The 121,896-nt window shown below is 38.2% G+C and overlaps 1 long non-coding RNA gene across 2 annotated transcripts; it reads right to left on the bottom strand.

Moving 5' to 3' along the window:
• Positions 1-3,257: 3,257 nt before the first annotated feature.
• LOC140505349 (uncharacterized) lies at positions 3,258-71,350 on the bottom strand. 2 transcript variants are annotated; one of them, XR_011967459.1, is made up of 3 exons: positions 71,271-71,350; positions 37,725-37,967; positions 3,258-3,539 (listed from the first exon to the last, which is right to left on the bottom strand). It is a non-coding gene; the product is annotated as an uncharacterized lncRNA (long non-coding RNA). The 2 variants fall into 2 exon arrangements; XR_011967460.1 differs by lacking the exon at positions 71,271-71,350 and adding an exon at positions 40,139-40,338.
• Positions 71,351-121,896: the final 50,546 nt, after the last annotated feature.

Raw genomic sequence — 121,896 nt, 5'->3', positions numbered from 1 at the left:
AAACTGAATAATCACAAAATGTATTTTATATGTAAAGAAAAGCTTTGATTTTTTTCATGAATGAACTACGGAAATTGCTAGGATAACTTTTAGTGAAAATACCTATGCCAATTCCAATTTCAGAGGGTGAGATGGGAAAGGGTTCAAACTGACCAATTTCAAATTAATTTGTTTTTAGTAACATTCCATAAAAATTAATGTAAATCAGAATAAAAAACCTGTAAGGTACAGCGACCCTCACAATTCTTTTGCTAAAACATCAATGCACCAGTAACCACAGAACAATAAAGGAGAATTAGAGAGGTGTATCAGCAGGGAGGAAATAATGGAAACTATTAGAGGCTCAAAGAGCAGAAAGGTCCCTGGAGAAGATGGATGACTCAGTGACTTTTATCACAAATTTTCCAAAAGGCACACTAATTTACCAAGTAGTGAAACCATATAGTGAAATTATTGATAGAGGCCAATTATCTTCTGTAAGGGAAGAAGACGATAGTTTCTTTGTAGATGATCCAATGAAATCAGTGACAACACATGAAATACTGTGCCAGGGACAACTATATAAGGAGATTGTAAATGCTAACAAAGTAAAGAAAGTGGTTTAATTAGGATTGCAAAGGCCAATCAAAATATACTGAAGGAGGTAGAAAACTTGAGTAAACTAGATATCCAGTTAGAGAGCAGCAGGCATATTCTGGCCAAATGATTAGACACGTTGGAATGCTGCTTCTTTATAGAGATGTAACTAGGGAAGGGCAATGTTGGCCTTAGCCAAGGGCACTTACCGGGAGGAACAGCTCTCCTCCAGAAGTTCTCTCATGATTTGAGGTACTCTGCCAGATCTGAGTTAAGATCCCATGCATTGGCTACTGCTTTGGCCTTTCATATGGTTCTAAACTCTAACTCTTAATATTACCATTGCAGTTATGTCACTGTTTTGGAGACTGGTTAGTCTGACATGTAGCAGTAATATTCTTGCCAAATCTCAGGATTGTGGAAGGCTTCTACCAGTGTGCCTTTGTTTACTTCCATAATACCCTCCCCTCACCACCGCATGCATATTTTTCTTGGGTGAGCTTGGTGGCGGAAGGGTCTTCAGTCATGCTATGGGAGCAAGAGAAAGACCTCTCTAGGGGACAACGGCACCCAATCAAGATATAAAATCTCCTTGTCACACAACAAAGGATCCTGAGGCTTTTATACCCAAGGAGGGTTATCCCCTGAACCATCCCTCCCTTGCCATGGGAGGAGCCTCCCAAAACTTGGACTATACTGAAGTTTCTATCTCATCCCCAAGTATGAAGATGGCCTCATGTGCCAAGGTGTGCTGAAGTCTTCCAAGTTCTTATTCCACCCTCTCAACTGTTTGCCTGAGCAACTGAATGGCTAAATTCTACTTCTTTGACCCCATGGCCCCACAACTGAAGAAAGAGATGTCTATATAAAGCATTCACTGGCATTACCAGTCCCTCCAGGCCATTCCAAATTGAGCAGGGACCAATAAACATGCACCCAAATTGCTATACCACATGCAGACTGTGAGAACTAAATCAGTGGTTCTTAACTTTAGACTCCTGGAGTAGCAGGGATTGCTAAAGAGTTAGAATGAAAGGTCAAGGAACCAATTTTTATCTTCCTTTGATATCAATAAAATATATGGTATAAACAATGGGTCTTGTATTTGTGGTTTTATATTATTAATGCTGCATTATGCCAAATAGGAATATTTCCCCCTTGCCTTTAAGAATTAATTGCTATCTTTTGTATTGCAGAAATGCTCTTCATGGAGTGGATTGTCTGAATTATTCACTGTCAGATGATATGAATTGTCAAATTTGCTTTGATGTTAACAGTATAACCACTATTCTGTGTACATTTTTTTTTGACCTTACAAAGTAGTCTTGGTATTTGAAAAGGTTGGGATCCACTGTGTGCTAAATGCAACATACATACAATAGGATAATGATAATTATTATAGTAGTTCTTATGTAACACTTTAAGGTTTGTATAGCACTTTGTAAGTTTGATCTCATTTGATCCTTACAATCATCCTCAGAGGTAGGCGCTAATAGTACCCTCATTTTACAATGAAGGTAATGAGGCAGGAAGATTTTAGATGACTTGCCCAGGGTCACACAGGATGTATCCAAGGCAGGATTCAAACTCAGGTCTTCATGACTCCAGTTGAGCATTCTACATACTGTACCACCTAGGTGAACTGAGTTGAAACTGAGCCCCAGGGAAGCTTAGTGACTTGCCCAGCATCGCATAGGGAGTAGTTTCCAGAGATGGGATTTGAATCAATGATGTGCTAGAGCTCATTCCAGCTCCAGAGAGTCAATTGTTAATTTTTCAGTGTGATCAAATTAGAGCTTGATTTATTGTTTCGTTGTTTTTGTAGACTCTAGAAAGGGATGGAGAAAATGTTAATGTAGATTAAACTTAAGTGTGTTGTACTTATATTTTTTTCCCTTGAGACCTGGTTATTAAGCATGTACAAGCATACTCCTGATTTGAACTCAGCTCCTCTTGACTTGAGAGCCAGTAGTTTGTAGGAAGGAAGAGACTGCTTTTGGCTTATAGTGATCTGGGAAAGCCAGATAGAAGTGGCATATGATCCAGGTGGCATATGATCCAATTTTTTTTTCAAATTTATTTATTTGTTTTCAGTTTTCAACAATCATTTCTATAAGTTTTAAATTTCCTCTCCCTCCTTTCCCCCTCCCTCCCCAAGATGGAATGCAATCTTATATGGTTCTACAGATACATTCTTATTAAACATATTTTCACATTAGTTATGTTGCATGGAAGAATTAAAACGAATGGGAGAAAGCATGAATAAAACTAAATCAAACATAATGAAGAGGAAAATACTCTGCTTAATTCTGCCTTCTGACTCCATAGTTCTTTCCCTGGATTTAGATGGTCTTTTGCAATCATGATTCCTTTGAAAATATTATCGATCCTTGCCTTGCTGTGGAGGATTAAGTCTATCAAAAACAGTCCTCGTCCACTGTGACTGTCACTGTGTATAATGTTCTCCTGGTTTTGCTCACTTCATTCAGCACCAGTTCATATAAATCTATCCTGGTATTTCTGAAGTCCACCTGTTGATCATTTCTTATAGCACAATAGTATTCCATTACATTCATATAACACAACTTGCTTAGCCATTCCCCAATAGATGGTCATTAAAAGAAATGAATGATAAGCAAAATACTTCCTTGAAAAGAGAGTGAAAGAGACCACATGGTTTCCAATATTGATTTATTTTCTCTGCACTACTGGGAAAATATCAAAAATGAAATTAGAATCAGCATGTTCAAGGAATGTTTGGTGTCATTACAGCAATCTTAGAGGAAAACCCTAGGGAGAGGGAAGCTACTCAAAAAAACTGCAGTAATTATCAGTCTTGCTATTAGATGGAAGATGAACTAGGTCATTAGGAAAGCTACAACAGAGGCAAAGGAGGCAATGACCAGTTTTCTCTTCCTCTTGGTTACATCCGTGATCTTCATTCACTGTTCATGTTTGGCATGCTGGGAAGGGGGAAGAGGGAGGGAGGGAGAGAGAGAGAAGAGATACATTGGGTATATGCACATTTGTATAAACTTGTTGCTGAATATTTTGATTCCAAAGTATTCCCATTACAATGGAATTATCAGTCAAATATAATAGAGTAAACTTGATATCTATTCTTAACATTATGGTCTTATCTTTCCAAAGTTTTTCCAGAGACCTGGATTGGAATCCACCTCTGACATTAACACTGATATTCGTGGGGATACTAATTAGGAATAGTAATATTTGCACTAACTTATAGGAGTGCAGTGAGGTAAAAATAAATATGAGTTATTCGACTGACATAATGATGAGCTTTACATATTTGGGTGTATGTCTCATGTGAGACCTGTGAGAGTTCTTGACACAGTATTAGGAAGGAGGCATTCACACTTATTGAGCTGGGATGGTGTCTATAAAGTCATTTTTCTCATTCATTCATTCAACAAGCTTCCATTAAACAGCTATATGCAAGACACTGAACTAGCAGATGAAGGACAAAAAGACAAAAAAACTAGAACATTCCTTGCTCTGAAGAAGCTTACATCCTACTGGAGAGGAGGATAAATTGTGCACAGATCAGTAAATACAAAATATTCGCAAGGAAGCTGATTAGATAAAGTCTGTGTGTGTGTGTGTGTGTGTGTGTGTGTGTGTGTGTGTTGGTGATTGTCCTTCATTCTTAAAGATGATGAAAAGATATAGTCAAAGTATAGTGTGTCCTAGTGTGGCTGATCAGACCAGTACAAGCTACTTAGTGTTATTGCTTCAGATCCCATCACCTTCCTGAATGTTTTCTTTTCTCCCTTTGTCAGAATTCCTCCCACTGTCTTTGATCTAAGAATGTTGAATATCTTCATGAACTGTGGTCACCACTGTCCAAAAAAATTCCAAACAAAATGACTGGAATAATGATCGCCAATCATCTTGGAGTTAGAGAGAAGCATCTAGTTTTAAGACAGTTGCTGAAAATGAATGTTATCAAAATACCACTGAAAGCAAAACCACAAATATGTCTCACATGAACTTTTTAAGAAAGCTAAACGCAATTTTTCCCCATTAGGGGTTTCTGGGAATCAAGAGGAATCTTGCAAACACAACAACACTGACGTAAAAATGGTTTACAAAAGGTTTTCTGAAGATAATGAGAGGCTGTGTGATGCATTGGAAGAAATACTGGACTTGGAGTTGGGAAAGACTTGGCCTTGATTTCTGCCTGCTGCACTTAACTTAACCTCTATGCACCTTAGTTTTTTCTTTAATAAAGTACAGATAATGCCATCTATAGCACTACCACAGGGCTGCTGTTTTGGGGAGAAGGAAGGACACACCATTCCACCATGTGGCTGCTCCTACCAATGTCCTGTCTGGGCCTGGGCCTAACATGCATTCTATTAATCTACCATCAGTCACCTCCCTGAGCTTTGCTCCCAGTCTGGATACTACTTCTCCTCTATCTTTTTAGCTCTTCAATTGCACACTGTTGCCTAATAACCTGAAAGGCTTTTAGCCTCCACTGAGCCCAGATCTTTATAACCTACCTGAATTCCATCCTCCAAATTCCTACTTGCTCATGCCCTCCCCATTCCAGTGATTCTGAACCCCATTTGCCATTATTAAAACCATTCTCCCTACTGCCCACTCTCTTATTCTCATCTCTCTCCTACCCCAAATTCCACTGTACTCTCTGGAATGTCTGTTCTATTAGCAACAAGCCTATTTTCACCTTAAACCTTTCCCTTTTCATTTCCTCCCATCTTTTTGCACTCATTGACACCTGACTCCCTCTTGATGACACAGTTTCCTTGACTACCATTTCTAGTATGGATGGCCCTTTCATTCATACCTCCCACTCGTGATGGGGGAGTTGAAATACTCTTTACTCCTCATTGCCCCTCTGAGGCTTTCTCTCTACCTCCAGCGCTCAGTAATCTCTCTACCTTTGAGGTTTACTCAGTACATATTTATCACTATGTCAAGATCTTTTAACTATTATCTACCAATGACTCACTCTCCTCAATAAGGTCTGTAACTGGTTTATAGCCTTCCTCTCCTCCCCTACTTCTACCCTCATACTAGGGGACATCAACATGCAAATTAATATATGTATCAAATTCCTAAACTTCCCAGGTCCTCAACTATCTCATTTCCCATGACCTACTTCTTCACTGCATCTCAGTTACACACAGTGATGGTCATACCTTAATCTTGTTATTGCCCACACGTCTTCCACTTCCATGTTTCTGAATCCTGAAATTCCTTTATTTGATCACAACCAGGTGTCATTCCACTTATCCTTCTGCCTTGTAACCAAAATTCTAGGGGCAGCTAGGTGGTGCAGTGGATAGAGCACCAGTGCAGGAGTCAGGAGGACTTGAGTTCAAATCTCACCTCAGACACTTGACCCTCACTAGCTGTGTGACCTTGGGCAAGTCATTTAACTCCAATTGCCTCATCCTGGGTCATCTCCAGTCATCCTGATGAATATCTGGTCACTGGATTCAGATGGCTCTGGAGGAGAAGTGAGTCTGGTGACCTGCACAGCCCTCCCTCACTCAAAACAAAGTCAAGTGCAAGTCATGTCATTATTTCTCTGATGGCATGGTCTTCTTTGCAACGAAGGATGAGCATACACACAACCAAAAGCCTATTCTTCATCCTCATTGTGTCTTCCAATCACTCCACCCCTTAGTTCTTTCTGGTCATCTTCCCTTCATGAGCTCCACTCTCTTTCCTTTAATGAATCAGGTCAAATCTGCACTACCCTGTTCTCTCAAGTCTCTTGTCTCTAATGCTATTGTGGACCTTGAAAGCCAAGCCTTAGCCTTGTATTGCCCTCTTCATCCCTTTCCTTCATGTCTGTTTACATACTTCTGAACAAAGCTGAAGAAAATCATGAAACTCTCATGAATGAGTACACTTCAAGTTCATGGTACAAAATCTCAACTGGACCCTCAGTATTGTGAGGCGATCCTTTTATACTTCCCTAATTGACTCACTATCTCATTCTCCATAGTGGCTTTGCCAAACCATTTTTTTTTAATTTAAAAATTGTTTGTGTGTGTCTGTGGTAATAGGGGTTCAGTGACTTGCCTAGGGTCACACAGCTAGTAAATGTTAAGAGTCTGAGGCTGTATTTGAACTGAGATCTTCTTGACTCCAGGGCTTTATCCACTCACTAACTGCCCCTTGCCAAACCTTTTCATTCCTCTTCAAATTTCCCATGATTTTTCTCCCCTTATCCTCTCATTTGAGAAGATTCTTAGCATTTATTTCTCTGAAAAAAAAAAAGTTGAAGCAATTTTCTGAGAACTCCTTCTTATTCCTCTCTCCTCACCTCACATTACTCAAATGCCTTCTGCCAGGATGTCCTCTTGCATGAAGAAGTAACTTCTCATGGCCAAAGTTAACCATTCTGAAAGCACAGGTGAGTCAATTCTCTTTAACTTTCTTCAGCAGATTGTCCCCTCTATCATTCCCACTCTCTCACTTATCTTTAATTTCTCTCTGTGTACTGGTTGTTTTCCTACAAATATGACCATGTCTTCCCCCTCCTCAAAAACCCTTTGCTTTATACATACAACCATGTTAGCTACTCTCCCCTATCCCTTCTTCCTTTTGAGGCTAAACTGATTGCATAATAGGTGCCTCCACTTCCTTTTCACTCTCTTCTCAACTCTTGGCAGTACAGCTTTTGACCTCATTTAACTGAAACTACTCCCAAAGTTACCAATGACCTCTTAATTTCCCAATCTAATGACCTTTTCACAACCCTCATCCTTCATAACTCCTTTGTAGCCTTTGAAACTGCGAATCATACATCTCTCCTTGATATTGTCTTCTCTCTAGGCTTTCATGGGGCTATTCTCTCTGAGTTCTCCTATCTGCCTGGTCATTTCTTAGTCTCCTTGGCCATCCAGGTTTTAAACGCTATCTTTTCATATCCTCCAAGTGTCCATCCTTGGATTTCTTCTCTTTTCCCTCTATACTATTTCATTTGTTAATCTCATCTGTTCCTATGGATTCACAAATGATGATTGACAGATCTGATGTTTCACAAATCTACTTTGATGCTCCCTTTGTAACATCTTTTGTAAAAGTCCAGTCCTCTCTTGACACTAACAATACCTCATATCTGGATTATTATAATAGCCTTCTGATTGATCCCCCTGCCTCCAGTGTCTCAGTAGTCAAGTCAATCTTTCTAAAGCACAGATACGACATGACACCCCCTTGCCTCCCGCACTAATATATCAACTCCAATGATTTGCTATCACTTCTAGGATCATATTTGAAGTTCTCTGTTTGGAATTAAAGACTTTCATAACCTGGGCTCCTTTACCTTTTCAGTCTTCTTATACCTTACTTTCCTTCCACATACTCTTTCATTCAGTGACACTGGCCTCTTTGCTTTTCCTCACACAAGGCACTTCACTTTCTGTCTATTTTCAGTGGTTGTATCCAAGCCTGGAATTTTTTCCCTCCTCATTTTAATCTCCTGCCTTTCCACTCTCCCTTCAAGTCTCAGTCAAAATCCCACCTTCTACACGAAACCATTTCTGACCTCCCCTTAGCGTGAATGCCTTTCCTGTGTTAACTCCAGTTTGTCCTAGATACATCTTGTTTGTCAATAGTTGTTGACATGTTGCCTCCCCCATTGTAACTGTGAACTTCTTGAGAGCAGACTGTCTTTTGCCTTTCTTTGTATCTCTGTTACTTAGCACAAAGCCTTAATACCTTAAAAAGCTTCCAGAGTTCCAGCTACATTATCACAGCCTTCAAACCCAATTACCTCCACACTGTGATGAAGAGGAATTTAGTAGAGAAATGATGCCCTTTAGTGCAAACAGAATAGTTTGCCTGCCCTGACTCTTTGTATCATTCTACAGGCAGCCACGATCATTTGGTTTAATATAACATCCCATACACCCTCCACTTAACATCACCATCCATCCCCTTTGCAGGTACTCTGAGAGCCCAGTTCAGCTCTTTCTTGTCCTTGCTTCTAACAAGAGTCTAGGCCTTAGGAGTAATAACTAAATAATACTTGTTTCTCTTCTACCCAGGAATCCTGAGGGTCTTCCCTTCCCAGTTTGATATTTTTTTTATTAAAAGAATCATCCTTTGAGTAACTTAAAGAAGCCTATTCATTGAATGGGTGTAATTGTGATAAGACCTAAGCCTGAAAGGGTCAAGGTCTCCCATTGCATCCTGGGCCATCTCCAGTCATTCTGATGAATATCATCAGATCCTGGACCCAGAAGGCTCAGGAGAAGAAAGTGAGGCTGGTGACCTTGCACAGCCCTCACCCACTCAAATCAAAGTGAACTGCTAGTCATGTCATCATCTTGATGTCATGGTCCTCTTTGAGAATGAAGGACAAACACAACAACTTAGCACAATACCTGGTACAGAGTTTGTGCTTAATAAGTGTTTGACAGCCTAATATATGTAAGATGGCTTCGCACAGCCTAAAGTCTCATATGTATATGAGCTATGATGATGATAATGAAAAAAAATGGAACAAATCAATCTATTTACAATTTGACATGTTCCAAATTCATAAGTACTATAGTTCAATCACTTTCAAAGGTGCAGGAAAGGTATCCACTCTTACACGTATTATACCATCTCACTGAAACGTGGAGATCCTAAACACTTAAACACTTATTTATTGAGGGCTTAAAGCATACTAATAAATAACATACTAATGATAACAAAATATAATACTAAATTAATCTGGATTTCATAGAACCTTACATATAAAACTAGAAGGAACCTTAGAGGTCCTCAAATCAAATCTCATTTTACAGATGAGGAAATGTGTCCGAGGCAGGATATGAACTCAGGTACTGCTGCCCCCAAATCCAGCGCTCTATGCACTACACCATATTGCCTGAAAGATACCAGGACTGATTTAATGAAGCTCTGTCCCTAGACCTAAGAGGGATTTTAATTTTCTTTTATTTCTTCTTTTTGTTTCTCTTTTCTTTGGTTTTCATGGAAACAGATTTATTAAAATTAACGTCCCTCTTAGGCAGCTCTGTAACCTGTGTTTCTATGGGCATAGGAAGGGTGGAATCATTCCAGGAATTGAGCAGTGCAGTGAAAAGATTGCTGGACTGGAAGTCAGAGGATCTGTATTCATAGCCTGGCTTTGCCACTTACTATCTGTGTTAGTAGGTTAGTTACTCAATGTGACTGAGCCTCAGTTTGTTAAAGTATAAAATGATGAGGTGGATGAAATGGCATTTGAGTTCCTTTTTAGTTCTGAAACTGGGATCAAACAAACTCTTCCAAATAATTTTTGTTCAGGCTAAGTTTCTATCATCAGAGTATCATAGCTCTAATGCTAGAAGGTACCTCTGTGACCAACTAGTCCAACTCCTTCCTTTTACAGGAGAAGAAGCTGAGACCCAAAGACATAAGTGACTTGTCTCAAATCCCAGCTGGTGAAAGTCAGAGCTGAGATTACAAGCCTCATCCTGTATCTCCAGTATCATGCTACCTCTCTTTATGCAGCAATCAATTAGAAGAGGCAATGCTTCTCAATCTATTATTATGCCATCTGATTAGATATCCAGACAGATCAATTTGTCCAACAACTAAGACTTAAATGGTTATCAGAGATTTTCCATTACTGTGGAGGTGGGAACAAACTCAGCCTCTGGCTAAAATAAAGTGGGGTTGGACAGCCAGAGGAAACACTAGGAAATGAGGTGTGATCAGTGCACATTTAGTAGGTCAAATGGTATTTGGCTGTTTCACTGTTCTTGAAAAGAATTTGTGAAGTTTACATCAAATTATCTTAAAATCACTGAAAACAGATTGAGAATGGGGTTGTGTGTGTGTGTGTGTGTGTGTGTGTGTGTGTGTTTTTGTAGCCAAGAGGTAGCCTGGCATATCACATAGGGTGTTGGACTTGGAGTGAGGTAGGCCTGGGTGCCATTCCCACCTAGGCTACTTACTACCTATTTTGCCTTTTTGAATCTCAGTTTCCTTATCTGTAAAGTAAGAGAGGGGAAGAGTAATAACCCCTACACAACTTAGAATTTTAACTAGGCAAGGGAGCCTGGTCCTTTTTCCAGGGCACTAGCTTTATGGGATGGCAAAACTTGGTGGGTACTGGCATGACTTGCAGATCTTCATCAGGACAAAAACAATAATAGTACTTAGCAAAAAGAATTAGTTTAAATAGAAAGTTATCCATATGGGCAGGATGAGTGCTGTCCAGTTAATAACACTAGCTAACATTTATATGGTGTTTTAAGGTCTGCAAAGTATTTTACAAATAACTCATTTTATCCCACAACCTTTGGAGATAAGTGGTATTATTATCCTCATTTTACAGATGAGGAAATTGGTACAGTCAAAGGTTAAGTAACTTGTCCATGGCTATTAAGTGTCTGAGGCAGAATTTTAATTCAGATCTTGACTCAGAGTCCAGTAGTGCCTAACCTCATGATCTTCTGAACTCTACCATTCTCTCCTCCTCTCTCAGATGGACTTCTTAGCATCGGTCTTATGTCAGTGTTCTAGATTTCTAGCTCTCTCTTATAGAGTGGCGGCTTAACCCCTCTCTCCTCAAATGAGGGCCTGTTTCATAATGCTTGTTTTGGTGTGTTTTGTAGTATTTGCTTTAGATGCAAAAACTATTGACTTAGGATCTTACTTTATAGGGTTATCATCAGACTTAAATGAGATGTAAAGCCCTTGGCAAATTTTAAAACATCAAAAACACACACAGACACGTGTGTGTGTGTGTGTGTGTGTGTGTGTGTGTACCTATCAGCATAGAAACAATGGAGAACTAGGAGGAATATCAATCATTTTTGTGCTAATTTGTATGAATTTATTATAGTTAGCATGTATCTAGTGTACTGCAGGTAAGAATGTCCTTCCAAACCAGAGCTCTCGAGCTATACCTGAGAGCAGATAAGAGAACCAGTTTTGAACCCCTGGGGATCCTGCATCCTCAGCTTCAACATAACCTTGAGTACCTCTGTTTTTCTCTCCCTTGACCACTTTTCATCTCTTGCTTTAAAAACTAATAAAATCATCACTCCCTTTGCTTCTGGAAAGGGAGTGTCAGTTGTTCCACTCCCCATTTCCATAATTCCTCACTCTGAAACACTACTCCCGTGTCATCATAGCCCTAAATGTGTTGTTTCCCCTTGTTAGAATGTAAGGTCCTTGAGGGAAGGAAACGTCTGACTTTTGTATTTGTATCTCCAGTGCTTAGCACAGTGTTTGCCACTTAGTGCTTAATAAATCCTTCCTTTCTTCCTTCCTTTCTTTCCTCCCCTCTTCTTCCCTCCCTCTTTTCCTTCTTTCCTCCCTTCTTCCTTCTATACTTCCTTTTTTCTCCTTCCTTCCTTCCTTCCTGCATTCGTTCCTTCCTCCCTTCTTCCTTCCTAACAAATAGGACCTCATAGGAACTATTCCTTCCTGAATTTAGCCATTTCAGTGTGAATGAATGGCAGTGATGGACCACAGAGTCATTCACACTGAGAAAAGTAGGTTTCATCTTAATTTAGCTTCACCTCTATCCTACTAGAAATCCCAAGATACCAAAGGTAAAGGAAATGTCATTATTTATAAAGTATTTACAAAACAACCACTTGGTTTGGACATTGGCTTTATGTCTCATTCATAAAACGACCTCTGCCCTCAGCACAGAGAGCCTCACTCAATATGGGCATATGGCAACAGAGAGCTGTGTCTTTCAAGTTAGTGCTAGCTCCTCCACAGAGTTTCTCATAGCTTTCTCGGACTTCTGAAAGGCCTCACAGGGGAGAAAGCTAGTAGTGGCCACATTCATCATTTGTGCTAATAAGTTAGGGCTATTATTTTATATTCAGTCTCATATTCATTTGCTTCCCTGGGGGGACAAATGAGTCTTTTGACCTTTCCAGCTATGGCAGGCCTCCTGGTGAAATTCTGTCTGAGGTCTTGCTTTTAGTAAAAATCGCCTGTCTTACTCAAGGCTTTGGAGGGTTGGCCTGCCAAATCCAGACCAGAAAAATTAGGCCCACCAAAGCAATCTCTACAATGATTTAAAAATAATAAGATAATGCAGCTGATTATCATTCCTTGGAACAAAATGGTCCTGAGTCTGTGATCAGTTCCCACGGTAGTAGGAAGGTGTCTTGTCAAAGAGAGAGCAAGGGACTCCCAAATTATTTTTGGTTGTAAAATCCTGCCCAATACATCATTTCCTAATATGCATCATTTGTATATCCTGTTAGGTACGCCCCCAGAAGGACTTCCTGCACTGGAGCTATATTTATTACCTTCTAGCTGGAGAAGAGGGTGCCAATGATTGGCAAGGAATTCCTTTACAGATTCTAAGTGGTATATCATTTAGTTTCTAAGTCATGTATGTTTGATGCTAGAGAATTGTTTGTGTGCATCTTTAGTAATCACAAGACTTGAATTTTTATAATGTGAGCCTGGGAGAAGCAACATGTGAAGATATAAGCTTGACTTTGCAGTCTAGAAGTCCTGCCTTTAATTCACTGTGGCTGTGTGATTCTGGACAACTTTTGGTGCTCTAGGTAACTCCCTAAGGCTAAACGTTCTATAATAGCCAGCAATCTCCATTGGCAAAGGGAGTTTCTTAAACAAGAAATCTCCAGACCAAGAAAAACACAGAATCACAGGTTTGGTTTAAAAAGAAAAGTGAGTATGAAAGAAAAACTTACCTCGTGTCCAAACAGGTCCTTTGCACTAGAAGCCAACAATAGTTCTAGATCTATGATTCTATTTACACATTTAATTACTTGAAGACAGCCTCTGAGAGAGGGTTGCAGCTGCCATCCCAATACACCTTTGCCTTCCACCTCCCCCCAGTCACTTATCAGAATAATTTGGAATGCCTTGGAATCAAGAGAGGATCTTCAAAAAAGAACCATTGCTCTTGATGCAATGTTTACAGGTCAAGTGGATAGAGAGCTAGGTCTGGAGTCACAAATACCTGAGTTCAAATCCACTTTCAGATACTTCTTAGCAGTATAACCCTGGGCAAGTCATTTAACCTCTAACTGCCTCAGCTTCCTAATATCTAAAATGGGGATAATAATTATTTACTTTGTAGTGAGGATAAAATGAGATGCTTGTAAAGTACTTTGTAAACCGTTAAGCAGTAGTTACAATGATGGCGATCAGGATGTTTGCATATTCTCCCCAAGATCTTCTGGTGATCAACATTAAAACAAATTTGAAAAAACCACAAGTCAGATAAACCGCAAAAGCTACGTAAAATGTACATAGAAATATCTTTGTCTTCTTTGAGGATCTTTTAAACCAAGAGTGAGGATTTGTAAAAGCAAAGACCCCAACATACACAGGGCAGCCTGCTTTCACGGGTTCTTAGATCTGCTTTTCTAAAAGGAGAGCAGCTTTTGAGGGGATCAACAATCACTTTATTTATCATATAGCATTCACTTATTTCAGGGGAAAAGTTAGCACCCTGAACTTCAGAGAAAATACCAACAGAGAATCAAAGATCAACCAACAGACAGGGCTTCCAACTGTCGGACCATAAGCAATACATACATCGCAGATCAACAGACAGATAACTATCTGACCATACATACATAGTTACCAGAGAGAGAAGCACCAGCCTCCGAGTTTTCAAAGCCAGGGGCCTCCTCAGCGACTGTCCAGAGGCTTGTCTGGCCAAAGAAACACTTCTAAAGAGTAAGCCCCAAAGTAAAACCTCACCTCAGGGTATTTACACATTTTCCAGAGCCAGAGGGTATTACAACCTTTGAGAACCAGTGCTTCATTAGAAATTAATAAAAGGTAAAGGTCTCCCCTAATCAAACTTCCCTTAATGGGCAGGCCCATTAATGGGTGGGGAAGGTCTTTAACTCTCATAATTACCATGACAGGATTTTGACTATTTATTAGAATCTGGGCAACACCTAGTATATAGAGACCTGGGTTGTAAGACACAGGAAGTGGCTTATCCTGGCTTTTTATGATGTTGGCAGAGTTTGTAGTCTTTCAGGCTTTTATTGGTACAAGTCTATCTTTTCACCAGCCACCTAGCTGGAGAAGATAACCTCAGCACTGAAAATCATACCCGAGGGCCCTACTGTCCTGATTGTCAAGTATCTACTGATGATGATGATAGGTAACATTTATCTAGCACCTACAGTGTTCTGGATACTGTTCTAGGTACTTTACAAGTATCTCATTTGATCCTTACCCATTGCATCCTGGGCCATCATCAGTCATCTTGACTTTTGTCTTGCCACTGGACTTGGATGACTCTAGAGGAGAGAGTTGGGCTAACAACTTTGCGCAGCTCTGTCTCTCTTAAATCCAATTCACTCAAGTGTCAACATGTCACCCCATGATGTCACTGGTCCTCTTTGAGAATCAAGTATCATCAACAGCAGCAACCGCAATGATTTGATCCTCACAACCATCCTGGGAAGTAGATGCCATTAGTGTGCCCATTTTATAGATGGGGGCTTATGAGGTGCTCTGTATTTAGATTGGCTTTACTCATGCTACTCCCCAGGTGTCTTCTTGCCAGCCATGTGGAAACCATGCTTGGACCCTCTGTCCCTATTTCTTATTCCAGCTCTAACACCTTAATTAAATCAGTACTGTCATTGTTACTGGGAAGAATGTGTCCATCTACTCTTCCCTGTGAGTTCATTGTAATTTTCCAAATGAGTATCTCCTTCTGTAGCCACTACTTAGCAAATACCTTTTCTGTTTTACAGACCTTTGTTTAGGGGACAAAGTAGCTCTTTTGTGGTTCTGTGGATTAGCACCAGGGAGGTTCGATGACTTTGTTTGCAAATAATAAGAAGAAAAAGAATTTACTGCAGTCTCAGTAGGCCCAGACAGATAGAGAGACAAAAAATGTTCCTCCTGGGCTTCTTCTGACCTGTCCCAAGTCTGGTAGTCATATGATGTGTACAGAAGTCCACTTCAGAATACAGGCAATGGGCACAATCATCCTTGTCTCCATGCTGCCTCATTGCTGTATGCTTCAGAGAGCGCAACTCTGATGGGCTGGCCACATTGTTCCAATGCAAAATGTATGTTTGCCAAGAAGACTATTTTATGGAGAACTTGCATGGGGCAGGAGATCACATGGTGACCAGAAGAAACGATACAAGGACACTCTCAAGGTCTCTCGAGAACTTTGGATTTGACTGTGCAACATGGGAGACACTGGCACAGGACTGCTCAGCATGGTGTGCCCACATCAGGGTGCTGTGCTTTTTGAGCAAAGCAGAATTGAGACATCACAGAGTAAATGTAGGATGCACAAATTTGGGATGTATACCTCGAATATTCACACGGACTATCTGTGCCCAACCTGTGGTAGAGCATTCTGAGCTCGTATCGGTCTGATCAGCTATATAGTCAGACACACTGAAATTTAACTTTATCATGGTGATGTCATTTTGGTCCTGTTTGAAGACAAAGGACAACAACCAATGCTGTTTACAGATCTCACCAAGATCTGTGCAAAAGTATGAGGGAGCCAAGAGCATTAGCAAGACCCAGAGCCCACTCACAGGATCAAGACCCCTTTGGCTCATCTTCAATCTTGGTTCTGAATGGAGAAGGCAGGGTAGAAGCCAGTTTCCTCAGACAAGAAGCAAAGAATTGATCTTAAAATTGAGAAGAGAAAGACCTTTTTTTTTTAAAAAAAAAAATGGGCTAATTTACCTGATTTATGTAGCTCATTAACAACCTTCCAACATGTTCTGATTCAGTTGACACTATAAATTTTGTATAACAAAGATGACAATGGGAGGAGGGGAAGCATAAAAATGCAAGAAAATACATTTTGTTTTTTACCCTCTTTTCCCAGGTGACATCTTTCTACCTCACCTTTTGTTCCGAAAACAGTTCCTACCTTCTTGTAGCAAATACAGCTGAGATTTTGTTTTCTTTTGAAATTGAGTCATCATTCCCTGTGCTGTCTTTGTTTGGATTAAATGAATGTGATTTAAGTCCTATCAGCAATCTGGGCAGTTTATGCTTTAAATTCTCTTCCTGAGAAACCAAATATCCTTTATTCTTTATCTCTGTTCTTGCACTGTGGTCAGACTTTCAGAGGTAAGATTAGTTAGATGAAATCTCTGATTTCAGGGGCAGGCAACTTTCTGATTTGCTCTCCGGAATGCTGATTTAAAATGAAAGAAATCCCTGGAAACCCACAAAATGAAAGAAGCTTTGCATTTTCTTGGTGTGTATTGTTAAAAATAATATCTGTACATGTAGGATACGATCCCCCTTAGGGATTTGGGGACAGACTCAATATATATATGCTAATGGTACAAATTATTTCTTATTGTTAAACTACTCATTTGCAAATGAGTGAGTGTGCATGTACATGTGTGTGCGCACACACATACACACACACACACACACACACACACACAGAAAACTCACAGACATCTCCACTGAAGTGTTCTTCTGATGACCCATTATAACATAGAGGTAACCTTGGCTTCTTGAAGGTTATTCTGATGAGCATAAATTCTGATAGATACTGCTGAAGGGAAGAACTTCCAGGCAGATGGACTGTAGGAATGCCATTCAGTGTAACTCATAAATGTTATACACACACGTATATTATATGTGCACATAAAACATATATGCATTATTTGTATGCATAGACCTATACATGTGCATACACATGCTTATGGGTACTGCATATATGTACACATATTTTTTTGAGACTTTACTTAGACAAGTAGCTCCTTTGTGCTCTGTGTGTATATGTGTGCACATGAGAAGCAATGTGGCTTAGTGAACAGACAGCTAGACTCGGAGACAGGAAGGCATGACTTCAAGTCTCATCTCTGAGACACATTTGCTATGAGACTACTTAACCTTCCTTGTAGTAGTTAGAGACCTCTCTAAAAATATAACTTAAGGAGAATTGTTGACCTGCATTCGTGGAGGTAGTTTTCTCATCTGAAAGTTTCCAGTATCAGTGAATTCATAAGTCTAGCATCTATCTATCTATCTGTCTGTCTGTCTGTCTGTCTGTCTGTCTATCTATCTATCTCTCTATCTCTCTATTTATCCAATATCCACACACCTATATGTAGATAATATACATGTTTATATGTACATTTGTATAGCTGGCTGATATGTATACATGTATATAAATATATGTGTTCACACATGTAGTAGATGTGTCCAGATTTTTTCCTGAGTACATACTGCTCTACTGAAGCTATTTCCTTGCTGGCACTAATATAGTTCCATATATAAGGTATACCAATTCTCATTGCATTCCTCCCTCTCCCGTTCTCATCCAGTTGCATATGGCTCCCTGAAGCACATGGTTCCACTTAGTGACCACTGGTCAACAAAGACTTTGATCGGAAGCTCATGGCTCTACATCTGAAAATGAACTTAGAGGGCATCTAGTCCAGCTCCCTTACTTTACGGATGAAGACACTGAGACCCAGGTAAGGGAAGTAACTTGCTCAAAGTGTCATGGGTGGTAAATAGCAGGAGTAGGATTCAGACTCAGGTCCTGTGACCTTTGAGTTCAATTATTTTATATTATATTATACTATGTGACCTCCTTGTAAGGAACCAAATCCTTCTATGTGTCCAACCTACTTCTCTCTGCCAGACTCTCTCCTCCCCTTCAATCCCCACAAAATCTTGTTTTCTCTCTCTCTCAAGAACAAAATCAAGAGTAGAGTTAATGTGTATGAACTGGCCATGACTCACTCAACACTGATATGATCTCAGTGGGGCAACAAATGCCCAGAACAAGTCTAGTAGCTAATTCTTTATCACAGAATTAACCTTGTCAGGAGAATTTCATGGTTTATTATAGACCCATTAACAATGCCAAAACAATCAACTATGGGAAAGCAGATGGAGAGCAAGCCTCAGATTAAGAAAGATGGAGGTTCAAATACTACCCTTGACACAGACTGACTGTGTGAACCTCAGCAAGTCACTTGACCTGTCCAGATCCAGGAAACTCTCAAGTATAAGTTGCAGACTATGTACTGATCTTCCTTTATAGTGAAAGCTTCTATGTTGTTGTAGGGAATTCCCATACCAATGAAATCAGAAGTCCGGACCAAAAACCAAAACCAAAACCAATAAGTCAACAACAGGGACCCAAGGTAATGGCTGGGCACATCCATGACACATGTATGTATGAACACTGTATATTTGAATGACCAATCAACACAACTATGATTGGACCAATATCCTTAACCCTGTTCTGTCCTATATCTTTGTCAGAGACTTTAACAAAGAAAGAGACAACATGTATCATGGAATAAATAGTCCTTACTTGTTTTGGTATTGTGATTTAGGTTTGATAATGGGATGAAATGAGACACTTATAGACCATCTACCATTTAATGCAAATAAGCTTACTTACCAGTAGCACGGAAAATACACACAGCATTGATTTAGTTAGATGTCGTTTTCCTGCTTTCCTGTTTGTCATGCCCACTGGTAAGAAGTGCTGTGGACAATTTCCAGGGAAATCTAATGCCTCCTGTCTATCCTGGCTTTTGTACTTAAAACAAGAAGAAACTACATCAATGGCTCTAGCTATAATCCCTTGGATAGATTAAGTTTGAAGCATGGTTTCATTTTATGTTAAAGAAATACCTGCCTACCCTTTTTGGGGTAGATGTTACATCTACCACATTGTGACCCTTAGTGGAAAGTTCCTAAAAGTTTTCTAGAGGACCTTCCATTGCTTCAATGGCCTTATAGCCAATACTGGACAAATCTGACCTCAGGGATATAAGAGGGACAAAGGCAAAGACAGAAAGCAGAAAAGATAACAGGAAATAAAACTACTCCAGGAAGGAATGACAGAATGGAGTATGAAGATCAAAAAGCCCAGATCTCTCTCCTTCCCCCCCACCCCCCAAAAAAGGGTGAAGTCCAAGATATTAACAATCCCTTCCAGTTGATGAGTGATGCTAAACCTTTGGTCATAATGCAAAAGATAATACTCTGTATTTATGATGGCAGTTACAATTGTCATCAAGGGTCAAGGTCATCTATGGAAAAGTAGTCAAGAAACCATTATCTTTTTACAAATAGCCTATCCCAGTCCAGAATAAATACTAAAACTCACTCTGTACTTTCCCCTGGTCACCAGCTAGGCCCTTCTCCTTCAGAGTCCCATCAGTGGTGGGAACACTAATTCTCTGTCCCTCTAGAGGTCGCTGCTGAGGGATCCTCCCCTTTCCCCACTGGGGCTGGATGCACAGTTTCATTTCTCTGCTCTCACCATCATTAAAAGCAAGGAACATCCCCCAAATTCCACACCTTAGATATCTGAGACCCTCTCTGGGAAGGCGTTTTCTGCTGATGTGATACTGTACTGGTAGCAACGAGGAGGGGCCTCATCAATTCCATATTATAGTAAACAAAGTGTTATGATGGATCTGCTTGTTGGGATTTGTGTCATTTCCCATTCTACTGCTATGGAAACAGGACCATGGCACCTAAGCCTGAGCCATCGCTCACTCCACTGCCACTGAGGCTGATGAAGTAAGAGTAACATCTATTCAGCCTATTTATGACATTTGTAGATAATATGAAATTCAGAGGGAAAGTTCTTGTAAAAATCAGGGCCCAAAAAAGTGCTTTTGAAGAACTATGGAATTGTAACCTGACTCCAAATAAAGCCAGGTAAGGGACAAGTAACCCTGTGTCGAATGTTCCCTGCAAATATGATTCTGAATTTGTAGAAAGAATGATTATGCAACCCTGTGTGCCTGCAAAAAAAGGACAGTTGGTATGAAAGCTTTGGAAAGAGAGATTCTTTCTTACTTTTTTGAGAGAGGACATCTAAAGTTCTAGACTCTTTTTGGGATCGATGACATGGAGGAGAAAGGGAAAAAAAGATGATGGAAGTGGTAAACATATAGGGGAAGCCAGTTCTTCAACATGTCCCTGATTTCTAGCTTGCCTGTCCTAGAAACTCTGGGAAATTCTCTTTTGGGTGGGATCAGAATGCCTCTATTTTTTGTGCTGAGACATTTCACTCCTACTGGGAGACCTCATTCATAATGTATTTTCTGGTATATTCTAATTGGTGTGATTTTTCTTATTTCTGTTTGCTTGGATAAATGGATTTGTTCACTATTCTCTCATTGTGATGGTCTTTTGTGTAGCTGGTATTTAGTGGGAAGGAGACAGTCATAAAGGTATAAGCTTGGAATACTCTCCCTATTTAAGACATAGTAACCAAGGAAGCTAATAGCTTTTTAACTTTTGAATCTAACACATGGTGCCCCTAGACCAACAATATTTAAAGGGACAGATATGTATAATTATAATCTAGTACCTCATCTCTTAGAAGAGAACAGTCAGCCTCATGGACCCTTCTCTTGTTCTCCTCAAGGTAGGAATAAAAGTCTACCAAGGAGAGGGGTAGGCAGGATCCCAGAAATGTCTACCATCAATCTACATTCAGCTAACTCATGTGGATACACATAATCTACATGATCTACCTTCTGGAAAACAGAATTCTAGGACTTTAAGGAAACTTGGAGATGATTAAAATTAGCCTCTCAGCTACATGGATGCTGCAGAATATAACCATCCAGAATTTGCTTAAATACCTCTGGTGAATGGGAAGCAGATTGCCTTGCTACTTGTTGCGTTGTTAGATAGCTCTAAATGCCATGAAATCAGTGCGTAGTTTGAGCCCAGCCTCACCTATGACTCCTTGTAACTTCTACATCAGTCGTGGTTCTATTTACTGGAGTCCCACAGAATACCTTTAATATCTCTTCCACTTGAGAGGCTTTCAAATATTTGAAGACAGTGATTATATCTCCTCTGTGTCTGCTCTTCTCCAAGCTAATTAAAATCACCATGAAATTTCCTTCTTTCCCCCAAAAAGGCTAATATTAAAACCTTAGAGGTATATAGCACTGTAAGGTTTCCAACCCAGTGGGGTAAGTGCTACAGTTGTTATCATTTCCCCATTTTGCCAATAAAGACACTGAGGTTTAAGAAGTGAAGTGACTAGTCCATTGTTACCTAACCAGTAAGGATCTGAGGCAGGATTTGAAACCAGGTCTTTCTGACTCCAGATTCTGTATACTACTCACTCTTCCATGCTGCCTCTGGTGATTTTCCTGAGATCTCTATTGTTGAGTCATTTTTCAGTCGTGTCTGACTCTGTGACCTCATTTAGGGTTTTCTTGGCAAAGCTTTGGAGTGACTGGTCATTTCCTTCTCCAGCTCATTTTACAGATGAAGATACTGGTCTCCCAGCTAGTGTTTGAGGCTACATTTGAACTCAGGAAGATGAGTCTTCCTGACTCCAGGACCAGTCCTTTATCCGCTGCTCCATCTAGCTGCCTCCTGAGAGATTTCCTGTACCCAAGATCAACATAGACCTGTTTTTTTCCATTTTAAAACTCAGAGAGTATAATGTGCTAGAACTCTATTTTGCCTGTTATCTCTTTGTGAGTCAGGCTTTAAAAGATGATAAATATTTGTCTGAACTGTGCAGCAGAGCCATATGTGTATTTGCATAATGGCACTCCAGGTGATGAGCTGCATGGTAACGACTTGCAACTCCATAAAGCTGAATTTGAGCCACACACTTAGGACCGAGCACACTGAACACAGCAGACTGGGAGTCCTGACGACATCTCATCACCTTAAATAGCTTTAAGGAAGAAATATATTGTAGCATGAGCTAGTGGCAAGCCCATTCCCAGCACAGAGGAGAGGCAAAACAACATTGAAAGACTTCAGAACACTGATCAATGCAGAAATCACTAATGATTCCCTAGAACTGCTGGTAAAGCTTTTCCCTAGCCTCAGAGAGGCGATGGACTCTGTTGGTGTAGGGTGAGATGAGGAAGAGGCTAATGTGCTGGTTTTCCTTGCTTGATTGTGTATTTGTTATAAGAGGGTTCTATTGGTGAGATGAGGGGAACTACTGCAGAGTAATAGAGGTTTATAAAGGAAAAGAGCATGATGAAATATTCAAAAAGAATAGACAGCTTCAAGGTCAGGAGCAAGCTTTAAGGTCACAGGGAATTTTTAGCAGTGTCACCAGAAGACGTTACCAAAATGCCACTAGGTGGTTCAGTGGATAGAATGCCTGGCCTGAAGTCAAGAAGATGCATCTTCCTGAGTTCAAATCTTGCCCCATACACTTACTAGCTGCGTGAGCCTGGGTAAGTTACTTAACCCTGTTTTCCTCAGTTTCTTCATCTGTAAAATGAGCTGGAGAAGAAAATGGCAGACCACTTGAGTATCTTTGTCAATAACACCCCAAATGGGTTCACAAAGAGTTGGACGTGAAATGACTGACAAACCAGAATTCAGTGTTTTAGCCAAGGTAATAGCCTGACCGTCAAGGGAAGCAAACAGTTCACAGTTAATAATTCTCAACTGATTGCAAAGAAAATATAGGAAGAAACAGGAAACAGTGGCCATGGCTTCATTGTGTGTCAAGCCCTATGTGTTCCCACCAAAAACCACCCACTCAGGCAAAATTCCCTCAGTTTATGGAGTCATGGAAAGCTAGACCTGGCAAATACCTTTTAGAATGTCTTTTCCAATCCGAGTTCCTTTCAAAATTCAGCTCTCTTAGACAAAGCCTATCCTCGTCTGCTCACATGAAGGTTCTTCTCCATTACAGGTTACTTTGTGTGATTTTTAAATATCATTTCTCTTTGGTTATCTGCGTCTATGTTACTTCCCCCTTGTGAGACAGAAGTTTCCCGAGAGCAGGGCCTGTTCACCTGTTTTTGTATTCCCAGCACATAACGCAATGCCTGGCTCAAACAGGGGCTTAATAAATGTCTGTTGAGTGGAATTGATCTTCCCACTTTTCATTATACAGAGACCCAGAAAGGGGAAGTGATTTGCTCAAAGTCATCTATATAATCTCCTTCTTCACTGCCCAACTTGCACTCCACTCCAGTCATCATGGTTTATTCTTTGTCCTTTCTCATTAACATCTCTGTGCCTTTGTTGATTCTGTTTTCCTGTTCAGAATTCTACCTCTCTCTCTCCTTCTATTTAACCAAACCCTTCCCACATGTCATAGACAAGATTTCCACCTCCTCCATGAAGCCTTGATAGAGAGGAGCTGTATATGCAGATGATCAACTATCAATTAAGCAAAAATTTATTGAACACCTAATCTGTGCAAGGCAAGCATTTATTGAGGACTTCCTTTGTGTAAAGTCCTATGCCACATGCTTCTAGAATTGGGGTTCTTAACCTGGGGTTCATGGATCCCCAAAGATGGAAAGAGATTACATCTTTATTTTCATAAACCTTCGGTTTCTTTTGTAATCCTATGTATTTTATAGTATGCATTTTAAAACATGACTGCTAAGGGGGTCAATCACACATAAAAAGCTTGAGAACACCTGTTCTAGAGATATCAAGAAGGGAGAAAGCTGGTATATTAATGGAACTGACAAATCAGGAAAGGAACAAAGGTAGGAATTTGTAAAGTCAAAATTCAGTGTTTACTCTGTCCCAATTTGTTACACTACATTCTGGGTATACAAAGAAAGGTGAAACCATGGTCTCTGCCATCAAGGTGCTCATGTTCTAATAGGGCAAATAAGATGCAAAAATTAAAAATGTATGTGGGAAATACATACAATATAAATGAAAGGTAATCTCAGAAGGCAGACACTTGAGTGAGATGGGGGAATCAGGAAAAGCCTTCTATAGAGAGTTCAATTTGTGCTGAATCTTAAAGGAGGCATAGGGGACAGGGCAAAGGGATAGAATTAGGAGACAGGGTGCCATGTGTGAAGAAAAGCAGGTAGGACAGTATAGTCCAACACTATATAATAACAGATAATTGTTTGCTAAGTCCAGAGTGACTAAGGTACTCACCCTTTCCCTCTCAAGAGGCCCTTCACTCTGGACCTCTCCCCACACACAAATAGACCTGGTTCAGTCTTGGGGAGAATAAGGACCTCTAGAAAGATGGGTAAGGCTCTATTTCTCTTGTTTGGCTCAGCCCTGTTTTAATTTTCATGTGGTGGTTTCTTGTAGGATTAAGGAAGGCAACCCACCCCTCTCCCAAATCTTAAATCTTTAAGTTGTGAGAAAATCTTAAGGGAAAAAGAGTTAGTTGCTTGAGAACCTGCTCTGGAGAAAGCTAAGCAAGAGGCCCAAGGGAGGAGTTACGCCTTTCAGAATCTATGAACTAGGCTATTTTCTTGCTTCAATAGCCTATTTTCTCTGATGCAGTTTTGACTTAGTGGTCAGTGCCTCCTTCTGTGGGGGTGGGGATGGGGACCAAAAGACCTCTCCCCTTTCCCACCCCAGTGCTTGCTGTATCATCATTATCATTATCCCACCCAGTCCATCAGTGCTGAATGACTACATCTGGCCTTCTGGAAGCAGCTCATAGCTCAGCATTCTCTGGGATGGCTGCTGCTACAATTATAATAAATGCTACAAGAATATGCTCGAGTAATTACAAAATGAATGATATTGATCACCACTAGGGAGTTTAGAGGAGGAAAAGGACACTGGGCTGGCTGCCCCGGATAGAGAAAGCTTTCACAAAAGAGGAAGACCTGAGTTGGGCTAGGATTTGGATAGATAAAGAGAAAGGGCAGGTTTTTGCAGCAAGAGTCATGGTGTGAGCCAAGGTAAGGAAGCAGGAAAGCTTGGTGTGGTCTGGAGACAATGACAGACCAATTTAACTCAGCAGTCTGGTGTGACAGCCAAAAAGCTAAAGCACTCTTGTGTTCCATTAAGAAAAGCAAATAATTTCCAGAAGAAGGAAGTGATTAGTCCCATTGTACCTTGCTCTCATCAGATCTCAACTGGAGTATTCTGTTCAATTCTGAGTGCTACTTTTTAAGGAGGACATTGACAAATTGGAGTATCCAGAGAAGAGCAATCAACATGATGAAAGGCCTTGAGTTCATGTAAGAAAAAAATTGGATGAAAAAATTGTTGTTGGTTAGGCTATAATGGCGAAAAATCAGAAGGAAGTAGGATTGCTTGTTTCAAGTATTTGAAGGATTGTCACAAGGATAGGCATTAAACATCTGTTTGACCTTCAAAGAAAGAACCAGGACCAACAAGTGGAAGATGCAAAGAAGCAAGTTTGGGCTTGATGTAGAAAAATTTTTCTGATACTTAAAGCTGTCCAAAAGTGAAATGGGCAGCCTCTGCATATATTTCTATGTCATATCTATTTCATTTCCATGGAGGTTTTTAATCAAAGGATGGATGACCTCTGTTTGATATGTTATAATGCGGAGTCTACATGGCTGCTGCGATCCTTTCCAACATTAAAAAGCAGTGAGAAGAGAATTTATTTAGGAAACTATAGGGAAATAAAGTTAGGAAAATAGGTAGGGGTCAGATTGTGAATGGTCCTGATGTCAGGATTAGGAGTTTGAACTTTATCCAGCAGAATATTCATCTGTTCTTTTCTTTTGAAAAAGGGGATTTGGGCAATAGTCATTCGACTTTCTGATTTATTCTTTTAACACTCATCTTTTCAGAATTGTCAAAGGCTTATCAACTAAAGCATATTTTTTCCCCAAGATGATTTGAGAGGCAGGAAGAACTAGGCTAAGCAGATGCAGTCATGTCTAAATCACTAGCAGAGTTTTCTGTATTAGAAATGTCATGTGAAGACTGTGTCTGAGAACCAGGAATTGAGCTTTGGGATTTTCAGTTTAGTGATCCTTGACCCACTTTCTATAGCACCCCCAAACCACAAAGGGTAGAACCAGAAAGCTCTCTAACAAGCATCGGCCTTTCATTTGCTGGTGTCTGGACAAGAATGGCAAATGTAATGAATTTTAAACAGTATAGAAAACAGTATAGAGTCTATCTTAAAGTGATCAAATTAATCCACTTTTAATGACTGAAAACATTATGTATGCAAGATGCAAGCTAACTTCAAAAGTTCATCAATTAATTCTACTTTCAACAAATGGCACTGCAGGATCATGAGAATAAAATAAAATGCAGAGTAAGAGGACCTAGGATTTAATTGTGAATCTGCAACTTACTTTGTGTGCCCCTTGTCAAATAATTTAACATCTCCATGCTTCAGTTTCCTACCCTAAAAAAGTGAAGTAGTTAGATTTGATGACCTTTTCCTTCTATAATCTGAGTTCAGTTCTTACTGTGGGTAGAGGATAGTGCAAGGCACTAAAGAAAATACCAAGATAAAGAGGATGTGGTGCGTAATTCCAGAAGCCTTGTGATGAAACATGTTACACACCTCCTGATACAGAGGAGACAGATTCAGAGAGCAGATTGAGACTTTTTTTTTTTTGGATGTAACTGATCTGGGAATTTGTTTTGCTTGATTATACATGTTTGTAATGGGGCTTTTGTTTTCCCCCTTTGGGTAGGGGGAAAGTATGAGGGGGTGAAGGTGAATCTTCATTTAAAAATACATTTTATTTATTTTTTAAGGATATGATTATTTCCTTAAGAAACTTACAGTTCACAGTGTAGAATATGATTTTATGATGCAGTAAAAGTTCTAGTTATTTCAAACTCCCAGGATTTGAAATGGACGACATCTTATTTTATAGAAGTATACAGATTGTAACTGGCAATCAAACTCCTACTTCATGGAGTGTAACAATTCATAATACTCATTTATATATATAATACCACTTTGGTCTTCCTCTCCTTGCAACTTCCATTCACAGTTGGGTTTTCAGTGGGTCAGTTATCCCAGGTTCAGGATAATCTGTGGATTAAAATTTCTGAAACGATAGTTCATAAATCCCCACTGGTGGATTTACCTCTTAGTACTCAGTCAGTTGATAGAATTAATTCAGAGCAAAGGGATTTGCTGAAATAGTATAACAGTATTTACTGAAATAGTATAACAGTAGCAACAAAACATTCCCTTTTGTAAGCTTTGGGCATATTTTCACACACACACAGTATCAATGAGAAAAATTAATACAGGCATATCTATATCAACATATCTATTTCTGTCTATCTAAATAGGAAGAGATAGATAGATACATATAGACAGATAGATAGACAGATAGATATGGAGGTAAAAGGAGAGAGAGCCTAATAGTTGGTACCAAAATCCGTTAGTCAAGAGACATTTGACCCCAGAGTTGAGACTCTGAGGGAATAGAACTAGGAAAGGGGGAGTTAATCACTGCTGATCATAGGGTAGGGGTTCAGGTTTGGTCCACAAGTACCAAGACTGAGATCTCAGCTGAATCAAATGCTTGAGATAGTAGAGACCAAAGCTTAGCACTTGCAACCTGTAAAATCATCATTTCCAGTAATTATCAAATCTAGTAGCCCAGAAAAACAGCACACCAAATAATGATGCTGTGCACACCTAGATAGCAGCATAAGGACATCATACATGGGAGAAGAAAAGATAGTAGGGTCCTGCAGTGCCAGCAGTGTGTTTTGTCTTAGCCACATTTGTTCCTTATAAGTGAGGCTTTCCATTAATGTCCTCTATCTGAATGTATCCATTCTTCCCACTGATACTTTGTCTATGTGTGGGAGAAATGCCCAAAGTTTACAAGCGGGAATATTTTGTTGCTACTTTTCATGTTATGCCACTTCAGTAAATCCCCTTGCTCTGAATTAATTGTATTAACTGACTGTTAAAGGTATATCCACCAGTGGGGGCTCACGAGCTGTAGTTTCATTAATATAGACATACTGTATATATCCATATCTTCTTCCATATCTATTTCCTTCTATTATATGTATATATAGATATGTTACAAGTAAAATTTCAAAAGACAAAGTTCTGAGTAATAAAAATGAATTTATTAAATAGACCAGACAATAATCAATAAATTAATGGTCAATTATTTGTCTTTGTAATCAAAGATTCCCAAGAAAGACTCTGAAACACCTTAAATCTAGTGTATTCCTGGTGTGTGAAACTCAGTCTGGATTAGAGGACATTTAATGAGAAGGTGGACTAAGGACTCTCAGTTCCTCCCTATCACTTCATTACAGAAGTGGGGGAAGTCAACTGAGAATGTGGTCTGGCCTTGAGATATGAGCTGAGCTCCCTTCAGCCATCTGGGTATCCCGATCAGGCTCTCTCTGGTTTGGTTTCTTCTTCATGAGCTAGTCACCCTAAACTCCAATGAAGTGAAGTAAAGGACAGAAACTTTTTACCCTGGGGAAGGGCCCAATTTAAATTGGATACTGTTTATACCAAAGACAAAAGTCAGAATCTCAATTGGGTGGAGCCCAGTCAAGAAGCCTGAGCAGACGTCAGCTGAAATGCTTATTAATATTCTGTAGCTGGGGAAGGGTTTCTCTTTAAGGTAGCTTTTTGACTGAGAAGAGATAATTACAGATTATTATTAATAGTCAAATGATACAGTGTTACAATCAATTTCTCTCATATAAATGCTCTATATCTATAGATCTCTATGTATCTCTGAATCTGTAGATTAGATATGGATAGGTAAATACATGGATGGATGGATGTTGGATGGATGATGCTAGATGAATGGAATATTGAGAGCTTACCATGTGCCAGGTACTATGTTACCAAGCACAGGCCCTGCCCTCAAGAATCTTACACTCTAATAAGGGAAGACAGCATATAAACGGGAACTGATAAGAGTGAGGGTGGGAGACTGCTGGTGAGGAGATAAATGGGTTAGATGAGTAACTTGAGCTGAGAGTGAAACAAGCAGAGTTGGGGCACCTCAAGAAGTGAAAGCCCAGACTAGAGATGAGCTCATCAGAGGAGAAAGTCTCAGGGCAGAGGCATCTTGAAGGGAGTTGACTATTCAATTTGATTATTTTGCTGGTGTGGCAGTTTTAATTTAATTTAATTAATTTAATAAATTAATTAAATTATTTTATTTTATTTTAAACTCTTAGTCCTCCACTTTCACACCAAGAAAGTGAGTAGGTGGAGAAAGGCAGGGATATAAATCCATTGTCTAAGAGAGTTCGCTGTCTACTTCATATGGAAATAGATCACTTAACAGTCTCATGCTCTCCTATGGTACACAGGGGACTTTCAAACACTCTTCCAGGTTATAGAATGGACCTCATAAAGTCTAAAAGCATCTTTACCAAGTCAAAAAGAAGCTTTAGACCAAGAGGCAACCATTTAATTTGGAACGTGGAAAGGCCTGAGGGCTTGGAATGAGACCTCAATATAAGCTCTAAAGTTTAGTAGCTGTGCAACTATGACCAAATTATTTTTAACTCTCTGAGCATCAATTTTTCTCCCTACAAAATGGGAATAAAGATGCTTACTTTAATTTTCCCCATAGGTTCCTTGTGAGCAAAGTATTCTATTGATCTTTAATGTGCTTTATTATATGAAACTGTAGCCAGGTAGCCCAATGAATGGAACATGAGCCTGGAGTCAGTAAGAATCATCTTCCTATGTTAAAATCTGGCCTCAGACACTTACTAGCTGTAGGACCCTGAGAAGTCGCTTAATCCCATTTGCCTCAGTTCCCTCATCTATAAAATAAGGAAATGCAAACTTCTCTAGTATCTTTGCCAAAAAAACAAAAAACCCAAATGAGGCCACAAAGAGTTGGAGATGACTGAAATGACTTGAACAACAACCACAAAGCGACTTTTGGCTTACCTAGAAGCAGTTAGGTTAAGTAGAGTATAAAGTTTGAGCCTGGAGACAATAAAACCTGAGTTCAAATTTGACCTCAGGCGCTAGCTGTGTGACTTTGAACAAAGTCACTTTTATCTTCTGTTTTCCTTGGTTGGTTTTGTCATCTATAAAGTGGAGATGATAATAGCACCTCCCTCCCGCCCTGTTCCCCACCCCCAATAGTGAAGATCAAATCAGATGATAGTTGTAAAATGCTTAGCATAGTGCCTGGCACAAAATACATGCTACATAGATGTACATTTTTGTTATTATTATTTTTGCCTGTTCTGGGACTTCCTTCACCCTTGTCTGATTTGGCATCAGACCTTGGCCATGCCTAACCATTGGACTAAGACTTGAGGAAATAAGGGATCACCCTGATTTCAATTTAAGAACCTAGGTAAGATTCTTAAATGGTCAAATGTCTGGTACTATCTGTGAGAGGACTACCAACCTGGTGTAGGACTCCTCAAGTTTATAAACCTTGGAAAAAAGGGTCAGTAGCCATATATGCCTTCCCAAGATCCATCTTAGGGTATACAGAAAGCCAGGACTGTGAGTGTACATCCTGTGTTCCAGCAGGAGGAACCCCCTATTATCCTCATTAGGACTAGGAGCTTGCCCTGAACCTTGTGCCCTTTGTTTCCCCTCCTTATCCTTCTTAAGTAGGGGCAGGACAGACAACCAAAAGTAAAAGTTTCATGCAAAAACTCATATCAACTTTGATGTCCAGAGAGCAAGGGAGAACATGAATAATAGTATAATAATTAATAAATATGGCTTTTAAAGGTTTGCAAAGAATTAGGAGAGAAAGGAATAGTTTACCTGTCAGATCTATGGAGAGGGGAAGAAGTTAAGACCAAAAAAGAGATAGACAACCTTATGAAATACAAAATGGATAATTTTGATTACATTAAATTGAAAAGGTTTTGCACAAACAAAGCCAATGCAACCAAGATTAGAGGGGAAGCAGAAAGCTGGAAAACAATTTTTATCGCCAATGTCTCTAATAAAGGCCTCATTTCTAAAATATGTAGATAATTGAGTCAAATTTATAAGAATACAAGTCATTTCCTAAATGATAAACAGTCAAAGGGTATGAACAGGCTGTTTTCAGGTAAAGAAACTAAAGCTACCTATAGTCATATGAAAAAAAATGCTCTAAATTACTATCAATTAGAGAAATGCAAATCAAAACAACTCAGATACCACATCACACCTATCAGAGTGGGCAACATGAAAAAAACAGGAAAATAATAAATACTGGAAAAAATGTGGGAAAACTGGAACACTAATGCATTGTTGGTGGAATTGTGAACTGATCCAACCATTCTGAAGAACAATTTAGAACTATACCCAAAGGACTATGAAACTGTGCATACCCTTTGACCAGCAATATCAAGTCTATATCCCAAAGAGATCATAAAAAAGGGGAAAGGACCCACATGTATTTAAATATTTATAGCAGGTTTTTTTTGTGTTGGCAAAGAATTGGAAATTGAGTGGATGCCCAACAATTGGGGAATGGCTGAACAAGTTGTGGTATATGAATGTGCCAGGCCTAGAGGCCTGAGGGCTACCCGAGTCTTACCTTACCTATCGCAGGTCTTCGGCTGGCCAAACCGGATAAACGTATGAGAGAAGAGACTTTCCGGAGTTGAACAAGGGTTAGGCTTTATTCAGGGTCCTGGTTACATGTGCAGGGGGAACTCTTCCTTAGGAGAGAGAGAGAGATCTCCCAAGGAGGCAAAGATCTTACAGTAAGAGAATGAAAGCAGAAGTGGAAGTGGAAGTGGGGAGAGAGGGGAGAGGGAAGAGCGAAGAGAGGAAAAGGGGCCTTCTGTCCTGTAAGGGCCCCTCAGCGCTAAGAGTGCCTTCAGGCTTTCCTGACCCTACTTAAGCTCTCCGGCCGCATAGTTTGCACCTGAATACCGTGCCTGTTAGATAACAATAGGTGTGCCCAGATCTGGGCCAATCTCGAGGGCGGGGATGCTCTCTCCCATCACGTTCTCACGGGAAGAGGTGGAAATACACGAGATCTCACTCCTCAATTCCCTGCTGTTTCCTGGGGGGCCTCATGAGAACTCTAAGGTTTAGAAGTTCTCACCTTTACCCGCCCGAGACTGTCCACATGGAACTGAGCTTACACCCCCAACGTGAATGTAGTGGAATATTATTGTTCCATAAGAAATGGTGAGCAGGTGGACTTCAGAAAAAAATCTGGAAAGACTTGCATGAACTGATGCTGAGTGAAGTGAGCAGAACCAGGAGAACATTGTACACAGTAATGACAGCATCGTGTGATGACTGATTTTGTTAGGCTTAATTGTTCTCACCAATACAATGATCTAAGACAATTCCAAAAGACTCATGATGGAAAATGCTGTCCCCATCCAGAGAAAGTCTGAAAACAGCTTGAAACATACTATTTTATCTTTTTTTGTTTTGTTATTTCTTTCTCATAGTTTTTCCCTTTTGTTCTGATTCTTCTTTCACAGCATGACTAATGTGGAAATATGTTTAATATGGTTGTACATGTGTAACCTGTATCAGACTGCATGCCATCTTAGGAAGTTGGGAGGGAGGAAAATTTAGAACTCAAAATCTTATGAGCAAATGTTGAAAACTACAAGTAAATAAACAAATATTTTTAAAAAAAGTTTACAAAGTGCTCAGTGTGCATTATCTCATTTGATCTTCACAATAACCCTAAAAGGCAGTATTGTTATAAACATTTTATATCTGAGGGAGCTGAGGCTTGGATGTGACAATGAACTTGCTTATAAGTCACACAACTACATCTTGGGAGAGATTAAAACTCAGATCTCTTCAGTCTTTACTCTTCCATTGTATCACTGAGGGAACTGAGTTCTAGATAGAGGAAATGTTATGCATATGATCACATAACCAATGGTATGCATACGATCACCATAACCTTTAAGGAAGGACTCAAGCCTATGTCTTTTGACTATGAGTCCAGTGATCCTTCCACTATACAGCACTGTCCCCCAAGTGCCTGGCACATAGTAGACATTTAATAAATGCTAGTTGATGGATGATGTCCCTCATCCTACTGACTTCTAGACTTTGGCCTCTGATCAGAAAACATAAGACTTTCTCCTGTTTGTTTGTTTATTTTTTCTCTTCAAAGGTAGTGTAGGGCTGCTGTGAGTTCTGCTTTGCCAAACTAAATCATGAAAGTTAATTGTAAAAAAAAAATCCATTCCTCCACTGCCAAATTATAAGAAGGCATTAGTGGTTATGCCACAATATAACTTGAGTAAAAAATGTTTTGTTCCTAGCAGAGCTAGCTGGCACACTGAAGTCATTTAATAAATGCTTATTGACCTAAAAATCATAATCTACTTATTTATGCAGCTCAAGCATCATAATGGTTATGAGTTCATGTATAAATTTTATGTTCATGAGGAAAAAAGCTTTATCTCCAGACTCCACATAATGTTTCTAAAGCCAAATGTTACAGTGGTTACAATGCTCATAAATCCCTAAAGGATCATTTTAAGGCATTGCTACACTATTGTCTTTCTACTGTAATTATGAGCAGGTCTTATGGTATGGTAGAAAAAGTACTGAACTTGAAGTCAGAAGACCTGAATTCATGCCCTGACTGTGTCATTTGATACCTTTGTGACCTTAAGGAAATTATTTAGCAATTCAATAAAATTTACCTTGGCAGGCCTAGTTGAGGAGGACTTCATTTCCCGTAATTCTTGGGGCTGGGGAGCATTGATCATTTGAAGAAACTCTCTGAACTTACTTTCTGAAAAGGTTTTATAATTGATCCCCAGGAATGTAATCAGATTGGTAGGAAGTATTTTGAAGACCTTTAAATTGGAAAGGTAGGACTCTCAGAGCTATGGGAGAACAATCAGGGACGGGTAGGTAAGCATTAGTCTCTCTTGGGAAATGAGAAGAAGATTCATGTGGGTGAGTTTTGCCACGCTAGCAGCAAACCCAGAGTCCTTGTTGGAATCCTGATAACTCCAGAGCTTATGCAAGAGATCACAGATCTCTAGCCCATCTAGAGGCTTCAGCAGTTTTCTAGCCTTTCCTGAGAATCTTCTGCAAACCTAAATGTATATATGCTACTGGAGTTAAGAGTTCAGAAGCAACTAGGTCCCTTTCCTGCTGTCCCTGGTGGAGGATAGTAGGGATTATATTATCATGCCCCTGGAACTTGCAAGAGGTTTCATATATTAGTGTATACAGGCAGAAAATGATTCTACGACTTTATTCCCTCCTGTTATTTCATCTACCCTTAGGTTTTAACTAAATGCTTTTGTAATTTTATTAATGAATCCTGTACAGTCTGGAAATAGAGAGTGTTTTATTGGTGAAGGCTATGAGCATGATTTTCACAACAAATAACCCCAAACAGCTATAGTAAACTTTAGAGAAGAAGCAAGGGGCTCTAGAGATAGAGTTCTCTGTGTTTTTACATGCTTAAGTATTAGATATTAAATGCCTGTTATGGGCATATAATATGCTGTGCCAGGCACTGGGGAGCCATGCAATACTCTCACTCTAGTTGCTGATAAACTGAAATGCAACCAGAGAAAGGTAATTAGGATGATGAGAAGATGGAATCTAAACTACATTATTGAGATATAGCTGCAGGGAGGGGATAGGGCTGTTAAACTGCAGAAGGAAGAACTTGGGGACCATGATTAGTGTCTTCAGATATTTGACGAGGAATATGAAAGAGAGATTAGACTTGTTCTATTGGATTCCAGAGGGAAAAATTAGGAAAGGGCAAAAACTATAGGGAGGCCAATTTTAGCTAAATGTTTTTGGTAAATGGTATTTTATTTTTTCCAATTACATTCATTTTTGATAAGATTTTGAGTTCCAATTTTTTCTTCCTTCTTCCCTCCTCCCCCTCCCCAAGATGGCAAACAATCCAATATAGGTTATATGTATGTAATCATGTTAAACATATTTCCACATTAGTCATGTTGTAAAAGAACAAATAGAACAATAGGGGAAAACAATTTTTAAAAAAGTGAAATGTGTATGCTTCAATCTGCATTCAGACTCCATAGTTCTCTCTCTGGATGTGGAGCATTTTCCATTGTGAGTCTTTTGGAATTGTCTTGGGTCACTATATTGCTGAAATGAGCTAAGTCTAATCATAGTTGATCATTGCAAAATGTTGCTATTCGTGTGTGCGATGTTCTCCTGATTCTGTTTACTTCACTCAGCATCAGTTCAGGTAAGTTTTTCTAGGTTTTTTGAAATCCACCTGCTCATCATTTCTTATGGCACCATAGTAGTCCATTACATTCATATATCACAACTTGTTCAACCATTCCCTAATTAATGGGCTTTCCCTCAATTTCCAATTCTTTGCCGCCACAAAAAGGTTTTAGCTCACTTTAAAGAAAAACTTCCTAAGAAAAGAACTGCCCCAAATTGAAATGTGTAATGTTTGCCAACAATGGAATGCTTCAAGGGATAACTGCATAGTCATAAAGGGGGCTGTGGGAGCCAGCCTGAATCAGCTTATAATAATCAATTGTTAAATTCTAGAATCTCAGTGTAAATATTTGTACTTCAGAAATTACAAAATGCTACAAATTAGGGCTGATTTATTTTTTTAACTGTCTAGACTTAAGTGATGGAGAAAATTTTGATAATTTGGATGAACTTAAAAGTGTGCCACATGTACATTTCCCCCTTGAAGAACTGGTTGTTAAATATTTAATCTGTCACTGCTATTAGATGTGGTTTACAAGGGGTTTATGTTTCAGGTAGGGATTGGACTTGAGAATTTCTGATATCCTTTAACTCTAAGATTCTACGATGTCTATAGAGAAATAAAAACTAATAAGATATTGACCCTGCCCCGAAAGTCTAAGAATTTGTAATGTATTAGAGAAGAGAGGAAATATGCCCAAGAAATTATACTCTATACAAGTCTAGATTAATGTGATAAAGTGCTAGGCAAGGTTGAGGAAGCAAAATCATTTGATGATGGGATTTGGGATCTGGAAGGAATACAATCCTGTGTTGCCATGGAAATGAGAGATGCTATTCTAGAATCCATCAGCTAATGATGATTTGAAATGAGAACTTCTGGGACTATCTAATGAAGATTTCTGACAAAATGAATCCAGATAGAACTCTAGTCAATAATTCATGAAGTCATGGTCAGAGAATCTCAGACCATACTTGAGAAGGAGTTCTAGTCCTTTACCCTAACTTGCTGGAGGCTATTATAAGCCACAAAACAAAGTTGTTGCTATCTCAAGAAACTACCTTGAACTGAGAGAAATAGTCAGTGAGATATCTCCTCCATCCTCTGCAGCAGGCCTGGGAACAATTCCCATTAATGTCCCCATTTCTCCAAAATTTTGTCTCTCCATCTTTTCTACAAAGGGGAGGAAGCTGAAAATAGAAGCTGAGTTCTGCTTCTGCAAATAGGCAGTGAAATTTCACCCTCCCCTTAAGCTTTCTTAGATAATGTTTCTTATATTTGCTAGAATTTATTCATCCTTACAAAAAGAAAAAAGGCAAACAACTATTAATCTTTCCTTCCCTGGCACTGAGCACAGTGCCTGGCACATAGTAAGTGCTTAATATATGTTTTTTAACTGACTTATTGCATGGATGATGTTAATAGCAAACATAGAGGTTTGGGTAAATGTGCAAATCTGGGGGAGAGAGAGAGACAGGGACAGAGAGAGACACAGAGAAATGGAGACAGAAGGAAAAAGAGAGAGAGAGAGAGAGAGAGAGAGAGAGGGGGGGGGGGGCAGACAGATAGACAGAGACAGAGACAGAGAGAACTTCATCTTTAGGTACCTAGAAGTGACAGACATGGACATGGTGACCTCCCTCTGGGGAATGACAAACACCAGATACAATTTGCAGTAATACTTTCAAGCCTTCTCAAGTAGATAAGAAAAAGACATTTTAGACAAGTAATGATTCATAACCTAAAGTTAATGAAATGCCCCCTAGATAAAAAACAGATAAGCTCTTTGAGGATAAGCCAAAGATCCAAGAACAGGGGATTCATTACCATATATATATATATATATATATATATATATATATATATATATATCTAGATAGATAGATACAGATATAGATAGATATATACACAGATATATAGATATAGGTCCCCTTTTCATCCTTTACTAGGAAAATGGTGATGGATTCTCATCTCCTATATTTATTAAAGGCAATAGTATATAAAGGGATAACTACCATCACCTCTGCCTCCATACATGGAGGGATTTCATGAGAGATATTTCCTTAACATGTTCACTTATATTTATTATACATATATCAAAGCTCATGTAATCTGATCTTTTAATTTTGCAGATGAAGAAAACAAGGCCAAGAGAAGTGAAGGGACCTGCCCAGATAACACAATTAATACAGAGCAATGGTGGAATTTGAACTGCATTCTTCTCTGACTCTGAATCCAATACCCCTTTATGCCATATCCCCCTGTTTCAATTGGTCATGTAAGTGAAACTGTCCTATCTATAAGATAGAGATAATAACTGTCCTGCTTACTCACGTGGTTTCTGTGTTGGTATTAAACGACTAAATTCAGTGGTTTCATGCAGAATTCAGAGGCTTCAGGATTTTATCTCTTGTGCTTTGTTACAGATCTTTAGTTCTCCTTATCTTCAACAAGGAGAAAAAAAATCTGTTCCTTGAGGTCATCAAAAAATGTTGAGAGGGATCACTCCTTTTGATTACCTTTGCTTTTTCCTCTCATGTCCTTGGCTCTGCTTCTCATGGTAGTGAGAAGAATTAGCTGAAAGGGGAAAAACAGGAAAATAAATGTAACTCTGAGAAATGATGACATTTATTGGGTACAGCCTGTGTGCAGGATATCTTGACAGTACAGGGAGTTACACAGGCATTGAGACAGAGACACAGTCCCTGCTCTTGAAGAATTCACATCTCTGTGATCATTTAAACCTGACCCAAATGCTTTCTGTCAGGTTGGCTCATGTCTGTGTAACTGTCAGAATTTTCCCTGTAGAGTTCCCCCAAAGATATGAGGTTAGGCATCCTACCCTCCCTGCATACTACATCAGACAGAGATGCAGGCCTTCTTGTTTAGGAGAGAGGGATCACCTCCACCATGACCTAGCTCTGTGCCCTCTGGGCTTTTTCCTGGTTTTGACTCTTGATTTTTCTCATTCTGGTTTTCTTAGTTCATACAACATGTCACAGAATCACAGAATCCCAGGGACTTCAAAGGCTCTCTGGTACAACCTTATACCTTACTGAGAATCCTCTCCATGACATCCTGCAACAAATAGCCATCTTCTCCTCTGCTGAAACTCTAGTGAAGGGACTCTGCTGGCTCCAGGGTTCACCCATTTTACTTTTGCACAGCTTGAATTGCTAGGACGTGTTATTACTTAAATTGAGAATATATCTGCTCCTTCAATTGCCACCCATGCTCCAAGTACTACTCCCTGGGGACCAAGCAGAAAAAGTCTAATTTCTGTTCCAAATGAGAACTCTTCAAATACACAGGGATCCTATGTTGTCCAAATTTTCTCTTCTCTAGGCTAAACTAGATCTTCACATGGCTTGGTTTCAAAGGCTTTTGCTATTCTTCTGGTCCTCACCTGGATGTCTTATTGGTACCTTTCCTAATAATAATGAAAAAATAATAATAGCTATCATTTATTTAGGACTTGAGGCTTGTAGAAAGCTTTATAAATATTATCTCATTTTATCCTTACAACAACCTTGTGGAATAGGTATTATTATTATCCATGTTTTATCCATGAGGAAACTGAGGCAGACAAAAGTTCAGTGACTTCCCCAGGGTCACACAGCTAGGAAGTGTCCAAAGATAGATTTAAACTCACATTGTCATCACTCTATGCCCACTGCTCTATTTACTGTACCACCTAGCTTCCTAAAACATGGTGTCCACAAATAAGTAATTGGTTCCAGATGTGTAGGGGGTATCCACCGCATATAGAATCTTGGCATCCTGCCCCATCAAATCCTCTGGCACTTTCTGCTCCTGCCTCTCCTCTGCATTTGATGTTTCAGTATCCTTCCCCTGCATTTCCCTTTTTCCATCCTGTGACTTCAGGCTAGCTTTTCCCAAGAAGCCTGACCCAGATGCATCTTCTGCTGTAACTACCAGTCTCTACTCTTTCCTCTTTCCCAACCTTGTCACGGCTTCAACATGAATGACAGAGGCTTTGTGAGGGCAGGGCCAAGGTCTTCGATAAGGTTCCACACAGTAGACTGCTCAAGAGGACACTAAATAAGTCATCTCATACTTTTGCTCCTGAAGAACAAGACAGTGGCATGGGGAAATTCTCAGGGTCTGATTTCCTTGTCATTTGGGGGCATTTTAAGGAAAGCACAAAAGTCATTCCTCCTGTCTGTGCCATATCACGTAGCAACAGAAAACCAAGTTGCAGGGCTGTCATGCCAATGTGTACCTTTTTAGCTTTGTCTCTCACAATCCTGGGCAAAGCAAGCAGAGGCACTGTCTACAATTATACAGGTGGCACAGCTGGAATATGGTATTGCTTGCTGATCTAGTAATTGATGGGTAACAGGAGATGTCTGAGCAGAGATGTTAAATTACTTTCACTGTGGGAATAGATTGCATTGCCACCACTGTCTCTGTATTTATCTAAACCACATAATCATTGTTGCCATTTTCAGTGCCCTTGGGAATTAGATGTGTCTCTATTTATCCAGTATGGAATGCACAGACCGCACAACAGATTCAAGTCTAATCAAGGACCCAGGGTGCTATGGGCAAGAAACTCAACCCAGAGCTGAAATGTAAGGGAAGGGGTGCTATTCTCATACATTACAGATTTGCTAATCAATTTGATTACAAAATCATGGAAAATATTCTCACAAGGAAGATCAGACTATATCCAAGTAGAGAATCACTAATTTAATCGTCCCAGGACCCAGTGAGCTGGTTTATACCTAAATATGAAGACTCTTCATTTCAATATCCCCAGGAATGTTGAATCAGATGGTTTTTAACTTGTCAAGAACTGCCAGTATGCAGGATAGTCCATCCTTGGGTCCAATACACATTGTAGATGGAATTCCTGCATCCCTTGGGATGATAAAAAATGTTTCCTCTGAGCAGAGTCACCAGTAGGGTGGGGAAAGTATTGGTAGAGAGCATTCCCCCTTGCCCAGAGTGTTATAAAAAGTGCCCCCCTCCTCTCCCAAATGAAGATTCCTCAGGTTTATACTGCTTTGTTTGGAAGTTGGAGTGGGGTGGGGGGTTGGGAGAGTGGAGTGGGAGAGTGGGAGAAAGAATAACCTTCTGGAGAGGAAAATATTCAGCCTCGGATATTTTATTTTCCATTTCCTAGTAAAGCACAGATGTATATTTTCCCCAAAAGAGTATATTATGATATTATTTCCCTCCCGATGTTCTTCAGGCACCCAGAAGTCTGAGGAAAGAGCACTTATATTTTCTTTCTTGCAAGGTCTTTGTGATTTTAACTGCACTCCCCTAGAGCACTGAAGTGGCCTCTCTCCTCCAAGTCTTCCCACCCATTTTTGGCAGGAAGTGTGAACTTTCTATCTACTCTAACATTTTAGCATAGTCAGGTTCTGTGTAACTCCTTTTTCTAGTTTAACTACTTAATTCCCACCTTTCCCTGTGGAAAGGAAAAAAAAATGCCTGAAGAATTTTTCTCTGAAATACTTCTTACTTGTCAAGAACTGCCACTATGTAGGATAGTTCAGCCTTGGGTCCAATAATATTGCATATGGAATTCCTACATCCTTTGGGATGACCAAAAAAAAATTAGCACAATGAGCTCAGACCTGGAGGAACTATTAGTAGATGTCAAAGTTATTTTTTAAAGGGAATTCTATATTCCAGCAGGTTGTAGGTGGAAAGAATCCTTGATTTGGAGAATCTGTGTCTGAGTTCAGATGATGATTATAGGAAACATGGATAGACTTGCACAAAATAACGAAGAGCAAAATGAGTCAAAGGAGAGAACATTGCACAAAATCACAGCAATATTGTTTTAAGAACAACTTTGAGTGACTAAGCCATTTTGACTACTGTAAAAACCCAAATTAACTACAAAGAACATATGAAGGAAGATGCTGTCTGCATCTAGGAAAAAAATTGATAAATAGAAGCATATATTGAAGGATTATATATATATAATATATATGTATGTATGTATATATGTGTATATATATTTGTCTCTAATGGTAGCCATCTCTAGGGCTGGGCTTGGGCAAAGGGAAAAAGAAAGTTACATGATAACTTTATGATATATTTAAAAAGAATAGCAAGTTGTGGATTTACAATTAGTGCGCAATCATCTTTTTTTTATTCTATTATACTATGTTATAGAAATACTTGTTTTCTTTCTTAAGCTTAAAATAAAATTAAAACAAAGAAAAACAAATCCTGACACTTATTAAGCCTTAGCTCTGTGACCCTTGGTGAGTCACATAATCTGCCTCAATTTGTAATGTAAAATGGGGACAATAATAGCATCTAACTTCCAGGATTAATGTTAGGAAAAGATGAGATATTTGTAATATACATTGAAAACCTTGAAACACTGTATAAGACTATTGCTACTGTTATTTTTACAATTTACCTTTCCAGTCTTCTTAGACTTTGCTCTCCATCTCCTGATTCTTTGATTTTCACTGACCATCCCCTAGGACTAGAATTCTCTTTCCCTTTATATCAAATTTATAATGCACTTAGCACAGTATCTGCACATAGTAGGAGATATAGAAGTGCTATTATTATTATTTCTATCTTCTGTCTTCTCTGTCTTCCTTCACATTCCAGCTAAGATCCCACCTTCTACAGGAAGCCTCTCCCAATTCCCGCCTACTATTAATGCCTTCCCTCTATTAAGTTCCTTCAACTTATCCTGTGTAGATCTTGTTTACACATAGTTGTTTGTATGCTGTTTACCCCATTAGACTGTGGCCTCCATAAGAGCAGGCATTGTCTTTTTGTCTTTGTTTCTTCTTTGTATCCCCAGTGCTTAGCACAGTGCCTGGCATGTAATTAGGTGCTTGATAGTAGGCAGCTAGGTATATAGAGTGCTTTGCCTGAAATTTCGGAGGATCTGACATCAAATCCTGCCTCAGACACTTGCTTCATGACCCTGGGCAAGTCACTTAAATTAGTAATAGCTGGCAAGTCACTGCCAGCTCTTATTTTTAAAAAAATCAACCAACAAGCATTGTCTAAGCATCATTAATTGAGAAATGACTAAACAAATGATTGCACTGGAATATTACTACATCCTGATATAAAGAATGCAAAGAATACAGAGACATGTGAGAAGACCCGTGTGAGCTATTTAGTGCACAGTAAGGAAAAGAATATATACGATGACTACACAGTATTAATAGAAAGACTAACGAAACCCAAATGCAGGGTTTTATCCCACAGAAGAAATAAAAAAGATACTTCCCTTCCCGTTTTGCATAGGAGGAAGATTATAGGTGCAAATATCACAGATATTATTAAACTCAATTGATGTATAGGTTACTTTGCTGAATTGTTTGTCTTTTTTCCCTTTTTTTGTAGGGGATGGCTTTCTACATAGAATAGAGGAGAGATATTTGGAAATAAATATATTTAAAAAAAGGAAAAATTATACTGGCTACATCTTTTCTTTTACTTTAGTGAAATCATAGATATTAATTTCCTGGTTCAGAGAGCTAGGTCCTCATCTAGGCCATCTGTTCATTCACCTGTTTATTAATTCAACAAGTATAAGGAACTTGACATGTGCAGGCACCATAATTAGATTGGGGAGCTACAATAATGGTCTACTATGGGTAGAGCCTTGGCTACACACACACGCACACACACACACACACACACACAAATACACACACACGCACAGTCTGATGAGGCATGGAGATGAGTTCTATAGCTCTGTCCTAAAGTTGCAGAGTGGTGCTAAGACAACAAGGGAAAATTTGGCATTCATTTTTATAAGATTAGCTAAAGTGTACTTGGAATCCATTCAAAAGATGCCCCGAAACAGAGAAAGGAAGAAAGAAATCTGGCCCTGCAAAAATCTGAAGCTGAGCCAGGGGCACTGAAGACGTGGGGAGCCACGAAGTCATGTAAAACTCCAAGGAGTCACTTTCAGAGGGGTTTAGAATACAGACTCTGTTACAGCCTGTGATGGCCTGTGGCCGTAACCAACATTTTGCTGCCTAGAACCTGCACCTATTTTCAATCTTTGCTCCCCAGTATCCCCCCAGTTTGCTCTCTGACAGTAGTGGAGCCATGATAGAGCTGAAATTAAAGAAGATATAGTCGCTTAAGAAAATTATCTTCTATAAGAGGAAATAAGTCATAGGAACAAATAGATATAATACAAGACAGAATAAGATTAGCACAATAAGAACTGTGAACAAGAGAGTTTATTGGAGGAAGAAATAACTCCCAGGTGGGGACATTAGGGAAAGCCTAATGGAGGGAGTGGCATTCTGATTGGCCCTTGAAGGCTGAGTAGAATTTAAATGGGAAGGGGTGTGTGGGTGTGTGTGTGTGTGTGTGTGTGTGTGTGTTGGGTATTATTCCAAGCTTTAAAAAAGCCAGGCCTGCACTGAACATAAGCAGCAAGGTCCAAAGGCTAATAGTTCTTAAGGGACTGGACAGTGGAAGTTCTTTTTCTAGGCTCATGTTAAGCAGTGTTTGTCCGTTGCTGAAGAAGACCATGCCATCAGAGAAATGATGATATGACTTGCACTTGACTTTATATTGAGTGGGACTGGGCTGTGCAGGTCACCAGCCCCACTTCTCCTCCAGAGCCATCTGAATCCAGTGATCAGATATTCATCAGGATGACTGGAGATGACCCAGGATGAGGCAACTGGGGTTAAGTGACTTGCCCAAGGTCATACAGCTAGTGAGTGTCAAGTGTCTGAGGGAAGATTTGAACTCAGGTCCTCCTGACTCCTGCACTCTATCCACTGCACCACCTAGCTGTCCCTAGGCTCATATTAAGCAAATGTTCAACGGAGGATGGGCTCTTACAGAAGATTGCCTGGTACGTCTACTTACTGCACTTTTCTTTTATCTAAAAAAAAAGTTTAATGAGTCTGTTCAGAGACGGTAGTTACTCTGTGAATCTCTGAAAGGTTATTATGCATATTAAAGTTCAACAAAGGTCATGCCCATTATGCCACCTGCTCATCCTCAAAAGGGAATTAGGCCTTCACTTGTTCTCTTCCATTCCCCATTACTGCACAGACAGCTAACTCTTGTTCCTACATTTGGCTGCATCTGAGTTACTGACAGTTTTTGCACCAGATCAGATGTCTGCATTCTTTGGAAAAGAGTTCTGGGGGCACATTTTAATCTAATGCAGGCAAAGGCATAACTACTCCTCATATACTCCTTTGCATTCAGATTTTAGAATGGTACAATGTCTAGGGAGTTTATGTCTAGGGAGTTTCACTCTTTAAAGCATTTGTATCTCATTGATTGGGGTGGCTATATGGTGCAGTGGATACAGTGCTGGGCTTAGAGTCAGGAAGACCTAAATTCAAATCTGACCTCACATGCTTACTAGCTGTGTGACATTTGCTTCCTATGAGCCTAGAAAAAGAGCTTCTACTAGCCAGTCCCTTACGAACTATTAAACTTTGGACCTTGCTGCATAAGATCAGTGCCTTGTTCTCTCTAAAGCTTGGAATAATACCCAAAATACACGAGAACTTACATGAGCTCATGCACACACAGACACACACACACACATACACACACAGACACAGACACACACACACACACACACACACACACACCTTCCCATTTAAATTAACCCTGTTGGCCTCAGTTTCCTCATCTGTAAAATGAGCTGGAGAAGGAAATGGCAGACCACTCCAGTATCTTTGCCAAGAAAACCCCAAATGAGATCCAGACACAACTGAACAATAACAATCTTATTATCAGTGATTAATCATCATTGATTAAACCCCTATTATGTGCCAGATATAGTTTTAGACCCATATGATGCAAATACAAAAGTAAGGTCCTCAAGAAGCTTATAATCTACTGAAATGGGAGTGGGGAGCGATCCACATTCCCAGAGAGCAAATATGGGCTACATGCAAAGTAAATAAAAAAGTATTGGGGGAATAAGGAAAAGCCTTTTGAAAGGCATAGAACTTGAAATGAGCTCTCTAGGGAGCAAAAGGTCCCAAGAGGCAGAAGAGAGAAAACGTTCTAGGTATAAGAGATAGCCTATGTAAGAGACAGAATGTCATTTATGAGAAATATTAAGTATGCCACTTTGGCTCAAGCATAGAATATAAGAGTTCTAGATTAACACGCAATTGACTTGGAAAGATTGATTGGAGCTAGAATGTGAAGGGCTTTAAATGATAAAGAAGCATGCATTTTATCCTAAAGTAAGAGTGAGCCCTGGAACTTCTTGAGCAGCGGAGTAACATGATAGGATTATGGATAAACTGGTTGACTTGGTTACTGTGGATCTTCTAAGAATGAATTAGTTGACTTGACTATTGTAAGTCTGGACTCATCTATTTGTACTGATCTATAACAAAAGAGGTCAGTGAAAAGACTGGCCGTTTGGCTCTTTTTTTTAACTTTTATTTATTTATTTTTTTTGAGGATAAACCCGGAAGCAGCAGGGCTGAGTACTAGGAGGAGTGGGAACAAGGAGTGTGTGCTACTTATGGTTGCCTTGGGGCAGAGGCACATAGAATTCCTTTGTGATCTCACCCACAAGGTCCAAGAGAGCTCCTGTACCCCAAGTTTGGGGACTCAGCTTTCTGTAGATTGTAGGGGAATTCTTGGATAGCTCTCTCATTGGAGTTGCCTCTCTAGGAACTCCAAGTTTGACAGTCTGGGGATCTGCCTTTCTAGTGAGAGAAGGGGAGATGCTGGGCAGTATTTCCTTTTTGGGGAGAAGAGGAATGCCTCTATGACCCCTGTAGCTGGAGGAGCCACTAGGAACTGACAGGATATAGGGGAACAAAATACCTGAATTTGCTCACTGCTGTTATAATGGACAGAGTGTTCTAGTGGGAAAGAGACTGGCATTCTAGCAACCCCAAGTTTGTTTCCCTTATGGAGAGAATTCAAGCCCTTCCACTAGTACCATAAGGTTAGAGGCATGCATGCATGCCTGGAGTAAAAGCAGAACTCAGAAGGTTGGGGCTAGGGCAGGGAAAGGGCAATGGGGAAAGAAGGGTCTTTTTTAGTAACTTCAAAAAATTCTGAAATCTCCTTTTTCTTTCCATGGGAAATTCAAACCACAGAGTTCTCTAAGAATCTAGGGGATTGTATAGGGTGCTGGTTGAAAAGGTAGGACTCAATGGAAGAGGAAAATTGTATCAATTATTTATGGGTTACTGTGAACCCTTTATGTGCTTTCTACATTTTCTTTGGAGTGAAATAAGTATTGCCTTGTATTCAATAATCAATGTTACCTGGAGTGGTTAAATGAAAGTTGGGAATGCTTTTATACATGTAATGGAGACTCAGACTATAGCAATTTGAGGGCTATAAGTATCCAGAGATTTTCTAAAGACAGCTTTGAGTGGAGGGGAAAAAAGCTTGAGAGAATGAATTTCCAATTACATACATATAAGCCTAGATCTTAGGGAGCTGGGCTATAGATTATTAAAAAAAATATAGCGTGGAAAAAAAAATCTAGACCAGCCCCTTCATTTTATAAATGAGGAAACTGAAGCACAGATAGATGAATTAATTAATCAAATGAATGGCAAGAGGCAGAGATATATCCTAGATTTCCTGACCAATACCCAGAATAATTGAAGAAAAGCTGGAGTCTTTAGGGGCCATTTCTAAGGATGGCTAAAGGTGCATGCTGCCTGAAGTACATTTGTGGCATTCGGGTTGTTTGTCTCCAGCATCCCCAGCCTCTCTAGTGTGTAGTCTTTTGCTCCCTTCTACTTTCACCTATACCTTAGATCCCTACTCTAAATAGCTCCCCAATCCTCCCTCTGGTCCCAACCTTGCTAAGAACCCAAGTGTTAGGGAAGCCTACGTGATAAATTCATTCATACTAAAGAGTAAATGACCCTTCCTGGAGGTATTTGTATTTTCGAAGAAGACCTGCAGGGTGAAGGAAATAAGATTTAAAAGAAGGAAGCGCAGAATTATCTGTACGACGTTATAGTTAGCAGAGTTTGTAGAAATAATCTCATCCAACTCCTCTCACTTCATAGATGAATAAACTAGAGTGGTGAAGGGGTTTGCCCAATGTTACCCAGCTGGTAAATAACCTCTACTTCCTGTTGGAATTTTGGGCTCCAGGACTATCCTTAAGTGGAGAGACTAGGAAAACCTTGCAAAATGTAGTTTTAGAGAGAACTCAAGATTGGAGGCATGGATTAATGATATAAAATTCTGCTTAAATAGAGTTGTTCCCATTTTCTTTCCTGTAAGCCTAAATTTGTCATACATCCCCTCTTTTTTTTTTAACTGTTCTTAAATAATTTAATTCTGGATCCCACCTTTCTTTCTTCTCCTTTGTCTTTGCATTTCAGGTAAGGCATTTATAAGTCCTCATGCCTCCTTCTCAGGATATATAAGAACAAAGCATTAGCCCAAAGGGACCTTTCATTAGTTTAAAAAAAATCTGACATTTTGTCTAATGGAAACTTACTGATGAGGAATATGTAATTACTCCCACTTTTAAGCTTCTATCTCTTCTCAAGAAATTATTTTTAAAATAGGAATTTGATCAGTGTTGCTAGTCACATTTATTGGGGACATTCTCTCTACCTTCACCCACATTTCCTAAAGAACAAGAAAGCTCCAAACTGCTGGGAACTTCTCAAACTTTTTTTTTCTAAAGTTTAATTGATATCCCCGAATTTTTGACTTTGATGTCATCTCCAGGTTTCCTCTAAGGGTAATCATTCATCGTAATGAACTCTAATTTGCTACATTAATCCAGTTCATTATCCATGTGGATTGCCATTTACAGCTCTTTTAAAATCTTTCCATCTGACTCTGTGTACACAGTATGCAAACAGAGGCAGCTGCTGAATTTCCTCACAACATCACAGGTTGGAATGTGCCATCTACCGGGTGGTGCCAAATTAATTAGAGCAGATTAACCGTTAGATTTTGTGATTGACAGAGTTGGCATTGGTGGAGGAGGTTGGGAGATTTTCCTCTCTTTTCATATTTAAAGAATGTCAGTTGTCTTAGGGATATTATTATTATTAAATTATTAAAATCGACTAGATTTTGTTTATTTAATATAAATTGATTACTACAAAGTCATGTTTATTTAAAAAAAATTTTTTTAACCTATTGTTACTTTTTTTTTAACATTGGCTACATTTCTTTTTCCTCTTTTGGAGTCATCTCCGATTCATTCATTCCATTCATTCATTTCTTTAACCATTCCCCAAAGGATGGAAGTCTGTTCTTCAGCATCTCTCCTTTTCCCCGGCCCCACACCAATTATTTGCTACTACAAAAAGTGCTGGAGATATAAAGATATCTATCTGTATACCTATATCTATGTATGTATCTATGGAGCCTTTTGGTCACTCATCTAATAATGAAATCTCTGGGTCAAAGTGTATGGGCATTTTCTTCACTTTATTTGCATAATTCCAAATTACCTTCTAGAATTTACATAGCTATACCAAAAATATATTAGTGTTCTAGTCATTCCACAACTATTCCACCATCGAATATTCCCATCTTTTGTTATCGTTGCCAGTATGTTGAGTATAAAGTGAAACCAGGTACAATTCCATCCTTTCAATTTGATTGGATATATAATTTCAATATAATATAATATGGATATTACATCACTGATTTTAAAGCCTCTCTCTCATACCTTCCATCATCATTATATTGAAACAACGGTAAAGTGAAAAGCAGGCAGGATTTTCTATCTGGAGGACTAGGATTCAAATCCTATCTCTAATACTTAAAATAACTATGTGACCCAAGGCAACTGACCTCACATGTTTGCACATCAGTTTTGTAAAATGACACTTGGTTGAATTAGATTGGCAAAGTTAACCTGAAAGGTATGAGAGATTCAAGGATGGAAGAATTGTTTTCAACTTAGGGCATCAGGGAAGGCTTCATGAAGGAGGTGGAACATGTACTGGGTCTTGGAAAACGAGGATCTAGATTAACAAAGATTGAAGAGGTAGATCATTTCTAGGCACAGGATCCAAAGACACAGAACTAGCAGTCAGGGAAAGATGGAGGAACAGTGAGTGATCCAGTTTGGCTAGAATTTTTATTTGTTTATTCCAGGCCTGTGAGTTCTTTAGAGTAGACATCTCTCGGTATGGAAATCCCTTCTACCAATACAGAGAGGCCACTTTCTGTAATTATAGTCATAGAAAGCTACTTGAGTGTTAAGTGACTTATTTATGGTCATGTAACTAGGATGAGTCAGAGGTAAGATTTGAATCTGGATCTTCCTGACTCCAATGTCAAAGATACTTTGGAGCTAGAAATGACTGGCAACTGATGGTATATTAGAATAGGTTGAGTGATTTGTTGAAGATGCCATTCACTATACACACATACTATATATGTATATATAGGCATAAAAATATGAAACATAAAATATGCACTACATATTCATATATTCATACATATATACACATACACGCATATATAATATCTACACACATATAATTATTTATCCAATCAAATTCAAAGGATGGAATTGTACCTGGTTTCACTTCATATATACATACACATATGTACATATATATTCACCGCATATACATATATACATATACATACACACATATATGTATGTTTATATACATATGTATTTAGGAGGAGGGGCAGCTTTTAGAAGAAGAAAGGAAACAAGTATTTATAAATTGCTTCCTATGTTCAGGCACTGTGCTAAGCACTTTAGAAATATAATTTCATTTGATCCTTATAACAACTCTGAAATGAAGGTGCCTTTATTATTCCCACTTTACAGTTGAAGAAACTGAGGAAAACAGGGTTCAAAAGATTTGCTCAGGGTCACCCAGCTAAGACCGTATTTGAAGTCCGATTTGGACTTAGGTTTTCCTGGCTCTAGGCTTAGTATCTGCAGTCTCAGAATCTCTGTCTTCAAGGCTTGGCTCTGTGTTGCCTGTTCCATGAAGCTTTGGATGATCCCCTAGCTATTCGTACTTCAAGTGTTCCTATATAATTGTCTCATCTTTCCTTTGCTCCCTTTATTTCTTATCCTGATTAACTTATCTTTGTTCAATAGAACCCATGTCTTTTTGAGAGTAGGGACTGTTTCATCATTGTCTTTATACTCTCAGTGCCTGGAACAATAGATTGCACATCATTGGTACCTATGACACTTACTAGATGTCATTTGAGCAAGTCACTTAACCTCTCTAACCTTCAGATTCTAAATCTGTAAAATAGGATGAAGAGTGTTTGTATTCCTAGTTTAAAAAGTTGTAGTGCAGAGAGTGCTTTGTAAACCTTAAAACTCTTAATAAATTTATTTCCTTATTCAGTATTAAGCAGAAAGAAATTGTGGGTTATTTTTTATTCTTGTCATATTCCTAATTCTCATCTTCTACAATGGATTCAGATGGAAATGGTTTGGAGACAAGTTGCTATCCTGAAATTATTTCTGTTATATTTGGTATTCTATGGACTACTTACTACACAGGTAGATTAAGGCTGGGTGGCTAGGCGGCACAGCACATAGTGAGTTTTACCTGGAATCAGGGAGATTCATCTTCCTGAGCTCAAATCAGGCCTCAGCACTTACTAGCTGTGTGACCCTGGGCAAATAACTTAACCCTGTTTGCCTCAGTTTCCTCATATGAAAAATAACTGGAGAAGGAAATGGCAAACCACTCCAGAATCTGTCAAGAAAACCCTAAATGGGGTCATGAAGTATCAGACACAACTCAAAAATGACTGAACAGCAATACAAATGCAGACTACAAAGAAATACCCATTTTTAAAGGAAATGCCTTACAACAGTTTTCCCTCATGCCAATTGCCCTTTTTTTCTTTCCAACATCTATTTTTGAATCAGGAAAATGATTGAAATCATGCAATTCATTTCCAGCAACTTGCTCAAAACACTGAACTGCTCATTAAACTGGTACTTCAAACTTGTAAACGACTCAGAAATAGTTCTTAAAGACTGTGAAAAGTGATTCTAGTGAACTAAATAAAAGAAAAAAATAATGGCCACCTCTGGATGACTATCATAGGATTTTTCTGGAGCAGGAAAGGGCTTTAGAGATCATGAAGTTCACACTAGTTCATTTTACAGAAAAGGAAACGGAGAAGCTAAAAGAAGTTAAGCTACAGTAAGAATTTAAACCCTATCTTCTGTTTCCACTGCCCAGGTTTCTTTCACCAGGCCTGCTATCTACCTTCCTGAACCCCTTAATGAGTCAAGAGAATCCGATAGTTGAAAATATAAGAAGAACATAGTGTCTACGTTTAAAAAGAGCTCCATAGGCAAGATAATGGGGTCATGATAAAAATACAATAGAGACTTCCTGGAACTCATTTAATAATTCATAAAGGAGATCTTGCTTTGTCAGGTTTAGTCGCTAGTGGATAGTGCAAAAGATCTCAGTTCAAATCCAGCCTTAGACACTTATTAACTGTGTGACCCTTAGCAAGTCATTCCAAAGTATATTTGCCTCAATTTCCTCATCTATAAAATAGGAATAACATCCTAATCTATTTACAAGGTTTCTTGTGAGGGTCAAATGAGATAACAATTTTAAAGCACTTAGCACAGAGCCTAGCACATAGAAGGTGCTATATTTATGTTATATATATGTTAGCTATTATTATCGTTAAGCAGTGTCTGGCTCTGGAAAAGAAACTTGGGATCAAGTCCAAAGCCACATGCCTTTCTTATGAAATAGTCAGCAGCAAGGCCATTGAAAGTTTGGAGGCTTCCAGTTGAATTTGGGACTATGTTGTCATCCTGTTCAACTCCAGTTTTAGACAACAAATAACATGTGCACAATTTCATAGATCTAATTTCTACTGACCATATAGGTTAATTTTTTCTCCTGTTAATAATAATAATAAAATCATAGAGAGTGATTTACCCCATGGTCCACAACTGAAGCTATGCTTAGACAGAGCAAGTTTCATTTCTAACTGTGTTCTATAACTGAGCTAACTATGTTCTATAACTGAGCTAAAGCTGTGGAACTTGGTACATTGAATGCTGCCTTGGAAATTTCTAGATCTGTCAAGGTCCCTGGGAAGATAGAACAACTAATTTCAAGTTTTGTGGATTTATATATTGGGTCTCTGCACTTTTCCCAGTGTGCCAATTCCATGTCTAGGAGATGTTTAACTCAATCAAGATAATTTTGGACCACTGAAATATAAAATACCTTGGAAGTAATTGTCCTATGTATTATTATAATTAATAATAAATACACTGGGTTATTCAATATTAACTGGGAAGGTATAGTAACTCCATTTTACAACTGGAAATCCAGCTATAGAGCGTACCAAGTCCCACAGCTTTAGCTCTCTTATAGAATTTGTGTTTCTTCAATGAGTGACAATACTGTTAAGTGCATGAAAAGATGCTAGTAAGTAGATACATGAAAAATACCTGTTACCCTCCTATTATAGTGCTAATTTTGGAATGGAAAGTTAATATTTTTTCCCTGAACAATTATTGAGAATGCACATTCAAGTTTATTTTCACATGCATGATCCTAGAATTCCATGCCTTCTTCAATGACAGCAGTGTTGCTAGTGAGTAACTTGCCCCACGCAGGTTAATTATCACACCTAATAACTCTCAGTCTGGAAACTCCTGCTCAGACTAATTGCTCCCATAAATCTCTTTAGAGAAGTGTAAAATTCTCATTACTTAAATGATAAAACAACTAATCTTTGCTCCTTGTCTCCTCAAGATAATAAGATTGCCAAGACTGCTCCAGTTGGATGAAGTTTTGAGGTAATTAATTATTCTCCTGAAGAACAAAGCCACTAATAAGCTAGCTAGGATTGTTTAGGGTCTGCTGGAGAGCGGAAGACCTGGAAGGCTATGAAAGAACAAGGGTGGATCCAGCCTATCTTTTTTTTTAAATGGGAAAGGGATAACTAATAATCAAAGATGGGTCAGTTTAAGTTCACTGGGATGTCAGTGACTCAAATGTCTCATCAAATAATCTATTTGCTGCCACCAAAAAAAGTAATTTCACAGATTGTGTGGATACAGTAGAGATTCTATCACGATGGCAGTAAAGTATTTTCTTTTGCTTCCCACATCATCATCTCCAAGAGTTTGGGTAGATCGAGGCTAGACTAGACTCTGGATTGTTAGGTACACATATGACTGCCTGGAGGGGTTATTAGTATTCAGGGCCTACAGCAGCATCCCAAAGAGGGTCAATGCATGGACCAGCTGTGAGAGGCTTAATATTTTTATCACTGATTAAGATAAAGGAATGAAAAGTAAACACATTCAATTTGTACATGGCATCCTATCAGGTGGGGCTGCTCAAACTTTGGAAGTAGAATTCAAAATGAATTTGACAGATTGGGAAAATAGTAGGCACTAGGTAAATATTTGTTGAATTCCCTTGAACAAGAGCTACACAGAACATATAGGGACCAAATAAAGAAATAACATGGATACAACATGAGAAAGGCTGGTTAGGTAGACTTTAGAAAATACACAGAAAATGGAAGATACATAGAAACACAAAGAAAATAAAACAGAAGGAAAGAGAATGAACGTAAGCTGCCTTTGTTCTTATCTCCTTTTCTTCTGATGCTTGAAAGGCTGCTTTCATATATGCTCTCATTTGGATCTTCATAGCAACATGAGGCTCAGTGAGTATAAACTGGCCTCAAAATTAGGTAGCCTTAGGTTCAAATCCTTTCAATGACACATGTTGTTGTTCAGTCATTTCATTTGTGTCCATCTCTTTGTAACCCCATTTGGGATTTTCTTAGCAAAGATACAGGAGTGCTTTGCCATTTTCCTCCTCTAGCTCATTTTACAAATGAGGAAACTGAGGCAAACAGGATTAAGTCACTTGCTCAGGGTCATACAGCTAGTAAGAGTCTGATCCAACGACACTGGTCTCCTGGCTGTTTCACAAAGCAGACACTCTATCTCTTGGCTCTGGGCATCCTCTCTGGCTGTGTCTCCCATGCCCAGATTTCTCTTCCTCCTCCACTCCAACTACTGACCTCCCTGGCTTCCTTTAAGTCCCAACTAAAATCCCACCTGCTATGGAATGCTCTCCCTAACCCCTCTTCATTTCAGAACCTTTCCTCTGTTAATTATTTCCTGTCTATAGCTTGCTTTGTACATATTTGTATGTTGTCCTTCCCATCAGATTGTGAGTTCCTTGAGGGCAGAGCTGATCTTTTGCCTCTTTTTGTATCCCCGGTACTTAGCATGGTAGACGCTTTATATGTGCTTATTGAATTGAAATAACAAGGTAAAATATACCAATAATACACTTAACAATATTGCAAATAATTTTCCAATGACAACAGTTTACCACATTTCTCCCCCTACACACAATTTTCATTGACTCTGCCTCTGTTTACTAGTGTTCCCTCCCCTAGTTAGCTACCAGCCTCTTGAACATACTCTAAATATCATTTAGTCATTAATTAAGGAAAATATCAGAATTAAATTTAACATACATAGTTAGGGTTCCCCAGAACTACATTAGACAGGAAGAGATGTATAGGACTTGATTGGTGTGTGTGTGTGTGTGTGTGTGTGTGTGTGTGTATGTGTTCATCCTTCGTTGCTGAAGAAGACCATGCCATCAGAGAAATGATGACATGACTTGCACTTGACTTTGTTTTGAGTGAGGGAGGGCTGTGCAGGTCATCAGCCTCACTTCTCCTCCAGAGCCATCTGAATCCAGTGACCAGATATTCATCAGGATAACTGGAGATGACCCAGGATGAGACAACTGGGGTTAAGTGACTTGCCCAAGGTCACAGAGCTAGTGAGTGTCAAGTGTCTGAGGTGAGATTTGAACTCAGGTCCTCCTGACTCCTGCACTGTGCTCTATCCACTGCACCACCTAGAGGACTTGATTAGTAGGAATATTGAATCCTGTGAAGTTGTCATATTCAGATTCAGACTAATAAAAGTTACAAAATGTGACCCCAAGATTCATTATTTGGGCTATGCAGGAGAAGAGCATCTAGGTGGCACAATGGATAGAGCATTGGGTTTGGAATCAGAGAAATTCATCTTCATGAGTTCGTATCTGGCTTCAGACACTTACTAGCTGTGTGACCCTGGGCAAGTCACTTAGCCCTGTTTGCTTCAGTTCCTTATCTGTAAAATGAGCTGGAGAAGGAAATGACTCTAGTATCTTTGCCAAGAAAACACCAAATGGGGCCATAAAGAGTCAGACATGACTGAAACGACTGAACATCAACCATAAAGTGTATCAGAAAGAACACTGAATTTTAAATCAGAGTTCAAATCCTACTGTGCCAATACTATATGGATAACCTTGGGCAAGTCATTTAACCCCCAATGTAGTTCTTCCTTTGGAGAAAAATGAGTTAATTCCATTAAATGACTTCCAAGTTCTCTTCTAGCTTTAAATAAATGATCCTGCTATCCCAAGCAAATTTCTCAAATAGATTCTTGTAAAAGTAAACCCAGTTGCAATAGAGAGGAGAGGAGATTCCATTTTTTTAGGCCCAGTGTAGATTTCAATTGTGTTCATTCAGTAACTGCTTAGTTCATTTTTTTCATTCCTGTTTTTGCATAACTACTGCTCGAGTAATTATGACAATATTTGGACACCCAAACGCTCAAGTAGTGAAACCAAATGATGAAGCAATGTTCCTGCCTATTCACAGGATTCGAATATATTGAGTCATTTGCAGAATATTACAGAGCCCACCTTTGAATCCCGAAACAACATGGTATTTACATGCTGTACTGTAAATAGCATTGTACTTAAATGCTTTAAATTTGCTGGAGTTCAAGTTTAGTTAGTGTGCTTGTTGTTGAGGGTGATTTACAGACTTGCCTTTGGTCTGCATGGGAAATGCATGTTGGAATCATTGGATCATTGGTCTAGAGCTGAAGGGACCTTAAACTAACCTCCTTCACTTTATAGACGAAGAAGTGGAGGCTTTGGAAGATTCAGTGATTTGCTCAAGTTCACAGAGCTAAGTGTAAGAGAGGTGAGATTGGAACACAGGTTCTCCAAGTCCAGCTCCCGAGGAAGAAAGTCAAGAAAGAGCCTGCCAGTTGTCTGTTGTCTCTTGTGAATTACAGAGGGATAAGCAGATCTAGTCAGTTTACTTTTACAGTTAATAAATGTCAAAGGAGTTGGAAAGGACTTTCTCTAGTTTTCCTCACGGACCAAGAATATATATGTCCATGATTACACTACTTTGTAGCTTATTTCTTCAAAAAATAAATATAGGAGCACATACTTTTTAAACATGCCGGAGTCCAGGCACCAAAGATTTGCATGCTCCAGCTCATCCGCCACTAAGCCTGAGCTCCGACACATCAGGGAATGTGAGCTGTCCTGATGGTTTTTGGCCTGTTCCTCGGTAAATGTGAAAAAGAACTTGAAAAATATGATTAAATCTCCATGAGTGTGTCATTTCATAGCCTACCTTTTCCTTTTAAGGTTGAAAGGGAACTGAAACTCCAGTAGATCACAGGCCCAGCAGGATTTTCAACTCTTTTCTCTGAAAGGCACAGATAATATCTATTGTGGTGCTTGGAGCAATCATTAACCATCCTTGGCTCTAAATTCCGGCAATGCAAAGCGCTGAGATCAGCTTATTGACCCAACCTTCCTGGCTCACATGTTTCACAACTTTTCACATAAAGCAGAGCCATCGGCACTCTCCAGGGGACAAGTGCCTTGTCCTGATTCTAGCTGCTTCTTTGAATCTGTTTGTAAAAAGAAATGTTTGATGGGTTCCCAGCATTCCCTATCTCCTTGGTGTATGGAATCAGAGCTTTGGATTGAACGTTTTAGTTCCAGGAACTAAAAGAAACTAAATTTCTATTCATTTTTTTTTTCCTTCAAACCTGAATGAGCCCCAAAGTAGTTTAAGATCTGTGCATATGGCTCTTGTTGACATCCCAAAAGAAAATTCTTGAAATGATTTCTTGAAAGCCTGTGACTCTGCTAAAGTTTTGAAGCCCAGAACATTCTATTTAAGTCCCATAAAGCATGATTTTGTTTTCTGACTTGTTTTTTCAAGTCTCTCTCTAATGAATACCTAGATAGCTGTACATGTCTGCCTTTGCCTAGCGGGTGAGGATCTGAGGAACAATTCCTGAGTTGTCTCTAAGAAGAATTTGTATTCTCTGCCAACTACTTCCTTTCAGGCAGCTTTGTAGAAGGAGGAAAGAAGAAGGAAATAATGAAATGAATATGTAAAACAATAAATTACAATCTGTGCAGAAAGCTAATTTGTTAATTTGATATACCATGAGGGTAATCTGTTTCGATCCTACTGAAGCATATTATGTGATGTCTTATGAAATGTTATTTGCAAAATTAATTTAAATTATCTTGGAGAGATGAGACGACTGAAGAACTGTAAACAAGGAGAACAATGAGCAGTGAGCAGGGAGGATATTCAATCAGACTGAATGGGGGGCCATCATCTTGGCACAATGGTGCTCTCAGGGACTGACATCATTATTCAAGGCTGTGAATTGTCATTAGCTTATTCACAATGAAGCATTTTGCCAAGATCGTTAAGACAAGAAGTTGGCATGGAGTTCAATAGCTAATAAGAATAAAGATGAGGGAAGATTTTTATGATTAACCTAAGGCTCCAATCTATCTTTGTAGTGTGATCATACATTACTTTTCATCATGTGCTTCACATTCCAGGCTAATGAGGCTAATGACTGTTTGCTGTTTACATTATCCTATAGCCTGCCTCAGTGTCTTGCAAGAGTTGTCCTCCATACCTAGAATGCTCTTTTTTCTAATGGCCACTTCCTATAAATCCATTTGTTGTATTCCCAGTCCTTACCTCCTTATCTGGCACTTAAAAAGTATTTAATATTGAGTTGCAAGAGGAAGAATTGATAAAGAGGAAGTCTATACCTTCTAATCCTTCAAAGTTCAGCTCAAGCCTTATATGGTTCCCTGAGTTATTAGCCTTCCTTCACAATGGACTTACTCTGTTCAATATTCTACATGTATTTTGTTATTTATTTATCTACAAACCTGATGTTTTCTCTCAGTTGAATAAAAACTCCTTGAGAGCAGGGACTATTTCTGCCCCATCTTTGTATTCCTAATGTCTGGCAAAATGCCTGGTATAAAGGAGGCTTTCAATAAATGCATATTGAATTGTAATCATCATCAAATATTTATTAAACACTTTAAAAATTTTTATTTTAGACTCAAATACTAGAACACAAATGCAGAGCAAAGAAACAAAAACGTACAATAAACTTAAATACTGGACCTTAAATGCAAAGTAAGAACGAAGAAAAAACTTGTCATGTGCATAGCAGAACATAGGAGAGGAATCAAAGTATCTAACAATAAATTTTCATTTCAAGAAAGCCTGAATGATAAATAATATACAGAGAACTGTCCATCTTTTCTTTTCTTCCTTGTACATTTTCTTTCATTCTCTGCAGTGCACTTTTTCACTTCCTCCCCTCCCCACCCCCTGCTACAATTAAGTTGGATATGTTTCTCCATAGCCATAGATATATACATACTCAAATACGTATACACATACACATGCAGACATGAACTCTCCCAAACAAATTCTATTTGTTTCCTATCCCTCCTACCTCTCCTCTACTTTACTTCTATCTGCTAGTCTGGCCTTGAATCACTTGTCTACCCCCTCCAAGGATCTCTCCCTATCTATACCCTCCTTTTACCTATTAGCTCACTTTCCCCTCTAAAGATCTCTCCTTTGTGCACTCCCCTCCCTTTGCCTTTACGATTTTATTTCTTCTGAATTTAGAAGACTTTTATAATTTTTAAATTTTATATATATGTAGTTCCCTCTTAAATCCATTCCCAATGAAAGAAATTTATCAGAACTCCCAGCCCTCCTCCCCTATCTAATTTCTCTGTATTGATTCTTCCTCTTTGCACCTCAACATAAAGCTCTTTTTAAGTGCAGGTACTAAGGTAAGTGGTTGAGAATAAAAAGGAAGGCAAACACTCAGTTCCTGTACTCAAGAAACTCGTTTTCTAATATGGGAGAAAGCATGCACAAAACTTGTAAATAGAAGATACTTGATGTGCAAATGTAAGGTCTCGGACGGAAGACAGTGGGTGTGCATAGGAGTGATTTAAGAGTGAGGAGTGGTACGGTCCTCCTGAAGCAGGTGAGATCTAAGATGAGCTTTGAAAGAAGCCAGGAGGCTGAGGTGAGGAGGGAGAACATTTCAGTCATGGTGGACAACCAACACAAGGGCATAGATTTTAGAGATGGAACGTCATGTATAAGGAACAAGGAGAAGGCCAAGGGATTGTAGAGTCCTTGGAGGTGTGCAAAGTATAAGATGATTAAATATTAAATACTAGGATAACAAAGGAAATTAGTAGCAAAGTGAAACAGAAGCTTCTGGACTTATACCTTAGTCTTTGTGTTCTCCTCTTTGTGCTCCTTCCCTGCAACAGGTATAGAATGATGCCCTTTTAATTCATAATTATACCTTGGAGATTGGAGCAACAAAAATGTAAATGTTACAGACTCAAAACAGAGAGAATCTTAAGACTTTTAGATTATATCTTATGTTTCCATTCTTTAATGGAAATGTGATCTTATCTATGAGAAAAGATGCCTTTCTTGTAGTAAGATTCTTTATATTGATTTCTCTGATTGGGAAATGGGCTTTTTTGAGGCTTTTCCTCTTGGTTATTCCTCTGTTATTTTTTGGTATTTTCCTCTTCCTTAACTTTCTGACTTCTCATCCTTTGCTGGTGAGCAGACTTATAGGCTAGACGGCAAGACTGCCTCAACTTCCTCATACTGAGGGATCTAAGGTTCACCAGGCTTAGTTCTTGACCCCAGTAACCTCTAGGATAATGGTACTGCTTCTGTATGGGTTTTAGTCCTGTCCTTAAGGCCTAATGAAGCTGCTCGTGTTGGGGGCATATCTGAGTCTTCCCTTGGCTCTCCTTTCCTTCATGAGGTTGAGCAAGATCAGCATCTGTCATTTCTTTTTGTGAAATGAAAGGGAGGACAGGGAATATTCTGTCAGAGTTGCTGCAGGCTTGAAGAGTTCCAGGCCCCAGTCAAAAGGCAGAACATTTTTAGCCCACTTAATTCCTTCTCCACTTCCCTTTCTTCTGTCATGTAGTTAGTCTGATGCTTCTTGCAGGATGGTGGTACTGAACATGGGTGGAGTGTTCCAAGAGAGTTATTGGTTGGGGGAACATCCTCGAGCTGAACCCACAGAAGCTTGTGAATGTGTTTGTACTCCTATTGTGGGTGAATGGGGACTGATAAGTGAGAGACACCCGAATCAGTGTTCTGCTAAGTATTAGAGTTCTCTGGCCATAATTCATAAAGGGTTTTAGTTGTATATGTTCTACTTTCTGTAGATTTAGTTATGGTGACTCTATACAAGATGAAAATGTTTGGAACTAATGACTAATTCATCATTTTTCTAGTGACAGCCCATGGATCCCATTGATTTGGGTATTCCTTTCTGGACACAGATCCTGACCTAGCCAAACCTTCTCCGTCTGTGCACTTCTCATTCATGTTGTTTCATAAATTCACTCAGTGAGCTGAAGATGGATATCAGTGGGGCATTCTAGCTGTCCATCACTTCTTTCTTGCTCTCAACAAGTGATCAGAACATCTCTTTTTCTGATTATTTATTTCCTCAATTATAATCCTTATTTGTTGCTGTTCAGTCTTTTTGGTTCTTTGTGACCCCATTTTGGGGTTTTCATGGCAAAGGTATTGGAAGGGTTTGTCATTTTCTTCTCCAGCTCATTTTTACAGATGAGGAACTGAGATGGAATTAAGTGGCTTGTCCAGGGTCACGCAGCTGATAAAGGTCTGAGACTGAATTTGAAATCATGAAGATGAGTCTTTCTAATTCTAAGCCTGGCACTCTAGCCACTAGATGCCCGATCTTCCTTATACTTAACACTTCTTTTCATTATATTGGAGCCTAGGACAGAGTTTCTATCTTTCCAATAGAATACCGAAGAACTTGAAATTATAAAACCAAAGGAGGGAGGATTAGTTTAAGTTACTGGCTATATTTATCTTGAAGAAAATAAGACAGGGTAGAATATGATAACTCTCTCCAAATATTGGAAGGATTGACACATAAAAGAGTAATTTGACTCATTTTGCTTGACCCAGGCATGGAATTAAGAACAACAGGTAAAGTGATGTGGATTTTTTCATAATAAAAGTAACACATGCACAATAACTGAATACATTCAAAAGTAGAATGGATTACTTTGGAAGATAAAGAGTTACCCATCACTGGAGGTCTTCAAGTGTTGGTTGGATAGGTGACTCCTTCTATGGAATTGCATGGGAGAAGTGTTCAGGTACGTGTTGAATTAGATAACTTTTCGTTCCCCTCCAACTTTGTTATTCTCTGATTTGATCATGCTTCTATCTAAGCAGGAGTGTAACTGCCATGATTCTGGTTTGTGATGCACTTGACACCATATTTGGATGGATTTCTGGACCTGTGTTCTGATATCCAGATATCCCCTTCCCTGGCTCTGGATTCTCATTATCAATGACTGAAGTTCCTCGATAATGACTGGACCAGACTTCTGTCCTCAGATGCCTAATGTTAAAGTTATTCCTGCTAGCCATCCAGTCTCATCCAGACTAGAAAGTCTAGGGACTAGAAAGTCTAGGGTCTAGAAAGTCCTTATCAGACCCCACTTGGACTCGTGATTCTAGCCTTCCTTTTTTCACTTGACCTTTGACCCTTAGTCCCAGGCTTGAAATCTTTACTTGTCATCTGTAAAGTAGAGGTAATAACACTGTAGTGTCTCCCTCACAGGACTGTTATGAGGAACAAGAGAGATTTTGGATTTAAAGTGCTTTGTGAATCTTAAAGCACGATACAAGGTGTCCCAAAAGTCTTATTATAGTTTTAAGCTTTAGCTTATGCTTAAAGCTGTAGCAAGACTTTTGGGACACCCTGTATAATTATCAGCTACTACCCAGATATATACACTAATAAGTCAATATATCCTTTAGGATTTGTCCCTCATATTTTTCAATGCATTTCATACCTTATGTTATGATGTGTGTGGGTGCATTCATCCTTCGTTGACAAAGAAGACCATGCCATCAGAGAAATAATGATATGACTTGCTCTTGACTTTGAGTGAGGGAAGGTTGTGCGGGTCACCAGTCTCACTTCTCCTCCAGAACCTTCTGAATCCAGTGACCAGATATTCATCAGGATGACTGGAGATGACCCAGGATGAGGCAATTGGGGTTAGGTTGCCCAAGGTCACATAGCTAGTGAGTGTCAAGTGTCTGAGGTGAGATTTGAACTCAGGTCCTCCTGACTCCTGTGATGGTGCTCTAAGAACAGTTTGGGAGAGAAGAGGTATTAGACTGACTACCAGACTGAAGGTCTACAGAGCCGTTGTGCTGATCTCATTGTGATATGCTTGTGAAACATGGACAGTCTACCAGTGCCATGCCAGGAAATGGAATCATTTCCATTTGGACTGTCTTTGGAAGATTCTGAGGATCATCTGGCAGGATAAGGTACCAGACACTGAAGTCCTTGCTCAAGCTGAACGACCAAGTATTCAAACTATGTTTCAGAGAGCGCAACTCCAATGGACTGGCCATGTTGTTCAAATGTCAAATGTACACTTGCCAAAAAGACAGTTTTATGGAGAACTTGCATGGGGCAGGTGATCACATGGTGGCCAGAAGAAATGATACAAGGACACTCTCAAGGTCTCTCTCAAGAACTTTGGATCTGACTGTGCAACATGGGAGACACTGGCACAGGACCACTTACCATGGCATGCCCACATAAGAAAAGGTGCTGTGCTCTTTGAGCAAAGCAGAATTGAGATAGCATAAAGTAAACACAGGATGTGCATATTTGGGATATCCACCTCAAATATTCATATGGACTATCTGTGCCCAACCTGTGGTAAAGCATTCCAGCTTGTATTGGTCTGATCAGTCACAGTCGGACACACTGAAATTTCACTTTGCAATGTTAATGTCATTTTGGTCCTCTTCGAAGATGAAGGACAACAACCGCCAACCTATGATGTACTTAAAAATTTTATACACTTTAAAGAACTGTAAGCTACAATGACAATAATGGTGGAGCAGATGATTATGGTGGTTGATGGTGATGGCAGTGATGATGCCTCTGAAAACTTCTGAGATTTGCAGCAATCTCTACTTTGTGTTATTTAAGCAATGTAAAATTATGACCATCTTCTCTTGGCCTATTTACTAATGTTCCTCTGATTCCTATAGATGTCACACATACATTCCAACCATCCCCAAGAAGATATCTTTTTGCTTAAAAATGTCCTTAGTGGGACCTAAATCCACATTTCTCTTGCATTTTGTCACTTCATCTGCGTGGAGGATCAAGTGGAAGGCTGAGCAATTGGTCAGGCTGCTGGAAGGACAGCCCATCAAAGTGAATTTAGGTGCCACAGTAGCAAGCTGAAGCTTGCTATTTGCCTGTCTTAATTACAGGGAGGCCATCCGGTTAACTGCTCAGCAATCAGCTATTGTGACGGCCAGAAAAGCCAAATCGCTGCCTTAAAGGCTGATTTAAACATCAGCAGACACAGAGAGAAAGTCTATGCCAGATGTTTCCTCCTTGGTCATCATCAACACATGTTTACTAACATCTATCATATGTCAGGCACATGTGTGTTGTGGGAGAAAATAAGAAAAAAATAATAATATGTGTTAGATGGTATTCAGGATACAAGAGAGAAACCACATGGTTCCTGTCCTCAATGAGGGAGAGAGGTATGAATAGAATACTGAACTGAGAGCTGGAAAGATTTGGTCTCAGATACTACCCCAAATGTTTTCTAGCTTTGTGATCAAGAATAAGACACTTAGCCTCTTGGATCCTTGGTTTCTTTATCTGTAAAATGGGGTTAATAATACCTTTGGCACTCACAGGGAAGATTGCTGTGAGGGTCAAAGAGGATAACATATGTAGCACCCTTTACATACTTCAAAGGGTTATTTACATATGAGTTATTTGATATGATTCGATTTATACTCAGTTATATAGATACAGAGAGGATTTATAGATATATAGAAGTTAGCAGAACATCCCTTTGTCTTGTCTGCTTTTATAATTGTTTCAGTTTTCAATAACTATTATATAAGCTAATGAAAAGATGAGATACTCAGACTGAAATCAAACGTGAAGGAAGAATTTTTTTATGAATTTTCTTTTTTTTCCCTTCAATGTGTCTTCTGAATTATCATGTACAGTGGTTTTTTTTTTTGGTCAAGATCTTTGAGTTTTTTGGTGTAGAAACCTCCTAGTGAGAGAATTCCTTCTACCAATACAGATCTGAAACCCTCTCTATATCTTAAAGTCTTAGTGATTTTGCCAGACCACTCGCAGGTTAAATGACTGAACCATGCCCATACCACCATTAAATGCCAGCAGTGGGGACTTGAATTCAGGTCTTCTTGATTTCAAGACTGGCTGTCTAGTTGCCACACCAGCTGCTTCTCAGATGCTTTTGGTTCACAAATAATTGATCACATCCTTTAAGCCCAATAGGCTACTTGCTTAATACAGGTCTTTCTTGAAAGTCCAGAGGGTGACAATTCACTACGTCACTCTTTTGAATAGTACCTCTCTATCCTCAAAGAGTGAAAGGACCGAATTAGAAACACATTAAGAATTCTATTTCTTCTTTTTCTTCAATTTTTAAAGAAACCTTATTACAGTCAGGACCTTTATGACAGAATTAAGACCTGGGCTAAAGCTTTGCAAAAAGCATGGCATCTACCTTAGGCGATGTTGAATTAAAATATCAGAGGTTACATGTTTCTGTTTCACCATAAACTTTATGTGATCCATAGACTCCTTTTCTTGTTATATAAATTTATGCCTGGCATTTACAAGCTATTTTATGGATTTTCTCCAAATTAACATCTGTGGACTACAGCTCAGCTCCCATCTGCATTTTAATTTTTTATTGCAGGATTGTGGCATCTATGAAGAACGGACATAACAAGTAACTCACACAGACACTAATAACTGTATTACAAAGGAATCAGCTGTACAATGAATTAACAACTGCACACGTTGATCAATTAGCAAGTATTTGCTGATCCCTTAATTAATGGGCAAGCCATTAATTGCTATATGTCTTAGTTTGCTCATCTGTAAAATGGGAATAATGACGGTACACATCTTCCTGGCTTGTTGTGAATATAAAATGAGATGATGCATGTAAAACATGTAGGGCAGCTGTGTGATGCAGTAGAGAGAGTGCCGGACCTGAAGTCAGGAAGACCTGACCCCAAACGGGGTCATGAAGACTCAGACACATCTGAGCAACAGCAGACTTTAAAACACTATATGAATGCTATTACTATTATTGTTAGTACTACCACGGCTACTATGTTCTAGGCCCTGTGCTGGGTACCAAAAAGGTTCTGAAGAACAAATTTGAAGAAAAGACTTTGGTTACTTTATTGGAGCAGTTTTTTGGGAGTGGATTGTTAGTTGCTATTAAACTTAGCACTACTATTAGTATTATCAACCAATAAACATTTTTTACACACTATGACAGTCATTGTGCTAAGTGCTAAAGATACAAAAAAAAAAACCCCACCAAAAAGAAGCTTAGATTCTAAGGAGGGGAGCAACATATAATATTGTTTGTTTCAGTTGTATCTGACTTGTGACCCTATTTAGGGTTTTCTTGGAAAAGATACTAGAATTGTCTGCCATTTCCTTCTCCAGCTCATTTTACAAATGAGGAAAATAAGGCAAACAGGATTAAGTGACTTGCCCAGGGTCAGACAACTAGTAATTCTCTGAGATTTGAACTCAGGAAGATGAGTCTTCTTGACTCCAGGCATGGTACTCTATCCACTATGCCACCTTGTTGCCCCATATAAATCAGAACATCCAAGATAAATACCAAATTGAGGCAAAACTATTGTAAAGCAAATAACGCTGGAAGCTGGGGAAGCCAGGAAAGACCTCCTGGGGGAGGTTACACTTGATCAGGTTACACCTGATGTCTTCTGGTTCCTTATAGACCCCAAAGTGGGACAGAAATTCTTCCTTCTTCCACTCTGACATTCTCTTGGTATGTGCCTGTGGGGTGGAGAGGGGATTGGTAATGAACCCAACTTTCCCCAGAGAATCACAACATCAGAATCATAGAATCACAGAGCATGGAAGAACCTTGAAGCCTAGTTAGTCCAACCCACACTTGAACAAGAATCCTAAGAACACTAGCCCCAGTTGACAGAAGTGACTCCATTTTTTGACTACTGTTTGACCTTTCCACATAGAGGGCAGTGGCTATATACCTAATAACCCAGTTGTTCAGCTTTATGTAAGGTATGCAAGACTCTCTTGACCATCTGATCATGATGCCTTTATGATCAATGGCGGTGGTGGGGGTTAGTTTGCAGTTGGCCTACTTGCTGATTGACTTTCCCTAAATTGCCCCTCCCGCTTAGTCCCTGTGAATCTGCCCAGTTCTAGACTCTCAACTGGGATATACATACCACTATATACCTGAGCAACTCCTCATGCTTGCCTATGGAATAAAAGGGCTAAGAAACTGAACTTTTACAGTTCTGTGAGCCATAAACTGTTTGACTTGTGATTATTGAGATTATCTCAGCACTTGACCCTCCTTACCAATCCCTTCTATAATGTACCTGAAAAATGAGAGCTCAGCTTCCATTTGGAGACCTCCTGGTAGGGAGAATGCCCAGTCTCCAAAGTCAATTTATTCTATTTGTGGATTGCTATAAAATTTTCCAACTCCAAGTCTGAATCTGTATCTTTTCAAATTCTACCCATTACTCCTAATTTTGCTGTTGGGGCCAAATGTAAGTCTCACCCCTCTTCCACGAGATAGCCCTTCAAGCATTTTAAAATAATTATCATGTCCCTCCATATCTTCTCTGTCTCTTCTTTAGACCAAATGTTCCTAGTTCCTTCAACCAATAATAGAAAATATTAATATTATACTTTAAGATTTGCAAAACACTGTATATTTTATCTCACTGCATAATTACAAAATTCCCTGGAAATGGGTACTACTATTATCATCCCCATTTTACAGATGAGGAAACTGAGGTGGGGGTTAAGTGACTTAACCAAGGTTATAGAACTAGTGTCTGAGGCAGGATTTGAATTCATATCTTCCTGATTCCAAGTCATTCCTGACTCTATCTACTAAACTACCTAGCTATTTCAGTATGGCAGGTTCTAGGAGTCTTTCACCATCTTAATCACTCACATAGTCTCCAGCTTATCAATATTGTTCCTGAAATATGTCAATGCCCCAGATGTGATCTTACCCAGGTAGAGCCAAATAGGACTTTTTTTCTTACTTCTCCCAGATCTGCTGCTGAAGCCCTACTCTCTGTTATACACACCAAGGGTGAGCCACAGTCATCCCGAGTTATGGAATCCAACAACCACAATAGCCAGTTCCAAGAGCAGCTTAGAGAACTAAAAAAAGATCACAAATCTCAATCATTGCTGCAGCCTTAACTCTTGGTTCCACCCTCCTCATGTCCTCTACCCTTCAATGGAGACTTGATCCACCCAGGATTACTTGAAGAGCCTGTGAGTAGAAAGAGTACAGTGTTGAATCAGTGATAACAACATTGTTACATTATGGAGGAATGGGTTTACCATGGGCAGCCTCCCCATCCTAGACTGATTCTTTAGTGAAGGCAAACTAGGTTATTTTTTGCCTCAATTATTACTTGGTCTTTAACTACGGAATGGGTGTTGCTTCAGACAAGCTAGGACCTGGGAAAGACCTTAGCTTAAAAAAGCTAAAATCTCTCACTGCACATGGGGTCATTTGCCCATTGTTCTGACTTATACCTTGTCATTGGACTCTGATGATTCTGGAGAAGAAGGGAGGTTTCTAACTTGGCACAGCTCTTAACACATTTAAATCCAATCACTTGCAAGTTAAGACATCACCCTCCTGATGTCATTAATCCTCTTCCAGAACAAAGGGCAAATAACAACAAATGAGTGCAACGAAGAATTGTCTGACTTCTCTGTCAACTGATGTGTTTGAAGGTGGAGAGCCTTTCAAGTCATTTTCTCGAAATATCAGTCTGGGAGAGAGGGGAATTGGGAAAAAAATCTCCACATGATGGATCAGACACATTCCCGACCAATAACATTTATGTGGAATTTGAAAAATCCTCTAGGAACAAAATACAGCCTCTCTCTCTTAATCATTATTCTTTAGCCTATGTGACTACTGATCATCACAGTACCAGTGTTGCTTTAGTTAACTCTAAAAAAGAATTTAATTGTTGTAGGATCTCTTACTCTTGGCATATATGATGGTATAACAGATCTTTCAAAGACACCAATTTTCAGCATGCATCTTGTCTTCTACATTTCATAGTGTAAACAATCCACTCTGAGCTGGCAAAGAGAAAACTTAGGTCCCGATGCTGCCTCTGCTACTTGACAGCACCTTCCTCATGGGTAAGATGGGGATGATCATAAGGATTCAATTGTCTTGGGATATCAACCAACCAACCAACCAATTAACAATTGTTAAGCACCTATTCCGTGCCAGGCACTGTGCTAAGCACTGGGCATGCCACGGTCAAGCAAAACAATCCTTGCCTTTAAGGAGCTTATATTCTAATGGGGGCTATTACATATACACAAATATAAACACACACACATAAATAAAAATGAATACAAGATTATTTTGGAAGGAAAGATGCTAGTAGTTTGGGAGATCAGGAAAGATGGGAGTTGGGCCAAGTTTTGAAGGAAACCAGGAATCCAGAGAAGGAAGAAGAGTTAATACAATAGGAGATGGAACGTGGTATGTAAGAAGGTAATATGGTTGGAACACAGAAGGTTTGGAGCGTAAAAATGTGTAAGACTGGAAAGTAGGAAGGGGTCTGGTTATGAAGAACTTTAAATCCTTCAAAATGTTTTATATTTGATCCTATAGGTAATACAGAGTCATAGGAGTTTATTGAGTAGGGAGTGATATAGTCAGAACTCTGCTTTAGGAAGGTTATTCTGGTGGCTAAGCAAAGGATAGACTGTAGTGGGGAGAGACTTCAGGAAGGAAGAGCAGGTAGGAGGTTATTGCCTGAACTAGGGTAGTGGATATTTATGTGATTAAGTTCATTCATTCATTCAACTGCCATTTGTTAGAGACCTACTATGTACAAAGCACTATTCTAAGTGCTAGGGGAGACACAAAAAGAGTTCAAATGTAATCTCTGTTTTCATGGAATTAATATTGTAAAAGGAGGCTAAATGCTTTTGGGGGCAGGGTTGGTAGGAAGACAAATCCATGACAAATCTGTGGAAATTATTCCTTCTACCAATGCAAATTGGTGGGGTATCTATAATTTACATAGAAAATTATGTCTGACATTAGGAACTCAGCTTTTGACTTAATATCCTACATACATAGAATGGTACATGGTACATGTTTAGTCATTTCAATCTTGTGTGACTTTTTGTGACCCCATTTGTTTTCTTGGCAAAGATATTGGAGTGGTTTGCCATTTCTTTCTCCAGCTCATTTTACAAGTGAGGAAACTGAGGCAAACAGGATTAAGTGACTTGCCAAGGATCACACAGCTAGAAGTCAGATTTGAACTCAGGAAAACGAAGCTTCCTGACTCCAGACCTGGTACTCTGGTACCATGAAACTGCTTAACTGCTCAATTTGGCACATGGGAGGAACTTAATAAATGCTTACTGATTGAAAATTCCCTGGATCCAAAAAGGGTTTAGTGATTTGCTTAGGGTCATATAGCTAGTATGTGTCAGAGGCAAGATTTATACCCAGATTTTCCTGATTCTAAAGTTGTTGCTCTAACCATTATACCATAGTTACCAATTGCTATTGCTATGAAAATACAAAATTAGAAGCAATTTGTCATCCACATGTTTTGGCTTTCTTAAAATCAACCATTTAAGTTACTGAAAATTGAAAAACCAACACTACCAGTTCTACCCCCTACTTGGCCAATGAGGTTAGGTCAAGACTAAAGGAAATACATTTCCAGAAATTTTTCATTTTGATCATTAAGTTGCAATTAATCAGCAAGCTGTACTCTGTCTTCATTTAACCAAGAAAATTGAGGCAGAATGACATAGGTGGATATGAAAATTCACCCTAACTAAAGCTTCCAAGTCCTTAAGAATTCTCATTATTGTCTTCCTCATCATTATTAAAGTGATTCCCCTAAAGTAGATTTTCTTTATTCAGTCCTTTGGAAAGTTCTGGTCACTGATTTCCCTGGGCATTAGCTAAGGATCAGCCGGTATTTCATTCCTAACTTTCTTTTAGCACAAATAAACCCCTTTGGTTAATGTGATTCCTCTGCATAAAGGTTGAAGGCAGATATGGATATGATACGTAGGAAACAGCACATCTAATAGATACTCTGAGCTTTTAGGTAATACAAATAACAGCACTTATACATAACATCTTAGGCTACATTCAGAGTATAAATTCCTACCAGAGACATTTACTCTCTCAGAAAAATACACAAAGCCAAGTCTATAATCTTTGACCTTGAATAGCATTCCCTGATGTTGTGAACATTATCAAGTAGGCAATTTTCAGTTCAATAAGATAGATGTTCCAAAGCCTTTAAAAAGAGAACAATACAAGAAGCTCAAGAATTCTATACAAAAGAATAATTCTCTCCCTTTCAGCCTCTCCTCCAATATCTACCCCTTCCTCTACTGCCTTAGGTCTGTTTATTCAGAAATCAGACAAGCCAAGGGAGAAAATAAGAAATCTAATCTTTCTTCCACCTTATTCCAGGAAGGATATCTTACTTAAAAGAGGGGAAAAGGGTGAAAAAATGACAAAAGAAGAGAAAGAATATCACCTTCCTGCTTCTCACCATTCCCCAATGAAGCAGACCTGCACGCAGTGCACATAATTGCTTTCTGGTCCACTCTAACTGAGGTTGATGAAGGTTCGGAAGGAGTCTGCAGCTCCTCTTTGTGACAGAATTATCTGAACGAAGGTCATTGGTTACCTCAATTGTGATTGCAGTTATTTCAAACCTACATTCTTAAATGTTCCTTTTTGGAATTTAAAAGGCCTTTCTCTTTCAGTGTGCCAGTGCTAGTGCAGGACTAGTTAAATTGATAGCTAGTTTCAATGGGAATAACTATTTGGGAAAAATCACAGAATATTAAATCACAGAATATTAATATTAGGATATTAGACTTTAGCGATCATCTAAGTCATTGTGTGCCTTAGCATTACTTTCCTCAGCACTCTCATTGGTAGTTATCTGGCTTCAGACTGAATACCTCCAGTAACAGGCATCTCACTATTACAGTTTTGGAAAGTTTACATTGTCAGTCTAAGATTATCTACACAGTTACATCAATGTGGCTACATAAACATTCCTCATACTTTTTCTTTAAACTTTGTCATCCATTTACATTTTTTCTTATTTTGAACTTAACAATCAACAATAAACATTTCAATATACAAAGGACAAAAAGCAGGATTGTATAGGAAATATGAACTTGTAGTTCCTTTTTTTAAAAAAAAGGCATGTATTGCATTTAGCAAGAGAATAACAAAATGCCCTGTTTGTGTCCACACTGGACCTCTTTTGTTTTAAAAAAAATGTTTTAGTGATTCCCTTTCTATTCCCTTTCTAAATGTTTAGTGATTTCCCTTTTTCATTCCAAGGAGGTTTGATTGTGTTGGAATGAAGCTTCTTGTCCCTATCACGGCCCTTCTATCTAATTCAGGTATTTAGATCTATGTTACTCCTCTCCAGGTTCACTCAAATTCAATTTTTTCTTCATCTAATCAATTCCATTATATTGTTTAGTTTCCATTTCATCTTCAACAAAACCCTTCTACAGCCTTTTCTTTTAGCTAGCTATTCTCCTGACTCCTTATTTTAAGTGAAATCTGGATACATTCTGAGGATACCATTTTCCTTCCATAGCCTACCCCATCCTTCTCTCACTCATTCTAACTTACTATTGCTCCGCCATCATTCCTAAGTGCCCTTTATACTCTTTAAGTCAATGCAATTATTTTATACTACCCTCTGCCCATTCTTACTATTATCTACTACCCTCCCACCTCCCAGATTACTCTCCAGATTTGCTCAAGGCTGTTTTCTATGCTCCATCCTCTGGGATTACCTTCCACAGCTTCAAAATTCTTGTTTAGAATCCTTTTAACATGGATCACAAATTTGCTTTATTACTCCTAATTTATCTAGGTATTAGGAAGGTCCTTCCTTTAACCTTATCGTCTCCTGAAATTGCAGTAACTCCAACAGTACAGAATTTCAGAGTTGGAATGGACCTTGGCAGCTATCTAGGTCAATCCATTCCCCGCCCCCCCCCCCCCCCCCCCCCGCCTCCTCAAATCCCGCTATAACACATTTGATTAGTGGTCTTCCAGGCATGCTTGAAGAGCCCATTATACTTTTGGAGACCCCTGATTATCAGAAAGTGGGTTTTTTTTTTTCATTATTATAATAGCCCTCAGTTTGCCTCCTTAAGTTTCTATATGTTGTCCTGTGGTGCAGTTTCCTTTTCCACATGATTACCTTTCAAGTAATTGAAGGAAGTCATCGTGTCTCCCCCAAATCTTCGTTTTTCCAAGATAAACATCATCAGTTTCTTTAATCCATCCTCAAAAAGCATGAACTAAAGACCCTTCACCATTCTGGTTGCCTTTCTCTGGATATTCTCTTTAATGTTCTCTCTAAAATGTGTCAGAAAAGAAACATAATACTACAGATATAGTCAGAGGGATTGTCACCTTTTTAGTCCTGCAGACTGTGCCTTTCTTGAAGATTGATTCACTTTTTAAGGAACTGTAACATAATGCTATTATTCATATTGAGCTTACATTCCATTAAATATTCATATATTTTACAGCTGTCTAATCTACCTATCAATCTATGTAAAGATGATTTTTTGAACCCACATATAAGATTTTTTCTCAGTCAACCAATAATTAATCAACAAACATTTTTTAAAAACCTACTACATACTAGAGGGCATGTAGTGCAGTGGATAGAGCACCAGTGCAGGAGTCAGAAGGGCCTGAATTCAAATCTCACCCCAGACTCTTGATACTCCCTAGCTGTGTGACCTTGGGCAAGTCACTTAACCCCAATTGCCTCATCCCTGGACCATCTCTAGTTATCCTGATGAATATCTGGTCACTGGATTCAGATGGCTGTGGAGGAGAAGTGAGGCTGGTGACCTGCACAGCCCTCCCTCACTCAAAAACAAGGTCAAGTGCAAGTCATGTCATTATTTCTCTGATGGAATGGTCTTTTTTGGCAATGAAGTATGAAGACACACATGCTAGAAACTGCACTAAGTGCTTTTCGGATTTGTAAAAGTAGGGAGTTGAATGAGATAGTCTCTAAGGTTCATAGATTTAATTAACTAAATCTGTGATTCTATGATCTTGAGATCTACTTCTTAGCCTAGTACCTGCCACATAGTAGGTGCTTAATAAAGGTTTATTTACTGACTGACTGAGACATTTAAGCCATTGAAATTTAATCTTAGTATAGTACTACTTCTGGAGCTAGTTTCTCAACCCTACTCTCAATGGTTGTTTGGTCCCCAGAAAAGCAGGCTACTACTCTTAGAGTCTGAGAGGTAACCATGAGGACTTGGGTTTCTAAAAAAGGTGATCATGAGCCCTTACCAGTGTGCTTCCCGTTGACAAAAACCCAGATTTAATTTTATTGTAGAAAGGACATTTATTAAGGTAATATAATAAGAACTGTTAATACAAGACATTCCCCTAGATATCTGGGCCACTGTCTTCCTTTGTACATACAAGGTCCCTGAACTCAAAGTTAAAGTACAGTCATGGAGAGGTATATGTGTAGAGGATATATGTAGCAAAGGACTGACTCCTATTCTGGAAGTCCTTTTTTCCATTAGTGAAGTTCTCTGTGGATGGATTATGAATAGTTCTACTCGGTTGGTTTCTCAAAGGCATAGCATCTGTGCTACATGGATCAATCTACTACTAGACTAAGCCAATCTACTGCTGAACCAGACCACTCTGCTATTGTCCTGAAATATTTTCAGAACTTGCAATTCTCACAAGGTCATTATAAGGGCATTTCTAACTCAAAGTTGTGACTTGGTGAGCTTCTGAATCCTGTCACTATGGTTTCTGGCTCTTGTGTACTCTTCAGTGAGAACTTTGATGTTGCCTTTGGATCTCCTAAACTTCCAAGTTCCTTCCTCAGACATGGCCATTCATTTACCAGGGTTCAGGAAAGGATAAAGACAGACACAGAGAAGGCCACATGCACATAGCCTCCATTAACAGATAAGAAACAAAGCAGCAGACCTTCTTTGTTTCTCTCATGGCACCTCTGCGTTTGTTACCTTTCAAACAGTAGGAGGGTAAATAGAAATGTAACTTTCTTGGGAGACCTATTGTTTGTCCCTGCTGGTTACTGGCTTGTTTCTTACTGGCTTAATTTTTCTAATCATATGGTCAGTGACAAGGGAAGGAGAGGAGAGTAAGTCTCTGCTTTAATTATAGGTGTCATAGCAGGTATGAACTGATCTTAACCAATCACACATTTCCTCAAATGGCATCTATTGTTTTTTATCCAATAACCCCAAGTCCCAGAATCTTTTCAAGTTGATTAAATGCTGGTGCACAAATTATGATGAAGTTACAGGGAAAAAATCTTTAATACTTAACTGAGTTTGATGATTGAGTAATTAATTAGGGTGGAGGATTGGAACCTTAGATCTGATCAAACTCTGCTTTCTAGCTTGTCACTATCTTTTTGGATCCTGAATCTGTCCTTTTATGTGTTAACCATTCCTTCTAACTTTGAGTTGTCTGCAAATAATGTCACCTACACCTTGACCCTAGTCATTGGTAAAAATGTTAAATGCCACAGGGCAAAGACTGGGTCACCAACTTTCCTTAGACAACCTTCTAAGGTGACACTGAAACATTAATAACTACTCATTAAGTGCAACCATTCAACCAGTTCCAAATCCCTCTAATTATCCTGTTGCGTAGCTCACTTCTGTCATAATTTTCTCTCTAAAAGAATTGCAAAAGAGACTTTATAAAACATTTCATTAAAACATAGGTAAGCCATATCTATCAGTTCATCAGTCCTAGCATTTAAAAAAAAAGTTGATCTAGCATGATCTGTTCTTGATGAAGCCACTCTGACTTATGATCACTGCTTTCTTTTAAATTTTCCCAGGAATAAAAGTCATATTCTTTCGTCTATAGATATGGATTCCATGCTCTTCGTATAACACTCTCCCTTCTCCAATTCTACGGTACCTCTGCTTCTTTCCAAAGGCTTTAAAATAGCACTGACAATTGTTCAATAATCACATCAGTTTGTTCTTTCAGTACCCAAAGTCATAATTCATCTGGGCCAGATAATCTGAATGCATCAGGAATAGTTAAGTGCTCTCTAACAATTGCCTTACTTATGCAGGGGGTCAGTTCCTTTTTAGACATTTTGTTTTGTCCTTTCCAGTGCAGAGGTCATTCTTTTTGGCAGAAAACAGAAGCCAAATGATATTTTTACACTTCAACCTTGTTTTTATTGCCATTTATCATTCTGCTATACAACCTACCAGTAGTGCTCTATCCCTTCCTACACCTTTTTTCCACCATATAAGTAAAAACAATTAAAAAAATCAGACTTTTTTGTGTCCTCAGCTTTCCTCAACAAACTCCTCTCCTTTGGAGCTTTAACTCTTCTAACATTATTCTTATACTACCATACTACTCACACAGTGTCATATGGAAGATACCTTTATATTCCTCCTCCATCGTCAGCCATTACTTCCATCTTCTTTCATTCTCTGACCACAATTTCCTAACTTTCTACTTTTCATATTTAACTTGCTCTTTGCTCTAATTATGGTATCCAGTCCCTTGACACCTTCCTGTTCTCTCAGTTCATCATTCCCATCTGACTTCATTGACTTCTTCATTCAATCTAATCCCATAATTTATGGGATCCTGCCACCATCCTAAATCTCAAGCTCCCTAGGCATGTTACAATACCCATCTCATCCCACTTTGGTAATATCTATGAGGTTATATTTTCCATCTTGTGAGAAAATTTCAAGTTGACTTTGCTTGATATTAAGTACGCTGGTTTTAGGCATGAATATCATCACCAAGCCATATTCCTATTATTTATACTTCAGACGTGTCTTTCACTATGATGCTCTTTTCAGTTTCAGTCTTCCTCTGTTTAACCATTTTTAAAACAATTTTATTGTTTCCATTATAGCATTCACTCCCACCCCCCCACCTCCCATTTCATAAGATTTAGAGCAGTAAGGACCCATAGATATCATATTGTCAAATCTATTCCACCCTCCTTCCTCATTTAATAGATGAGAAAACTGACATTCAAAGAGGTTAGGAGACTTGCCCAGGTTTATAGGGACAGTAAGTGGCGGAACCACGATTTGAACTTAAGTCTTCTGCCTTTGAATCTAACACTCTTTATATTACACCAAACAACCTGCTTAGTTTTAAACTTTCTTGATCATATCAGCAATTCTTCTGCCAAAACCATTCTTCCCAGTATGGGTAAGCTATGCTCTTTTACCCCTCAGAGTGAGGTTCTCTGTTGCCTGTCATCATTATGGTGTTTTAAGCTCCTATGTACCTATATATTCACTTTTTATATCTTTATGTCCCTTCCAAAGTCATGATCTTTATTTGGAAGAAAATATTTTGTTGGATGGATACTTATGGACACTGTCCATTTATGCAGGAATTGATTGGGAGAGGGAGCAGAGATAAGAAACAATTCTGACTCGTTTTATTTGGAGAAAAGTATTGGTGCAGTGGAAAGTGCATTGGAGTGGGAATCCGAGGATAAGGCTTTTACTACTTGTTTGACTTTGGGCAAATCATTTCTCTATTCCTTAGTTTCTTTAAATATAAAACAAGGTGGGGGTGGAGGATGGGTTAGATGACCTTTAAAAATTTAGAATCCTAAAAAAATGGTTTAAAGATAACTTTCTGTTTGATCTTCCAAAGATCTAGCTCCAAGATTGTGGCATAGTCTCTTTTAGAAAGAACCCTTTAAAAAAGCTTCAAAGTCATAAAACCTAACAAGCTGTCAAACCTTTCCTCTCCAGGATCACAATGGGGTCTTTATTGTTATATTTCCCAGGGCCTAGCTTGACCATTTGATTAACAAGATGAAACTCACCAGCCACCACGCAGGATTTGCTGAATCCATGCAGGATGTTAAGGGGACCTTGCAATTTTTGGCTGTCTTTTAAAAACCTGTCAGATACCTGTGAATAAGTAAATTGCAGAGGGTTGCTGACCATACAAACAGCCTGCTACATCTTGGCCTTCTTTCCAGACTCTCAGAAGTACTTGTTATCTATGGGACTTTTACTTCTACACTCAGGGTGAACCAGACCATTTTAGCTGTTCATTTAATAGGTCTTTTCCTCTTTCCACTTAGGTATTAGCAGTATCTTTAGGACTCTACAAACTCCTTGACATGATTGATTCAAGTGATAGAATTATATAACCAAAGAAACCTGTTACTGAGTGTGATAGGTCATGGAGTCTAATAATGGGGTAGGAGAGATGCATGGTGAGCCTGGAACACTCAAACTGTGTTTTATCGAAGCAATACTCTGGTCTAGGGGAAAGGTTTATTTTGGTTTGCTTGACCATTTAGTTAAAAGAAAGTCTTTTTTATAAGTTTCCAATATTTTTACGAGGTTTTAGATTAGCAAAATATGCCTCATACTTTAAAAGTCTACTGAGTGTCTGGAGTATATTTATGGTCACTCATCTGATTCAAATGTTTCAGTTGCAACCTCCAACATTCAGTACTTTGTCCAAATATTCCAGTAGTTCAAAGGTAAATTCAATTCAATTAAAAAGTTAGCCTGAATGAGAGGAATTTGAAAACTGGAGAGAGAGTGGAGTTTTAGCTGAGATTCCTGACAAGGAGCTACTTGATGGGGGTAATGGGGGAGTGGGAGGAGGAAGGAAAGTCCTCAGATTCAGTCTTGGTCAGGTCTCTTTCTTTCTTGACCCTTCTTTTGATTGGAGAAGGACTCTGACAACTTTGAAAGGCCTGGAGAATATTGAAAGTTCCCAACTTCTCATCAGTGTCCTACTCTTCATACCATTAAAATGGCAGTGGGTCCTATTTTCCCCTTCGTGTCCTAACACCCAGATCATCTAGCAGTAATGTCTGCATTGGGAGTAAAGGACAGATTGAATTAATTGATTCTGCAATAACCTTGAAATGTGTGTGTGGGGGCTGGCATGGGGAACACTGGTAGCGGCCCAAGCCAATGGCTATGGAGAATCATGCTTGACTTCTCAGGGTTACCCCTAGAATATAAGGGGGAGATGTGGCCAGCCTACCTCTGGGAATCCAATTTGTGTGTCAAACTGAGAACTGGGCTGCAGATACCTCAGGGCTTACAGGGACAACACATACAAATATAAACAAAGAAGTTGGAGGGGTCAGGAAGGTTTTGTATAAAATGTGGTATTTCAGTTGCATCTTAAAGGGTAGAGTAAGGGAGTTTACGAATTGATGTAATGAGTGAGGGATTATGAAATGGAGAGTTATGAGTGGGAAACAGAAAAAGCATGAATGTATAGCAAAGACTGGAGCAGGGAGAAACTTGAGGCAATAATTTAGGTAAGAAGCATTGAGAACCTGAAATAATGTGGTAGCTGTGTGAATGGCGAGAAGGGGTCAGATGGGAAAGAAATCATGAAGGTAGAAATGGCAAGATTTGGCAACTGTTTGGATATACAGAATGAAGGGAGAGTGAGGTCTTTGGGCTAATGCCAACATTATGAACCAGAGACACTGGAAGAATGGTGGTGCTTTGGACAGAAATAAAGAAGTTTGGAAGAGGAAAAGGTTTAGGGAAAAAGAAAATGAGTTCAGTTTTAGACATATATTTAAGAGGTTTATGTGATATGCAGTTTGAAATGTCCATTAGATAATTTATAATCAAAGACTGAATGTCAAGGAAGAGACTGGACCAAGATATATAGCTCTAGGTGTTATCTACATAGAGTTGATAGTAGACTAATACATGTGTATTTATTGATTGATATATCCTATCACCTATGTACACACTATTCTGGAAGATATTAAAGGAGAGGGTTGATTTATTGGGTAAGTATCTAATAGAAAAATTCCTTTGCTCTTGGTTTTAACTGTTTTTTGTCTTAAATCTTTTGCCGTAACTGACAAATATAAGGAGTCCCACTATTTTTTATGCGGAGTGGGATGGGGTGGATGGATGGTGTTTATTACATTTTATTTTTACACATTAGCTCAACATAAACAGACACAGAGATGAACTTTGAACATAAAGAACTCTGAAGGACCTCAGGTATCTGGGCTGTATTTCTTCTTACTCCCACATTTCCTAGAGATGCTCATGACTGGACAAATAACTCAAAGGAGTAGCTATTTCTTGTTCAGTCGTTCAATCTAGTCTGACTCTTCAGGACTCCATGTGAGGTTTTCTTATCAAAGATAGTGGAGTGATTTGCTATTTTCTTCTCCAGTAGCTATAGTCACAGGTAAAATACAATGGGAGCCTACTAAGAAGACGTATAGCTGCAGCATTCTCCAAACTTGAGAAGCCTTTGCCAAAGCCTCAGGTGCCATTCTAGCTGCCCTGCTTAACATAGGAGAAACACCACATTTAACCAGCACTCACATTTTCATTCATTGAGAGCTCAAGTTGGTGAAAGTGATGATAATCTTGTCTTTTATCACTTGAATGGCTGTGTTTTTTTTTCTTAGTAGATCACTTAGGGAACCTTTCCTACCATCTGTTTCTGGTTTTAATGTATCTAATATATTTCTGAAATTCCACTTAGGAACCAGGGGTGTTAAATTCCCCAACTGGCCATTCTCCCGGAAACAGTCTTGCAGTTGGTTAGAGATATGCATTTGTAATCTGACTTTTTAAGGCAAATAATATACTTGGAATTTTGGCTTCACATTTACTAATCTTAGGTCAAACACTTGTGGTATTTGGCAATTAAAGGTGGCTGGCAAAATAGTTAAATTCCATGAAGAACTATTCATATGTTTCCTCCTCTCATACTGTAAGCTTCATCCAAATTGATTTAATTGCTGTTTTCTATATAAAACATTCTAGCTCTTCCCTCTGCACTCATCTACAGATCAGGTTGTTTCCTTGACCTGGAATATTCTAGGCCCCCCTCCCCCCCCTGCCTCTTGGGATTCGCTAGTTTCCATTATGCCTCAGCTTAAGTACTGCCTCCTACATAAGGCGCTTCCTTATACCCTCACCCCAACTCCCAATCACTTTGTCTTTAATTATGTATTTTATATGTGTTTATTTATGTGCACTGTCCTCCTCTCCCACAGAAAACAAGCTATTTGAGGACAGGATCAATTTTATTTTCGTCTTTTTATACTAGGTGCTTGGCACAGAGTCATGTAGTAGGCATGTAATAAATGCTTAGCAAATTGTACTAAATTCATTGTCCAGTGCTAACTGACAAGTCATGTGTCACAAGCTTAGAGGGTTTTCTGGAGGCACGGAGTGGTGAAAGGATATTCACTGCAATCTGCACTGTCACACAACATGACGTCAAAAAACTGGAGCATTCTCAACATCAAGTCAATTAGGACTCACAACTTACAGAACTTGTTTGTGTCACAATCAGGAATTCAGCTCAGGTTTTCCTGATGCCGAGGCTAACCCTTTAATTACTATGCAACACTGCTTCTTGAACATTGTGTTAAAAAGATACAATGATTCCTTTTTTTCCGAGAGAAGCTTGGGGGTCCTTAAAAGAGTTGTACCATTTCCTGAAAGAATGTAGCCAACTATCTTCCTGCTTACCCTGGTTGCAACTAATTTTTCATCGGAAGGTTTGTCTATCACACACACGCACACACACACACACACACACACACACACCTACCCAAAACACTCCTGTGTATATATATATATATATACACACACACACACACACACATTTCTATATGTATCTATATATGTATAATGTATATGTATACATGCAAGAGTGTGCTGGTGACTGTTTTACAACTGGCACTCTGAAAAAATATATATGCATGACACACTTTTAAAATTAATTGCATTATTATTTTTTCCACCTTAAGTTGACAATCAACAAAACAATAAATCAAGCCCTGATTTATAGCATTTGACAATTTCTGAGTGGTAAATGCTACTTTGAAAATTTAACAACCAGCTTTTGCAGGCCAGTTTGAGCTGGCTCCAGCACACCTCCGTATGCCTGTGTGTATGGATGTGTGTGTGTGTGTGTGTGTAGATACACATGCATGCATGTATATACATATATACATGTATAGGGTATAGGTGGACAATACATAGGTTTGTGTATACACGTTTTCTCTCTCACACACACATATACACACAAGTTTGTGGGTAGATAGGCTCTATAGTCTAGGCAATGGATATTCTTCATCTGGTTTGTTTTTCCAAGGAATAGAGAAAATAATAAGTGCTCATCTTATTAGACTCTTCAGTGTTCCAGTGTTTGTAATCAGCAAAGTGTCCTTTATAAGTAGGGGCCTCTGGAAGATTTCATTTTCTATAGGGAATCCCTGTTCCATTTAGATTATGTATTGCACATCTCTCATGCCAATGGTAAACAACATTGGTGGATATTCATTTATTTATTTCTTGCTTAATATTACTGATCAAAGATTATTAAATGTGGTTACATATTTGAAACAATCGTGTATAATTTTGACACATGCATGAAAGAAACTTTATTGAAAGATTTCCTTTAAAGAAGTATTGTGACCTCCTAAATCTAACAGTTTTATATCCAACAAATATTAAACACAGAGGAATTGTTTTATTTTCTATGTTTCTTAATCAGTTCTGTTATGGCGTAAAGGTTGCTACTATGGAATATCACTTTTGAAAACCAGTTAGTTTCCTTCTAATACCTTCACCAAAGAAACCCTCAATGCATCCTTTATCTTCATAAATCTTTTTATTTTTTCTTTTACAAATGGGAAAGTAATCATAGGAACTAGAAGTTACAGATGGATGGACTCTTGGTTGATTTTCTTAAAATAAGTCCTGATTGTTTGCCTCATGCTGGTACCTTCCTCTCCTTCTAATACCTTGAGAATCACTCCTGTAAAGCTTTAAAAATCATGTCATCTCCAACACAGACCTCTTTTGTCACACAGTCTAGTCATTTTTCTTTAACCATCTTTGTTCATATCAACGCTGCTTTCAGTTCCTCAGGAAGCATGTCTGGGATTATGATTCTCCTGGCCTTGATAGAGAAAAGAGATTATCATAAAAGTCTTTGCATGTAAAGATTTTCCATCCTTATTTATATATTGTTCTCCTTTCAGTCAGTTCCTTAATTGCCTTTGAGATGATCTTACTTAACTGCAAGTGTTTTTTGAACTTGTTTTCCTTCCATAATTTCTCAATATCTTATAAGGCAACACAGTTTTCTACAATTCTTTCCTGCAAGATTTTACAAATGAATTCAAATTATATACTGAAGTGGTTTTTATTTTTGGCTGCCATATCTCTTTCCTTTGTATGTGAGTCCAGTATATGTTGACAAAGATACTTTTTAGTTACTTTTAGTCTACTCAACATGTCATTTTATTTACAAAAAAAGGTTAAAATTTTTCAGAAAATTGGTATAATTAATAGTTATATCCTATCCTTCATCCATTTCCCATTGTTTGGTGTCCGTAATTTGTTTAAATAATTAAGGTTAGAGGTGTTTTAATTGGGCACGATATATTTTCCCATTCTTCTTTTTCCTTCCAGTTTTGTAGTAGTTTTTATCTTTATTCAGATAAGTTAGTGGTCTGATTGTACGTGGCTAATTCACGAACAACTCATACAACAGTAATTCCATTTCCTGTCTTTAACATCTAATACATTTCTTTTTTTGTGTGATGTTATTTAATGCATGCTATGCCCAGTGCTTCCCATTTCTTTAATTAGAAAAATGTATCCATGATATATAGTTATAAAGCTTATACATAGCACACAAGCCTCTCTCATTCCTGAATTAGATTTCTTTGGTTTCTCTTTTTATGTTAAGCTCACCTTTCCCTGCCTATTATTATTGAGTATAAAATATACGTTGATTTAATTGAAGTGTTTTGCTAGGTCCTTCCAAAAATTTCTCTGCAATTTCTCTACCTTGGCAACATATGTTGGTTGTATAAGCTCTAATTATTTTTATGGTGATATTTTTGAAAATACCAGGAGAACACTGTAAATGAGATGACTAAATCCTCTATGAAATGATATTTCAGTACAAAATAATGAATTTGAGAGTTGGTAGGTTCCTTGGAAGCCATCTAGTCCAAACCTCACAAGAAAAGAATTTTAAGTATGACATGCCTGACAGATTTCCAAGAAGAGGGAAACCCACCACCTTTTGCTGTCCAGTCCACTTTTGAACAGCTCTGTTATCAAGTCTTCTTTGTTGCCTTTGGATATATGATAGGCAACAAAATGGTGCAGGAGATAGAGTGTTGACCTCAGGTCAAGAAAATCTGAGTTTAAATCTAGCCTTAGACTCTTACAAGCTCTGTGACACTGGGCAAGTCACTCAACCTCTCTCAGCATCAGTTTTCCCATTTGTAAAATGGAAATAATAATAACAATTACTCTACAGGGTTATTGTGGGGGTCAAATGAGATAAAACTTGTAAAGCACTTTACGAACCTTAAGGTGTTATAAAAGTGCTACTTATAATTAACATAAAAAACAGCTCCACCAATTCCTTTATTTGCTTCTCCAGGGAATGTCAGTTAGCCATCCTTCCATTTACCCATAACATCCTTCAGCTGTTTTTCCAGTAGCATGTCACCAACTTACTGTTTTTAGAGTACCACAGGTAAGTTAATATTACAGGTGGTCTGAAATTATAAAACTTAGTAGCCATCATATCCAATTCCACTACTCTGCCACCAATGCTGAAGAAACAGCTGGAAGCAGCACTGGACTGAGGGCCAGTCTGTCTTTTTAATTGTTTTGTGGCTTTCATGGATAAATAGAAGCATTTATGAAGTGCCTTCTATGTACCAAGCACTGCGTTAATCTCGGCAAATATAATCTCTTTTAATCTTCACAACAACTGTGTGAGTTAGATGCTTTTATTATCCCCATTTGAAAGTTGAGGAGTCAAACAGAGGTTAAATGACTTGCTCAGAGTTACACAAGTCAATAAGCTGTCCCAGGCTGGATTTGAACTTTAGTATTATTGAATCCAGGCATAGCATTTTTTCCATGGTGCCACCTAGCTTTCTCTTGCTCTTATGGTCAAATAGTTCTTTATATGTATGTGTGCAAATGTTGTGGCACCCACTGGAATATAGAGCAGGGGCTGTTTAATTTTTGTCTCAGTAACCTTGGTGTCTAGCACAGTGACTAGCACATAGTAGGTGCTTAATAATTGCTTATTGATCAATTCCATCTCAGTATACTTTGTTTCATACCTATACTTTGTTTCATACCTATTTTGTGCATTTAGCTTGCATTCTTAGGTATTGTTCTTCATAGACAACTCATCATAGCATGGAAATAACCCCAGATTTGCCAAGGCAATGCCAAAAAACCCAAGCTAGAAAAGTTTTGAACAGTTGCATCTAGTGACAGACTATATGTTTGTTCTCTGGATAAGTTTGGAGAGCATGAACAGTGATGTGAAAACTTTTAACCTCTTTTGCTAAATAAAAAGTGATTAATTTTTTGTTTACATAAAATCTCAAAGATCATCACTAAAATTTAGAGGTAGTAATCTGTATCAATGGAGACAGTGCCCGCTTAGATAAAATCATTTACCTTGTAAGTTTTGTATTTATGCAAATATATCTGGTATCCTTTTCAATTTTCTGAGTAAATTCATCCCATTCACATTCACAGTTATGATTGCTAACTGTCTATTTCCTTCCATCCTGTTGCCTGATACTTTCCCTTTTCTTTTCCCTCCTGCTCCTTCTTTAAAGACTGTTTTGCTTATGATTATTGCCTTGCTTAATTTGCTTTTTCTCTTATCCCCTCCCTTCTCTTTACCTCTTTCCCTCCTACTTCCCATGGGTTAAGAGGAATTTCTACACTCAACTGTGTGTTTATGTATTCTTTTCTCCGGTATTTAGTTCAAATAAAAGCTCAATTCAAATGTTGCTTGTTTCCCCCACTTCCTGTTGTATAAACTTGTTGGTGCTCTCCATTTATGTGAGAAGACTTTCTCTGTTCTTGTCTCCTCCCACTTCTCTCAGTGTATTTGTATTCTTTATCCTTTCATTCTTCTTTTGAAATCATCTAAACATAAAGAATCATACCTAGCCCCTCTGTCTAATTAGATTCCCTCTAAGACCACTGGCAGTGATGAAGTGCTGATTAGTTACATGTATTTTCTCCCCATATAAGAATATAAACAGTTTAACCTTGTTTAGTCCCTTATAATTTCTTATTTACATTGCCTTTTAATACTTCTCTTGAGTTCCATATTTATATGTCAAATTTTCACTCAGTTCTGGACTTTTCATTAAGAATATTGAAAGTTCTCCATTTCACCCAAAATTCATCTTTCTCCTGTAATATTTTGCTCAGTTTTTTAGGATAGGTTATTTTTGGTCATAAGCCTTGTGGAATATCATATTTCAGTCTCACCATTTTTTATGGTAGTAGCTGCTAAATCTTGTGATGACTTGACTGTGGCTTCAAGGTAATTGAATTCATTCTTTCTGAAAGGTTGTAGTATTTTTTTCCCCTTGACTTGGGAGCTTTGGATTTTGACAATAATATTCTTAGGATTTTCATTTTGGTATTTCTTTCAGGAGGTGACCTGTAGATTCTTTCAATTTTGACTTTGCCTTCTGGTTCTAAGATATCTGGGCAGTTCTATTTTATGGTTTTTTGAAATATATCTAGGCTCTTTTTTTGTTGTTGTTCATGATTTTCAGGTAGTCCAATGATTCTTCAGTTATTTCTCCTTATTCTGTTTTCCAGTTGAGTTGTTTTTCCTGTGAGATATTTCACATTTTTTTCTATTTTTCAGTATTTTGAATTTAATTTGTTATTATTTTTTTTGCTATCTCATGGAGTTGTTAGCTTCTGTCTGACCAATTCTAATTTTCAAGGAGTTATTTTCTTCAATAAGGCTTTATATCTTTTTTAAAAAACCAAACTATTAATTCTCTTGCAATATTTTTCTTCCATAGTTCTAATATTTTTTAACAAAAAAAAGATTTTGCTAAATCTTTTAAGAATTCTTGTCAGGCTTGTTTCCAACTAGCATTTTAATCTGAGACTTTACAAGTAGATATTTTCAAGTCACTCTTCTGTTTTTGTATCTTGAGTTCTCCTGTCGCCATAGTAGCTATTTATGGTTGGATTCTTTTTTTGTTTTTGTTGTTTGTTTACTCATTCTTTTAGCCTCCTTTTCTGACTTTGGACTTTATGTTAGTGCTAAATTCTGCAAATTTCTGGGGTAGGGGAAGGATATTTGGCATGAGCTCTTTTTCTCTTAAACTTTCCGCTGTTTTTCACAGCTCAAGCTGACAGCCTGCAAGTTTTCAATGCTCTTCAAGTATATAATCTGGGGAGAAATCTATTTATTGTCCTCCTGTTCTGTAAATTCTTGACCCAAATTTGGAACTATTGGCTTGTGCATGGTTGAGTTTCAGTAGACTGCTTCTGGACTCAATCACCATTAGCTCATTGCGAGCTTCTGTAGGTTGAGAACAACTGACATGCTTGCTCCCCTTTGTTATGCAATTCTTGCCTTAATTATTCCACTGCAGGTTTTGATGCTGGGCTAGAGGCTAGAACTCATTGCATTTTCACTGGCTCTTCTCCACACCTGGAATTCTCTCCTTTCTCATCCATGCCTCCTGGCTTCCTTTAAATCTGAGCTAAAATCTTGCCTCCTATAGGAAGCCTATCTTTTCTATTAATGGGATATTCTTAATACTAATGCATTTCCTCTGATGACCTTCAAACTATCCTGTATATTCTTGTTTGTATGTAACTGCTTGCATGTTTTCTCCCTTATTAGAATGTAACCTCCTTGAAGGCAGGTACTTTTTTATTTTCTTTGTATCTCCCACTCTTAGCATGTCACCTGATATTTAGCAAGTGCTTAATACATGCTTGTTGACCTGCTTGAATCATGTGAAAATAAAAGCAGACTTTCAATATACACCTCATATGGTGACAGATGCTGGCTGCAATGTTTGTTTATAGCAATCTTCACTCAGAGATTGGTGTGAGGCTTTATTTTCCATATCCTAGTAAAGTATAAAGGCAGACATTATTTACTCAGTGATTCTGGGTCTCAAAGAAGCAAGTGTATTAAAATAAAGTTACGGGAGAAGTTCTAGCTGAGTTAAAGCCTAAAGGAGGATCTACGCTCTCTTCCTTGAAATCCCCCATAGTATTTAATAGAATGCTTTGTGTGTATGACACTCTGTCTCCAACTGTTGGTTGCTTTTTGGTTAGGAATGAAGCTTCAAATTCCCTTGCCTTCATTTTCAATTTGTCCAAAACAGGCTCTTCCTCTTTAATATATTCAAATCCTTTCATTTCCCTCCCTTCTTTCAAGGTCCTCCCTTGGGTGCCACTTCCTGCCTGAAGTCATCAGCTAAAATGAGTCTTCTCTCTGTCAGAATCTCATTTTGTTTTACTTGATTTTTTTCCAATTTTGATTTGTATTATAGTCATCTGAGGAATACCAGGGTAGGGTAGATAGAGTTCTGTACTTGGAGTCAGGAAAATTTGGGTTCAATACTGCCTCTGATGCTAATCATTTCAAATCACTGTGCCTCAGGCCAGTGTCTAGAACCTACTGGTCAGTTCATAGTCTAGTGGGAAACTACCCACATTTGGTGGAGGGACTCTCCACACCATGAATCGCGCGTACTTTCAAAAGTCTCAGATCCTTCATGTGACTAAAGAGTTTCATGGGGACACTTAGAGGTTAAATGACTTTACTGTTATTATTGTTCAGTCACTTTCAGTTGTGTACAATTCTTCCTGACCCCAGATTGCTATTTCTTTCTCCAGCTCATTTTATAGATAAGGAAACTGAGGCAAACAGAGTTAAGTGGTTTGCCCAGAGTCATATAACCAACAAGTGTCTGAGACCAGTTTTGAACTCAAGAAGATGAGTCTTTCTGACTCCAAGCCTGGTATTCTATCCACTGTGCCAGCTAGCTGCCCCTTAAGTGATTTACACAAGACTGAGGCAACTAGGTAGATGGAGTGCCAGACATGGAATCAAGAAGACCTGAGTTCAAATCTAGTCTCAGAAACTTACTAGCTGGGTGACCCTGAGCAAGTCACTTAACTTCTGTCTGCACCATTTTCCTTGATAGCACCTACCTTACAGAGATATTTCTAAAGTGCTTAGCACAGTTCCTGGAATATAGTAGGCACTCAATAAATGCTTATTTCTTTTCATCCTTGCCAAGTTACATAGTATATATCAGAGTGAGGACTTGAATTCACAACTGCCTGAACCTGAGGCTGGCTTTTTACATGCAAAGCCAGGTGACCTCTCACTATCCTAGAGCTTAATAAAATTTGAATTGAATTGAATCTAGAAAACCTACTGATCTTTCTAGAAGGCTTTATTATGTGGAAGAAGAGGTCAAAACTGGACTCTACTAACTCTTCTAGGTTGCCATAGAATTTTAGGGCTGAAAGGTATCTAAGATATTAACTAGTTCAATCCTTTTTATTTTATAGAATAGCAAAATAAGGTTAGGAGACTTGTCCAAGGTTGCATGGATAGACAGTAGCAGAATATCTTTTAGTCACTTTATATTTCTGATGATCCCTAGGTCTACTTCCATAATCAATGAAATGTTCAGGAAAATGAGCCACTGTATTTAGATGAACCTTTGATTTTTTTTTTTTTACACTGGCTTTCCCTGTCTCACCCAGGTTGGAAATGTAGGGGCTATTCATGCGATTGGGTAGCATTGGATAGAGCACTGGACTTGGAATCAGGAAGACTCATATTCTCACATTTAAATCTGGCCTCAGATACTTATTAGACATGTGACCCCGGGCAAGTCACTTAATCCTGTTTTCCTCAATTTCTTCTTTGTAAAGTGAGCTGGAGAAGAAAATGGCAAATCACTCCAGTATCTTTGCCAAGAAAACCTCAAATGTGATCATGAAGAGTCCTACACAAGTGAAAAATGACTGAACAGCAAATAACTTGCATGATTACCTAGTCCTCTTCTGATTGTCATAAGAGCTTAGATGGGCTGTTTTGCTTGTGTGTGTGTGTGTGTGTGTGTGTGTGTGTATTTAACCTGGGCTAGATTTCCCCTTAAACTTAGTATGGACACCTGATCAACTTAGTCTACTGCACTTAGAATTTCAGAGCTCAGGAGATAAGCCATCCTCAGGCTTCCTGATAGCAGGGACTATACAGGTATGTGCCACCAGGCCTGGTGCTTTAACTCCTTATTAATGGGAAAAGAAGTGAAACTGGGAGAGCTAAGAATACCTTGATGATACTGGTGGTATGATGCGGTAGGACTGACTGCAGACTATTTACAAAAACCACAGGGCTATTCTTTTAGGAAGACAACTGCAAAATTACCTCTATCTTGGGGGAGAAAATACAAGCTACTGATTTATAACTTCAGTTTTTCAAGTCATCTAGTGTTCAGGCCTGTGTTTTCAAAGTGGAAACAACAGAAAACAGATAGTTCCTACCATTCTCTTAGCAAGCCTTGAAAATAAACACAAAAGACTGTAAGATTTTTCAAGGAAGCAGGATTTGAAATTGCTTCTGTGGGTGGATCTGTATCTTTTAGAAATACAGCCTGCATTATATGTTAGGGATTGCTTTAGATCCGTGAATTCAGCCAGGCTTGCAAAAAAAGAGAAGTAATTGCATTATATATAAAATAATCCAAGTCCCTGCAAAAGCCTATATTCAGAGCAGCATGAGATGCAGTTGATAGAGATCTTATCTACTTGAGGAACAGGCATTTTATATGAAAAAATGTGACAGAACATTGATGAGAGAATTGCAGCAGAAAGTTCTTTTTGAGAGAGAGAGAGACAAGGACATAACTTTTTTTTCATCTACCAAACCAGCAAGAGAAAAAGCAGAGGCTCATGAAAGGGCCCCAGTGATTTTATCTAATAAATAATTAAATCCCTTGCATTCTAAGCAATGGAAGCCTGAAAGAGACTCTTCTTTTTAAAAACCTCCATATCAGAAGCCCAAAATGAATGAAAATGATTCACCAGGAAAGTGCTGAATAAAGGAGAGAATTATGGAGATGGCACAACAGGAGCATTCGGGATTCAAATATTAATGAAGTAACACTTTGGTTGGGAAGAAAATATGTATTCTTTTACTTATAAAGATGCATGGCTTAAAAGGATTTCACTCTCCAGATTGCTGCAGTAAAGCACATTGTCCCCCAAAAACATAGAGTAATTTCTAGCTGGTTTCTCAAGTTTCAGGTCCCAGAACTTAGGTTTGGAAGTACAAGCTGTTAGGAAATAACCAGTGTCTACTATTACATACATTATTACATTTGATCCACACAAAGTCCTGTTATGTGTCAGGAAGGCCCTGGTATTTCCATCTTATAGCTGGTTCAAAGAAGGCTCAGTGACTCACCCAACGTCATACAAAGTAAGCAATAGCATTCAGACTGAATCTTCAGAGTCCAGGCCATATCCTTCTACCATATCATAGAATTCCTACATATCTTTGGGCCATTATAGAATCATGTGGTCCATTTCTCATTAGTACTCTGGATGTTGCACCCATATGTTCTGGATTTGCAGGGTCAATCCTTGTTTTGGAAAGTGGACTTTCACTATGACTTGAATTGTTTGAGAGAAGATGGCTACCATAACCTTGGGAGGGCAGGATGGACCTCTGTCCATGGCACTCGGTGGAACTTTGTTTGGTTTTGCTCCAGACTTGTGATTTCATTGGCATAGGGGACTCCTACTGTGGAAATTCATCCATTGAGCTAGATCAGGAATTCTTCCAAGGGTGTTCTGAGGCTCAAGTGAGAGAATGAATGTAAAGCAGTTTGGAAACCTTAAAGGACTATATAAATGCTAGTTGTTCTTGTCTTTGTCATTGTTGTCATCATCGTTGTCATCATCATCCTCATCATCCTCATCATCAGTAGCAGCAGCAGCAGCCTGCAGTCACCAGAACTCTAGTAGGGTGATCATTTTGTTTCTTGAGTCTTCTGCTGCCCTGCTAAGCTCAACCAATGTTTATAACGTACAGTACTATACAGCATGGCATAGTATAGCATAGCATAGGGCTGTTTTGTCATCATTCTGTAGTTTCAGTCTTATTAGACTCTTCATGACCCTGTTTGAGGTTTTCTTGGCAAAAACATTGGAGAGGTTTGCCATTTCCTTCTCCAACTCATTTGACAGATGAGGAAACTGAGGCAAACAGGGTTAAGTGACTTGCCCAGGGTCACATGGCTAGTAAGCTTCCAAGGCCAAATTCGAACTCTTGTCTTCCTGATTCCAGGCCCAGCAGTCTATCCATTGAGCCATCTAGTTGCCTCAGTGTAAGCCTGGTACATGTTTAACAACTGGCACTGGGGAAAAAGGTATGGACAAACACTTCAATTTAATTTGCATTATTAACACTTTCTTAGATTAAGATAATCCCCAGAGCAATAAATCAAACACTGATTTGTAGGGATTACAATTTCTGAAATGTAAATGCTCACACTGAAAATTTAACAATTATTGTTTTCCCTTGAATTGGCTCTAGAACACTCCTGAAAACTCTTCCTTACCTTGTGATTTTTGAGAGTTGCCTGGGGTTGCTGAGAGGTGATGTGACTTGGCCAGGGTCACACAGGTAGTCCATGTCAGAGGCAGGACTTGTACCCAGATCCTTCTAACTCTAGTGTTAGTCCTGTACCTGAGAGCTGACCTCAGAGTCAAGAAGACTTGGGTAAAAGTCCTCCCTCTGACATATACCACCTCTGTGGCCAAACCATTTCAAATCCTCAAGCCTTCGTTTTCTCTGTGGTGAAAAAGGGAGAGGCAATGTGACATAGTGAATAGAGAACTTGCTTTGGAGACAAGAAGATGGCAGATAACACACTCCTTGGTACATAGTAAATATTTAATAAATTCCTTCCTTCCTTTCCTTTCTCCCTTCGTCCCTTCTTCTCTTCCTCCTTCCCTCCCTCCCCTTCTCACTTGATCTCCTTCTTCTTTCCTTCCTTCCTTTTTTCCTTCCTTCCTTCCTTGTCCTGTATCTCATGAGCATTGACTATGTGACTCTGAGCAAGTCTCTTACCATCTTAGGCAAGTCTCTAAGACTAGAAATGACAAGGCAAACATTGATCTCCCAGGAAGAGGGAATTTTCTCATTAGAACTCCTTAAATTTAAAAATCACTTAAGCTCTTTACACTTAAAATCTCTGGGTCTGGTAAAAAAAAAATGGGATTAATGTTACTTGTGCTTCCTACCTTAGGGTTGTTACAAAGGGAACACTTGGAGAACTGAATGTGCTCATTAAATGTGAGCTATTGCTCTGATCTCAAATGGCAACACTACAACATTACCCTCCAAAGCTGAAATGATATTCTCCCATATCACCCCACCATCACTTGCTGCCTGTGTCTGCAGAAGTAAGGCCAGGCAGAGGTCAGTTGGTTTTCCTATTTCAAGGATGACCTAGAATTGGAGGCAGAATTGGGACTGGAGCCTGATTCTCATCCGTTTGGGAAACAGGCAAGAACCAATCTGTGTTACTCAGGAACAAGGGCCCTTATCATTTGTATTGTTAGATGGAAATACTAGCCTCATTAGTACTAAGTAAGGGAGAAGGGGGCAAAAATTAGTTAATCAATTAGAACTTTGTTTTCTAACAGCTGATTATAATTATCCAAATAAGCATGACTGATTAAAACTATTCATAGTTTAAGCCTAGAGAGCTGAAGTCTGCTTTTCAAATAGAAATTCAACTAAATGCTTGGCATAGCAAAAAATACAATCAACTGAAATTCAGTAGAGGAGAGGTTCTAGTTTTCTCTTAATAACTCCCTATGTTACCTCAGGAAGTTATCTAACTGCTCTGGGTCTCAGTCACCTCATCTGTAAAATGAAAGAGTTTGGCTAGACAATCACTAATATCCCTTCTTGTCCAATGATTTTCTGTTTCTATGTGGCAAAAACTTAATAAGACTTCCATGAGGTTTGTAGGATTTGAATTGTGTTAGGGTTCATTTAATTTCTTCTTGCTGTCAACATTCTCTCCCTCTGGAAACAAGAAAATATAGTCATTTTCAAGTCCATGGCAATGAAAATATTCACATGAAAAGGTTTGTACCTATCACTTATTTGAAGGTTCAATAAAATTACATGAGTTTATGTTTGATGAAAGATGGTTATGGGGACCATGTACCTGAGGGTTTTCCAGGCAGAATCCCTCCATTTTAAAGAAAGATGACTTATCTAAAGAGACTTTGCAAAAGCAAGATCCTTGTTAGACCATCCATCCTGATTTTGGATTTGAAAAATATAGTGACTATATAAATGAGACAGCTTGAGATCAGTGATGAAAACTGACTGACATTTGAGATGCCGTGCTTTAAAAATTTTATGAGCTAAAGAGATGCTGCTTTGTTCATATAGGGGATATGTTTGTTGACCCTCTTTCCCACATTACTTGAGGCAGAAAGAAAGGGTCATACAATGGAAAAAAAATTATCTGCACTACATTTCCCAAAAAACTGGGTATGACCTTGGAGCATGGCGATATCATCATACATAGACTCTTGTTGGGTAAGAATACTCAGAAAGGTGTAAAATGTCTTTTCCAAAAAAAACCCCAAAAGAAAATCTGAGCAGAAAAGAAGAGTGCAGAAGCAAAGATAGCCATATGGAGAGAACGCAAGCATCATGGACCTAGTCCCCAACTCCAACATCTTATTTGGACCAAGATGGAAGAAAGTTGTAGTAAGAGGTTTCAGTATTAACATGAGGATTGAGACGTGGGGAGTCAGCGCTCTGACATACTGAGATTGAAGGGGAAGCTAATCAGCTTCTGAAGCAAAGAGCTTCAGACTCTATCTTAACATCTTGGTCATAAATTTCATGTAATAACATCCCTCTCCCACTATGTTGGGGACACAGAGGGATTAAATTGAATGTTGACTAGTACTTCCCCAGAGGTACAATCATTTGTATGTGGGTGCTGGGAATGTTTATTAACTGATCTAATTTATTGTTACTTATCTTGTTATTTTGTGTTAATTAAATGGAATTTGCTTTTGGACTTGTATATTGGTTGGTGTGGTTTGGCATAGGGACTTATTGGTGGGGGCTTCTGCTATAGTTTTGAATAGATGGTGACCCAAACTGAATCCTGAACCTTGGGGTGCCACACATCTAAAATCTTAAAAAAAATCTTTCCAGGCTAGTCAATGGTTTATCATTTCAGATAGCAGATTTTGAGTCCCTGGATTTTCATGAGTGCACTGGAAAAACTACCCAGTATTTTCTTGCAGAATGAAATTGTAGTTTATGATTTGAATAATATAGGGAAAATCATCAGTCACACACTACTTGAAATCTCTTGATTTTGACTAAATTTCTGCAAATTACAGATTCATTTGGGTTAATAAGACTGATTTTTAGATTGCAAATCCTCCAGGTGAATCATTCTCATACCTTTAGCTGAATTAGTTGAAACAGGTTTGCTTTTTTTCTCAACTCTCTGGGGGCAGAAGCTTGAGGCAAAGGAATTTTCAGTGCAGTTGGGGTAGAGAAAAAAAGACTTCACATTGTAGGAGCATAGAGAACTATGGCGTGGCGAAGCCTGAAGTATGCATGTGTGGGGTGCTTTGGCCAGCTGGAAGGCAGCAGGAAGGCATTATGAAGCAGAAGAGAAGAGCAGGGAAAAGAAGGCAGGAAAGAACCAAAGACAAAATTTACATAGTTAGAATGTGATCTAGGGTAGGCTGCATTATCCTGAAAGTCAATGTATTTTTTTTAAAAAGTCCTCCTGCCCCTTTTAAAAAAAAGTGTTTCCAGCTCCTTTCATTGTATGTCTGGTGCACAACAAATTCAGGGCCCCAAATTACAGAGTTAACTATATAACTAGGAATTTAGGAAAGGAGTGAGGGAATTACATTCAAAAAGTGAATTTTAAATATACTCAACTAGAGAGAAAGCATTCCAAAATGAAGGCCTCATTTATTCAAGCAAGGATTTCATATTAATGCAGAAAGACAACTACATTCCCAATAGGTTTAAAGCTACTGACAGGAAATAATCACAGTTCTTTCTTGTGTTCTTTTTTTCACAGCGATTTTGAAACACAGGAAAAAAAAAAGCAATTAGAACCTACTTACACCTAGTTTGGTTTGACTGCTCTTCCAAACTGGATGTGGGTCATAGCTATTTAGGGACACTCATGCCAGATCACACACTCTTCCCACTGCTGTTGACATAGGTAGATGAAACTGTATTTTATAAAAACAGTTCAAGGCTTCCTAGTCAGGTATTTCAATTGAAGAAAATGTGACTGTCTTAACAGGGAGTTGGGAGATGTGAAATGATTGTACTCTTTGCCAAGGAGAACATTTATGAATGGTTTCTGACAAAAATAGAAAAAACCCTTTACAAAAAATCTTAAATATGAGCTGGTGATTATTGAGTCACTTTGGAAGCATATATATGTGACTGTTCTGCTAAGCCAGAATGGCTCATTTATTTCAGAGATTACAGGACCCCAGGGCTTAAAAGGGAATTTACCAATCATCTGGTCATCTTTTCTAACGCTCTTCTTTTTTGTGTGAAGGAATGCAGAAGTTTAATTGGGATAAGATTCTCTACGAAATTGAGGTCCTCAAAGATTTCTTCCCTTGATTGATATATAAAGCATAGCAAGCAGAGGGTGGGGAGGGGTGGTTTCAGAGAAAGCAGAGGGGAAACTCTGTGCTTGTCAAAGGTGTAAATGTGAAGAGGAAAAAGTCAAGTAGTATAGGTAGAGTGCTGGACCTGGAGTTAGGAGAGCCTAAATTCAAATACAACCTTAGACACCAATTACAAACATACCACCACAATAAGCTGAATATGCAAGTCACATAAAAAACAAGTTTATACTATACTGCAGTCTATTAAATGTGCAATAGTATTATGCATAAAAAAACAATGTACACACCTTAATTAAAACTATTGCTAAGATTCTAACCATCATTTATGCCTTCAGGGACTAATAGTCTTGTTGCTGGTAAAGGGTCTTGCCTTGATGTTGATGGCTGTTGGCTGATCAGAGTGGTCGTTGCTGAAGGTTGAGATTGCAATTTCTTAAAACAAGACAACAATGAAGTTTGCCCCATCAATTGACTCTTCCTTTCATTTAGGGCTATTAATTAACTTAATTTCAAAATTGTCGTGTTTCAGGGAATAGTGAGACCTAAGGAGAGGAAGAAAGATGAGGAACAGCCAGTTGGTGGAGCAGTCAGAACACATACAATATTTATCTATTAAGTGCCTCCTTATATGGGCCCAGTTCATGGTGCCCCAAAACAATTATAACATTAACTTTAGCATTATTAACTATACACACACACACACACATACACACATGTATATACAAATATATTAACATTAATATCAAAGATCACCAGTCACACGTGACCATAACAGATATGACAATAATGAAAAAGTTTGAAATATTATGAGAATTACCCAGTTGTGACACAGAGACAAGATGTGAGCATGTTCAGTTGGGAAAATGGCACCAATGGACTTGCTTGCCACAGGGTTGCCACAAACCTTCAATTCGTAAAAAAAAAAAAAAAAAAAAAGTGAAGTATATTTGAAGCACAATGAAGATAATAAAACAAGGTATGCCTGTATCTGTATGACCATGGGCAAGTCACTTTAATCACTGTCTTCCTCAGTTTCTTCATGTGTAAAATGAAGATAATAATAGCACCTACCTCCAAGGGTTGTTGTGAGAATAAAATGAATTTATATTTGTGAAGTGCTTGGCATACCTTAAATACTACAATAAATATGAGCTCTTATATTGTTATTACTAATTTTAAATTCCCAGAAATATATAATCAAAAACATAAAATAGTTAGAAACAGAGAAAACTTGTGGAAGGGTCATGTTCAAGTAACCATTTGGTCATTGAGGTTTTGCTTAATTGATTTTCACTCATTCCTTCATTTTACAAGTTCACAAGTTCTTTCCTAGACTGTAAGCTTTTTGAAGTCAGAAACTAGTGTCTTCGTCTTTGTATCTCCTATAGAAACTTGTAAGATCATGGGTTATCAATAAATAAGGTCATAGGATCATAAGATCATAAGTCCTTTCCACCACTTCTTTTATTTTTCCTAGCTTCCTTCAATTCAGAGTTCAAATCACCTCTTCTACAGAACTTTTCCAGTCCTCCCAGATGCTACCTCCCAGTGACCTCTCATGTACTCTGTAGATATCTTGTATATGTCTGCTTATTTATATAAATTATATGTTTTCTCCCCCCTTGGAATGTGAGTTCCCTGAGAGTAGGGATTTTTTTCCTAATACCTTACTCTGCACCTCCAGTGCACAGTTCTCTGGCACATAGTAAAATTTTTTAAAAATACTTTAGGGATTAATTAATTGATTGGAAGGGATCTTTATAGGCCACCTCAGTCTAAGCTCTTCATTTTATAGCTGAAGAATTAAGGGTTCAAGAGGTTCAGCATCTTGCCCAAGAGACACAGTCAGTGAGTGATTGAAACAGAATGCTCTTGTTGATTGAAATGAAAGGATGAATTTGAGTGCTATCCAGGAAGGTTTAGAATTAAGGCTCTGGTGGGGTTTTCATGGCAAATAAAAGAAGTGAAATTGTTTTTTGTTGTTTGTTTTTACCCTCCCCATCCTCAGTCCTGTGCAAAAAAACAGTGAAATGTTTTCAGCCCCCTCGATGGGAGGCAGGATAAAGCTTTCCTCCTCTGTTTACCTCCACTGCTGAGTATTTTCCATGCAGTGCTAATAACTTCCCTCTGTTGCCTCCCTGGGCAAACAGTGTCAAGAAGAAGGAAAAAAGAATTACTCTCTCTGGCCTTTTATTTGATTAAAAATGATGTGTTGAGAAGATATGTAGAAAAAGCAACATCTTTCCAATTTGAATGAAGGAGAAAGTAGAGGAAAAATTTCATCCATTCATTTAAGTTAATATGTGTCCTCTCTTTCCCCTTGTGGAGAATTTATAAGTTCACACATATTCCTTTCTGGGCTGCTCTCCAAACTCTATGGATTTTCTCTATCATGCCATAGCAGCTTTCTCATCCTGGAAGTTCACTGTGCTCCTACGGCCCCTTCCTCTGATTGCCTGGTTTCTCCCAGAACCTTTATTTGGAGGGGAAAAGTCCAAGCTAGACATGTCTCCACTCCTCTCTAGGCTCCACTGGGGATTCTCTGGACTTTTTCTACCTTGCTCCCATAGGGGAATCTTCTCACCATTCCCCCCTTTGCTTCCTTTTTATGGATTTTCTTCCCCTATTAGAATGTAAACTCCTTGGGGACGGAGTTTATCTTAATTTCTTAAGAATCTTAAGTTCTTAATTTATAAATTTATACTCCCAGCATTGTGCTAAGGAAACATTTAATGAATGCTTGTTAACTTGTGTATGTGTATATGTTTATGTGTATACTCACTTCTAGGAGACATGGTCAGCCTGTCTTTTCCCTCAGATTGGAGGTTCTGGGAGGAAATAGCCAACTAACATACTTTTTCTAAAGCAAAAGGAAGTGTCCTTTTCCTAAAGTATTTTGAAAACCCTATTCTTTCAGTTTTCCTTATGTTAAAGACAGACTTGACTCTATTATCTCTCTCACTGTTGCATTCAAGTATATACTATTTACTTATTCATTTGCCTGTTTATCATATTTATCCATTCACTTATATGTTTGAGATATGGTTTCTTTATCACATCCAGGCTGGAAATGCAGTGGATACTCATGGGTCCTGTCCAACTTCTAACTGATATGGATGTTTTCACTGTTTTTCAGTCTTACCCAATTCACCCACCCTTAAGAGACTGGTGAGAAAGGATTCTGGGAAAATGAGGGAGTAGGACAGAAAATGCAAGCTCTCTAAATTTTCCTCACAAAAAGAAGATTAACTCAAGGTGAGCATGGAGCAACAGAAATGAATGAAGTGGGGGTAAAGCAGTTGTCCTTCTAAGCCAACTTGAGAGGATCTCAGGAAAGACCCTACTTCCAGGGGAAAATTTTCATGGGCAGTCTTCAATAAAAGTCTCATTTCTCAAATAAATAAAGAACACTGTCAAATTTATAAGAACATAAATCATTCCCCTATTGATAAATGGCCAAAAGGATATGAATTGACAGTCAATCAATGAAGAAATCAAACTATATTATGAAAAATGCTCTAAATCCTTATTGATGAAATGCAAATAAATATAACTTTAATTTATCATCTTCTACCTATTAGATTGCTTACAATGATAAATACTCTTCAACTAGGGAATGGCTAAATAAATTGTGGTATAGGATTGTGCTGGAATACTGCTGTTCTCTAAGAAATGATGAGCTATTTGATTTTAGAAAAAACATGAAAAAATTTAAAACTGTGAAGGAAGAAGCTATATACCTCCAGAGAAAGAACTCATAGTTAGATGTACAACATTGATTTACATATATGTATATATATATGTGTGCACATATGTTCATGCATGTGTATGTATACATACATATGTGTTTGTATACATAAATACATGCTATCTAGTGTGTATTTGATTGTTGCCTTCTCTAAGATGGGGGAGGAAAGGAGGGAAAAGGAATGCACAGCAAAAAAAAAAAAACAAAAGAAAACTTAGAAGGAAGCACAGAAAGACTGGTTAGCTTTGAAAACAATTTATAGTATTTATTATATAGTTGTTGTTGTTGTTTTAAAAACAAGCAGTCTGAAATGGAGATCCATGGTTTTAGATTTGAATTCTCTTTTTATGTTCTGCTGTGTACATGGGAAAAGAAAAAGACTCTGGTGGCCCTCCAGTCCCAGTAGCTCACCATATCAGTTCCAGATTTAGTGCATATACCCGGATGACTTTGATCCCATTGTAACTCAAAACCCTTCATTCAAGTGATCTTCCAGCCTCAGTCTCCCTGGCAGCAAGGATTACAGGTACGTGCCATACAGCTGACCAATGGTATGCATTGTGACTTTGTGTCATGTCTTCTTCTCTCTGAAGCTTTTGGTCAGATTCTCCTATTAATCACCCAAACTGATTGGAGTCTATGCTTAGATCTCTTGACATAGTGTAACTAGCAATGGAATATCTAAGCTATCCATCAGCTGTCTCCTTGCTCTTACTACATGAACAGTCCACTTCTTTTTCCAGTAATACATGCTTCTGATCAGCTGCTTCTTCTGGGCAATGCTTCACTGAGAGGCTCAGGGGTCTTAGGAATCACAGCAGGGTTTGAAGGCTAGTACAATCCATATCTTAACAGGAAGCTCTTTTGTAATATACCAAAATTGTCTTTGTCTAATGGTGTCCAGGGTGCCCACTCCTTTGCAAGGTAGCCCATTTCTACTTTGAACTGCTCTAATTGCTGGGATTTTTATGTTAAGCGATTATAATCTAACATGTTATATTATATCCACGAATTGTAACATTGGTTTTCCTGCTCCTCCTGCAAAGCATGTAGAAAGAATTGTTTCTTTAGAGATGATTTGCTCCCCATTCTGAAGAAATGTGACCCTTCCCTCCCAAATAATCCATCATTTTGCAGACTAACATTGCAAAGACGCAGACAGACAACACAGGGAGCCAGATGAGGAGAAATCAAGCCTTGCTTTATATGTGCCATTTTAATCAGCTCTTTTTTCCTTCAACCCAGCAGCTTCCAACTTCTTTCTCTCTCTTTGGCTTTTGAATTCTCAACTGAATTATTCTTCTGACTTTAGGTGGCTTAAAGGGATTACTTATAGTTAAAAGGAAAATAAAGAAGTAAAACTCCCAAGTGGCAGTTTGGTTTATTTAAATAATTCTAATAACGTTTTCAGATTTAATAAAGTGAGTTAGTAAAATTAAATAGCACTTATGCAACTCAGTGGTTTGTTGAGGAAGAAATAAAAGAATGGGTCATTTGTGCTGTTCAAGTTGTTAATCCAGAGCAGATCAGAGGACCGACTTCTAACCAGGAGGAAATGTCTGCTTCAGTTTCAAACTTAAATTCAACAAGCGTTATTGGTAAGAAGTACCATAAAAATTTCATAAAAATATGACCAGAAAAAAATAGATGTACTGACTGGTCACGTAGTAAGATGGAAGGATATCTAATGGATAGCACATGTGCTCTGCTGGCATCTTTATGAGGTTAAAAGTATGATAGGAAAGCCCCTTCACCATGGGGGCAGAAACAGAGTCATTCAAGGACATGGACAAAAATTCCAAAGGTAGACATGCATGATAAATTGTGATCTTCACAGTTGGAACAAGAAACTACATTGAGAAGACACAGGCCCACAGGAATCTGGTATATTGAAGCTGGCATTTATATAAAGGTTTAAAGCTTAAAAAATATTTTTACATATGTTACCTCACTTGAACTTCACTACAACCCTGTGGGTAGTTGTATAGGTCCTCTCCCCATTTTAAAAATGAGGAAACTGATACTTAGGTTTTGACTTATCAAGAGTCATATACCTAATATCAGCGTAATTAGTAGAGACAAGATTTTAATTCAGGCCTTTCTGTTTAGAGCTCTAGTCATTGTGAGGTGGGGTGGTTGGAGAGGGAGGGAAGGGAGTTATAAAACACACATTAATAGCTAATATACAACAATACACAAGAAGAGGCATACCATTATAAATCTATCCACATTATCCACAATAATGAGAATATAGCCTCTGAAGAGTGTAAACCTTAACATTTTATTGGCTGTCCTGTCAATACATTTTTTTTAATGCTCACATACATTTTCTGTGGATTTTTTTGATATTATTTGAATCTTTCCTCTTCACAACTAGTCACAATGGATTATGCCTAGAAATGCCTTTGCCTATTAAAGAGAGCTAGAAAAATTTCCAGATACATTACAGAGAGTAATTCAAAATTGTGTAGACAAGAATGTGAAAACTCTTTAAAAGCACAGAATAGAAATATTTAAGAAGAGGATTTAAAAGCATAGATTTGAAGAACAACCTTCTTTTTAGAAACTGGGCAATGAATTCTTTCCTCCTGTAAAATAAATTCTCGCTCACAGTGCTGCAGAATGGAGTATCTATCAATTCTTAGAGTCCAAAAGAAACAAAAACAAAAAAAAGGGAGAAATAAATCTCTTAAGGATTATAATTCAATTCAGTATGTATTTATCAAATGACTCCTATGTATAAAGTTAGGGTCAGGGGTTTTTATCCCAGAGTCTTGAAGGTGTCTGTAGATAAATTTTAGGGCATATAAATGCTCCGAGGAAAAAAAGAAGCTGTAACATTATATCTTTATTTCAACATGATTGGTTTCCTTTGTAATCCTATATATTTTATTTAATACATTTGAAATATTCTGGGGAGACCATAGGCTTCAACAGACTGCTCAAAAAGCCCATGAGTGCCCTCCCTACCAAAAAATGTTAATCCTCCTCTAGATAGTACAGACACAACAATAGATATTATTGTATTCCCGGCTCTCTAATTCAAGAAACTGCAATAGGCCTTGGTTAAGTACTTACTGAGTAGCTGGGTGGCACAGTGGAGAGAATGCCAGGCCTTGAGTTAGGAAGACTCATCTTCCTGGGTTCAAATCTGGCCTTAAGACCCTAGCTATGTGACCCTGGGCAAGTCACTTAGCCCTGTTGGCCCCAGTTCTTTATTTGCAAAATGAGCTGGAGAAAGAAATGGCAAACCTCTCTAGTATTTTTGTCAAGGGAACCCCATATGGGGTCATGTAGAGTTGGATATGGCTGAACCAAATCAACAATAACAACAAAAAGTAACTACTATGTGTAAGACACTGCAATAGAAGCTAAAGAACAAAAATGGAAGAGTTGTAACACCGAGAGCAGACATGGTGGTTGTCTTTAAGTACTCCAAAATTTTCACATGCACGTTGTAAGTTTTCAGAATCTGAGAAATACGTATTTCACATGAAATCAATTTGTGTTGCTTCCCCCTGGTATAATAAACAGGTATACCAGAAAAGGGAGAAAAAGAAGAAAGGATAAGAAAGCAGATTAGACTTATTTTGTTTGACCCCAAAGGATGGAACTAGCAGTTGCAAAATGACAGATTTAGACTTAACATCAGGGAAAGCTTCCTAGCACCTAGAACTGTCAAAAAGTAGAATGGGTTACCCTGGCAAATAGTGAATTTCTCCTCAATGGAAACCTTCAAGTAGAGGCTGTTTGATTGCAAGTATGTGTTTTATAAAGAGGATTTTTTTTAGGGCACAAGTTGGTACAAATAATTCTTGAGTTCTACTACAATTCTTAGATTCTGTGACTCTGTGATTCAGAAATAGGGCCCAGGGTTTGGGGAGAAAAGATATCCAATATCAAGAATACTAGAGGAAAAATTAAATATATACATATATACATACACATACATGCATATATATATATAGATATAGATATATGAGGTTTGCTAAAGTGCTATGAGAAATTGGAGAAATGAGAGATTAAATTACATGAATAATCCACATCTATGCAGTTCTTTAAGATTTGATAAAATGCTTTTCATGCAACACTAGAGGGTTGGTAGTCAGCTCAGTTATGTAGGACAGTGACATGTAATGGAAAGCTACCCTTTGGGCTGCACTGGCACCCATTTTATGATAGGTGATTTAGAAGAAGTCCTCTTACCCAACAGGTGTAGATATGGTCAGGTGTGGTACAGGATGAAAAGGCTACCTTCCCCATTAGAGGAAATAGACATGTTAGTAAAATAACAAGTTTCATCAAGTATTGAAGTATCCCATGTTTGTTATGTTTATTACAACCCTTTGTTATTAATGAAAACAACCATGTTGTATAGGAAAGCATTGGACTAAAGTTATAGGACTTCTGTGGGAAATCCTGCTCTGATATTTATTAAGTAGGTGATCTTGTGATATTTTTAAAATATCTATTTTAATTGGTAGATTTTGTTGTTATTTCATCTATATTTCCCATTGTCTTTCTTACCACTGACCTGCCCATGCCATATGCCAATGAATAGAATGAAGAAAAAGCTCAGTTTTTCAAAGGTAATGAACACATTGATGTCTGATACCACATAAGGAATGTTCACAGTGCCTAAACTGTGCAGAGAAGGGGAAGAGGTGCTTTTTTATATCTCTTTTTTGGGTCCAAGCACAGTCATTATAATTTTACAGTCTATGACTTACTTAAATGATTATGACTATCTTCTATTTGTAATATGAATTATGAATTGCAAATCCTGTTAAGTGTAATGGCATATGCCTATGATTCTAGCTACTGAGAGACTGAGGCTGGTGGAACAGTTAAGCTCAGGAATTCTGAGCTGCAAGAGGGCTGAACTCAATCTAGAGTCCACACCAGTTTTAGCTGATGTGCTTCCAGCCTGGAGGAAAGACCTAAACTCAAACAAAAAAAAAATCTTACATTCTATTTTTAGTAGTAAAAGTCCAATTAGACAAAAATAAAGAGAATAACTAAAGAATCCTTGATATAGCCTGTGACACCGAAGGAATTCTACCAACCACTGTGTTCATCTTCATCATGTCTACTAATGGTTAATACATTCATGAGGAGTCTGGCCTCCGCAGACCTCAGATTGCTGTATTTGTCACATACTCTCTTTGTCCATCTGAGAAGGAAACAATGCTTGTCTTCCCTCCTTTAGTCTACTCCAAATCAGTCTGAAATTCTGAGCTGAGCCAATTCCAAGGTGACGGGTTATGTATAAGACTTCACAAGAACAGAGCAAAATTGAGTCCCAAATGTGATGATAAAACAAAGTACATTGTGAGTGTGTGTGTGTGTGTGTGTGTGTGTGTATTGTTTGCAACAATAGCGTGTACTCTAAAGATAAATCCCATAATTAGAGATATGTGTAGTTCTGTTTCTGTTCTTTCAAATCCCCCAAATGAATAATAGATAATTTTAAAAATGGAATTTCTTAGAAAAAATAATCAATTTACTCCAAAATTGTATTTTAAAAGTTTTATTTTATTTCAGAAATTCTCAAAATGTTATCCAGGGACCCCTTGGGACCTCTAAGACCTTTTCAGGGATCTGCATGGTTAAAACTATTTTCTTAATACTAATTAATACTTAATACTGAGAGAAATGAGTATTAATAACCAATATCTTGGAGAGATTCAGAATTTTCTCCTTCCAAATTCCTGCTTCTAAAATGTTCAGTTTCTTAAAGGACATTACTGATAATAAGACTGAATTAACTCTCCTCAATCTTGGTCAGACCCCACCCAACCTTACAAGGAAATTGATCTAAGATGGAACAACCCATTGTGTTCTGCTCAAGTTTACGTGGAGTACCCATTCTTGGAAAAGATAGTCCAAAGCTGTGGGTGGTCTGAGTATGAGATGGTTTCTCTGTCTTGGGGTGACATGATGTCACTTTCAGGCCCTCACCAAATACCTACTTTTCCAAAGGTTATATAATGTGACCCCTACCACCATTGCTGTTTTTGATCTAAGAGAGGCAGCCAAATTACCATGCTTTTATTGATAACCTGCTGGCCTTATTAATAAAATGATTAAGCTACCCGGAAATGAAGTCTCTCAAATGTTTTTAATTGTCACAATACTTAATTTCTAATGTGGTAAATACATGTACATATATGTTTACTTTTACCTAAATAATTTATATATAACACATACAAAAAAAACCTCTTTGGGGAATCTTTAATACTTTCAGAGCATAAGGAATTCTGAGACCAAGTCATTTTAAAATTGCTTTTCTATTTTAGTTTTTCAGGAAGGTCTAGATCTCTGATTTCATCAGTGTAGGAAACTCTCAGTGTTGAAATTCCCTCCACTAATGAAGCTTCTCTATGTGTTTCTAATTTATAGAGCTGTCTTAGACATTCAGACTTTATGTAATTTGCTGTGGATTCCAACTAGTATGTGTCAAAAGCAGGTTTTGAACCCAAATTTTGCTACACAAACTGACCCTCTATCCTCTACACTGGCTTATCTCTCTTTTTTGAATAATTATGGATAATAAAACTTTCCAGTCATATCTTTTCCTTTTACTATTAATATAGCTTGAAATGTAACAGAATCAAATGAGGCTCAAAAACATTGTTTACATTTTTATCAATTATTTTATGTAAGTGACATTTCTATCAAGAAGAAAAATTGTTTTTTTATTGTTATTTCAGAAATGAAACGTTGGCACATAGTCCTCTTAGACGCATTCATTCCTAAATACCTCCACTTATGAAGCCACAAAGGGATTCACTGAAGAAAATATTCTAAATGGAAATGTAAGAAGGTTATTCGAAACAATATCCTGAAATAAGGTGTGGATATCTTGCATTGTATTTCAGTGTAGCCTATGATCTCATCATCCTCATTGCACTGGGTGGTATTAGAGTAATCAATATACGTGTTTAATCTATAACTTTAATCAGGGTAGTGGCTATATCTTATTCTTCTCCCACAAGCACAAAACATTACATATCATTGGTACTCAGTAAATCTTTCTTGAATTGTCAGTAAAACAGGAAAAGAATGAAATTGTGTCATCACTTCCAGTAGTCTTATCTAGTGGCATTATGAGAATTTACCCAAACTCCTTGGACATAGTAGTGACAGCTAATTCTTTCACACCTTTCTCCTGAATTTACTCTTAAGGACATCTAATTCATTCATGGAGAAGTACCAGTAGTGCAAATGTAATATAGATCTCTATCAATAGTTAGAAATTTACTATTTCTCTATTGATAGAAATATACTCCATTTTTGGAGATAATAGCTGCATAGGAGGTAGCCTTCCATTATAAGAGAGAAACCTCTAAAGGCATGTTTTTATGCCATTCCCCAATTGATAAATGGTCAAAGGACATGAACAGGCATTTTTCAGATGAAGTAATCAAAGTCATTTGTAGTCATATGAAAAAATGATCTAAATTACTATTGATTAGAGGAATATAAGTTAAAACAACTCTGAGGTACCACCTCACAACTATCAGATTGACTAGTATGACAGAAAAGGAAAATGAGAAATAATGGAAGAGATATGGGAAAATTAAGACACTAATGCACTGTTGGTGGAGTTGTGAGCTGATGCAGTCATTCTGGATAACAATTGGGAACTATTCCCAAAGAGCTATAAAACCAGGCATACTGTTTAACCAAGTAATCCCACTATTAGGTCTCTGTCCTGAAGAGATACAAAACAAAAAGGAAAAGGAATTATTTTTTTTTAAAGCCAAAGAAAACAAAGTTTATTAAAGATTTGCCTAATTGGGTTGCCTCTTAAGGAGCCTAAGCATTTGTTACACTTGTATTCACAAGCGGGCCAGATAGAATCCCAGCTAGACAGAGTCTGAGCTGGATTGAATCTGAGCCAAAAGGACTTATTTTTACAAACATATTTATATCAGCTCTTGTAGTGGTGGCAAAGAATTGGAAATTGATGAGATGTCCATCAACTGGGGAATGACTGGACAAGATGTGGTATATAATTGTGATGGAATAATATTGTGCTATAAGAAATAAGCAGGATGCTCTCAGAAAAACCTAGAAATACTTACATGACCTGATGCAAAGTGAAATGAACAAAACCAGGAGAATATTGTATACAGTACCAGCAATATTACAATAATCAATTGTAAATGACTTAGCTGTTCTCAGCAATATAATGATCCAAGACAATTCTGAAGGAATTATGATGAAAAATGCTATCTCCAGAGAAAGATTTAATGAAGTCTGATGCAGACGAAAGCATACTTTAAAAAACACTTTATTTTTCTAGTTTTTTCCATCTGTATTTTCTTTCATAACATTACTGATATTCAAATATCAAACATGTACAGCATAGCAAATTGCTTTCCTTATAAATGAGAAGGGAGGGAGAGAACTGGAATTCAATATTTCAAAAATAAATGGTAAAATTATTTGTAAATGCAATTTGGGAAACATAAATATTAAAAACATTTAGAAGAAGGAATAGTTATGTGTAAGTACAAATAGGATGGTGATGAATGGGGTGGCTGAAGAGGAGCTCCTCACTATAAATTCCAGATATCTATGTCTATATCTGTATTAAATACAGGCATCTATCAATTATAGCTATCTATAAATATCAGGAGGAGGGAAATATAAAGAAGGAAAGGACTCCAAAATGGAATTCAACTAATCCATCTGTAAAATAGATCCCTCACCCAATTTTCCCAGGTTGGCTCACATCTGCCCCCAAGGGTGTTCTCTTCTCTGATGTAGCAGATTTAAAAATTTGTTTTGTTTCAAATCTATCTCTGTTTTGGTTTTGCTTCAGTTCTTTTTCATATTATATTCTCTCTGGTAAGCCAACTTTGAGTGGGCTAATAAATATAACAGGAAAGGAATTTGTGATCTTGGAACTAATTAGGGAAACATTACTTTTCCATTCATGTTAGAGGCAAGATATATCTATTGCCTTTTCCAGACTGACCAGTTTCCCCAACTTCTGTCCATAATATTAACATTGACCATGGCAAACAAAGATTAGAGGCCACTAATTTACATAATGGGGAATAGGTAACACATGGTTAACAAGTTTCCAGATAACACCAATCTAGAAGAATGGTTAATGCACTAGATAACAAAATTCAGATACAAAAAGATTTAGGCTGAAACGCAATAGGGATAAAATCACAATATCAAAGAATCTCAGAGTTGGAGAGGACTTCAGATGTTGTGTTCCTTTTTTGTTTTTTGAGGAAGACCAGCGACATCACTATGTCAGGGTGAGGGTACAGTGTTTTTGATTGTGGCTGATCAGTTCAATATGAGTTTGGAAGGTTCTGCCATAGGTCAGGCACAAAGAGTCCATTAGAACTTCGGGGATGAAGATGCCTTTGGATTTGTGCAGCACACATTTCCTTTGCACTACTGTGATTCTGCTTTGCTCATAGAGCACATTGCCTTCTTTGATGAGGGCATATCATGCTGGGCAGTCTTGGGCCAGCATCTCCCATGTCTCATAACTGATACTAAAATTCTTCAGAGAGACCTCGAGAGTGACCTTGCACCACTTCTGATTACCACAGAAGTGCTTACCTTGTGCAAGCTGAAAGTGTCCTTGCACTGCATATTCTGTGAGTATTTGCCTTTTGTGAGTGAGAGTGAGACTCACATAAAGCAAGCTCTCACGCAGTGGTCAGAAGAAGTAGACTTTCAGATGCCATCTAGTTCAAATCATATCTGAACAAAAATCCTCTTGATAGCACATATACCAAATAGCATCATCTAGCCTCTACTTAGAGTATACCAGGAAGGAGAACCCTATTTTTTAAGGCAACCAACTCTATCTTTAGACAAATCTAATGTATAAGAAATAAGGTTTTTTGTTGGGTTAAAAAGTTTCACAAATACTAGAGGGTGGAAACATATGGCCAAACAATGGTTCAAGTAACAAAGACCTCATGAACACATTTAGTGACTGTGAGCTCAATGTGAGCAAATATTGCGCCTTGACATTATACACATACATGGAATTAGTTATTATCATCACAAGGTATATACATATATATGCATATTAAACATATACATAGTATATATATATATGTACACAATATATAATACAATATTATATAGATGTATGCACATGTTACATATATACATAAACATGAGTATATGTGCATATATGTGTATGTGAGTATATATATATACATATACATATGTATGTACATATAAAATTTTTCTCTTCCATATGTGAAGTCCTTGAGAGTAGGAACTATCTTGTTTTCCTATTTGTATCTCCTGCATTTTGCACAGTGTTTTTATAATGTGTTTTATAAATGTTTTTTATTCATTAATTCATGATCGAAAAAAAGAAAGGGAAGAAAGAAAGAAAGAAAGAAAAGGAAAGAAAAGATTCAGTCTTAGACTACATTAAGAGATAGAGAGCATCTAGAATGGGAGATGTGATAGGAGCCCTGCTGTATTTTTTTCCGGACTACTTTGAGATTATTACATGCAGTTTTTGTTACTACATTTTATTTGTTATTTTAAAAAAGATGTTATATTTTTATTGATACATTTTGTTTTCATGAAAAAATTTCCCCAAACCTCTCACCTTTTGCAGGGGATGAGGAGAAAGGGGCAGGCAGGGCAGGCAGTAATAAACTCTTATAACCAAAAATGTTCCTACATTTTAGGAAGGACAAACTAGTTTGCCTAAAGGATGGTGACCATGACAGTGAGATGAATGAAGAACATGACACTCAAGGATTAGTTAAAGGAACTGTAATATTTTGCATGGACAAGCTCTAGGGGATGGGGTGAACTTTTGGGGAACAGAGATGGGGATGATATGACAACCATGTCTTAATTGTCCAAACGTCTTTCCATGTGGAGCACACATTTTGCTCGCTGGGTTAAGTCTAACTAAGACTCCAGAGAGGCAGATTTTAGCTTGACATAAAGAAAATAAACAATAATTTTAGGAATTGGACTATCTCAGAAAGTAGTGTATTGATCATTCCTGGAGATTTTCAGATTGAGGCTGAATGATTTCTGGCCGGAAATTTGTAAAATGGGTTCCTTTTCTGATATGAGTTGGATGAGATGAACTTTGAGGTCCTGCCCAACTCTGCTACATTGAAATGTTATGATGTTCCAGGTGTAGGTGGCCACTGTAGATTAAGCTAGAGCTGGGGCTGAGGTGGCAACAGGGACTCAAGACAGGAGAACTCATGATGAGTAGGCAATATACAGAATGAATATATGAAACTGAATCCTAAGAACAAGAATGCAAATGGTTTCTTCACTTTGCTTTTGAGGTGAACTTTCCATAAAATGGTAGTGAAATTTTCCTTGTCCTTTGTTCTCCTTTTTTTATACTGGTGGGATTTAGTCCTCCTCTCCCCACCCCCAACCTCCCATCCCTTCACTTTCTGTTTCCAGAATGAGAATGAGCTAAGAGAATAGTTCCTGCCTACATCAGGGATAGAGAAGACATGGAAAGGGTGCACTCCACTCCTATTTGGGGAGGTATTTTGACATCTGATCCATTTCTTTCTGAACCAGTGCCTTATTTAGTTCTAGAAACGAGAAAGGCATTTTATGTACATTTAATATCCTCGTTTCTCAGTTCTGTCAGATCTGATCTGGTCTGGTAAGTGTGAGTGCCACTGGTCACTTTCTAGCTATCACTATGCCATGTCACTCTCCAGCCTCCACCTATGTTAGAAGCTGAATATCCCACACTGTAACCCTGGACTCTGACTGATCAGCATTTCACCCTATCTTGACCAATCTCAGGTGTACCACATCAAGCTTGCCATTTTAGAGTCCTTTCATTCTCTTTCCCAACTCTTCCTCTGAGAAAAGTAAATATATTAACATTGCAATTCTTAATAAGGATGTGTGGAATCAATTACTGTATGACTTTATTCACTATTTTCTCCAACTTCTCTCTTCTAAACATTCCTCTTTGGCCACAATTACTGATATATGTTTTCTTCCCCTAACAAAAAATAAGCTCCTTGAGGCAGAGACTGCCTTATTTACTGATATTTCTATCTCTAGCACTAATACAGTTCTTGACACGTAAGTACTTAATAAATGCTTTTTCATTCATTCATTGATTCTATAAGCAGTAATTTTTTTCCCTCTTCAGAACATGTCCTACATTTTTCCATTTGAAATTTGTTAACCTGACCCTGAAGCAGACCTATAATTACACAGGTTATCCCGTATGGGGCACTGGAGTAATACTTGGTTATTGAATAGTTTTCTTAGCACGGTAAATGGAGCAGCTACATGGTGCAGTGGATAGAGCACCAGTGCAAGAGTCAGGAGGACCTGAGTTCAAATCTTACCTCAGACACTTGACACTCACTAGCTGTATGACCTTGGGCAAGTCACTTAACCCCAATTGCCTCATCCTGGGTCATCTCCAGTCATCCTGATGAATATCTGGTCACTGGATTCAGATAGCTCTGGAGAAGAAGTGAGGCTGGTGACCTGCACATCCCTCCTTCACTCAAAAAACGAAAGTCAGGTGCAGGTCATGTAATCATTTCTCTGATGGCATGGTCTTCTTCAGCAACAAAGGACAAACACACATTACATTACATTACATTAGTAAAAATTAATATGAATTCTAAGGTCTCTCCTAACTCTGAAATTCTCTAGTTAACAAAAATATGCTCTGTAATATGGAATTATACAGTAAAAAAGCAACTTATTTTCCCAATGAAGAGACAGAAACTCAAGGTGTGATGTTGTCACTCAAATTGAAATTCTCTCATTGTGGTTCCTTCTGGCAGTTCAATTTATGTGTCTACTAAAAATGACTATAAAGCTCACTGCAGATTTTGATATGGCATGCAAATGCTCAATACTAATAATTTCCATGGAAAATCTCCAAAATTCCTACCATTTGCTTGCAAATAAGGTCACCCCATTTGTGATTCCATGCAAATTATGATCAAATATTAACTGCATGTGGCCAAAAAGGACACACAGCTTTAATCTTGTCCACAGTTTTATGACCCCATCTGCAAGCTGCTTAATACCTTGTTTGCAGATTATCTTCCTGGCAAGAAATCTTAGACTTCAGGATGACCTTAAAATTTACATGCTGATTAGGAAGCCATTACCCACCATATGTTTGAAAGTAAAAACTGCTCAAAAAGGGGGGAAAATGTCACTGATACTGTTTATGACCAGGGTTTTGTTCCCATCCGGTAAGCTAGGGAGTGGATCACTCAAAACAAATTTTGCTGAAAAAGTACTTTTAACTTCATTGACTCTGCTTCCCCTCCCCTCCTCTCCCTTATCATTCATCTCTCTTATCCACCTTCCCTACCCCCAGACATGGCACATTCTTCTTCCACAGGCCATCATTTCAGAATAACACAAACCAGATAAAGAGAATGTGTGTATGTGTATATCACACACACATATACATACATGCACACACATATACATACACCCTTGCTATAATTCCCCCAGAGCTGAGAATCCATCAATGATATTGCCATTAGAAAGTCTAAGATATTTTTCTATACTTCATTTATTCATGACCAATTTTAACAAGTTGAACTACATTGCTAATGTCATGCTTTCCCTGAAGTATTTGCCATATCCTGTGTAATTTTTTCCAAACAGGACAAAGGATTGATGAAAAGGAATGTATTAAATGATCATGAATTATGTTTACCTTCTAACTCAATGGCTCTACATTTATACTCAGACCTTATCAAGAGATAATATATCAGTAGTAAGCTGCTCAGTTTCCCATTTGTTGTGGTGATGATTCCATCTTGAAAGTCATTTATCATAGAATATGTGTTATGCATTCAGTTTATAGAAAGATTGTGTCTTTAATTTATTATTGAAGGGAGAAATATGATCTCTCATGGGAGACTGTGTTAGAAATTAGAAAAATAATGTGCCTCTTTTTGCCAAGGGTTCAGAAATGTGGGCACATTGAACTGAAAAATATTGGAATTTCATATCAAAGTTGTGAAGAAAGCACTGGACTTAAAGTCAATCAGCCAATCAACAAGCGTTTATTAGTTTCCTTCTATGTCATATACTGTGCTAAGCACTGGGGATAAATATACAAAGAATGAAGCAAAATCTGCCCCAAGAGGAAGGAGCTGGGTGATGAAAACCTATGGAAGAGTGGCTGTCTGGAAGGAGGTTATTGACAATGTCATACTGCAAAGAGGTCAAGGACAATGAAGATTGAGAAAAGGACTTTGGAATTAGGAACTAAGAGCTCAGGAAACTGGAGAGAGCGGTTTCAGTTGAACAATGAGGTCAGAAGCCAGATTTCAGGGGTTTAAAAGAGAGTGAGAGGAGAGAAAGATGCCAATTGCAACTGGCTTACTGAAGAAGTTTGGATATGAAGGGCAATGAGATATATAGTAGGCTAGTTATTGTATATGGTCAATTCAAGTGAGGATTATTTTTTAGAGATGGGAGAGACATGGACTTTCTGCAGACAACAGTGAATGAGAGAGAAGATAGGTAGAGACTGAAGATAAAACAGAGTAGGAATGATAATGGGAGTAATTTGCTGGAGAAGGAAGGAAGGTATGAAATTAAGGCACATCTGTAGAAGGCTCACCTCTTCTTCTGAAATCAAAGTGAAGAAAGAGATGATGGAGGAAGATGTCTGTGTAGTATGAGATGAGGATGATGGGAAAAGGGGGTGTTCCAGACAAATGGTCTTCATTTTTTTGAGGTCTTAGACTAAGAGGGTACAAGAAGGTATAGTGGAGTTAGTTCACCAAGGGGTCAAAGAAAGTATAATGTAGTCACTGCAAGTGTGACAGTCTTATTAAAAAAACTGAAAGGTAGAGGAAATAGAGGTCACTGTGAGGGAAAAGAACTTGTTTGGACATCATAATGAATAACATTATGAAAAGGTAAAAAATTATAATCAAGTTAAGAAATTGTGGAAATTCTAAACATAGAAGTAGTACACTTGCAGGTAAGGTCAAGAGTGAGGTAGGTACTGTTATCTCCATTTTGCTGTTGAAGAAACCGAAGCAAGCAGTGGTTAGGTAACTTGCCTAGGGTCACATAGCTAGTAAGTGTTTGAGGCTGGATTTGGACTCTGGTCTTCCATATGCTCAGTGCTATAACCACAGCACCACCTAAGCTATCTTATTGGCTAATAGCCAATGTCTTAGTTTATTACTGTTAAAGATATATGAATCATTCCAAAGGAATATGATCTTTTTTTGAATACTTATAGTAATGGAGAACTTACTACTTAACAAGGTAGTCCGTGTTAGTTTCTGACAGTGAATCAGCTACGATTAATATCTATATTATGTCAAAACAAGCTGAAAAGTGATTTGAATTCTATATTTAGCTAGAATCAACTTCTTCATAGTAATTTTTATCTATTGTCCTAGTTCCACTTTCTAGATTTCTAAGTCTTCCTATCCCTTTTCTTGCTCTTGGCAGCTTCCTCCTGAATCTATGCCTGGTTCCTATGAGCTTTTTATACCATACAGTTGCATATCAATGGTTCACTTCAGGGGAAAGAATCTATCATACTTGTGACTTGATGTGTCATGTATCTGACTGATTGACTAAATTTTTCACTTTTCAACTGTTGTTTTGACACAATATAAACAAGATATTGACCTTGACTGAGATTCACTATGTCTGCTCTACCACACTCCAAACATAATTTTAAAATCTTTTCTCTGCCTTTTCCTTGATAAAGAGTTTGCCTTGCCATGACCAACATGTTGCTGTTGATCTGCAAAGAAGGAAAGTAAAGGGGCAACTGAGGTCATGGCCATTAGATGACTAGGATGAAAGCATCCAAGTGTTCTCAACCACTATTATCTCAGAATCATAGAGCTGACATTCAATTTAATTCAGCGAATATTTAAAAAGTCACTCTTATATTAGTCTGACTGAGTTGGCAGATGCTAACTGTGTTAGCTGGGTCAGTCTATTAGGAATTTTATGCAAGATCTGAGTTTGAGCAAACAAAGGAAGCTGTGATTCATCACTTGGTCTGTTAAGTATGGTTATTGACAATTACTCTCAAAAGGGCAAAGTGCACTTCACCCTCATCACCTCTGGCTTCCAGATTTCTTTGCAATGTAGAAAGATACTTAAATGGAAGGCAAAGGAGAGATGGGGGTGGTGATAGACAAAATGTTCAGCATCAGAGCTTGCAAGGTTTAGAGTATAAGATGTATTGTGATATAATGGAAAAAGAAAAATTTGGAAAGAGAAGGATTTGTGGTCAAAGGGCCTGAGTCTGAATCCTGGCTCCACCACTGGGCAAACTAAGCAAACTCTCTGAATTTCAGTTTCCTCATTTATAAAATACAAAAAGTTGAACCAGATGACCTTTAAGGTCCCTCTCAGCTCTAGATTTAAGATGTGATGAATTTATAATTCATTGTTATTATTGGGGATTCTTCTCCAACCTTACTTTTACTTGGACATCCCCTTTCCAAAGTGAAGTGAAGAAATGGATTATCTAAATGAGCATATATTTATAGAACTTATAATGGTATGAGTCTGCAAAAGTTATAGTCCTGAAACAATTAGCTCTTGGAATTCTAAGGTAAATTCATTTAGAGACACAAAATAAAGAAAAATATTACAGAATATTCTAGTTTTAAAACACATATCACATTCCCCAATTCCATTTACTGTAACCAACAAAATATTTTGCATCCTGATAGTTTTATCAGGTGAGGAAGTCTTTTTCGTTTGAGTTACAGAATAATTCAAGATGTAAAATGGGTATAAACACTCAGTTGAATCCATAAATAAACCAAAATTATAAATGAGGTGCAAAGAACCTAGTTACTCAGTTTGGCAGCAGTGAAGTGCTCCTACACTTCCTACACTTGATAAAGTCAAATATGAAATGTATTGGAATTAGTTGAAAGAATTATGGCACATTTAGGTCTGTGAATATCAGAGAATGATATTTGTCCATTTCAGCAACTGCTTCTCCCAACAAGATTTGAATTTTGGGAGAACTTGGGGAAGCTAGATGCTTTTACCCATAAGAAGAAGACTTGATATGGGGTGAAAAGAGTGAGAATGAGGGAGAGCCTCATTCTCCCCCTTTTCCTCCCAAATGACCATGTCATTAGAGAGATTAGAACAGCAACAAAAAGATTTATCCATCTGGGAGCTGAGAGATGACAAACTAGATACATAGAGGAAAAACACTTTCAGGCAGTTCTTCATCCTCTTTGGGGTAGAGAAAAAAGTCTATTTTAGGTCTCTAGAAACTCTCTGACCCACCAGAGTGTTACACACAGTTTAAGAAAACTCTATGAAGACTCCAGGAAGGGAGAAATGGTTCTCTTTCTAATCAGGATTTATGCATTTATTCTTTCAATACATGAACTCTTTAAGCTTGAGCCCACTTTTCCCTGGACTATGTATGTACTTTCATGGAATTGTGTCTAGGATTTTGGGAGTCAGATGTTTTTATATCAACTATTTACTACATTATTTTATCATCTCAGTAAATACCATTAACTAAAGCTAATTCTGGGTGACTAACTGGTATTCAACAGAGAGTACATTGAATAGTGGCTCATGAGAAAACGTACTAGAGAAATCCAGCCTCTAGAACTTTGAAGATAGAAAAGTCAACTGCATTTTCGGTACCTAATTTGTCTGTGAAATTTGACTTGGGAGAGTCAGCATGGAGGTGGTGCTACATGAAGTATACATAAGCATAACAGAATTCTTATGGGATATCTTAAAGAAGGAGGGATGGAGATAAGCATTTAGATAGCAACTACTGTTTGTCAGACGTTGTGCTAAGTGCTTTTTATAAATATCTCATCTGATCCTCACAACAACCCTGTGAGTTAGGTGCTATTATTATCATTTTACATTTGAGGAAACTGAGGCAAACAAAGGCTAAGTGACTTTCCAGGGTCAAATAGCCAGTAAATATCTGAGGCTAGATTTAAACTTAGATCTTCTTGACTCCTAGTGCTTTCTCTATTCTCTGTACTTCGAAAAAAGGACATGTTGCTTCAGTTATGTTACAGACTAATAAATCAGGGTAATAAATTTTAAATTAATTAGATTACATAATTATTTTTAAATTTTTATTTATTTATTTACTTTTAGTTTTCAACATTCCCTTCTACAAAATTTTGAGTTATACATTTTCTCCTCCTCCCTCTACTCCCCTTTCCCCAACATCACATACAATCTGATATAAGCTATACATATACCATCATATTAAACATATTTCCACATTAGTCATGTTGTAAAGATTTAGAACCAAAGGGAAAAACCATGAGAAAGAAGGAAAAAAAGAGAGAAAATAGTATGTTTTGATCTGCGCTCAGACTTCATAGTTCTCTCTCTGGATGTGGAGTTATTTTCCATCGTGAGTCTTTTGGAATTCTCTTGGATCATTATACTGCTGAGAAGAGCTAAATCTATCAAAGTTGGTTGCACAATGTTGCTATTACTATGCACAGTGTTCTCCTGGTTCTGTTTGCTTTACTCAGCATCATTTCATGTAAATCCAGGTTTTTCTGAAATCTACCTGCTCATCATTTCCTATGGAATAAAGTATTCCATTACACTCATGTATCACAGCTTGTTCAACCACTTCCCAATTGATGGGCATTCCTTTAATTTCCAATTCTTGACCAACACAAAAAAGCTGCTATAAATATTTTTGCGTATGTGAGTCCTTTTCCCATTTTTATGATCTCTTTGGAATACAGATCTAGAAGCAGTACTGCTGGGTCAAAGGGTATGCACATTTTTATAGGCTTTGGGCATGGTTCCAAATTGCTCTCCAGAATGGTTGAACAAATTCATAACTCTACTAACATCGCATTAGTGTTTCCAGTTTTCCCACATCTTCTTCAACATTTAACATTTTCCTGTTTTGTCATGTTAGTCAATCTAATGGGTGTGATGTAGTACCAAGAGTTGTTTTCACATGCATTTTTCTATTCAACAGTGATTTATAGCATGTTTTTCATAACTATAGATATCTTTAATTTCTTCATCTGAAAACTTCCTGTTCATATCCTTTGACCATTTATCAATTGGGGAGCATAAATTCTTATAAATTCTTATTCTTATAAATTTGACATAATTCTCTGTATATTTTAGAAATGAGACCTTTATCAGAAACACTGGTTGTAAAAAATGTTTTCCAGCTTTCTGCTTCCCTTCTAATCTTACCTTGATGTCTTGTTTGGTCATAAATTCTTCCATTCTCCATAGATCTGACAGGTAAACTCTTCCTTGCTCTCCTAGTTTGCTTATAGTATCACCCTTTATGTCTAAATCATGTACAATTTTGGCCTTTTCTTGATATATGGTGTAAGATGTTGGTCTATGCTTCGTTTCTACCATACTATTTTCTAGTTTTCTCAATGGTTTTCTTTAATAACAAGTGCTTATCCCAGAAGCTGGATACTTTGGGTTTATCAAACAGTAGACTACTATAGTCACTGACTACTGTTCTTGTGTACCTAACCTAATCCACTGATCCTCCAGTCTTTTTTCTTAGCCAGTAGCAAGTAGTTTTGATGATTGCTACTTTATAGTACAGTTTTAGATCTGGTGTGGCTAGGCCACCTTCCCTTGAATTTCTTTTTGTTATTTCTCTTGATATTCTGGACTTTTTGTTCTTTCAGATGAATTTTGTTGTTATTTTTCCTAGCTCAATAAAATTATTTTTTGTAGTTTAGGCTACACAATTATTGTCCTCTCCAGCCTACCATTAATTTACCTAATTCATTCTCAAAAGCAATTGATAAGCTGAAAAATCTGCAGATCCTGTTCCTTATGAAGAGCAATGGATAGAAAGAGCTTGGATGTTTTGGTTGAAGAGGAAAAACAGGGCTGGGATGGTGGGACATGATAGTTGCCTGAAAATATACAAAGGGCTATCATGTGTGAGAGGGATCAGGCTTGTCTTGTTTAGTCCTAGAGGAAAGAACCAGGAACAATGGGTAGAAGATACAAAGAGGAAACTTCAGACTTGATTTTAGGGAAGCATGTCTTGAAAATTGAGGTCAGTAGGTTCTCTCTGCCTAGAGATCTTCGATCAGAGGCTGAGTGGTGACTTGTCTGACACATTGTAATGGGCATTCTTTTTCAGGTATGGGTTGGACTCAGTGATGTTCTGGTAAATGTTTTAACAACAAATTCTATGAAAAAAGCACACAATACCTTAAGGTTTAATCTTCGCTATTAACATTTTTCTCCATCACTTTCTTAGGTACAGGTATAGATAGGCAATAAAAAAATCACCAAATCCTGATTTCTAACTTTCACTAATTTCTCAGGTGCAAATCCTCATGATAAAAAGTTAACAATTCGTTTTCCTAAGTCAGTTCTAACTGACCCCAAAACACAAGTAATTGGACTAGAAAGCCATGGTGGTCTTTTTTAAGCTACAAATTCTGGGATTCTATGATTCATCTAAATGTCTATTATGAGTAAGACACTTGTGCAAAGCATTGAGTAGACAGAGGTAGATCTGTCCCAAGCCCTACTCTAAAGAAATTTGCAATCAAATAGAGGGAAGGGAATATATTGATGAGTAACTGATATAAGGGAGAGTGAGATAAATATAAGGTTGAAAACAATGCATTATGAAATGTTACAAGAATCAGGGATGACAAAGGTAGTAGGTGAGTTGACTCTTGAGGAAAGATAGGAAATAGAGTTGGGTAATAGGGGCTATGGAGTCCTTCCTAGCATAGGGTAGAGCATTGGCAAAGATATGGGGACAGAAAAGGACAAGAGAAGAAGAGGAGGAAGAGAATGATCCAAATTGTCTGGAGCATTCGACACATGGAGGGAAACAGTAGGATGTAAGGACAGACAAGTAGGCTGGGACCAGATTGTAGAGGGCCTTCAGTTTCAGAATTTATGCTATATTTGCTAGGTATTTCAGAGTTATATGAAAATTTTTGGTAAATGACACAAACAAAATAGCATGTTAAGAAGACCATTTTGGTAGCAGTGTGAAGAAGGGAAAGACTTGAAATAATAAGACAATTTAGGAGGCTTGGAAAAGAACGTAAGAAGAAAAGATGAGAACCTGAGCTAGATTTGAGGAAGACATCACAGAAATACCAGAACTTCTCAGTGTCTGAGTTTTCCTGGATGCTAACAGGACCAGTGCCTGAAAGCAGCCTGGGTGAGGGAGGATGGTACCTGAGACCAAACTGGAAGCAAGAGGTAGACTGCTTAGGAACATTCCACTAAACCACCTTTGATTTCAGTCCCTATCTTGTCTTCCAGCTCCTTTTAGATGGTGCATTTCTCCTTAAGCTCCAGGGCTTGAGCACTGTATTTCAATGGAACAGTTTTGTGTATCTCCATTGAGGAGAGGAAAGAGCAAGAACCACTATGGTACAACATAAATGGGGAGCAGAAGAAGGATCTTTCTAGTTTTTGATATGTGAGAGTAACTGCAGATGGCCATTAGTGCAGGAGAACACAACCAGTGTCAGAGGAATGCCTACTCTGCAAATTAAAAAAAAATCCATTGAGTCATGTGGCCAGTAACTTAGGGTCATTAATTTAAATGGTTCCTACAGTTCCTAATAAAGATACTTAACCTAATAAAACCCACATCTCCATATTTATGGGGAAAGGGAGAGCTCTTTGCCCTGAATCTTGGCGATTGTTATTTCTGTGGAATGTGCATTATGTTTATTAGGAGAGGTTAAGGAAACAAGCCTAGTGTTTCCATGCCCAGAAAGGGAAGGGAGGAGGAATCCTGAGGTTCTGCC

The sequence above is a fragment of the Notamacropus eugenii genome, chromosome 5 (genome assembly GCF_028372415.1).
Source record: "Notamacropus eugenii isolate mMacEug1 chromosome 5, mMacEug1.pri_v2, whole genome shotgun sequence".
Lineage (NCBI taxonomy): Eukaryota > Metazoa > Chordata > Mammalia > Diprotodontia > Macropodidae > Notamacropus > Notamacropus eugenii.
The sequence above is the reverse complement of the archived record's forward strand: the minus strand, read 5'-3'. Positions and strand labels throughout refer to the sequence as shown.